Source organism: Lissotriton vulgaris, chromosome 5 (genome assembly GCF_964263255.1).
Source record: "Lissotriton vulgaris chromosome 5, aLisVul1.2, whole genome shotgun sequence".
NCBI lineage: Eukaryota > Metazoa > Chordata > Amphibia > Caudata > Salamandridae > Lissotriton > Lissotriton vulgaris.
Window position 1 is genome coordinate 803994257 of NC_141693.1, and position 144179 is coordinate 804138435.

General features: G+C 45.5%; 1 long non-coding RNA gene across 1 annotated transcript; it reads left to right on the top strand.

The window, feature by feature from the left end:
* The first annotated feature begins 21918 nt into the window (after nucleotides 1-21918).
* LOC147711610 (uncharacterized) lies at nucleotides 21919-113298 on the top strand. The gene is made up of 3 exons (XR_015295952.1): nucleotides 21919-23998; nucleotides 110874-110917; nucleotides 112562-113298. It is a non-coding gene; the product is annotated as an uncharacterized LOC147711610 (long non-coding RNA).
* Nucleotides 113299-144179: the final 30881 nt, after the last annotated feature.

Sequence of the window (144179 nt, forward strand, 5' to 3'; positions counted from 1 at the left end):
CGTAGGAGCCAAGAAAAAATATATAGGGAGCGTGTGCTCACTCCAATAAGGCATAAACCACTATTTCAACCAGTTCAGGTGTCACTCTCCACCAGCTCGTAGAAAAATGCGGTGAGAAACGGCGGAAAAGGCAAAATCGGCGTGTGCAGCCTAACGCGCGCCCAAATCCTACCAAAATATAGCCCAAAGGGCGTGCGTCACGCTGCACGCGCTGGCCAGGAGGTTTGCGGCTCCAATGCGCGTCTGGGCGATTAGGGAGAGCCCTTGGGCTACCTGCCGGTGAGCGGATCGCAACCAGAGGTAAAAGATGACCGTGACGCGGTCTGGCACTGGTGCGCGTTGAAGCGCTTATTCCACTGATTAACAAAAAGACCATCGGAGCAGAGCCCCGTCTAAACGCGCTGAAGCGCTGTCAGAAATGCCGCGTCTGGCGGCTCCTTCAAACGCGGGAAGCACCCGCGGGTCCCGATTACAAATGCAAGCGATTAAGAAAAACAATGCATGTATTCACATAATATCCACAGCGAGCAAGCTGTATGAATAAGGCATAAACGCCGCTAACCACACTACATCAATGTCAAAACCCCATGAATAAAGCAGTATAAGGAGCATGGCACTTATCTCTTGCTGTGTGAGCAGCAAAGAAAGAGGACGCTGGGAATGTTACCAGGACACTTATAAGGGCTAATAGAGGCATGGCTAAGGCCGAGCATCATGGTCTTTGTAGTTTATTTTTATTAAACTGTACGTTTATTGGCTGCTGGGAAAATTACAGTAAAGAAAGAGAAGCATAATCTGAAGCCTCCGGTCCTGTAATAGAATCATCGACAGATGAGTGACAAAGCTAGTATGATTGCAGCTTTCTGAATTATTTAGCGAAACCACACAGGAAACAGGTGGGAGTCCTATATTTATTTATTTTTTAATTAATGTTTCTTTCAGATATATATATATTTTTTTTAAGGGAGAAATATATATATTATATTGAAGTCATACTCACTGTAAACTTTATCTTCATAAACAACAATGGATCAACAAAACTTTACAATTAATTTGCCACATAGTTTTTGGGTTTCAGGAAGTGAACCAGCAATGTTATGGACAGAATGGAAGGAATATTTTGATAATTATATTGCTGCAATTGATGAAAACGAAAAAATATCTGCTGAGCAGAAAAGTAGAATTTTGTTACTATCTCTTGGTCCTAAAGGATTAAAAACTTATAACAGAATGCCTAAGACTACTGTTAGTGGCGATACAAATGTATATCTAGCTGGGTTGAATGATTTAGACAAATATTTTGCCCCCAAGGTTTGCATCGGAGTTACAAGTTACAAAATGTTTTCAGCGCAAACAGCTTAAAGGTGAATCTGTTGACGACTTTGTGGCTGAACTTAAAAAACTTGCTATTGATTGTAAGTTTGGTCACAATCAAGATGACTTTATAAGGGACCAAGTAGTAATGCACAGTAAAAATAGCTCAATTCAAGATTGTTTGTGGATTAACGGAGATAATGCCTTAATAGAAGTGGTTAATTTAGTGCACAAAGCAGAAATGTCGGGGAGATGCGCAAATGAAGTGCAGCAACCTAACAAAGAGAGATCTGAAATTTGTAGTTAGCCATAAAAAGAATGAGAAAACCAAAAAGTATGACCAAAAGTGGAAGCAAAATAACTCAGAATGGAAACAAAGCAACTCGGAATGGAAATGCTATTGTTGCGGTAGCAAAGATCACCTTGCACACAGTAAATTATGTCTTGCACTCAAACAAAGATGCATAAACTGTGACATAATGGGGCACTTTGCGAAAAGCTGTCGCAGGAAAAAAGAGAAAGTAAAATGTGTACACGAAGCGTGTTCTAGCAGCAGTGAGAATGATGATAATGAGGAGAATGATAAATCATCAGTTTTAAACCTTCAAGAAAGGAGATAGCTGTTAAATATTGATGATAAAAGCACAAAAGAGAAGCCTGAGTGTGATATGTGTATTGGTGGAGTCAAAATTAGAATCTATGCAGATTCGGGCTCACCATTTACAATAGTAAACGAAGATTTTTGTAACAGTAGATTTAAGGAAATAATTGGTGAATATTTGTCTCCACCTGATATTAACCCAGAAAGCTTCACTGGTGAAAGTATTGATATTATTGGATACAGGTGGTTATCATTTGAATTTAAAAGTAGGAATGCACGAGGGAAGCTATATGTGGCAAAGAATGGCCCATCAGTACTTGGTTGGAAGGACCAAGGGAACCTCCATAATATACTTGATCCAAATAGTGTGGAAAAAGTTTTGAATATTGATGAAATGACATCAATTGGAAAAGGAATACAAGAGAAATTTCCTGGGGTTTTCGAAGAAACGTTAGGCACTCTCAAAGGGTTCGAACACAAAATCATTCTTAAAGATGATGCAGTCCCTAAGATCCATAAAATGAGCATGTTACCCATTATACTACAGGATGAGGTGGAGAAAGAACTAAAAGAACTGGTAGAATTAGATGTAATTGAACCAGTAGAGTCATCAGACTGGATTTCTCCGGTTGTGGTGGCACGTCTTAGTAATGGAAACATTTATTTGTGTGTGGATCTACGCCATGTGAATAATAATATCCTCGTTGATAGGTTTCCATTAACAAAAATGACGAGATGGTGTCATGTCTTAAAGGAGCATCATGGTTTTCAACCATCAATCTATCAAAAGCTTATCATCAAATCCTATTCTCAGAGAAGTCGAGGAAGATAACAGCTTTTATTACACCCTTTGGGTGTTTTCTATACAAACGTATGCCATTCGGGCTGGCATCAGCAGTTGCGGTGTTTCAAAGACTGATGTACAATTTGTTTGGAAAAGAAAAGGGTGTTTCATTTTTCCAAGATGATATTTTAGTTCATGGAGAACACAGGAATCAACACGACAAAATATTGGAAAAAGATTTAAGTATCTTGGAGTGAAAAGGTCTAACTATTGAGTTAAGCCAGAGTTAAAGTTTGGTGAAAGAAATGTCTCATATTTAGGGCATATCATCTCTGCAGACGGGGTTAAACCTAAACCTGAACTAATTAATACTATATTGAATGTTCCATCTCCGAGTAACAAAGATGAGGTAAGGTCTTTTCTGGGGATGGCGGAGTATTGTGCAAAGTTCGTACCAAATTTTGCAGGAAAAGTGTTTAACATCAGGCAACTATTAAAGAAACATGTGAAATTCAATTGGGATTCATTATGCGAAGATGAGTTTCAGTACATCAAAGAATACTTGGATAAAGTACCACATGTTTCATATTTTGACCCTTGTTCTGATACGTTTATTACAGTTGAAGCGAGTAATAAGGGTTTAGGAGCTGTGCTTACCCAAATGAATGGCAAAGGTAAGGAAAAGATTGTATTATTCGCTTCCAGGTCTATTTCTCCTTCAGAGGAAAAGTACCTCATAATTGAACGGGAGGCACTCGCCTGTGCTTGGGCCCTTGACCATTTCAGAGCTTTCATTTAGGACAAACCAATTGTTATGCGAACTGACCATAAACCGCTGCTTAAATTCCTTTCCACTGAAGGAATTTTCTCTGCCTCTGCAAGACTGGCACGTCTTTCGATGAGGTTGAAAGATTATACATATAAAATAGTATATGTGCCAGGAAAAGACAATCTGATTGCGGATTTCCTGTCACGTTTGCCCAACCCTTTGGAGACTTGCGAGGATGATCCATGGTGCCACCTCAAAGTGGCTTTAGTACATGATTCAGGATTATCTGCCATTAAGCATGAAGATTGGGTGGTTGAACAATTCAAAGACAATGATCTTTTAAGTGTAATGAAATATATGTCTGAGGGGTAGCTAAGGAAGGAGTCATTATCTAAGGAAGTCAGGGCCTTTTGGGATGTGAGATCTGAATTGTCCTTTGAAAATTACATTATTTTAAGAGGCTGAAAAGTTTTTCCTCCCCTTGGAATGAGAAATGCAATTTTAAATTTATGCCATGAGGGTTATTTTGGTGTGGCAAGGACAAAAAATGTAGTGAAGTAATCATTCTGGTGACCATGTATTGACAAACAAGTAAAAACATTTGCGAGTGATTGGTTATTTTGTTCAAGTTCTGACAAGACGCTACCTACTCTCAATCCTCCTATGTCAAATGTGAGTATTCCTAATCAGTCTTGGGAAAACGTTGCCATCGATATAATGGGACCAATTGGTGAATTTCAAGAATATGTCCTTGTTTTGATGGATTTGTTTACCAAGTGGCCTGTTATTGACATTGGGCCCGATTCACAGAATGAACTTAAGGCTCAATCCTAAACTTACTACCGTTTTGGTATTCACAGATTGCACTTACTACTTTTGGTATTCACAGAAAGAAACTTACTACTTTTGGCATTCACAGAATGCACTTACTACTTTTGGTATTCACAGAATGAACTTACTCATTTCGGTATTCACAGAAGTTAGGACTCCTAACTTTAGGACTCCTAAATGCCTTCTGTGAATACCGAAAGACCTAAAATTACGATTTTTCTCAATTTAGTAGTAGTAAAGTTAGGACTACTAACTTTAGGACTCCTAAATGCCTTCTGTGAATACCGAAAGTCTTAAAATTAGGATTTTTCTCAATTTAGTAGTAGTAAAGTTAGGACTCCTAACTGATGAGAAATTAATTTTGTATTGTCTAGACTCGTTTATGATGTCACGTTTTCTTTCTAAAAAACTTTTACTTTATTCAATTGAGACTCATCTGGTCCTGTGTTTTTCCTTTTAGACCCCTGAGGAAGGGTCGTGTTTTGATGACCCGAAATGCATTGGGTGTTACACAAAATTCATTAATCAAGATGATACATTGGACATGTAAAAAAATTGATTTAATTTAAAAATGAAAGAAGAAATATGAAATAAAGAGATATTGAATTACAAGGAGATGAACTTTGGAAAGTGTTATTTTTAAAGCAATTGATTATGTGAAGAAACCCTCCAGTTTCACGCAGAGAGTGCGCAAACCTTCAATGTTAGGAATCTCCTTTCACACACAAGTTGTATATATAAAGGCACCGACACAAACGGTGTGTCAGACTTTGCAGCACAACTTGAATATTGTTGAAATTCAGTCAAGATTATCATAATTTTCAATGCTAGAGTGCACAGGGATACCAAACAATTGTTTACTTTTATTCGAAACCACATCAGTTTCCAGGTGAAAAGTGGGGGGCTAACCATGTCAAAAGAGGAACTTTCTCAGAACTGGGAAATGCCAATTCCTCGTTTGTGACCCGACCCCCACGTAATTTCACAGTGTACCGGCTAATCCTTTTAAACTTTAGGTACCGAGGCAGGATCTGAGGCATCCCTGGATAGGTCTGTACAGTATAGACATGAAGAACTGAAGACCAAGCTCAGTTACAGAAAAACACTAGCATTTCAGCATAGCTGAACCATCTTCAATTTACACACGTTTGACATTCTCATGTTCTTATCGTGGCTATCTGTAAAATTTCAATTTTCATTTCAAGACTACCAGACAGGTCAGCTGTGGTTTCAAAGACCTATTATAGGGTTACTAAGAACCTACAGAGGCTTATAGCCTGCCCTTGAATATCATTGGTTAGCTTTATTGACACTTTTTTTGCTGACTTCTTATTGGATAGCTTTTCATGTCACAGCTTGTCCATCTTATATTTGGCTCACCCATGGCGCATAGCCTCTTTACCACCTCTTTCATTGACTGGCCTGTATCATTCCACTGCTCACATTTAGGGAACTACTTTTTAGTTTTGGCTTGAGCACTCTAGGAAATTGTATGGACTTTCCAGCTGTCTCTCTCACGTTTTCTCTGTTCCACCGCACTCCACATTGCGGCCTCTATCCCATGTGCTTTGCCCCCCAATCCTAGTTGCGTTCTCCTTGTGTAATTCTCCCCTGCCCCCAAAGTGTTTTTCTTTCCCTAGTGTGCCTCAACATCGCCCTCTGTGTTGCTTATTTTACACTCCCTCCACTCGCCTTACTTTGATTTAATTTGCCACCTTTAGCGAACTCTACGTTGCTTCACTCAACCTGCACCTTCTTTGCACTCCAAACCCCTTGCAGATCTATAAACTTTTTTTTAAACTGTTGGAGGATCCGGCATCTTCTATTTGCTGCTGGGTGGTTCGTGGTGCATTATGTGCTTTCATGTTTTAAACAAAAGTTGTATTTTATTTACTGATCCATGTGGCATCTACCATATTGGATCAGTAGATAAAATCAAAGGAAATGGCCCCTGCGTCATAATGCTGGGGCAGTCATGCCTGGTGACATTGGTGAGCTCATCTCACATGTATGAGTCAGAATCATGCCTGCGGTTGCATCATTATGGATTATTTGTTGATTTATTTATTTTTTTTAAATTCAAAGATGCTGCAAAACCTCGGCAAAGGCATTTGAATTTTTCCCAGCGCTGGGTTGCACCGGTTAAAAGCATTGGCAAAGGCACTAGGTCAACTAGGCAAGGCTTATTGGCTTTGTCAATGCATATTTACACATTTTGTTAACTGGGTTGTGTTTTAAGCAGTAAAATATCAGGACTGACTTAGTTTAGAGTAGGTGAACTCGAGTTCTGCCCTTGAGTATTCTGGTGCATTTTGGTGTTTCACCGTTCAACTTATATAAGCTAGCTGGGGAGTTCTAATGAGCATCAAGTTAATATTTAAAACCATATTAGATATTGCAGGTGTAGGAAAGTTGGATCTGCTACTATGGTTACCACCACTTTTTGCCTGGTGCTAAGCTGTTATTGACTAGTCTGACTTGGGTCCTGCTAATCAGGACACTAGTCTATCTGCTTTCTCCCTAAACTGTTATGTTCAGTACTTATGTACATTCCAGACTGGATACTGGGGTACCCTTATAAGTCCCTAGTATATGGTACTAAGGTACCCAGGGCATAGGCACCCCAGAGGTCCCCCATGGGCTGAAGCCTGCGTTATGCCACCCATGGGAAATCATTTGAAATGGAGCTACAGGCCTGCCATCGCAACCTGTGTAAGCTGGTACTAGCATCACTTACTAAAGATATAGGCTTACTATATCTAGGGTCACTGCACCTAAAACATATGTCACCCCTATAGCAAGCTTTTGCAATCCTGAAGGCAGGGTGCTTGTTTCTAAGTGAGAGGGTGCACCTGCATGAGCAGTACACCCTGTGCAGCCTATGGAGTCCATTCTCCCGGGTTATCAGTGAAACAGCCATATACCATATAGAGGGGCACCGAGTAATTCGCGATGACCATCTCAAAAGTAGCTAAAACGAATCCTATCATATATGGTATCAAGCATGTTGGAATCCTACCAACACAACATAAACGGTATGGGAGGTATGATTCCAAGCACTGGAAGAGCCCTCGGTTAGGCTCTCCATGTCATTGGTACCAGTCTTCCAGACTCTGACAGCACAAAATGGTTGCGGCTGACCAGGGACACGATTCTGCCCTCCTGCTGCTGAGCCAAGCTCGAGCAGGGGAAGGTAATACAATAGGCATCCTGTCACAGGGAGGTGTGACCACCTTCCAGACAGGACTTAGTGCATTGGGGCAGCTTGGATGCGCTTGCCGGTGCCACTCAGTCTGCATGAGGGGCACCTTTGTTGTCCCCATGCATAGTCCAGTTCAAACCAGTCCTGGGAGCTGTTGGCTACCGTTCTGGCGTGAAACTGAACAAAGGACATGGGAATAACCTCCCCCCTGTCCAGCCTCTCCTCTGGGAGGGTCCCCTGAATTGTCCCAACCCTTTCCTAAGGTTATTTAAGGACTTCCCTGTGGCTGGGTCCCTAGATTCCTCATGGGATAAGAGTCAGATCAGACACCACTTCTACTTCTACCGTCTGAGCACTCTGGACTTTGCTGGACTTCGTTTGAGCTTGACTTCATCTCCCTTCTAGTTTGCTGCATTGTCTGTGCCTGTGCACCATATAGGAACCTTCCAAGGCCTGTGGGCATCAAAGACACCTGAAGGAATTTCCCTTGGAGTGAAAGAGTCACTCCCCTGCATTTGCAGGCACCGCAACCAAGTCGACCAGTCTGCTGATCCAGAGCTCCTCTGTATTCTGAAAGGTTCTGCACATAGGTGGTGGTTTTCCACAGCTCCTGAGGCCTGCCCTGCCCTCTCACCAAGTTTGACGCCAGTATCTCTTGTGGGGGTTGCAATAACCTAACCTCTGTGCACTGCGTCAACTTGCAGTTGCAAAGGCTTATTGGCTTCCTTAAAAGAAGATCTTCAGGCTCAAACCTCGAGTACCTCCTGTGACCAGAATTTTCAGCCACACTGCACCTTGTGCATCGTGGCCTGCATCTTTTGTTGAGCTGCTTGAGGTCCTCTCGCGACTCCAGTGCCTCCGGCCTGTGGGTCCATTTGAGGGTCACCTTTACGTTTGCTGGGCACCCCTGATTGCTCGGGACCTGCCCTGACTCCCCTCCTTGTGGTGAGCCCCAAGACCTTGTTGGTCCTGACATTGCACCTTCTTCGACTTCTGCGTGGGGGTGCATTTGTCAAGGCTTGTTGGTACTCCTGCTGGACACCGACCCCTCAGCAATCAACATCCAACATGGGATCGCTCGTGCACGGCTCCTGGTCTTCCTTAGCATCGCCTGGCCTCACAGCTGCAGAGTCAAGGTCCTCGTCAACTCTCCTGCAACTCCTGACATTGATTGGCATTTGTCTTCCAGATCTCCTGGTCACTCCTGAGTAACATAGACTCTAGCCCCTCTGCTTGCAGGTACTTCTCATCTAGAATCCATCTTCGGATTGCACTGGACACTTTCTCCATAATCAACCGCAGGACTTTCCTGAAGTCCTCCATTGGGTTCAACAGTGGTTTCTGACACCACTTCACACCTATGCACCCGGCTTCCCTGGTATAGGTAACATGGATAATAGGGTATCCACAGGTTGGTTGACTCTCCAACAAGCTGTGTTCCACATGGTTTCTTCAGGATCCACTGGGAAGGGTACTTAATCTTTAAAAATCTAACTGTGACTTACACGTAGACTTGTAAGGAGCACGCAGTTGTGTTCTCACACTGCGCACGCTCACCGTGGGGTTCCTAGTCACTCACCTTGAGTACTTCCTTGTGTCCCCAGCACTTCTACGCCCTCTCGACATTGTCTTGACTTGAGTCGTGGTTCTCATACCACTTTGTTAGTATAGGGTTTGGTCCCCCTGTGGTCCACTGTGTATTTCGTGCTTTTTACTGTGATTTCTATGCAAAGTATTGTGTGCATTGTGCATATCTCCGGGTAGGAGATATCTAAACATATTAGAGGGTATTATATAATAAATGCATATTTTTATAAATACCTTGTGTCGTTCTTTTTCACTTAATCAAAACATATAAGATCGTGTTCTGGTGAAACAAGCTGCTTTACACTCCGGGACTAAGCCTGAAGGGTGCTCTCCACAGCTACCACTTAGAGAGGTTTCTATGGTTGTCTAAGATCCTCCTAAATCACCATAAGGGTTGTCTGGACTGGTGCAAGGTGTACACTTACATAAGTGTATATCATGTACCAGGCCTGCTTCTCACAGCAGGGGTATTGTATTTTGCTCCACAATGCTATTTTGTGGCAACTTATTTAATTTTATTCTTGACTTATTTTATTCTTATTTTATTTGGATAACAAAATGCATACACTGAGTTGTGGCTGTATGTTGGTTAGTTAGCCTCACCTCACAAAATACAAATTCGAGGATTAGTAAATGCATATTTTCTGTTGATGCTCTGTTGGGCTCTGTAAAATCTTGGTTAATTGCCATGTAGGGAACTTTATCCCATTTGCAACTGAAGGTTAATGAGGGTTGATAATTTATTGGTGAAAAAGAGATACAAGTAAGTAGGAATGCTTTTCACATTAGGGTAACAATATATGATTACACTTTGCTATCTCAGACAAGATACCAGGGTTTAGATGGGACTGTGAAAAAGCCCACAGACAAGAGAATCGCTAAGATACCGAGGCCATTGTCCAGATAATAAAACCTGATTTAATCTCTTCTCAAACAATGTTTCTTTTTTTTGTTGCTTTCTTTCACAACCCACACTTGACTTCTTTTGTAACTGATTAAAAACTGAGTCAGGAAAATTTAAGTGAAAGACAATCTGTCCGACTTCACTGCTTGTGGGTGTGTGGGGGCCGCAAACCAGAAAGGCTGCCAGCGTCTCGACGCTTAAGTTATCTCCCGTCAGTGTCCGACCCCACAAGTGAACCAAGAGTGTGGGAGCTCCTTTGTACTTGTACCCCAGCAGTGTCCGTCAGTGCCAGTGTCCCTGTGACGTCACCTTTGGTAAGGACCAGTGCTGCTTCAGTATCAGTGTCTGTAAAAAAGTCAGTGCTCAGAAGAGCCAGTGGCCCCACAGTGGCAAAATGCATCAGCTCCCAGGGGCGTAGTTATCAACAGTGCAGCAGGTGTAGTGGCACCGTGGCACCATGGCCCAGGGTTGTGGGCGGCGCCTCTGCACCACAATAATGGTCTTCATTTCCTACTTATTTGGTGGGGCAGGTGGTTCCATGTAAATTGCTTGCCCAAGGGCCTTGGCACATGACTCCATGTAATTGACCTTCTATCAGTACTAGCACTGTCAGTGTCACCATCCACATGTGCCTGTGCCCCCCCCTCCCCCCAAGTCATCATTGCCATTGCCCGCAATGGTCGCCAGCGCCTTCACGCTTGCGCCCTACCATGTCAATGTATATTCGTGGCAGCAGCCCACAGCTGTGACTAGCCATCCTTTTCACTGTCTGCAGAGTCCGTCTCTATCACCTTCAGTCCCCTCAGTCTCAGTGCTGCCATCACTTCCAATGTCTGTGTCCTTGCTTTGAAGCTATCCTTTACTACCAGAGCCTCACCGCAGTATACCTCCATGGCATGCAGTTCATCAGGTCCAGTACCCCTCAGTGTACATCAGGGTGAGGAGCCTTATAGGCCAGTGTCTGTTGGTTCCTGCACATACTGTGTCAGCGTACAGCCCTGCAGGCACCACGAGGGAGGGTTGTCAGCAGTGCCAGTTAGAGCTCAGCCAGTGTCAGCAAAGTGTCACCGTCCACCAGTGTCTTCACAATCTCAGGGCCTGGGTCCCGATGCTATTTGCATGTGTACATTTAGCTTCCATGCTTAAATAGCTTTTTTTTTCGAATGTAAAACGATTTTTGACGGGGATACAGAATTTATACATACGAAGACTTCTACATGAGTAAATGTATATGCCAGGGGGGAGGAGGGGTGTGGGGGGGGGGTGTCAGTCCGTCTGATTGTGCACAACCCAAACCTTACCTGTTTGTGGGATTTCACAAACTCCTTTGCCAGCGCTCACCATATTGGTGAAAGTCAGAGGTTTACTCCTGCTAAAGGTAGAAGTAAGCCCCTTTCCAGAATGGGAGAAAAAAAGAAGGGAACACCCCCACAATTGGTGGAGTTATAGGAGAAGGGGTTTATCCGGTGGGGGGGGGGGGGTATCTTTTTCGTATAGAGAATTCTTTCCAATCTCTTTGCCCAATATATTGGTTTCACCCAGGCGCAGTTGTGCACCATGTAATATTGCTCATGTGGAAAAGAATCTACATGCATTCAGTTTCAAACTCACAAATGTTCACATTCACCGAGTCCCGAAAACAAACGCAGGAAAAAGAAATGGGAGCAGGGTAAGAATACCCTGACCTTCTAGCTCTGGTGCTGGGAACAAAAATGTTTTAAAAATAAGTGCAGGCTACTGCGCTTGGTGTGAAAAGGGCCCCAGATGGGCCAGGTCCCGAGGGCATTTTATAAAAAAAAAGAAGGGGGCCAGATGGACCTTCCTCCATGGACTCAAATTAGCCCCAGGGATCACCACCTACCCGGGGATTTATTCAATAAATGGAGTGGGGCTGCTTGGACCCCCCTTCTTGGCTGTTTCAAGCCCCAGGGACCACCACTTCCCTGGGGCTAAGTCAACAATAGTGCGGGCGCCTCCACCTCACTGGGGCCAAAATAAAATTTGAAGAGGTAGGGTGCCACACAGCCCCCCTCCTGGGCCATATACGGCCCCAGAGACCAACACCTCCCAGGGCCAGCTCCTGCTATGTCCCGGGGTGCCCACCCCCGGGACATAGCTGTTTCCTCTGACTTTGTGGGGGCTTCAATAGCTTCGGTCAAGTCAGAGCAAACACAAACTTCGCTCCCAGCAAGCGAGAGCCGTTAAACCACTCCAGCTTGCTGAGGCTTGACTTTTTGTCTGTTTCCCTGCCAGCTGTCAAGCAGGAGGGAAACCGACAATAGGATTGTTCCCACACACAGGGAGCTGCATGTTTAGCAGCTACCTGTGTGTAAGAGCAATGCCGGCTCTCGTAGGAGGTGGGGAGCTGGCAGGGACCGCGGGGCACTCAGTACCCCGGTGGTCCCCAACGGTGCTGACAGGGTGCCCTGGGTGGGCTCCAGGGCACCCAGCATTTGAAGGCCGTGTCCCTGGGGCCAGAGGTCCTGGGTCTGAAATCGGGCAGGGGCGTGCAGCCCCCACCCTATTAATTTGGCAGGGACGGAGGGATGGAGTCCCCCAGGGCTGAAAGTGGCCCTGGGAGGGGGGTTGTGCAGCCCCCCTCCCCCATTAAGTTCTGGCCCGGATACTCATTCAACTGTATTCCATTCCACTATACACCACTCCACTCTATACCACACCAGTGTACACCACTCCACTCTATGCCACTCCACTCCACTCTTTGCCACTCCATTCTACTCTAGTCCACTGGATGCCACACCACTCTATGCCACTCCACTATATGCTATTTCACTCAACCCCACTCCACTCTATTCTACTCCAGTCTACACCACTCCACTCTACGCTATTACACTCCTGCCCACTCCACAATATACCTCTCCAATCTAAATCACTTCACTGTACGACTCTCCAATGTACGCTACTATACTATACAATATTACACTATGTGCCATTCCACTGTATGCTACTGCAGTATATGCTATTGCACACTATGCCACTCCACTGTACCCCACTCCAGACTACGCTACTCCACTCTACACTACTCCACTCTAAGCCACTCCAGTGTACTCTCCTCCACTCTATATCATTCCACTTTATAAAACTTTACTTCAATCTATACCACGCTAATGAACTCTGCTCCTCTCTATCCCCGTACACTCCACTTTCCAAATTTGCACTCAATGCTGTGCCTGCTCACGCTATTGTACAACACTCTCCACTCTACAATTGTTCCAACACTGTATGACACAGTAATGTACTCTAATGTATGAGGCGCCACTCCAACTTATGTTTCCTTGAATCTACCCTATGCCACTTCAATGTATGCCACCCCACTCTACAGTAATCCAATGTAACCTACTCCACTCTATACCACTCCAATCTTCAACCAATCAATCAATCACAAGATTTGTAAAGCGCACTACTTACCCGCGAGGGTCTCGAGGCGCTGAGAGAGAGGAGGGGGGGTTGTTGCTACTGCTCAAATAGCCAGGTCTTGAGTCATCTCCTGAAGGTCAGCAGGTCTAGGGTCTGTCGACGGGTGTTCCAGATCTTGGCGGCGCTGTGAGTGAAGGATCTGCCTCCGGTGGTCGTTCTCCGGATGCGCGGGACGGTGGCCAGGGAGAGGTCGGCGGAGCGGAGGTGACGGTTGGGAACGTAGAAGGAGAGTCAACTGTTGAGGTAGGCTGGTCCGGTCACTCCACTGTAAAGTATTCCACTATACGCTATTCTACTGTATGCTACTCCACTTTACGGTAACCCACTCTATGCTACTACAGTGTACGTCACTCCACTCTACACCGCTTCAGTGTATGACACTCTTCTCCACTCTATATAACTCCACTCTGCAAAATACTACCACACTTCAAGGCACTCTACGACATTCTACTCCACTCTATCCCCGTACACTCCACTGTCCAGCTCTATACTCCACTCTATGCCCATACACTTCAATGTACAACATTCTATTCCAGGATACAACATTTTTCTGTATGACACAGCACTCCACTCTACTGTGTGAGACCCCACTCCAATGTATAACAGTTTATTACCTAGGCTTCACCAGTACACTCCATTCCATGCCACTCTACTCAATGACACACCACTACACTCTATAGTTCTTTACTCCACACTACGTTACACCACTATACTCCACTGTAGGAGAGTTTACCTCACTCTACTCTACTGTACAACACTCCACTGTACCCAGCTCCACTGTTTCACACACTATATTACTCTATGCAACTCCACTCTACAATACTCTACTACAGTATATGCCACTCTCTGATGACGCTATCCTCCAAACTACACTAGGCGGAGATTATATACACCTCAGACAGTGAATGTGTGGTTGTGGGTCTCCAAAACAATATTCCTGAGGCTCTGGTATTGAGATCTTTGTGGTTCATTCTCCCCTTCTTTTTGATTGATGATCCCTTTGAATATCCTGAGGCATCAGTATGAATCTAAAAGATTTTCGAGCAGTAAACCTGCATGCCTGTAGGTGGCATTGTTTGGCTCCGCATCTGCGTCGTCCGTGCCGGAAGTAAAGTGCTCAGTACCTATTTGTTGTTCACTACATCGATACATGGTTCAAAGGGTATACACCAATGAGGAACACACATTTTTTTATTTTTATAATTCTTTATTCATGAATGTACAAACAAGGCAGAACATACCTATTATCGTCATATTGTTAACATTCACGGTTTTCTATTTTCACCCCAACAGTAGGTAATACAGTGGTAATCCCCCTCAATAGTTACGAATCTATGTAATGTCCATACCTTCAACATGGCCACTCGGCGTGTGACGCTACACACCTATCTACGGGGAGGTTGATATAGAGCGATTATATCCATACATATGTCTGAAGAAGAAGACCCATCCCCTCCCACTCCCACCCCAACTATCCCGCCCCCAACCCCCCTTTCTCCTGGGCGCAAGAGTCTCTCATAGGTATGATTCTCCGGTCGACAGTGCCGACTACTTTATCACTGTGTTCACACTGAAACCTAAACTCCAAATCTGACATTGGTATGTTTGTCCCCAGACCTCTCTATTCAGTGAGTAACCTGTGGTCCGTGTCCCTGGGATGGTGCCGGGTCCCGTCTATCCAATTCCAATAGCATGACCTCCCAATCCATAGCTATGGGATTTTTCCGCCTCCGAGTGTCCTCCTCCCTCTTAAGGGTGGCGCTCTCTATCTGGCCCCATTTAACAACGTCCCCTCGCCATGTCTCCGCACTGGGCGCTCTGGGGGATTTCCATCTCATGGTGATCGCTCTGATAGCCAAGAGAAGGACTTGATCCACAAATCTCAGTTTGGCTTTCAGGGGTTTAGGGCGGTGGCGGGCTCCCACTAGGCAGTACAAGGCAGTCTCCTGTGTCCTCATGTGCGTAACCTCTCTTAGTGTCTGACATACCTCCCCCCAGTAGCTTCTCAGTTGTGGGCATGCCCAAAGCATATGAAGGAGGCTCGCCTCTTCCGCTCTACACCGAGGGCAACAGTGGGGAGAGTCTGGAAACATCCGGTGGATCCTCTCAGGGGTTAGATACGCCCTATGAAGAACAATGGACTGAATACATTTAAATTTCACATTCCGTGAGACTCTTTTAGGGTGTTTGAGCATAGTCTGCCATATATTATCTGTTAGTTCTTCCCCGCTATCTTGTGCCGAAGTGTCCCGTAAGGAGGTAAGGGATATCGCTGCGTTGGTTCTGATCCCAGTATATAACCAACGTACCAAGTGTCCTCCAGTCCCCATGTAATGAATCAAGTGTACTAGCTCGTGTCTAGGTGGTTGGGTCCGTTTTGGCGCCCAAGTCGTCCGGATATAGTGGGATACCGTGGCATGCAACAAGTATTTTCCGACAGAGGTCCCCGTAACTTGTACAAAGGTGTCTTGATCCAGAAGTATGCCATCTCCGAAAAAGCTCCCTATCTCCTCAACCCCATTCTCTGTCCAGTGGTGCAGTGTCTGCAATGCTGCAGTGTCTGAGTGCTGCATTCGATGCGGTGGACCACGAAATTCTAATCCACCGTCTCGCCAGATTGGGCGTAACAGGATTGGCCCTGAAATGGCTTACATCTTTTTTGAGTAACCTTTCTTTCAGAATCTGGGAAGCTGGTGTACTGTCCAAATCTACCCCCCTCCAGTGTGGTGTCCCTCAGGGCTCTTCTTTGAGCCCTACTTTATTTAACATATATATGGCCCCACTGGAGGAGGTAGTGGCTCCCTTCGGGATCAAAACAGTCACTTACGCGGACGACACCCAACTCGTCGTCTCGCTAACCCAACAAGAGGGATGTCTTGATAATCTTTCCGCCTGCCTTGCCAGAATATTCTCCTGGATGTCTAGTTCGCGGCTCAAACTTAATGGAGCAAAAACGGAGATCATGCTCCTGGGTCATCACTTTACATCTCTCCCCAAAACCGCCTGGCCCCCCCTGTTTGGGTGAGTTGCCCATACCGAAGGAAAAAATTAAAAGCTTAGGGGTGTGGTTTGAGCCTGACCTAACCTTTAAGACGCAGGTACAGAAAGTTGCAGGCATTTGTTTTGGCCTGCTACGTTCAGTGCGGAAAGTTCTCCCTCTTCTGCCCCCCCAGTCCAGGACACGTCCGATCCAGGGGTTAATACTATCCAGACTGGACTACAGTAACGCCCTGTTTTTGGCAGCTCCTGAAGCTACCATCAATATCCTTCAACGGGTGCAGAATGCTGCAGCCAGGATGCTTGCGGGTGCCTCAAGAAGATCTTCGGCTAGACCTGTCTTAAGAGCACTTCACTGGCTGCCAATACGCGAAAGAGTCATCTTTAAATCGCTATGCATCACCCATAAGGCTCTTCAGGGTAAAGGACCTCCGATCCTCAGGAGCCTGATTTGCCCTTAAAAAACATCTCGGGCTCTCCGGTTGGACCTTGGAAATTTTGCTAAGGTTCCCAGAGTTAGGAAGGCACGAACAGGGGGTCGCCGCTTCTCTGTAAATGCGGCAAAAAACTGGAACTCTATCCCCAGTCGGATTCGTACCGAACCCTGTCATTTTAAGTTTCGAAAGGCCCTTAAAACATTTATTTTTCCCAAGGACTCCTAATTATCGGTACCCTCTTCAGTTTGTTCTCTGTTCCATTTTCTGTTTAGCGCTGGGACCCTTCCGGGCAGCCATGCGCTTTATAAATCAAATTTCATTTCATTGTGAGTCTCCCCTGTGGTGTTGGGAGACTGACGCTGTGTATGCTAGTGCCGTCTTCCAGCAATTGAGGGCAGTACAAAGCAATGGGTGACATGTCTGGGGTATCTTACTTTTTGGCAGCAGTAAACTATGTAATTCTCCCCAATCTAATCAGTCCGTCGTGAGTCCAATCTCGTGGAGGTTTCTACCTGCCAGCCAGAAGGACAACCACTGGAGCTGGCTAGCGTAATAGTAACCTCGGAAGTCTGGGACTCCTAGGCCTCCCAGTCTGGTGCCGAGCTGGAGTTTGCGGAGACTTATCCGCCTTCTGCCCGTCCCCCATATGAGAGTGATCAGTAGAGTGTTTATCATGTTAATTACCTGTTGTGGGAGACATACCGGCAGGTTGACGAAAAAATACAATAGGCGAGGGAGCATGACCATCTTGGCTATCGCAATGCGACCCATGACGGACAGAGGTAATGAGGACCAGAACCCAATGCTGCTGCTGGAGACCAGTGATGGCCTTGGAGATATTACCATCTATCTGATCCTTCGCTGCCCTATATATTTGGATCCCCAGGTATCTAAAGGTGGACTGTGCCACTGGGATCTGATAATCCCCGAAGGGTATGGAAGGAGGGTGAGGTGCGTCCCAGAAATAAAAGCAGACTGATTTATCCGGGTTTATGGCTAGTCCCAACACTATTTCGAACCTGCAGAATGTGCCATACAGTTGTGTATGGTCCGCCTCCAGATCCCGGAGGTAAAGCAACATGTCATCCGCATATACGGAAATTAGGTGGGATGTCCCTGCCACTGGAATACCCAATTTTTCGGTGTGCATGCGGAGGGCAATGGCCAGGGGCTCGAGTGCCAGAACGAACAGCATTAGGGATAGGGGGCAGCCCTGCCGGGTTCCCCTATGCACTAGGTATTCCGCTGAAACATATTGCCCCCTTCTTGCCCGGGCAGTGGGATCGGTGTACAGCAACCGAATCCATCGCAATAAAGAAGCAGGGAAACCAAAGCATTTCAAAGCTTCGAACATGAAGGGCCAGGAAAGTGAGTCAAAGGCCTGCTTTAGGTCCAATGCAATGCACCCCACTCGGTTCAGTTCCGTCGGTGATGCAGCCATCAATGCGTGCAGGCGTCTCATATTCAGGGAAGTATTACACAGAGGGAGGAATCCACACTGGTCCCAGTGTATAAGAGCGGGCAGGTGCGGTTGGGTCCGCAGGGCAATAGCTTTACTCAATATTTTATATTCTGTAAAAACATGGATAGAGGCTATAGTTTGCCAGTTCTAGAACATCCCTGTCTGGCTTAGGTATGGAGATCACTAGGACCTGTATGGTGGACTTCGGCAAGTGTCCTTCCTCAAACGCTGTCCTGTAGATCTTTTACAGGACTGGCACCAGTGTCTCAGCATAGGCCGAGTAAAACTCCACCGGGAGCCCGTCCATGCCCGGCGTCTTATTTCTATTTAAGTGTTTATTCGCGGCACGTATCTCATGTTGTGTGGTAGGCCCCTCAATTGCCTTTTGTGTTTCTGCTGCTAAGGATGGGAAGGGGAGATTGCGCATAAACTCAGCTATCTGCATATAATCTCTTAGGCCTGTAGGAGCATAAAGTGCCTTCAGGTGGTCATGAAATGCCAGGTTAATGTCGGATTGAGTATGTACTAGGGCGCCCATTGGGTTACGTATTTGTGTAATTGTTGGTGGGTCCGGTGTATCCCGCGCCAAACGTGCCAGGAGAGCACCGGAACGATCTGCTTCAGTGTGTTGTCTCCGCAGGTAGGCCTTAAAATCTACGTTCCGCAAGGACTCTAACGTTTCCGCGTGATCGATGTATACTTCTTGTAATTCCCTTTTTTTCTCTGGATCCACGCTCGCCTCTCGCTCAAGCCTCTTTAGTCGGTCCTCCACCTCGCACAATTTCTTGTGGATTTCTTGTCTGGCCCCTACTAATTGACCTATCGCTGCCCCCGTACCACCACTTTCATTGCATCCCACACCACCAAATTAGAGGAAGCGGAATCCCAGTTGTCCTCCAAGTAGTGTGTCAGGGTGTCCGATAGGGTCGCCCGAAACGGTCCGTTCTCCAGGAGATGTGGATTAAGGCTCCAGGTCGGCACCGGGGTCGGCGTCGGCACTCTGCCCCAGTGGAGAGTGAACGCTAGGGGCCTATGGTCCGAAAAGGTTTTCACCAGATACTCCGAGGAGCCAACCGACGTAACCAGAGTTCGGGAACACAGTAAGCGGTCTATCCGGTGTGTAAATCATGCACTGGGGAATGTAAGGAGTATTCTTTATAGAAAGGGTGCAGTGTTCACCAGCAATCAGTCAGTCCCAAGCCATCTGCCCATGTAACAAAGGTATCAGTCAGCTTCGTGGCACCGGACGTCTGGGGGGGGAGTGACCTGTCTAGGTCCAAATCCAACACAGCATTCCAGTCCCCCCGAATACCCAGGGGATATCAGCCCAGTCTGATAGTGCCATCCCCACCTTGTGTAGGAATTTATCTTGTTCATAATTCGGGGCATATACACTGCCCAGGATTATCAGTGTGCCATCTAGGGTGCCCTTCTCCAGGATATACCTGCCCTGATCGTCCGTCCTCCTGTCCAGTGTAGGAGAGTAGGGTCTGCTATCCTATGGTCACCCCAAATGTTTGCTTTTTGCTTCACTAGTTTATGACTTAATGTGGCTGTGGGACTGCTAATCAGACCCACAGCCTGCTGTTCTCTCTCTAAATTAACGCCAATGCACTCTAAGTGCATTACGAATTGGAACTGGTTCACCTTATAGGCCCCTGTAACAGTGTACTCCAGGTACCCAGGGCATAGGTGTATCCAAGGCCTACCAGGGGCTGCAGCATGTATTGCGCCACCCCTGGCCTGGCCTCCATATTTGACACAACTGGCTGATCACTCAACTGGGGTAAGTTGGTGCAATCACCTCTTACTTAGATATTGTTAGGGGTGGTCGGATTTGACCCCATTCATGAGTGTTCAACGTAGATTCCTCAGGGCTGCGTAGAATGCTCTTTCCTGCAAGTATTATTGTGCCCCTGAGATCCTTTTGTGACTTTCCCGAAATCTCTTACTGCCTTAGGCTACGGTAATTTTGAGACGCTCCCTAACTAGCAGAAAAGGGAATCTCACCCGCGAATCCTTGCTTGGCTTACTGTTTGGTTACTGACCACGCCCCCTCTACTCAGCGTTCTGCTCCGTGAGGTTCCCGTAGCGTTCTGAGATCCTGCTTTGCCTTAACGATCCCGTTTGTACTCCTTTCCTGTTCCTGTGGTTTTCGCCCTTGTGTCACAGTATTTCTTTCTCTGGCCTGTGTCCTACCCGTTGTTCGTACTTCCCGTTCTGTTCCGCTAACCTTCTCCTTACCGGCACGCCCTCCCTCTGTGCCTAGCTCTCCCTTCCGCCTTGGTTCCCCGACAGCCCTTCACTCCTCGTTTCTGTCAGTTGTTTGCTGGCGATTCAGCCCTGTATTTCTCAGCGGTCATTTCTGTTGTTTATTTCAGAGGGATTGAAGGGGTCCTGTTTGTGTGTGTTTATGCGCTCCACTCCGTCTTTAGTTTACGAGTGGAGCGCTGCTTCGTCTATCTTGTATTGTTACATGTACGCCCGTTCCGCTCCGTCCTAAATTTACGAGTCGGACGTGGTGTGTATTTTGTCCGTGTTCAACGTTATTTGTTTCCTCACTCCGCTCTGTCTTTAGCTTAGGAGCCGGTAGTGGGGATTGTCTGTGTTGTGTGTTATTTGTTTCTCACTCTGCTCTGTCTTAAGTTTATGAGCTGAAGTGGGAGTTTCTGTATCACTTTGTCTTTAGCTTTATAAGTGATACCAGTTTGTCATCAGCTGCGCTTGTGGCCCTAGTCTTGCTCTGTCTTCAGTTTATGAGCAAGACTGGATTTGTGTGCATTCTGCCTTGGAGGTATCTTTGCTGGTAGTCACCAGGGTTCCCTTCTGTTACTCCTGGTTCTCGCCTGGACTACTAGCATAAAGCCCTGACACTCACCTGGTGAGGTAAGTGGAATGCTATGTTGAACACTTATTTATCAGTCCTGTAAATTACTGGTGAGGTTAGTATTGTTGTACGTTTATTTCCAGCGATCTCCTGCCATCCAGACTGCAGCTACATCACCTTGCTGGGGGAGAGTGGTATACTCCCTGGGATAATTCCCCCCACACTTTTTGGTAGCAGCTGACTTTGAGCGAGTTATCTCTTCTTGCTTGGGTCGTTGTTGTCTGGAAGTGTGTGGGACATTCATCTTTGCTCCTGTGGATGAACAGCCTCTACCGAGGAGGATCCTTGACAGGAATAGTTCAGCCTGAACTGCAAGGGCAGTTCCTCTCTAGATGCGAGCACAAGCAACTCCATTCTGGTTTCAACTTCGTTCAGCACTATCAGTGAGGTGCACCTTGAGCCCTGTGGTACAGCAAGCATAGCACCTATGTCTGGGCCTACTCATAGCCCTTAAGACTGAAAAACAAAGGTGCCAACTGTAATTTCTGCAAAAGTTTCAGCCACTGTTGATCGAACTTAATGCATAAACATCAAATCATCGTTCTGACCCAAAACATGCATCAAATCCTTCTTTTTAATTGAAATGTCCACATTTAAAATGGCAGTGGTCCAAAAAAGTAATGTCAGATTAATGATGTTATTTATGTACAACTAAATCAAAAGTTGCCATGCTCACTTTCTTCAAAATCTTTGTACAAAATATCTCATGGTTCTCTGCTGAATTGGAGTGCATCCTTTCTAGACCACTAGCAGGCACGTGTGACTGTAATGCCCATGTAGCTGCTCAATTTCTTAATGCATTGACTAAGGAGCTTACTTTGGAGTGCAGATTTTCAGCAATCTACCAGTCACCCATGTACATGTGCAAGGTAGTTTGTACCTACATATTATTAACATATGTCATTCTGAACCAGTGCATCGCTGAGGTTGTAATAGACTAAAAGGTAGGAAATTCCTAACTGCCAAGCAATATGTTGAAGATGGATAGTAATAATGTATAGAAATCTATGAAACTCTATAAGAACTATCTCATCCTTACCATATTACAACAGGTCAGCTTGGTTGACAATGATTGCACCACTTAGCTTGCAAGATGGATAGACCTCTCACTCTCTAGTTTCCAAGCTGTGACACTGGGGGGCATACTTACAAGAAAGTGGCTGAGTGCTGTCTTACGCCAAAATTGGTAACGCCACTCTCTGACAGTTTTAAAATGCAGAATGCACCGTATTTACAAGATTGGGGCGCGCCCCTGCGTTACCCCTAGCCCTGGCGTTAAAAACGCTGCCTAGCACCAGTGCAGGCACCATAGCGCCATTTTGCTCGGGTGCCTGCGCTGCTGGGGCAATTGTTTATGTGATGGTAGGGATACCTTCCTGCTGCACATAAACAATCTTTAGAGGCGATTTGCTCTATCTATGTGTGCTTCAGAATGCAGCACACGTGGAAAGAGCAAAATACAAGGAGAAGTAACACATTTCTCCTTGTATCGCATGCTTAAGACCAGGTATTCCTTGACGTTACTTTTTGGTGCTGCCCCATACCTTGTAAATATGAGGCAGCATCAAAAAGCAATTAGTGTTGTGGTGGAATGCCCACTGCAACACCCATTGCACGCCCCTATCACGCCAAGTGCTGTGTGAAAAGGGGCATTATTTACTAGGTGGCGTTAAACCACGTTAAGTAAATAAGTCAAAGGAGTTAACGCCACCAGAACATCTGAAAAAGTGACGTTCTGGTGGCATTGACTCCCTGTAAATATGCCCCCAGTTTGATGTCTATCTCTCCTCCATTCATACTGAACTATGGAAAAACACTACGCCCCGGAAAGGATGGAGAATGTGGCGCGCTGTTATTTGGTGAAAACCCCTGTCTGCAATTCTGTGTAGACTGGGATTTGCATCAAAAGCCATGAGTGGTTCATGGGAACAGCCATGAACCAACTATGAAACGCGCCTTGATGCAATATAATGCAATGAGCACATTGTGCTGCGTTGTGTTACTTTGGGTTACAAACTAACACAAATTGTGATTTTCCTTGGTTTACAAAACCCAAAAGTCTGCGTCGGGTTGCACTAAAAACATAACACAAACCTAATGCAAATTCTCTATAAATCTGGGCACTGACCTCAGGCATGGACATCCTCAAACATTCTCCTGTAAAGTAACAGCAGAACACTTCTCCTCTGAAGTAAACGGTACATCCCAACTCATGATTAATTTATCGCACTTAAATTCTGCAATTGCATAAGGCAAATGCCTACCCCAAACAAGTAGTGGACATTCAAAGAAATTAATGAGAGTGTGAAAGAACATTGTGTGTGCACTGTGAAGCTTTAACCAGAATGCAACTGCTGGGTTTACCAAGGTGTTTGTAACAGTCTATCACTTATCTCTAGCAATTAGTAATTTGTACTCCTTAATTAATCGCTCAGACCAGTACCTGAACAGTACCAAATCCATTGAGAGATACCGTAGAAACCTGCTTGCTCAGGGTAATGAAAACTGGGTCAAAAGTGTAATTGTTGTAGTGTACAGTATATCTACAACCTTAACATCTGTGTTTGTAAGTCCACACACTGAGGTGCTAGCACACTGTGTTTGACCCAGATGAGAATGTGCCCACAAGTTGAACCCGTAACAAGTGAAAGGTGTGTGTGTCTTTCTCTCCTCCCAGTCCCATTCACCCCACTGACATGGACTCTCTGCTACTTACCTACCTGTGGCGTGAGAGGTAGATGGGATTGTGAGTCGTGAATATGCATAGCTCATGACAACAAGATCACAGGTTAGTGACTTTTATTGTGACCGCTATAAATCATTTTTTTCTGTATAGGATTTCTTTTCCTCTTGAAGTACATTATGTTTGATGAAGACTGAACGCATTTTTTAGAAGGGTGATAATTAGCGCTTCATGTTATTGGCACAACTTGTGCAGTACGTCCAAACCAGTATATTACAATTATATGTGTGCTCTGCTGAAGACAGCCTTTAAATTTTGGAGTGCTGAATGTCATTGACATTAGGGACTGGACCACTTGGAAATATCACTTTGATAAAACCAGTTGTATGTTGAACATTCTTAATTCGAATAGCTGTAAATGTTTCTCACTGTGTATCTCAAGGATTAGCTGGTCATCATTTACCTCTATTACATTCAAATGATATTGTGGGAATGACAATATTTACCTCTTTGTTGCGTTTGTGTAAACTGTGTGCTTTATGTAATATTTGTATATATATCTTCACTTTGTAAATACAAGTACATGTTGTGTGATTATCACATTTTTTATAGACATCTGCTCTTGCATAATTCATTAACTCTAAGTTGGCTATGTTTTGCCATCTTGATATACATGTTATGTGTGACGGGGCATCTTTTGGAAATTTGTGTTAGGAGATTTGTTTGCATTAATATTTAATAGCAATGTGTTCTTGACCTGGTGGTAAATGTTTTGAATTATTGTTTACATGCCCTTTGCTTTGGGTAATCTGTGTTAGCATTATCAGTTTGTTGCAGGCATAAGGGCCTACGCCATTCGTTGCCTGATATGTGAAGCAGGGTGCATTGAAGGAGATTCTACTAGGTAACAGGGAACCAGTTCTGTACTTGTAATGTGTTCCCAAGGTCAGGTGTATAGGAGCAGCTAGGCTCCTAAGTTCTGCATCCACCGGAGCTGGATGGTGATGTCATAGCATAGACCATCAGGACAGAATGTGATTAGTAGTTACTTGAAGTTAATGTGAGAACACACAGGAAAGGGAAATTTCATCGATAGAGCCTCAGAGTGTGATATGCAGATTTTGTTACGTGTTGGTTGGTCGGATATGTGAAAGCTCTGTGTCCATGATGACGCCAAGTAACTTGACCTTGTTGGTGAGGGAAACATCCTTTACATCGCGGTGATTACACTGCGATGCAGTTAGAACGCAGCCGTTACAACGGAAGTCGTTACATCGACTTGCGCTGGATGGCGCTATAACCTAAGGAATAGTAAGATTTACTATTGCAACACCTTCCCTACTGTACGTAGACTGGTGTTGGAATAGTAAATCTTACTATTCCTAAGTCCAGCGCCCTCCGCCCTCCAGCGCAATTTGTTGTAACAACTGTTTGTTTGTAAAAACTGCAATGTTAGATACTGCGATCATTTTGATCGCGTTGTGACATCACATATTCGTTGGTGAAGGTTAGTGTGGCTTCCTGATCCTGGGCATTCGACGATGGCTGGGTGGTTGACCAGTTCCCACATATGAGCATTTCAATTTTCAATGTCTTGCATTTGAAGAGATTGCAGTTCATTCAGTCTTTAACTTTCAGCGGCAGGGTCCAAGATCACTGCGCTCAAGGTCAGAAGGTAAGGAGTGGGGTAAGTCTTGATAATGTTGGGGTGTGGGTTAAGTTTGTGGTTGAGGAATAGGGGCATGACAGTGGCAGGATGACCAGATTTTGAAAACCAAAAAACAGGTTATTATACAAACATAGAAGTGGGACTACAATTTTCCACCAGGCACAACATGACCTAATTGGCAGCATTCACCAAAATAGAAAACACAGACAAGGTGGGGCTTGTGGAAATTAAAAGCTTCATTTACACACTTTATCACCTGTATTAATTAAATGTCTTCATACTAGGGGGTTGATAAGTAATTCTGAACAGGAGCACACGAAAACATGCTTCCCTCTGTACTCAGTTGACTCTCTCTGAAAACCAGGATATGTGCTAAATTTACTGAAATGTATCATAAGAGATTGCATATAAGCATCAGCAAAGCCAATAGGTCTCGCCTTTGAGAGCTATTGGCAATGTTTTATAGCCATGCTGTACAGCAAAGCTGGTGTTTTGTAGTGACTAAAACACATTTTAAAAAGTGCTATGACACAACATAAGTTTACTGAACTTAAAAAAAATTGTATTAGCGCTGGATGCATAATAGTCCATTTTCCATTATTATTTGTAGCCATGCTATAGAGCAGTCACACTGCTTTACAGCAAGACTACAAGTCACTGCATAAATAGGCCAAGCCCATGCTGTAACAGTTGAATCAAAAGGCAATGCCAGAGCCAAATGTCCAAAAAGCGAGACCTTTTGGCTTTTCCAATGCTTGGTAAGTCTTGGCACAACACTCATGTGAATCTGAGCAAATCAGTTAATCTCCCTATGGGTGAAAAAATGTCATTTGGGTTAAAATCCCATCACATAAAAAAGCAATTGCACCCATTTACAAGGCTTAGTGAAAATACATTTGGAAGCAGATAACATCTTTTGTCACAATAAAAGCAGATAACATCTTTTGTCACAATAAACATCCATTTCAAAGGAGAAAATATATTTTTTGAAGTGTGTGTGACATAATAAAACATTTCGACAAATGACAAAAGGCTCATCGAGGATTACAGGGAAGAAGTATTTCAATCACTCGAAATCAGCGAAAGAGGAAGTGATGCCAGCACGTCCTGGCCAATTAGAAGACAGCTAATAAGAGGGACAATGAAGCCAACAAATGCTAAGCAATGAATGGGCTGCAAGCCCCTTGTTTTATACAATATTTCTCACAAGCGAGAGACAGGGCCGGACTGGCCGTTGCGGGCACCGGGCAATTCCCCGGTGTGCCACAAGTGTGGGGACCGGTTTTGGGCCCCTGTGGGTCGTTTTTGTTACAGGGCCTTTTTTGCTGCAGAGCATATTGATACATTGACAAAATGAATAAAAGAAAATCCCTTCCAGGACAGGGTGTGGTAGGGACTCTTGATGCTTTTATGTTACGAGCTGAGTCAACCCTTATCCATGAAATCGCTCTGACGGAGTGAAGATTATCCTTGGAACCAAAACTCCCCCAAGGACAGCTCGATCCGTTAGAGGCTTTTAACAGCATTGATCGCCAAGAGAGTACTCCCCCTACCAGGATAACGACTAGCAACACCACTAAAGAAAAGGATAGTGTTGTGTTGAGGGAGGCCAATGCCAAAACCAAAATAAACACTAGGGGACAGAAGAGTACGTTTAATCAAGTCAAGTCAAGTCAATTCAAAGAGGAGGTGGCTGAAGGGCCTCCTTCTGCAATTAATCCCGGTAATATAGCCACCCCCACAAGTCCCACAACTTCTATACAGGGCACAGTAAGTAGAGAGTTCTGGGGAAAAATGGGAGGGCTGGCTACAACCCTATTAGAACCCCTACTTCAAAAATTAAATCAAATTAAAGCGAGTATTGATAAACTTGAACAGATGCAGCAGCCTCGGCCAAGCTAGCCAGGGCCGTTGATTAGCCAGCCGCCATTGACTAATCCCTGCCACTGTTATTGTACCACAAAGGACATACAAAAAACTGGGGATGATAGGCCCTTGCTTTCACAATCAGGACCCTCAAACCCTGGTCTCGTGACTACACCACTATCAGGTCAATTAGCTCCCCTGCACATGAGACAGATCCAGGCAGGCCCGTCTACTGTGCACCACAAGTCACAGGCCAAAAGTTCTATCCAGGAAAGTTTATTAAATATTCAAAATTAACCCTTAACTGGTAGACTTAGACTTGTAAACATAAGGAAATCACCAAAGAAAATTGGACAAGACAAAGCATCTCACAAACCAAGAAGTACATCCGTCATAAACACCCTACACCTTCCACCGGAAGCAACTCCTTATACGATAGTGCTAGCCAATGTCCCCATGTTGCCTGATGGCACTAAGGAACACTGGTCTTCACTTAAAAATAAAGCACTGTCTCTGCTAAGCTTAAGAACTGGATTATCCTCCCCACTCTTTACTGAATTCAAAATGGCCAGACAGGTTGGTTGGATAGGCAGTTCCAAGAAGTTGCCTGGGGGTGATTGTGTGGAGTTATCATTTGGGTCGCCCAACCTTGTTCAAACATTGCTCGACAAGGTGGGTAACTAGACAGTTGAGCAAACAGGGATCCACATTCTACCACTGGGGTTGTTCTACAAGCCTCCTAGCCATAAGCAGTTGCCACTTAGAACGGATGGTGGTGGGGGCTGGAACCAATCTAGATATAACATCCCACTGAAAAATCACTATGCGGCTCTTAGTATTATGAAGGACATAGATTGACTGGAAACATCTAAAGATGGGCCACATGAGAGAAGGGCAGAAATTAGAGGCATTGACATTCCTATGCTTCATACGCAAGGACTAGTAGAGGGTAGGGGAGACAGTAGTGGCGAAAGGAAAACTTCTTCTCAACAAAATTTCAGAGTTACTACCGGAGGTCTACAATGTCCAACAGCTGGCAAACCCACCTCCAATAACTGCAGAGGCTCATCAGTCCATAGTTAGGAGCGGTCACTGGCCATTGGATAGGGAGTCTTAAAATCTCAGCAACCCCACAAACTTCTCATTGAAGCTCAAAATACTGTCTTGGAATGTGGCAGGTCTCCGCTCCAAAATAGACAACCCACAGTGGGGTACCTTCATCCGAGACTCAGATATATGTATGCTGCAGGAAACCTGGACCAGGGAGACAACCCATAGACCCGGTTACGCAACCTACAGCGTACCTGCCACATCTGGGGGGGGAGGGTGACCATCTGGGGAACTTACTACTTGGGTTGCTACACATTTGGGTTGCACAGCGAAGCAGGTGGAGACATCACCTAGTGACATTCTTTGTATTATTCTGAGCTCTCCAGCCAGGCCTAGGTTAGTGCTTATTAATGTATACTCATGTCCAACCGGATACGGGCAAGAGTCTTCCACCCTCGAGAAACTATCCTCATTCATATCCACAGTCATTGACAATGACACAGTGATCTTGGCTGGTGATTTTAATTGTCAGTAAGAACCATTGAAGGACCTGGAGGCTGATGACCCAAATGACAAGGACCTGCATTGGGCCATGCCAGTGACCGATGCACAGGCAGTACGGGCATGGACATGATTAGTTGTTCAGTTGAACACCCTCACCCTGAATTATTTGCTTAGGGTGTGCAATGGGCGTTCTAACTCTGACAGTCCGGCAAATTTCACCTATAACAGGTGGGTTCCCCTTCGATCCTAGATTATAATATGGAGAATACTAAATCCTGGCATCGGTTGGTCAATTTTAAGATTGTTTCTAGATACGATAGTGATCATAATCCTCTGATCCTAGAATTGGACTCTCCATATATTGGAGAAGCCCCTAAGGACCATTCGCTGAAAACATCAGGGCCAATCCAAACTAGTTGTAGGAGGAGAGTAAGATGGGGCACCCTATGTGAATCCCAAGACAGATTATCCTCACTTTACCAAACAATTTTGCCTTATTTGGAGGTTGCAATCCAACTAAGTGAGTCCGGAGATTCTGTCCGCGCCCTCAGTAAAATAGCAGAAAATCACCAAGGATTAGTGCCTGCTCTGGCGGGTAGCTTTGTAAAAATAATACAAGTAAAGGCAGGCAGTGCTCCTAGACAACCCTGGTAGAATGGCAAATGCCGTAAGGCTAAGACAAACCTGTTGACAGCTTTTAAAAGTAATGATAAGCTGGTGATGAAGGGAAACAGGATACTATACAAACATGAAATTAAACAAGCTGAAAAGGAATGGGAAATAGAAAAGTGGGATCGTTTGAGAGATGCTTTAACAGGAGGGGCATGAGGACCTTTTGGAAATTAATAAGCTTAGACACAAAGGAGGATAATCATGCTTTCGAACCAAACTTGGACGCGGAGGTCTGGAGGGCACACTTTCAGTTACGTTACTCTAGGAAGAGGGTAATCTTGAGCAAGCCGAAACCTCCACCTCCCTCACACACCTAGTCAGCTCGGAAACCCCAGCAGTTTCTGTAAAAGAGGTAACGGCCGCAATTGCCCGAGTAGTACCTGCTAAGGCCCCGGGGCTAGATAAGATCCCTGGCGATCTCTATCGCCATGAACCTAGTGTTTGGGCCCCCTATCTCCGGAGCATATATATATTATTTTTTTTCGAAAAACTTTATTGTGCAATGCAAATATCATTACAAGTATGGGCCTACAACCACAGGGGCCGGCCGCTAGAGCATAAAAAGCAGTCGTAAAACATCACAAAGCAGCGACTGATCCCCTAGAGGTCCGGCAAAATACAGGATACAATTCTCAGCAACACAGGATGGAATCAGGATATAGTTATTTTGTTTTTTAGAAAAGAACGAAAAGAAAAAACAGACAAACAAATCTCAAGGCGGAAGCATTATGGACAAAGTCGAGCTCCGACAGGGGGGACCTTCAATACAGGATAGATAATCAGGAAAGCAATAGAGATGACCAGGGGGGGAGTCAGTGGGGAAGTCAGATAATCAGGAAAAAGAGTAAATTCTTCCAGGAATGTCAGGATCAGGGGGACAGAGAAATGTACGGATTGTCCTCAAACGGGGGTGTACAGACGTTCCCTCGGTAGGCGTTCCATTTACCCCAGATTTTATTCCACGCCCTAGGTTTGCCCCTAGCCAAATACACAGTCTTCTCTCTAAACATTCACCAGTCCATATTCTCCTTCCATACTGACACGGTGGGGGACCGTTGGGAACCCCACAGCTGTGCAATATCCCTCTTTGTGATCATGTTCCCAAGGGCCGTCCACCGGGCCTGAGCGACGTTGAAATCATTCGGCTCCCCCACATTCAGCAAGCATCTCCGAGCCTCAGGCAGCAGAGCGACCCCGGTGACACATTCCATTACCGCATGCACACGATTCCAATACGCCGCCACCTCACGGCATTCCCAAATGATATGGAGAAAGGTAGCACTCAATCCACACCCCGCTTGCATAGCCCATAGCAACCAAACGAGGACCAGTAACATACACCCGATGAAGAATTTTGAGTTGGACGAGACGGAGACGGGCGGGAATGGCGACCTCTTTCGAGGAAGACAGTGCTGACTGCCAGTCTTCGTCATCCAACTCCAACCCGTCTCCAGTCCAGGCCTCCCTGAGACGCAGAAGGAGATCTGCCCGATTGTTGATTAACTTCTTATAAATCAATGAGATCGTACTATCGGGCAGATGACCATCAAGTATACGGTCCTCGAGTGGGGAGGACTCGGGAACATTACCATCGGCAGCGAAGACCGGCGTCAAGGCATGGCGGACCTGCGCATACCTGAAAAACTCTCTCTCACTCAACTCATACTCACTCTGAAGCACCTCAAAGGTCTTGACCGCGCCTTTCACCCAAAGGTCACCCACTCTGCTTATACCAATCATAAGCCATTTCTCAAAACCTTTTGTTGTCCAGAGGCATCCCAGTCGTTCAGAAGCATACAGAGGGGTCGCTCGTGTCAATCGATCATTCCATCCCATGGCCGCATTCGCATCCTTCCACACACGCACCGCAATCTTGGTGGGTCCCGTTAGATTCCTCCCCGCTGTCCGAGAATAGAGCGCCCTATTGTCGTTACCGCCAGGCAACTGATGTTTATCCATCTCGAATGCCGGATTTGGACTGGGTGCATTCATTGCGTGGTCGATTGCGGATAACTGGGAGGCCCAATAGTACCTCCTGATATCCGGGAGCGCCATGCCCCCGTCATACCAGGGGAGAGTTAGCTTTGCAAGAGCAATACGTGCGCGGCCGTCCCAAACGAGCCTCCTCTGTAAACCTTCCACCTCCCGAAAGTAGCTTGCCGGAATGACGTCGAACGAATTCTGGAGTGCGTATAACAACCTGGGCAGGGACATCATTTTAAAGAGTGCCGTGCGGCCGAGCGGCGATAACTGCAATCTACGCCACCGAACCACGTCTAGTTTCAATCTTCGGAGAGGAGGATGGAGATTGTGCTCATAGCGGGCAGCTGGGTCTAGCGATATAAAGATCCCCAAATATTTAAAGCCGGATTGAGAGATCTGAATGGGAAATCTACTTGGTAATGGGGGAAGGCCGCCCGAGATAACGTATACTCAAGATTTAGACCAATTTATGATCAAGCCCGAGTTCTTGCTGAACGAGGTGAGAACGTCGAACAGGACGTTAAGGGATTTACGAGGGGAGGTAAGGTACAAAAGGATATCGTCGGCATACAACGAGACTCGGTCCTCAAAATCGGGGGCCCACTGAATGCCCTTTATCGACGGCTCCCATCGGAGCCAGGCTGCAAGCGGTTCTAAAGCAAAAGAGCAGGGGGGACAGCGGGCACCCCTGCCTAGTAACCCTCCCGAGAGTAAAGGACTTGGACACTCGACCGTTGACCACCACCTGAGCCAGCGGTTCCGTATATAACAGTTTCACCCACCCGACAAATTCAGAACCAAAACCAAATTTCTCGAGGGCGGCCCAGAGATAGGACCATTCTATCGTATCAAAGGCCATCGTGGCGTCCAAGGAAGCCAAGATGGCTGGCTCCGGAAGAGACCCCGCCCTCGCGAGAACACCATGTAGGCGCCGCAAATTTAGAGCAGTGTTCCGGTGTGGAATAAAACCGGATTGATCCGGATGGATCAGGTCACAAATCACTGTAAGCAGACGATTAGCGAGGACCTTGGCAAGAACCTTAGGCTCAGCATTCAACAGGGAGATGGGCCTGTATGATGCGCAGCGATCCCGAGGCTTGCCCTCCTTGGGAATTACTACGATCGTTGCCAAACGCTGGTCACAAGGGAAGGTGCCAGGATCACGTGACTCCATAAACATATCGCGAAGATATGGTGCGACTTTATCCGGGCGCAGTTTGTACAGCTCAATAGGCAAGCCGTTCGGGCCCATAGCCTTGCCCGAATGGAGAGAACGAATTGCGGTCGCAATCTCGTTTACAGACAACGGAGCCTCCATGCACTCTCGATCCTCCCCAGAAAGGCAAGGCAGCGCAATGTCCCGCAGCAATGAATGGGAGTCGTCCTCATCTCTATCGGACACCGGGGAGTACACCGCACGAAAATAATCCGCAAAACACTCCACAATCTCACTCGGGTTAGTCACACTCTCACCATCTAAAGTCTGAATCACAGGGACCACACGATTCGCTCTTTCCTTCTTGTCAAGCCACGCAATCAATTTACCTGCCTTATCCCCAACATCATACAGTCTACCCTGCTGCTCCCTGTACATCGTCTTGGCAGCATCCGTGACAAGGGATTTATAGTCAAGCTGCTTCAGACCAAGGGCGTGGAGTCTATCATGGGTAACGCCTGATTCTAGGTCAGCCTCCAATTCCAATATTTCCACCTCAAGACTCACCACCTCCTGATTCCTAGCTTTCTTGGTTTCAGCTATTAAAGATAGGGCCTGTCCATGGATAACAGTTTTAAAGGCTTCCCACAGGGACACAGAGACGAAACAGACCCCTCGTTCTCCAGAAAATAGTGGTCTAGGGTCTTTATCAGACTATTACGGGTCTTGGGATTACGCAGGTACCAGGGGTTGATAGGGGCGATCCGCCCCGCAGCATTCACCCCAGTGTCCATGTAGAGCCACAATGGAGAATGATCCGAAATGCCCCGGGCCAGGTGTCTGATCTCCCTAACAGAGGAAGATGGGCAGCGGGCATAAGGATGTAATCAAGTCTGGAGAGACTCCCATGAGCCCTAGAGTGAAAGGTGTACTGACTCTGTGTCGGATGCGTTAACCTCCAGCAGTCTACCAGACCAAAGGTGTCTAAGAACCCATTGAGCCATGACTGGGAATTAGGAAGATCCCTGGGGGGGTGACGATCCATACTGCCAGAAAGCACAGAATTGAAATCCCCACCCATAAGGAGAATGCAATCAGGGAGCTCCAGCATCTCACTGCCAACATCTGAGCAGGTAGAGGTCTGGAGACCCGGGGGAACGTATACAGTGAGCAATGAAAGAGTCTTACCCTCCCACCTACCAGTGAGGGCGGCATAACGCCCTCTGTCGTCGAGGATTACGTCATCAATCTCTAGAGGGAGAGAAGACCAAACCAGAATACCCACCCCTCTAGAACCAGTGGTGAACCCGGAGTGTGCGACCAGGCGATAACCCCACCTATTCATAGCATGACACATATTTCCCACCAAATGCGTCTCCTGCAAAAGTACCACATCAGGAGACAAGCGATGCAGATACTGCAGTACAACACCCCGTTTTATGCGATCACCCAATCCATTGACATTCCAAGATATTAACCTCAACCCACTACCCCCCATCCCCACAAGTGATGCATGAGTCACCCCACAAAGAGCAGGACACTTGAATCATAGAAGAAACCAATACGTTGCCTTGAGAAAGAAAAACACATTCACAAACACCCCTTCCCACCACCCAACCAACACCCGTTACAACTCCCCCCTCCCTGCACTCCTGCAGTAGACTAAAAAGCCACCCCAACATGCAGTGTGCCTGTCGCCCTAACATTCCCACTCTACAAAAAGACCCTGGAGGAGGGAAGAGGCCCGTCCCTCCCGCCACTCAGAAGAGAACATCAATGAAACATAGTATACAAAAGAAATAGAACCCAGATGAGCAATGTCTAATATTCTGGGTTCAGGAGCCGAAAGGTCATTTCTGTGCAGGCTCACCATCCTCAGCACCACCAGGGTGCTCAGTCCGGTCGTTTCGGCCAGGCAGGGAATCCAGCCAGTCACTCACATTTTCCGGCCGCTCAAAAAAGAATGTCCGTTCCTCGTATTCCACACGAACGCTAGTAGGGAAAAGCATTGCGTACTTCAATCCTAAGTCCCGGAGACGTCGCTTAACTCCCTGAAAGCCCATCCTTTGTCTCTGGACGAGCTGAGTAAAGTCCAGGTAAAAGTTAACCGTGGAATTCTCAAATTTCACAGGGCCGCTCACTCTCGACGCCTGCAGGATAGCATCACGATCCCTGAAATGAAAAAGTTTGGCTATGATAGGCCTCTGAGAAGCGCCCGGCTTAGGCTTTCCCCCCGGAACGCGATGGGCACGCTCCACTGCGAAGAACTTGCTCAGTCCAGAAGGGGCAAGGTGGTTCAGGAGAATATCTTCAACCAGGAGGTCAATCGAGTGAGTCTCGGGATTTTCCGGAACACCAATGACGCGGATGTTGTTGCGTCTTGCCCTGTTCTCAAAATCCTCCAGCCGATGGGACATCAGGTCATTAGCCGATTTCAAATTGCCAAGTTCGGTCTGAAGTTCAGACACATTGGCCGTGAGGCTGGAAGTCTTCAGATCCAACGACTTCACCTTCTCGTTGGTCTTAGACAGGTCGGCTCTGATCAGGGTGACATCAATGGCAACCGTGTCAATTTTATGAGCAAGAGCCTCATATTGCTGGCTGATGGTCTCCTTCATCTTGGTAATGGCGCCCATGATGTCCTGCAGGGACAGATCAGTGGGGGCGGTTGGGTCCTCCTTGGCGTCCTCCGGGGTACGACTGGGGACTCCAGGAGATCCTTTGGATTGAGTGTACCGGTCCATAACGTTGGATTGGACCGGTCCCCCACGAAGGGGCGTCTTAGTCTTCCGTTTCTCGACTTTGCCCCTGGCTGCCATGCTGGAATATGCACCCCGGAGGGGCCCGCGAGACCTAGTGAAAATGGCCGCCTGCGGGCAAGGCACCAACAGTCCACAAAAACTGGCTTGTGCGGCCAAGACAAAGTCACGACTTGACCCAATCGGCTGAGATGGTAAAGTCGCACTCACACTGAATAGAGGCTGGACAGGTCCCCGACCAAGCGGAACCTTCTCGTAATCAGACCATGCCAGGACCCAGAAACAAAACCGAAAGTTGGAGTAGGGCTACTGGGGAGACCCCACTGCCGTTGTTATTCAACTTCGTCCCGGCTTCACAATTCGCCAAGTACCCGGCTTACCGCAAGGTGGGCCTCAAAAGTTCAAATCGCTGTAATTTCGGTTTCCTGAGTCCGAATTAAAATCTGAAAAGAGTTATGAACTCAGTCAAGGTTCATCTTCAATAATCCGTACAAGAATTCAGGATGTTATCAGGATAAGTTGCGAAGAGTGGCGAGGGTCCTGGGAGCCCTGTGCTCACGCGACCATCTTGGATGCGCGCTAAGCTCCTCCTCCCTTCGGAGCATATTTAACGCTATACTACAGGGAATGGAGATCCCCATAACATGGCTAGGGGCTGAAATTATCCCTATTTTCAAGAAGGGCTCACTCAACTATCCTGCAAACTATTGGCCTATTAGCCTCATTGATGTCGCACAAAAAATCTTTGCCCAAGTGCTCCTGGACCGATTGCAGAACTACATGGAGGAGTTTTCCATTCTTGCCTCCTATCAGGCCGGTTATCGTACAAAAAAGTCCACAATTGATCAAGTGTTCAGGTTGCAATTTTTGCACTGGGAAACAGTAATCTTGGAGGGTGGCAGTCTCTAAATGATCTTTGTGGACTTGAAATTGGCCTTTGATCTAGTGCCTAGAGAAAAATTATGGGCTATCCTATCTGATTTAGGGGTGCCTCTGTACTTAGGCGAGATCCTGAAAAGATTGCATGCGAACAACTATGCCCAAACTAGATTTGGAAAGAATTGAGATCTCACTGATCGTATACCCATAGAGAGAGGTGTGAGACAGGGGTGTGTCCTAGCCCCAACCCTTTTTTGTCTCTTTATAAATGGCCTAGTGGGAATATTGGCAGCGGGAGGGGACATAGATGCTCCAAAACTAGCTGGCCGCAAGGTAACTGCCTTGATGTTCGCAGATGACAGACTCCTGCTGTCAAAATCACAGATGGGTATTCAAAGGGCACTAGATATTTTTTTCTATTCTGCAAGAACACAGGGCTGGAAATGAACACCCAGAAAACAAAATATATGGTGTTCAATGCAGGCCACTCAAAGGGTCCCAATCCACAATTAGCCAGGGAAGTTTTACAGAAAGTCTCTGCTTGTGACTATGGGCCCGATGCAGGTAATATTAATTTACCGATTTTTAATTACCGAATTTTACCGATTCGGTAATTGAAAATCGGTAAATCAATGTGGTTGACATGTAGGTATTTCCAGATGTGGAAATACCGATTCTGTAACATTCGGTAAATACAGAATCGGTATTTCCCATTGATTCCTATGGGCTTCAAAGCCTATAGGGATCAATGGGAAATACCGATTCTGTATTTACAGAATCGGTAAATACTGAATTTTGCAAGGGTGCAGGGGGTGTCACTTTGACACCCTCTGGCACCCCACAAATAGGCATGTGCGCCATGTGGCACACAGACATGCCCTAAGGGCATGTCTGTCTGTCACATGGCTAGGTGTGCATGCACACATGTGCATGCACACCTGAAATCGGTATTTTACCACACAATAGGATTGTGTGGTAAAATACCGATTTTGTAGGGCCTTTGGGACTCAGAAGAGTCCCACCTACATCTGAGATTTACCGAATCGGTAAAAATACCGATTCGGTATTTTACAGAATCGGTAACTTTACCGAATCGGTAAAGTTACTGATTCTGTAAAATTGTGCCCCTACATTTCAAATCATGTATACCGGTCGGTAACGGCCGAAAATACCGATTTTCGGCCGTTACCGACCGACCTACATCTGGCCCTATGTGGGCCTAACCCTCAATGAGAAAATGGAGTGGGGTGACCAGATCAGGAAGGTTTGTCTGAAGCTGACACAAACGTCAGGGGACCTTGCGAAACAGCAGAGGAAGTGTGTACGTAAGATGCTGGGGCCAGTGTTGGAAATCCATAAGGCGCAAGTTAGAGGGGCTGCCATGTATGGAGTTGAATTATGGGGCCATAGGCCAACCAAACAACTCGTAAGGATCGAAAACTCATTCCTTAGACAGCTAGTGGGTCTTCCCAATAGCACCCCTTTAACTCCGCTCCGAATGGACCTGGGCGTGAGCCCAATGGCAACAGGAGGTAGCGCTCAGACCCCTACTTTACTGGTGCCGCCTATGGAGTACTTCAGAGTTATCCACGTATAAGGAGGAATTGAGGGGGGGCAAACAACATTTTTTGTCTCACCTATATTAAGAACTCCTTTGTAGCCATTGGAATGGGAGACTTATGGGAAAGCCCGGAAGAAAGCTCTTTGGTAACACCAAGAAAAGCCCTGATAAAAAACATTAAGGATCACCATCTCAATTTACTCCAGAGGGGCCCCAGGACATGCACACTTACTACATCCTTTCTAGATGTGAAATTCCTATACCTCCTAGAACCTAGCATTGATGACATACAGCCCTATCTAGCTAAAAAACAGTTCAGGCATGGCGTACTCCTCTTATGTGCTGTTACCTATAACTAGGGGGGTAGTCTGAAGAAAGATTGTCCGTCTTGCAAAAACTGCACGGAGACCGACTTGATGTGCTGTTTTTCTTCCCTACCTATAAGGCTATAAGGGCTCGTTGGTTAAGACAGCTTTGTAGGAACCTTGGAACTTCCCATTACCTACAGGCCTACAGAATCCTGAAATATGATACCAGCATGCCAATTGTTTATTCTGCCTCCCGTTACTTGTTCTCAATGTGGTGTGCTCGTTGCGCAGTTTTAAAGAAAGTACAAGTTTAAACTGCCCACCCTCTGCACTTTCCAAGACCCCGGACACCGCATTTTAATTAGTTTTTTATCTCTTAATACAGTCGACTTTGCATTTTATGATCGAGATACTTAGGGCCAGATGTAGGAGCCGAAATACCGGTCGGAAACGGCTGATTTCGGCCGTTACCGACCGGTATTTAGTATTTGGCATGTAGGGGGCATATTTTACCGATTCGGTAAATTTACCGAATCGGTAAATTTACCGAATCGGTAAAATACCGAATCGGTATTTTTACCGATTCGGTAATTCTGAGATGTAGGTGGGACTCTTCTGAGTCCCACAGGCCTTACCGATTCGGTATTTTACCACCCAATCCAATGTGGTGGTAAAATACCGATTCCTGGTGTGCATGCACATGTGTGCATGCACACCTATGGCATGTGACAGACAGACATGCCCTTAGGGCATGTCTGTGTGCTACATGTCACACATGCCTTAAATCGGGGTGCTAGAGGGTGTCAAAGTGACACCCCCTGCACCCTTGCAAAATTCGGTATTTACCGATTCGGTAAATACCGATTCGGTAATGCCCATTGATTCCTATGGGCTTCAATGCCCATAGGAATCAATGGGCACCGATTCGGTAAATACCTATTCTTACAGAATCGGTAATTCAATTACCGATTCTTTCTACATCTCCCCCCTTCAATTTTACCGATTCATAAATACCGAATCGGTAAAATTCGGTATTTATGAATCGGTAAAATTAACTTACCTACATCTGGCCCTTAATGTCTACCAAGCTATTCAATATTTTATCTTTTTAACTTTTTAGATGTTCTTATATTTTCTAATGAGTATACAAAATTGTTTACATCGATAAATTGTAATGAATTTGTAATTGTTTCACATGTGCTTTTAAGGTCCTGTAGGCCGAAATAACGCATCTTTTGACTGACTGACTGAGTCTTGAATGCCCTGGAGACTTCTTGTTTTATTTAATTGGTGAATCAAATTGAATATTTTATCTCCAGAGAAGGGGTTTGTTGTGTAGTACTTTCTGCCGGGTGTATGCACGCATGGATCTTGTTCCAGATAATACACAGGACAAGGAAAGAGCTGTATAGGACATGTAACACATTTGAACGTACCCATTGATCAGATGGGGGACTCATCTTCTGGGACACCTGGCTGTACTGATCAGTTGGTAGTTCTTGCAAAGAGCAGACCTATTTAGTCAGTTCCTCCTTAGCTAATTTATTTTCGCCTTTATTAGTCAAAGGCACTCACTGTGACTGAAGCTAGCCATGCTTGCTAAAAAGAAATGTTACTCTTGGATACATTTGCCGTGCATGCTTCGCTATATTAAACATTAGTCGCCCAAGTCCAACCCATACGGATGATAGAAAGGGCATTATCATCAAATAAATATTATAACCACAAATTGTAGTATTGGGCTTAAAATATTAATTTGGTGATATATTTCCCCAAGGCCAGCAATTTACGCTTCATTAATGATCTCTCCCCATCAGGTATATTTAGTTTGGTAATATTGGCGCCTCCATTGGTTGCCCTTGGGCTTCCCCCATACGTTTATAGGACACCTGAACAAGAAGAAGTAAGTGGGCAGGGCAGGGACCAGTCCAAAGTGGAACCATAATCTCCCTGTCTCTGTTTGCGGAAGATAGGCGCCCGTCCCATGGCTTGGGCAACCGAACACTGCGAAATTTGCTCAAGTATTAGCTGTGCTCGTTGTGCAAACACCTGTGTGTGTGCAACGTAGAATCAGGGAGTTTTACGACTGCGATTTTGATGGCACTTGTTCTGGTAGTGAATGCAGTAAGCTGGCGACAGGTCCCGACGCACACCGGGAAATACATTTTAAGGGGGGAGCGAAAGGAGCCACTCATTTGGGCAGTTAGTTAGGAGGCTCGCACAGAAGAACTGACTCTCATCATTGCCTAAAACACCATAGACAGGATTGGTTGCGGTTAATTATTAATTGGTTGAATGCTTACTGTCCCAATCCAGTGCTGTCTGTGTGACTGTCTGTACTTTTATCAGTGGATTGGGCTAGAGACCTGACCTGTAATAAACCTTCTTAGTCTCCGAAATAGAGACACATGAACTTTGGCATTACATTCACGTGAGTAATTGAAAAGTACCTGGACAGGGAGAGCAGGAGCCAGCTCTGTTACTGTTCATAAACAGGAGTGTAGCTATCAATGGAGCAGCAGGTGCAGTGGCACCGGGGTCCATGGCTGTAAGGTACCCCCCTGCTGCCCTATTATCAATGTTTCTACTGCCCGGACAGGGACAGGTGGGACATTTCCCATGCTCGAATTCGTGCCAAGGGCACCTTGGTCACGCCACATGCTCTGTGCTGTGTGTTTGTGGTGGACATGTTATCGTATGACGATTCCAGACCCTCCCGATCCCGATGATGGTTCTCAGGAAGAAGGGACTGAACCATGAAGTCGTGAGAAGTAAAGAAGTAGCCACGATTCTCGTGGGCTTATTTCTTCAATCCCCACAGAAACACAATGAGTTCTTTCGTTTGGGAGGGACACGCTTTCTGCTAATCAGTACATTTGGGGCAAGATTACAAGTCGCCAGGCAGGGCGGGAATACTGCCCTGGACAATTCTATGTGGCTTTGTATTGGCACATCCGAAATTACCAGGTGAGGGAATCTTAAAATGAATTACCTCACTGGGGTTCCTCTACCGGTTAAACCACTTTGGAATCCTTTCTGGGACACAGCCTGGTCCCCACCAATCCATCACCACCACCTACCTATATACCAACCTACCTTCACACAGTGACAGCATGAGACGCCCCGCCATGCCACAGGAGAGCCCAAAGTGGCCACACCCTTCTGCGTCACATTGCCCCCCCACTTACCCCCCCACCCCTCCCCCCCCCCCCCCCCCCCCCCGCCTTGACCCCGCTCCCATTTAGCAAGTGCAGCGTGTAGCTGGTGTATGGGAGCAGAAAGGTTCCTGGAATTTGGAATGTCCATGTGAAAAAGGACATGGTAATCCCAGGGTCATGTGGTTATTCCTCATTCCATATTGAATGTATAATCTCATTGTGCAAACGAGGCATTACCAACCACAATCGGTAATTCTGTCCGTTAATAATTCTGGCCCCAAATCCACGATTCATCTCCTAGCCGGACCTTTATCAGGACCCTATTGCAAGAAGTCGTAATATACTATACATTGAACAAAGAACATTCAGAGGCATATTTGAACGGGGTTGTGATGGGGCTGTACATACGTATGTATCTGATAAATGGCCTGTCCACAACTGAATGAATGTAACTCAGTTTGTAGTTTCAGTTTATGTAACGGTGTTGTATTGTTACTGCATATCACCAAGAACGAAATATATGAAAAATAAAAAACATTAAAGAGTTGCACTCCTTTTGGGGGAAATATGAGCTGAGGTGACATGGGAGTGCAAGACAGCAGTTTTGGCAGTTGTGCATAGAACACACTGGGTATGGTACTAGAAACCAGAACCAACTTATCTTCTGACATAAATATTGTGTCCTAAATATTGCTTTCTAGAAATATTGTCCCAGTGGAGGCAATGTATGTCTGCATGTGATATTTCTATAGTGCAAACGTAGCCAAAGGCAGTGGCGGGCGTACATGGTCACAGACAAGCATAAACAGTGGTGGCCGATAGGAAACGGGGATGGCGGGACGTGGCGGGGGCAATGGGGGGTTGACAAATATAAAATAAAAACACACTTACCTTTTCTGCCATCTCTCCTCCATCTCCACTTCGCTTCTCTTTGTGACTTCACTGGCACACATGCTCTCCTGAGCCAACAACGCTAAAATGCAGCGTTGTGATTGGTCCGAGCGCTGTGGATCGCTGCTCAGTTGGGGACAGGAAGCTTGGGCATATTCCCCACCATCTTGCTGTGCATTATAGCCTGGTGGGGAATATGTCCAGCGGCCATAAATATTTGGCCGTCCCAAGACGGCCGGCCAAGCAGTCATGCGCACTTAAGTGTGCCCATACCACTCCTCCTCCCTGAGCCACCCCACCTGCCCGCCCTAATCCAGCCCAGCAGTAGCAAAAAATATAATTATAATAATTATCATTTTATAAAATATTTTATTATATTTTAATCTTTCATATTATCATGTTATTTTTCCCTTTTTCACTGCTCTAAGAGCAGTGGGGCGACACTCCTCCGCCTTAGCACAACAGCCGCCACTGAGCATAAAGACAACCAGTCAGAGGAGGGTAGGATGGAAGTGGAAGATTAATGCACTGTAACATAGTGTTCTGTAAAGGCAATAATAGAAGAACTACCCCAGTTCGGGTGATATTTTTTATAAACAGTATTTAGGCCACATTATTTCTGTCAGACGATAATTTTACAAAAAATATTCTGAAACACAGCATGAGTACCAGTAGCTATCTTTTGGATCTATATAACCAAGGCATATTGTGCGTAACAATCAGTTTCTTAATGCAGCCTGCAACAGCGATGACAAATTAATAGGCGATGAGTAACATATGAGGAGGAGGCTATGGTGGGAGCACGGCTGTGAGTAATAGACCAGTGAGTAGGAGGAGTGTAGAGAACATAGATTGTGAAAGAGACAGGTGAGCGGAGGAGAGTTGTAGAATTACTGTGTTGTGAATAATAAGTATCAAGACAAGCATTTGCAATGCAATAGGTCTCGCATTAGGAAAGTTTGATCTATTGGTATTGTAAATGACAATTATTTTATTTATGTGTTGGTTTTGAACATAGAGAAATTAATAGCTTTGTCATTTACAATGCCAATAGTTTTAACTTTTGCAAATATGACACCTATAGCATTTGCAATGCAATATGTGTTGTCTTTACGTGACTTAGATGTATTGATATTGCAAATAACAATGTCTTTTTTTGGAGTGGAAAATGTAAATATTTTTTAATTTTTGTTTATGTTTTTCAAAATATAAAAGTATTAATTTTGTTCTTAGAAATGCCAATAGTTATAAAATTAGCAAATGTTACATCTATAGAATTAGTAAAGGTACATGTTTAGTTTTCCCCTGTCTTACATGTATTGATCTGACAAATCACAATGTTTTAACAAGAACAGAAGTGAAAACATTTAACATCTTTTTATGACATTTGCAATAAAGCTTGAAACATTGACAGAAAATATTTGAACCAGTTGTTGTTGAATGTTGTGGTGCCACTGAGTGATGCTGTGGTGGTGCTGAGTGATGCTATGGTGATGCAATAGATAGAGTGAGTGCGATAGATAGATAGAGGGAGGGTGATAGATAGAGGGAGGGCGATAGAGGGAGGGCGATAGAGGGTGGGCGATAGAGGGAGAGCGATAGAGGGAGGGCGATAGATGGAGGGCGATCGAGGGAGGGAGGGTGATAGAGTGATGGAGGGCGGTAGAGTAATGGAGGGCGATAGAGTGATGGAGGGCGATAGAGTGAGGGAGGGCGATAGAGTGAGGGAGGGTGATAGAGTAAGTGAGGGCGGTAGAGTGATGGAGGGCGGTAGAGTGGTGGAGGGGGATAGAGTGATGGAGGGCGATAGAGTGAGGGAGGGCGATAGAGTGAGGGAGGGCGATAGAGTGAGGGAGGGCGATAGAGTGATTGAGGGCGGTAGAGTGAGTGAGGGCGGTAGAGTGAGTGAGGGCGGTATAGTGAGTGAGGGCGGTAGAGTTAGTGCGGTAGAATGAGGGCGGTAGAGTGAAGGTGGTAGAGTGTGGGCAGTTGAGTGTGGGCGGTTGAGTGAGGGCGGTAGAGTGTTAGGATGATGGCGGTATAGTGGTAGAGTGAAGGCGTTAGAGTGAGGGCGGTAGAGTGGTAGGGTGAGGGCTGTAGAGTGGTAGGGTGAGGGCGGTAGAGTGGTAGAGTGAGGGCGGCATAGTGGTTGAGTGAGGGCCGTAGAGTGAGGATGGTAGAGTGAAGGCCGTGAGGGCGGTAGAGTGAGTGCAGTGGAGTGGTAGAGTGAGGGCAGAAGAGTGAGTGTGTGAGGGCGGTAGAGTGGTATAGTGAGTGCGGTAGAGTGAGGGCGTGAGGGCGGTAGAGTGGTAAAGTGAGGGCGGTAGAGTGAGGGCGGTAGAGTGAGGGCGTGAGGGAGGTAGAGTGTTAGAGTGAGGGCGGTAGAGTGAGAGCGCTAGATTGGTAGAGTTAGGGCGGTAGAGTGAGGGCGGTAGAGTGGTAGAGGAAGGGCGGTAGAGTTGTAGAGTGAGGGCGGTAGAGTGAGGGCGTGAGGGCAGTAGAGTGTGTGAGGTAGAGTGAGTGTGTGAGGGCGGTAGAGTGGTATAGTGAGAGCGGTAGAGTGAGGGCGTGAGGGCGATAGAGTGGTAAAGTGAGGGCGGTAGAGTGAGGGTGGTAGAGTGAAGACGTGAGGGGGTAGAGTGTTAGAGTGAGGGTGGTAGAGTGAGAGCGCTAGAATGGTAGAGTTAGGGAGGTAGAGTGAGGGCGGTAGAGTGGTAGAGGAAGGGCGGTAGAGTTGTAGAGTGAGGACGATAGAGTGAGGACGTGAGGGCAGTAGAGTGTGTGAGGTAGAGTGAGGGTGTGAGAGTGGTAGAGTGAGTGCGGTAGAGTGGTAGATTGAGGGCGGTAGAGTGAGGGTGGTAGAGTAGTAGAGTGAGGCGGTAGCGTGACAGCAAGAGTCGCCATATACAGAAGCAGTTGCTCAAAGTGCTGTTTGCAATAATCTATGAAGGGGATTCATCAACTTCTCTAAACTGATTGGTAAGAGGCTGCCTCTTCCGACTGACCTCTGCACCCCTACATGTTTCTTCTCTAGCATGCTGGAGATGTCAGTAGATTTCTAGACAATCTGGTGTATCTAAAAAACCGGCGAGTTTGGGGTTCATTGCAGGATGGTATAGACGAGAAGTAGGTCACTGTCTCGGAAAAGCTGACCGTGCCTCACGGGGGTGGAGACAGAATTGCCCAATATGCCAGCACTTCTGAAGAGCTACTACAGATAGTACAAACAGCTTGGGTAGAAGTGATATGAAAACAAAGACAAAAGAAGAACACACATTTGTCTGACTGCTGCAGCCTACACAGTACCATGTGCCTTACTGAAGCTTGCCAAACAGTTTTACTATGTAAAAGACAAAAAGACCGACTTTGTCAATGTTTGCATTTAAAAAATGAAAAAGAAAACGATTTCAAAGCCATTCATTAAAGGGATGTAAATGAATACTGAAACCATCAAACTAGCAAGATCTACTGCCAGCGGTAACTAAATAAAAACAAGGAGCTGGCCAACGAGCAGTGGAGCCATTCTATTTAAAGGACGGAAGCCACACTATAACAGGGTGGACATGTGCAGAACGAACGGGATGCGGTGTAAAAGGTGTGGGGCAAAACGCTCAATGGTGGGGCATTGGAGAGACACAGAGACAGGAAGGGACTGACTAGAGGACAGAAGAAAAGAGGAACGCCTCTGGGACACTAAGGTGACACTGGGCATGGAAAGGGAGGCGACAGTGAAAAACAAATAGGGGGAGCAGTAGGCCGTGCAGTGAATAATTAGGGGAGGAGAAATGCCGGCCCGAGGCAGAGCGCACGCTGGGAGAAGCTTGTGGGAGGGAGGCTGGGCTGCCTTTGATGTGGTGATGCGAGGCAGGCAGGCGGCTGGTGGCATTGACGGAGGGGAGAGAGAGGGGAGGGAGAGAGGGAGAGAGAGAGGAGAGCAGGCAGAGGGGGAGATGGGGAGAGGGAGAAAAAGGAGAGCAGGGGGAAGGTAAAGAGAGGGAGAGAGGAGAGGTCAAAAGAAAGAGCACGAAATAAGTAGGGAGTAGTATGGGATGACAGCGAGGGAGAGGGCAGGAGATCAAGGTCAAAAGAGAGAGCACAAAATAAGTAGGGAGAGAGAGGGCGCAGTGAGGAAACGCCCTAAGAAAGACCTTTATAGAGTGTAGCTACAAGATGACCACATGCCTTCAGGGTACCGAGTTTCCTTTTACAAGTCATTGTTTTAGAAACGTTAGTCCTTTCTTTTTATCTGTTGAGATGAATCAAGTCTACAGCTCCCAGAATGCAACAGTCTGTTGGAGGAAATTCTGAACTGGCCTATGGTCTCCCTGATGACATGGAGTCATATCGTAATCTTAACAGAATACAGGGAGCGAGAAGGTGGTAATAATATTACTACGTTGGCAGTGTCAATTACATAAAAGCATTACAACCATACACATACGTGCTAGTCCCTTTAATTTCGCCGCAGATATTTCCATAACGTTGAAAAGACAGCCTGTTAACTGCTAGCTGTTTCCTGAAAAGCAAACGGCCCTTGCCAAATTCACAGTCCGTTTCCCAAAAGGGTTGCAACAACGCCAGGGAGGGGGAGAGTGTGTGTAAGGGGGCTCAGAGGGTGAGAGGAAGACCTCAGTAGAAAGCAATGCCAGGAGAAAACATTACATGTTGTATTAAGCCAGGAGCTGGCTAACGAGCAGTGGAGCCATTCTATTTAAAGGACGGAAGCCACACTATAACATGGTGGACATGTGCAGAACGAACGGGATGCGGTGTAAAAGGTGTGGGGCAAAACGCTCAATGGTGGGGCATTGGAGAGACACAGAGACAGGAAGGGACTGACCAGAAGACAGAAGAAAAGAGGAACGCCTCTGGGACACTAAGGTGACACTGGGCATGGAAAGGGAGGCGACAGTGAACAAGGGCGCAGCACAAGCTACACGCAGATGCATGGGCCATAATGCAGGGAAGTGGCCTGCAAGACTTGGAAGCACCGAGGTTAGTGGGATGTTAAAACAAGGACAGGCACGGGCACTGACTGCGGCACCTTCTGCACATGTTGCATCTCTTGAAGGCAAAGTCAATGTGAATGAAGTGTGCGAGTGAAGCACTTTACCGCCTGCCGAAGCAGCGGTGGCGACTGCAACACTGAAGAGATCACGAGGAAAGCCGGCTGGGGCCCACAGAAAGACTGCTACAGTGCAGAAGTGACAAAGAGGTAGTGACACAGTGGGGAGAACGTTAAGTCCGACGAAGAGAGATTGCAGTGCGGATCGGGTGGGGGCGGGGGAGAAGGGGAGTGAGCGAGTTGAAGTGTGAAGCAGTTCAAATCAAAGTGAAGATCTAAGGAAGGGTGGGAGGGACTTTGGCATATGGGGGGTGAGGGGTTGAAGTAAAATCGAGACTACAGAGAAATGTCTTGATTATGTAGTTAGTGTCCAAATGCTCATGTTCCAATGAAGTAATGCCTCTTCGGCAATTATTCATGAAGTTTGGGCAACAACGGTCTGGGGCCAGTGGAGATGTCCTCGGGGTTTGGGCTGCCAGCACAGTAGGAGAGTGGAGCAGGGGGATAGGGGGGGGCAGGGAGCAGAGCCTTTGAAGAGCGTTTTTTTGGCCAGCTTTGAATGCGAGTCACGGCTTGGCGGCCGTGAAGTGTGAAGCAGTGGGCGGGGAAGCACAGGAGCAAATGGTAAGGTCGGGTCTGATGTGGCATTGAGGTGGGGAAATGCGCGTGCTTGTGGTCACGTGATTTCACGTGAACTGTTGGAAATCCGCACTCGCAATCCGTTTAACTTTTTGGTTTCACAGCGAGACCTAAAAAAGGGCATATTATGAGACGTAAGGAAAATAATAACAAATGTAGGATGTGTGTTTGATTTTGTAGGACATAAATCTAATGAGATAAACATGGTAATGTAGTGCTTAAGAGTGCAATGGTAGTACATGCATATAAATGACTGTTTCCGTAGAAGCAATGCCAGTGCTAGTGCTAGCATTATTTAGCCTTGGCAGCATTCACTGTGGCATCAAGTTGGTTATTGATTTTGATTGTTATCCCGGGAATGTATGTGTAGTGTTGTTCAGAATGCTCTTGTGCCTGCCAGATTGGAAGTGCCTGGGATGTCATCATAGGAACATTGGAGCTGGTGATCAAACAAGCATAGGCAAAGCCAATCGGTCTCACCTATGCAAGAACTAGTGGCTTTGCCAATGTATTTTAGCCATTTTCTACACCTGCATGGCTGCTGTTCAGCATGGCGAACGGTTAGTGGAGTAGAAGAGAGTGGCATGGAGTGGAGTGACGCAGAGTGGAGTGGCATAAAGTGGAGTGTCATGGAGTGTCAGGGAGTGGCGTAGAGTGTTGTGTAGTGGCTAAGAGTGGAGTAGAGTAGCGTGGAGTGTAATGTACTGGTATAGAGTGCCATGGCATGGCGTAGAGTGGAGTGGCATTGAGTGGTCTGGAGGGCGTGGAGAGGAGGGGCGTAGAGTGTCACACAGTGGAGTGGAGTGTTGTACAGTGGAGTAGAGTGTCATGGAATGGCGTAGATTGGAGTGGCGTAGAGTGTCATAGAGTAGAGTGGAGTGGTGTAGAGTGGAGTAAAGTGGCATGGAGTGGTATATAGGTAGTTGTGTACAGTGGAGTAGAGTGTAGTTGTGGAGAGTGGAGTAGATTGTAGTAGAGTGGAGTAGAACAGAGTGTAGTAAAATGTCATAGAATGGAGCAGCATAGAGTGTCATTGTGGAGTGGTGTAGAGTGTCGTGGAGTGGTGTAGAGAGGAGTAGAGTGGAGTGTCATGGAGTGGCATAGAGTGGCACAGAGTGATGTGGAGTGTAGTGTTGTAGAGTGGCCTGATGGGAGTAGAACAGAGTAGAGTGGAAGGGCTTAGAGTGGAGGGGGTTAAAATTGAGTAGAATGTCATACAGTGAAGTGGCATAGAATGTCGTAGAGTGGGGTAGAGCGGAGTAGAGTGTTGTAGAGAAAAGTGGAGTGGCATAGAGTGTAGTGGAGGGTCATGTAGTGAAGGGGAGCGGAGTAGAATGTTGAGGAGTGGCATAGAGTGTCGTTGAGTGGAGTGGTGCAGAGTGGAATACAGTGTCATAGAGTAGAGTGGAGTGGAGTGGAGTAGAGTATAGTGGTATAGAGTGGAGTAAGGTGGTGCATAGTGGGAGTTGCATAGAGTTGAGTAAAGTATTGCAGACAGGAGTGGCATAGAGTGTCGTAGAGTGAAGTGGCATAGAATGGAGTAGAGTGTCCAGTGGTCGAAGAGCATTACAAAAAAGTATGGGAACTGTGATGTTGTGCCTAAAGAGGTGCCAGGTGAGGGGACCGTAGGGGTGGGGTCAAAGGCTAAAAAAACAAAACATTCTGCAACTTGTTTCAGACTTTTAACATCAAGTAACTATATGTAAAATAAGGCACAGCTTAGATGAAAAATAAAGGCAACCTAAATTCATCAGCGGGAAATGCACTATCGAACATTATAAGATCTCTATTGGTTAATGCACTACAGATGTCTTTGTCTGTTTTAACAAGAGAGCCTCAGAAGGGAATCCTGGTTGGTGCAGAATAGTGACTTGTATATTTTTTGTGCTACGAGGTCCCAGTGAAAAGCACTGTGAATATGTAAGTCATTATTTCAAACTTGTTTTACACATTGTATAAGATAGGCTGTGACAAAATGCATACAAAGGTTTAAGATTAAAAAAAAGTGCTTCCAAATTATAGGCTTTAGTAATACCCAGACTGTACATAGTGCAATGTTTTAGAACTATCCTTTAAGAGCACATAATTCACAGCTCAGCTGGTAACTCTCTTGCATTACCACTCAAAAAGAATAAATCTGTGCTGTCAAGCAGCTTCAAGTGATTCTATCAGTTAACGTCAACAGGGGCTCCAAGCGCTCTTTACAGTTGCAGACTAACCGGCTGTGCATGTGAACATTTCTTTTAGGGAAGAAGACGCAATGGCAAGAAGGTTTGCTTAGCTGTCTGCCCATCCCGGTTTCACAGCACAGGAGACTGCTTGGCTTATGTTATGTAATGTATTGTTACTAGATTTATAAAGTGCATAGCTGCCCCAGCAATGGGGCGTCCCAGGGCTAAACCCCGAAATAACATTGCAGGATGGAGAAAACTAGAGGGAACGACTAGACGAAGAAGAGCCAGGTGTTTATGGCCCTTTGAAAGCTGCATGATTCTGGATACTCTTGATGGTCACAGGTAGGGAGTTCCAGAGGGCTAATGCCAGCGCCCTGAAGGAACGTCCCCCGCTCTAGCTCTTTGGACTCGAGGATACATGCTAAATGCAAATCCGAAAAATGCAGCTTGCGGCATGGTGTATAAGGAAAGAGAAGATCTGATAGAACAGGGGGTGCTTGTTGGATGAACATTTTGTGGTCAATGCATAGGGACTTGAAATTAATTCTCTTGTCCACTGGCAGCCAGTGTCATTTGGGGAGGGGTTTCGATACTGAGCAAGATTTAGGGAGCACAAACAGCGAGTGCGCTGCTGCATTTTGTACTCTCTGCAAACACTGTAGCCCAGATTTGTTTGCACCTATGTACAAGGAATTGCAATAGTCTAATCTGGACAGAATCATAGCTTGCATTATGATCTGGCCTATTTGTGGGTCGAACACCCTAACAGAGCCTTGAGTCCTTGTATATGACCAAAACAAACACCTGCCACCGCTTTTGTTGGGGTTCCGAAGGCCAAGGCGCAATCAACCCATATGCCCAGGTTTTTTACCACATCTTTAGGCGAGGGTGCGGACCCCAGCATGTCCGGCCACCACTGGGCTGTCCATAATTGTGTGTCTATTCCTAACAATAAAGTTTCTGACTTGTTGGCATTAAGCTGAAGACAATTGGCTGACATCCATTCCGCTACAGCCAGCATATCATCCTGGAATTTGATTAAGTTATTGTTAGATTTGTTGGAGAAAGAGGTAACCAGCTGAGTGTCATCAGCAGAAGATACTAATGACAGTCCTCTGCTTTTTGCCACCACCGCAAGGGGTTGAATGTAGCTCCCACCAACTTCAACCACTGGGAGTGTTGTCAAATAGAATGTTGTTGAATGGGGTGGATTTGAGTGGTGTGCTTTTGAGTAGAGTGTCGTAGAAAAGAGTGGGGTAGTGTGTAGTAGAGTAGAGAGGAGTGGAGGACATTGTTGTGGAGTGGCATAGAGTATCAAAGAGTGGGGTGGCATAGAGTAGCTTAGAGTGGAGTGGCATAGAGGGGTGTAGTGGAGTAGTGTTTCATAGAGTAGAGTGGAGTAAAGTGGAATTGAGTTGCATAGAGGGAGTTGTGGAGAGTAGAGTGGAGTAGAGAGTTGTAGAGTAGTGGGGCATAGAGTGGAATAGCGTGGAGTCGAGTGAAGTGGCATAAAGTGGAGTGGAATAGAGTGGCATAGAGTGGAGTGCCGTAGAGCAGAGTAAAGTGTTGTAGAGTGGTGTAGAGTAGAGTGGAGAAGTATAAAGTAGAGTGGAGTAAGATATCACAGAATTGAGTGTCGTGAAGTAGAGTGTCATAAAGTAAAGTAATGTAGGGTGTTGTGTCGTAGAGTGTTGTGTCGAAGAGTGGAGTGGCGTAGAGTGGAGAGGCTTAAAGTGATGTGGCACAGAGTGTAGTGGCATAGAGTGGAGGGGCGTAGAGTGGGGGTTGTGTTGTAGAATGGCATGGAGTGGAGTGGTGTAGGCTGGAGTGACGTAGAGTGGATTGGCATAGAGTGGAGTAGTGTGTCATAGAGTAGAGGGGAGTGGTGTGTCGTGGAGTGTCTTAGAGTGGAGTGGCGTGGTGTGGAGTGCATGTTGTAGACTAGAATGGAGTAGCATGTCATAGAGTGACATGGCATGTCATAGAGTGGAGTGGCATAGAGCGCGGAGTGACATGTAGTGCAGTGTCATATAGTGAATTGACTTGTCGTAGAGTGGAGTGGAGTGTCCTCCAACTGAGTGGCATGTCATAGAGTGGTATGGAGCGAAAGGGCATAGAGTGGAGTGGCGTAGTGTTGAGTATGCATGTTGTGGTAGCCCACTGCTATTACAGATAATCACCATTGGATTTGCAGAGACATACCGTTTTGTGATAAAAGTATTCAGTGCAGAAACAATAATGTGTGGAAATGTTATCACTTAGTGTATAGATTTGTTTGGATCGTATTAAAAATGTGTTTTCATCACTGTTCAGAATTACAAAAAAATGTGTTTACTTTGTTATTTCCTAATTCTGATATGTTCTGAAATATCTGACCAGTTTATGAATCTTCTTACGTTGAACTCTGAGAAAGAAAAGTAAACACCAAGCTCCAACAGAAGACAGAGCCTGACATTTGATCTCTCTCTTTGAATGCACAGCAATTGTGAGATTATAAGAAAAAGATTTAAAGGCCTGGTTAAAGGAAGTGTGCACTTGTGAAATAATAAAGTAAATAGGTTATGATCTACAGGAGGAACAAACTGAAGACGGGCAGCCTAAAACAAATAATGCCAGCAAATAGAAAGCAAATAAATATAGCCTCTTTCTGCACCCCTGTTCCCTCTTTCTGCACTTTCCCTGCCTGTTTTTGCACCTCTCTTGCCTCTTTCTGTACCTCTGTTGCCTCTTTCTGTAATTCTCTTGCTCTTTCTACACCCTTCACGCCTCTTTCAGTACTTCTGTAACTTCTTTCTGAGCCTCTCTTGCTTCTTTCTACACCTCACTTGCCTCTTTTAGCACCTCTGTTGTTTTTTCTGCAGATCTCTTTCCTGTTTCTGCACCCCACTTGCCTCTTTCAGCACCTCTGTTGCTTTTTGCCGCCGATCTCTCGCCTTTTATTGCACCCATCTCTTCTCTTTCTGCACCTCTCTTGTCTCTTTCTGTTCCCCTGTTCTCTCTGTCTGCACCTTTCCTGCCTCTTTCTGCACCCCTCGTTCCTCTTTCTGCACCCCTCTTGCTTCTTTCTGCACCTCACTTGCCTCTTTCAGTACCTCTGTTGCTTTTTTTCAACAGATCTATTACCTCATTCTGCTCCTCACTTGCCTCTTTCAGCACCTTTGTTGCTTTTTTCTGCAGATCTCTTGCCTCTTTCTGCACCATTCTTTTCTCTTCATGTACCTCTCTTGTCTCTTTCTGCACCACTGTTCCCTCTTTCTGCACCTTTCCTGCCTAATTCTGCACCTCTCTTGACTCTTTTAGCACCTCTGTTGCTTTTTTCTGAAGATCTCTTGCCTCTTTATGCACCCCTCCTTTCTCTTTCTGTACCTCTCTTGTCTCTTTCTGTACCTCTGCTACTTCTTTCCACACTTCTCTTCCTTCTTTCTGCACTCCCACTGCCTCTTTGTGTACCTCTCTTGCCTCTTTGTGCACCCCTCCTACCTATTTCCGCACCACCGTGTCCCTTTTTGCACCCCTGTTTGTTCTTTCTGCACTGCTCTTGCTTCTTTCTGAACTTTACTTGCCCCTTTCTGCACTTCACTTGCTTCTTTCTATACCTCGGGTGTTTCTTTGAGCAATTTTCTTGCCTCTTTGGGCACTTCTCTTCTCTTCCTTCTTTCTGTACCCCTCCTGCCTCTTTCTGTACTTCTCTTGCCTCTATGTGCACCTCTCTTACCTCTTTCTGCACCCCTCTTTTTGCACGTCTGTTGGTTCTTTCTGCACTGCTCTTGCTTCTTTCGGCACCTCACTTGCCTCTTTCTGCACTTCTCTTGCATCTTTCCACACTTTTCTAGCTTCTTTCAGCAATTCTCTTCGCTCTTTCTACACTTCTCTTTCCTCTTTCTGCACCTCTGAATTCGAGGTAGTTTTAATCTCCCTGTCTTATTATGTACTAGTGCCTTTCAGGGAAGGTCATGCCAATCACAGGGGAACCCCAACCCATAGTGTACCATTATGTTTGTAGGTGTTTTCAGTGTGATCTAAGTGTCTTGCAGGATAGCCCGCGCCCGGATCTGGTTAGTCAGAGTCACTTACCCCCAGTACCAGTCAACAAAAAGTTGGGGGTACAGGATGACTTTGCAACAAGGCCTCTTTCTGCACAAATGCTGATTCTTTTTGCATATCTCTTGCTTCTTTCTGCTCCTTTCTTCGTCTTTCTGGACCTCCGTTGCCTCTTTCTGCATTTCTCTTGCTTCTTTCTGAGCTTTTCTTCCTCTTTCTGCATATGTCCTACCTCTGTAGGAATAGTTAGAAATTAGCATTTAAAAAACCTTCGGAATTCACTGAAAAAACCATAGGTTTCAAGGTCATTATATTTAGGAATTAGCATTTAAAAAGCCTTTTGTGGCTTAACGCCACTATGTAAATATAGTACCCTTTCAGGCAGGTATCTGCGTTAAAGGGCTGTGCAACAGGTGTTGCTTTGGGCGTTCCACTGCAACACCCATTGCTTTTTGACGCCGCCCCAGATTTACAAGGATATATAAATATGTGGCAGCGCCAAAACGAATTGCATGCAAATGCAAGTGTTAGAATGCAAAACAAGGAGAAACACTTGTATTTCTCCTCGTTTTCGCTTTTTCTATGTGTGCTGCATTCTGCAGCACACAAAGAATGCATCACAAAAAAAACAAGGCAAAACACCATGAATGATTTTTCATGTGCAGGAAGTTGTCCCTTCCTGCACATAATCATTAAATAATAACAATTTGCAATTTCTATGTATTGTGCATTCTGCTGCACACTGAGAAGTAGCAAATCGCCATTATTGATTGTGTATGTGCAGAAAGGGCCACCTTCCGGCACATACACAATCATTTCCTGCAGCACAGGCACCCTTGCACTATGGTGCGAGGGTGCCTGCGTAGGCGCTAGGCAGCTTTTTTTAGCACCAGCGCTTGGAAAACACAGGGGTGCATTGTATTGTTATAAATTCCTGCACTTTGGATATATCAGAGTGTGGCGCTGCCAAATTTGGCACTGCTCCATGGTCCGACATTTCCTTGTACATATGCCCCAGTATTTTGTAAAATACCCATGTTTTAAAACTTTAAAAAAAAGAAGAGTGTGTTGTTTTGTCTGAGTGAGTAGTACAAAATCCCAGGTGTAATCCGACAGACACCTTACCGTACCCAACTAAAAGCTCCTGTACCCAACTATTTACCAAATAATACATTAATTAAGGGGGGTGTAACACACCAAACATCCCCCTCGAAGCTACGCCCCTGCTTATGTACAGTAAAGTAGTAACCATCCAAACACTTTAAATAAAGGGTGTTAAAAAGGAAAGGATATTTCTGCATACATGTCCCATCACTCCCAGCAGCAGTGAGGAAACGTATTAGTCCTACACGAGACACCTATGCAAACAAACGTGATGAATGGCCAGATAGTTATGTAGGGCTCCTGCACTAAGGCGAAAGCATACGTTGTTGTTGCACTAATATATCCAGAGACCTTTTAGGCACAGTAGTTCTTAGAAGAGCGTGTGTTCTCAAAGCCTCAAGACCAGGACATAAACCGTAAACAGCCTAACATTTGCCCAAGGGGCCTGACATGCTATTTCCGTCTGGTTTCTCAGAATTACCAGAACTTTGGAAGAGTTCCATATTTGTAGCAAGCCAGTAAACACATAAATCAGTGACACCTCCCACCAAACATTAACAGGCATTTGCAATGCAATAGGTTTCGCATTAGGAAAGTTTGTGCTATTGGTATTGTAAATGACACATTTTTTATTTATGTTTTGTTTTTGAAAATAGCAAAATTAATAGCTTTGTCATTTACAATGCCAATAGTTAAAACTTTAGCAAATGTGACACCTATAGCATTTGTAATGCAATATGTGTTGTATTTACGTGAATTACATGTATTGATATTACAAATAACAATGGCTTTTAATTTTTTTAAATAATTAATACTTAAATAAAAGTTATTTTAATTTATAATGGCAATAGCTTAAACTTTTGTAAATCATTTTTGTGAAGATTATGTTCAGTGTATTTTATTGTGACGAAAATCCAAGAACAGAAGTGAAATATTAACATCTATTTATTACATTTGTAATAAAGCTTGAAACATTGAGAGAACATATTTAAAACAGTTGTTGTTGAATGGTTGCACAGATTGATGCTGTGGTGGCCTGAGTGATGTTGTGAGGGATCACTGACTAAATATCGACGGACACATTATAGACTACCCAAAATATCGATCCCAAAATATCGACAGACAAAATATCGAATTCCTATCTACAAACAGGTAAGTATCAAAATACGAATCCAAAATATCGTTTAAATATATATACTTTGTAAAAATATCGATTGTCTTAAAAATAATGTAAAATTAAAAAAATATAAAAAATAAATAGCTAAAATACGCTTAAAAATACTTAAATTACCTTAAAATTATGAAATAATTAATTTAACTTATAAAAAAATATACAATCATATCTGTTAAAACATATATATATATATATTAACATAATATTAATAAACAATACACAATATTATTACCGTAGGATAGCGGGAGTGTAAAAATTACTATTCCCACTCCTGGAAGTGCAACAGTAAGGAAAGCGTTGGATAGCGTAGGGGTAAAAATTACTATTCCCACTCCAGAGAGTGCAACAGTAGGGAAAGCGTTGGATAGCGTAGGGGTAAAAATTACTATTCCCACTCCAAAGAGTGCAACAGTAGGGAAAGTGTTGGATAGCGTAGGGGTAGAAATTACTATTCCCACTCCAGAGAGTGCAACAGGAGGGAAAGCGTTGGATAGCGTAGGGGTAAAAAATACTATTCCCACTCCAGAGAGTGCAACAGTAGGGAAAGCGTTGGATAGCGTAGGGGTAAAAATTACTATTCCCACTCCAGAGAGTGCAACAGTAGGGAAAACTTTGGATAGCGTAGGGGTAAAAATTACTATTCCTACTCCAGAGAGTGCAACAGTAGGGAAAGCGTTGTATAGCATAGGGGTAAATTTTACTATTCCCACTGTAGTGAAAATAAACTAATATAATTCACATAATTATCTATGAATCAATTAATACAAATTAATTATCAATTAAGAATTAATTAATTACCAATTAGAAATTAAGTAACAATTTATTCAAAATAAATACCAATAAATTAATTAACATATTTAATTAATTATAATTAAATTCCTTCCCACCCTATTTCCCTATAAACCCACAACCTGCTACAGAAAATAAATTAATATTATTCACATAATTATCAATTAATCAAATAATACAAGTTAATTATCAATTAAGAATTAATTAATTACCAATAAAAAATGAATTAACAATGTATTCAAAATAAATACCAATAAATTAATTAACATATTTAACTACTAATAATTAAATTACTTCCCACCCTATTCCCCTATAAACCCACAACCCACTACAGAAAATAAATTAATATTATTCACATAATTATCAATTATTTAATTAATAAACATTAATTATAAATTAAGAATTAATTATTTACCAATTAAAAATTAATTAACAATGTATTCAAAATAAATACCAATAAATTAATTAACATATTTAATTAATTATAATTAAATTACTTCCCACCCTATTCCCCTATAAACCCACAACCCACTACAGAAAATAAATTAATATTAGTCACATAATTATCATTTAATCAATTAATACAAATTAAATATCAATTGAGAATTAATTAATTACCAAATAAAAATGAATTAACAATGTATTCAAAATAAATGCCAATAAATTAATTGTAATTAAATTACTTCCCACCCTATTCCCCTATAAACCCACAACCCGCTACAGAATTAAATTATGCAAACATTAAACAACATAAAATTAATTACTTAAAATAAATTACTAAAAAATATACACTTTTCACACATATACTAACATACAAAACACTTAAAAAAATTCAATATTATTAAAAATTCGATATTTTTAATAACCTATATTATGTACTTCGATATTTTAACTGTCTATATTTTTTTAATTGATATTACATTACTTACCTTCAAAACGATATTTTTGATGTCTACATTCTGTCCATTCGATATTTTGTCCATTCTATATTTTGGACTCGATATTTGTGTTCCACGATATTTTGGACTTGATATTTAGACCATATACCGTTGTGATGGCGAACGAGTGATGCTGTGGCATTCAGTGATGCTGTGGTAGCACATAGTGATGTTGTGGTGCCCCTGAATGATGCTGTGGTGGTGCTGAGTGATGGTGTATGCTATGCTATGTTTTGTTTTGCTATGCTATGTTTTGTTTTATTATGCTATGCTATGTTTTGCTATCCAATGCTTTGATTTGTTATGCTATGCTATGCTGTATTTTGGTATGCTATGCTATATTTTGTTATGCTATGCTATGTTTTGCCATGCTATGCTTTGTTATGCTAGGCTATGTTTTGCTATGATATGCTATTTTTTGTTGTGTTTTATTATGCTATGCTTTGTTTTGCTATGCTATGTTTTGTTATGCTATGCTATGCTATGTTTTGTTGTGTTTGGTATGCTATGCTATGTTTTGCTATGCTATTATAGGTTTTGTTTTGCTATGCTATGTTGTGTTGTGTATTGTTAAGCTATGCTATATTTTGTAGTGTTTTGCTATGTTTGTTATGCTATGTGTTGTGTTTTGTTATGATATGTTTTGTTATGCTATGCTATGTTTTGTTTTGCTATCCTATGCTTTGTTTTATTATGCTATGTTATGTTTAGTTTTGCTATCCTATGCTTTGTTTTGTTATGCTATGCTATGTTTTGTTGTGTTATGCTATGCTATGTTTTGTTGTGGTTTGCTATGCTATGCTTTGTTATGCTATGCTATGTTTTGTTGTGTTTTATTATATTATGCTTTGTTTTGCTATGCTATGTTTTGTTATGCTATGTTTTGTTATGCTATGCTATGCTTTGTTATGCTATGCTATGTTATACTATGCTATGTTTTGTTTTACTATGCTTTGTTTTTTTATGCTATGCTTTGTTATGCTATGCTTTGTTTTTTTATGCTATGCTATGTTATGCTATGCTATGCTTTGTTATGCTATGCTGGTGAGGGTGTGTGAGGGTGAGTGAGGGTGTGTGAGGGTGATGGGGTGTGAGGGTGTGTGTGAGGGTGAGGGTGTGTGTGAGGGTGAGGGGGTGTGAGTGTGAGGTGTGAGGGCGAGTGAGGGTGTGTGAGGGTGAGGGTGTGTGTGAGGGTGTGTGTGAGGGTGAGGGGGTGTGAGTGTGGGGGGTGTGAGGGTGAGGGGGTGTGAGGGTGAGGGGGAGTGAGGGTGGGCTTGATAATATGCCCTTGGGAATTCTCATAGAAGCCCATGTTCTGGTGTGAACCTGGGCTTCGATTGGAATTCTCAAGAGCATATAAATATTCTGCATAAGGCCACAAGTGCACGCCAAATGGGCCCGGGGTCGCACTGGTTTACAGAGCTGCGCAGCTTTTGTGGTGACTGCATATTATTTACGTCCCACTTTTGTTTTTTTCCAGAAGTGGGAAAATATAACTCTAGTCGAGCAGGACAATCTGTTTTGCTTTCGGTTTACGCTGCTTGTCCTTTTCTCAATAATGAATGCACGCCGCATGTCCCTACAAACTTCGTGTTGCTGTAGATGTTTATTGGTCCAGGAGGTGGACGGGAACAGAAACTCTTCTTACAGAAGTGCAAATAAAAGACCGCTCCTATAAAGGACCCCTGAAGCCAATGGACTGGAGCAGATTGTTTGCAGTGCTTCGCTTTTAATTACCCGCTCCTCTGTCTTGGGTGAAAGGCTGACCCAACCATCAGAATTGAAGTCTTGTGCATCATTAACTATTGTGTTGTATTTCTATTACCCCACTGAGCTACCTTAGCCAGATACAGTTCTACCAATGAACGTATATTTATGTCTCATTTTATTGCAACTAAAACCAGAGGTAAACAATGCTTGAACATTAAATCTACATCAGATCGCCAGCAGACTATTTCTGGGCGAATGCATACGTATTAAGGGGCTAATTATGATTGCGGATTTCCCGCATCCTCCGGGCTGGCGGAAGCCACCGCCGGCCCGGAGGATGCGGGAAAACCGCTGCGGAGCCTCCGCAGACTCACCGCCAAATAGGATGGCTGGTGGGTCTGATATTCTGTCTGCAGCTTTTCTGCTGCAGTCGCCTTCCGACCGCGGCGGAAAAGCACTAACATGTCTGACGGTGTCTATCAGACACCGCCAGGCATATTAGGATGTCTGCATTTCTATGCTTTTCCACGGCGGCTTTTCCGCCATGGAAAAGCATGCGGGCCTTCACTTCGGGGGTCCGTTGCGGGCCCCCTGGGTGAAGGGTTGGTGGGGGGTGCACATGGGGGGTACCTATGGTAACCCCCTGCCTTTGCGTGCACAAAGCAGCAGACAATGCGCGGTGCCTGCCGCTTTGTGCACGCAAATGCCGTGCATGCATTTTTAACATTGCGGCGGGTGCAGCTTGACGCTGCACCCGCCGCAATGTAAATGATAGAGGATGTGACCGCCACCCTGGCGGTCACATCCTAATCTGCACAGAGGGAACGCTGCAGCCCATGCGGACGTTCCCTCGTACTCTGGGGTCGCGGACGGACTCAAGTCCGTCCGCGATCCTAATGACCCCCTGATTGCCTAATCATGAATTAAAAACCACAGGAACAAACAAACAGAGGCTGCCCGGGTGTAGTTCCGTGCATAAGAAATATTTGAACGTCTTTACCTGTCCCAAATGCATCCACTTTGCTTTAATAGATACTGAGATTTGGCAACATCTTGTGGCCACCTAAACTTTTTTCATTGGAAGTTTAAGATATTCAACAAGTGAAAAAATGTGATCAGAGAAAACTGCTCAGAAAAAGGCGAACCATGTGGGAATCAGTGCACAATTCACACGTTCCAAATGGAAAGCTCAAAGCAATGAAGTAATATTGCTTGTAGTAATTACCACTCCCCATGGTAATGATAATAACAGGTGTGAAAGTATTGCAATATGATATTGGGAAACTCGTAAAGAGCCACAATACAGATAAAGCTCAATTCTGACCTGGCTGAAACTTGCGGGTCACTGTAAGAGCTCCAGCCAGGCAGCCCCAGCATCCGGCACTGGGGCTGCAGCACCAGGGATCCAAGAAGCAAACACAGTAGTGTCACGTGGGTGGAAATGTCTCTTGTGCATGGGTTGATCGGCGGGAGTATTGGTACAAAATTCCACTGAACATATTCACTGTTGTCTAATCTATCATAAAAGCCTTAAACTTAATGTGGTTTGCTGCAAAACAAATTTGCACATTATAATGTTTGCGGAAAAAAGTGTGTTGTAGGTTGTAAACACTAAAATGTATTGCAAAATATATGAATGAAATTATTGAAGATTAGTAAACGTTTCAAACCAGAAGAAGCACTGTCCTCACAAGTTCCCCAGGACTGTGCAAGATAATACATAAATAAAGAAGTCATCCACCGGTGGCGATGCCACGTCAGGGAAGAATCGATTCCTCTCTAGAGACCCCAGAGCACCCACTGTTGGCAGGCGTAGGGCGCAGGGTAGGGCGCACTCATCAATCTGTGCCGGGCCTCTGCGATGATGCAGACGCTGTCAGTCTCATCTAATGCCCAAAAGCCCGAGTGATCGTCAAGAACCACCGGCGCCCACAGCAGGATGGGAGCAGGCACACCAGTGCGATCGATTGCCGCAACAGAATGGCGGCGGGCACCCCTGATGTATTGCCTGATGTAAGGCACCAGCAGCAGTGGCTCTGAGTGCCAATTGCATCCCCTGCTTTCATTGAAAAGTGAAAAACACAGAGGGAGCTGGTGAAAGCTATAAAAGATGTACCTTCCTACCTACTGTGTAGCCTTGGACTGTGTCCTGTATGTGCATGTAACTTGCATGATCTAGGTAACTATTAGCGGTGATACTACTTGCCTCTCGGACCTCTTTCAAGTGCTCACCGTCCTTTTTCCCCAGGAACTCCCCACCCTCCCCCTCCCTCCCACCTGTCATGGGCGGCAATCTGAGGGATAGCCCCAAGCGCCAGAAGCTCTAGCTGCGCCTCTGCTGGGGAGGGTTGTGATGACTTACTTTGCTTTCTTGGTGCCACAAGAGCTTTAGTTCGAAGTGGGAGGTATTTACATTGTCTGGCTACTCCCTTCCCTATGTGTTACCATTCTGTGTATGCTGTGTGCGTATATGTGGGATCTATACATCATGCATATGACCTTTTGTGTGACACCCAACTGCTACTTGAATGTTACACTAGTAATTGTAAATGGTTGCATTTTTTGTTTTCGGTGTAAGATTTTAGGGAGAGCCTCAGTGCCATGAGCTGTGCTCGAGATTTATATTGTGTTTGTAGCAATAGGCAAGGTGCCAAAAATAAACTTTGTAATAGTTCATCCACAGTGCCTTCTTTAAGAAAGCTGCAGGAATAAAGTGTCTTTGTGACTTTCATTAGGTAATGCAACTCCCTGCGAAGCCCCCATAAGCAAAGTCAGATTCCAAATTTTAAGTTCCACTTGCTGAAACACCCATAATGCGTTCCCTATAGTGAGTTCATCACGGCAATCCTTCCTTTAGTTCACCTGTGCATGCCGCTTTACATCTAACAATGCCGCTCAGATATGAGATGCTAGTAACAAAGTCTATCTGAGCAGATCTTCCTGACCTCTTCTCTCACCAAACATGCCTGCTCAGGACCAAACAAGTTCAGTTACCATATAATATAAATAGATTATTATCATATGAAATACCACAAAAAGACCAGCACAGTTAAGAGCTCAAAGCTGCGCACACACAAAAAAAACTATTTTCTCAACCTAATATAAACTTATTTTGACTTGTAATCAAGTGGTTGCCTATTTACTTACTTTTATACTATCGTGCAACTTTGATATGTCTGTAAAACTTACCTATTGTCCTGAAGTTCTGTCCTAAATTTTGACCCATTGTCCTGAATTTTTATCCTGAATTTTGACCCTTTGTCCTGAATTTTTACACTCACCGTACCGAATTTGCACCCATGCCAGTTGGTCACACTGCCCATTGGTGACTGACAGCAGGTCAACAGTGTGCTTTCGATATGTCAACTTCAAATGTTCGAAAGGTGTAATTGTACAAACTGTTCACAAACGTACATTTCTTTTCAAAGCGGTTTGCTTTTATTGCAGCCACACTTAGATTTCTAAATAAAGCCTTGTAAATGACACAGAAAGCACGTTTTTTACATGCAGTGCCCAGCGTCTCAATTTAATCGGCGATATTTGGAGGAAAATATTGGAGGCGTCACAAACTTGCAGCTAAGCCTTCCTTGCTGCGTACCCTGTCTGCAAAGAATGTTTGTGTCCACTTACCGGAAAGGGGCAGGCTGCCGCAGACACCTACATAAATAACCAGCAGATGGAACAGCTGGGTGAAGCTCTCCATTTTCACCCACACTGCTTGCAGGGTTACACTGGTTTTTGCAGCCACAGTATGAAGTTACAGCTCATTAACCGAAGATGTAGTTACTTTGGGGAAATCATCCAAAATTGAGATGCTGCAGCAATAGAAGAGTTTGTACATTTCCCCATCTTAGGCCCAAAATATGAGTTGCCGAATTAGTTGTGATATGAGAAGTAACAATTATTATCTTTGTGATAAAGGAGTCGGATTTTATCAACGGTACAAAAGGGGGTGGTGATGGACGGAGCATCTGAATCAATCAAACACTCACACCCAGTCAAAAGATCTGGGTTTAATCCATCACCGTTCTTTAGCCCAACTCTGCCACCCCAGTTCAGACATGGCTATATGCAACCAATCAAACACTCACACCCAGTCGGTGTGGGCTAAAGAACGGTGATGGATCAAACCCAGATCTTTTGACTGGGTGTGAGTGTTTGATTGGTTCAGATGCTCCGTCCATTACCACCCCCTTTTGTACCGCTTTGGCCGCCATAAGTGTGGCAGGGTATGCTCAGACCTGAGTCCCTTGCTCACTTTGCCACTGGATTCAAGCAAGCCGGGCTGAAGACGGCTGGAATGCCAGAAACCGGTCCTCGGAAGCTTGTTTCCGGTCCAGGGAAGGCATGGCTTGGCAGTTCGGGCTGGACTGTTCCCATGAGACACAGGGTCAGACTGATTTGCATATAGCCATGTCTGAACTGGGGTAGCGGAGTGGGCTAAAGAACGGTGATGGATCAAACCCAGATCTTTTGACTGGGTGTGAGTGTTTGATTGGTTCAGATGCTCCGTCCATCACCACCCCCTTTCGTACCGGATTTTATCAAGTCAGATAAATATCACACCAATTACCAGGGCTCAGGTAATGAGGGCCTGAGTCCCTGATTCCGGCTTTGGAAGCAAATTCTGATCAGTTCGGAGTTCGAATTCTGGGATAAACGACACAGCCTATATTTATCAAGTTTTTGTGTAGCCCTTTCTCCACGCAGGGAGACGCATGGGTGACACAAAACCTAAATGAGATTTATCAAGCCACGCAAGGCCACCTAGACCAATCTAGAGTTACACAAGGCAGCACAAATCACTGCCTTGCGTTACTCTGTGGCAGGGAGGTGTTCCATGGGTGGAGTGTTGGTGTTCCTACACATCCACCCATGGATTCTGACATATTCACAGAAACGGGATAGTGCAATGAGCTATGCCAACACCATGGGCTAATGTAGTAATTTAATGATATGAACTACTGAGAGAGAAACACAAGAAGGTGACTATCTAAAGAGGTAATTTGAAAGGAGGATTAAGACGACTTCATAGGTTAGAGATAACACAGACGTACACAAAAAGATAGGCATTTTTTAAGCTTTGTGAAAAACGGTAGCATTGGTATAGGTATGCAACACGGATTACCCCATGAAGTAAACAATATGTATTGCTTGTTTTTTAGATAATTCCCTGATGAAGGCGTTGCACGCCGAAATGCATTGGGTACAATTGTGATGTGCAACATGAATATTGATGATTAAATTCATAAGAAATTCGAATGATTGAATTAAATCAGATGTGAATACAACATCAAGGATGAAATAAGTAAATAAAGACTTAATTGAATTCAAGAAATTTAAGTGAAGAAACTTTTTATGATTGACCGAAATTGAGCTGGTTTAACGCAGCAATTAACTAGTGCCCAGGGAGACAGTCCTACATGCAGTAGAACTGCAACCTAAGCATATTCACAGATTTGCCAACATTGGTAGACCTGGAAATGCATCAGAATTATACCACCCCCACCAGAGGGGAAAAGAGGGAACATATCTTTATTTCTCCGCGTAAGTGTGCTGCAGGAAAAGGAAAATGCCTCTGAGGATTGTTTTTGTGCAGGACGGTGCCCTTTCCTGCACAAAACCAATCCTGCCTGCAATGCTGGCCCCCTTGCAACATGACGCAAGGCTGTCTGCATTGGCGCTAGGCAGCCCAAAGTGTGCCTGAGCTAGGGAAGGACAAGAATGCGCCGTATAATGGTAAATGCAGCACATTCCTTCCCCTTTGTACAGCAAGGTAACTTGCTGCGTTGCATTGAGTGAGTTTTTGATAAATGTGGGCCCACGTCCCTGCATTGTCCGGGGACAGATAGCAAGTCAAATTTGTTGAAGTTTATGAGAGCAAAATCTGCAGCGAAACTCCGACATATGTAAAATTCTTTGTGGCAAGCATTGCTTGTGTATATAGTTCCCTTTAAGTTTGAATCAATCCAGATTAGTAGGAAGTTACTTCACCCTGCTATATTGGTATTTACCAGTTATAATAATTATCACCCCCTCTTCAGACCTACTTGGAATTAGAGCCTTAGAAAAGTTCAAATAATATCATTCATGGGGATGCCTCATACAGCTGTGCAGGATTTCCCTCAGCTCTGATCTGCAGATATGCCTTTGACTACGAGGTAACTGGGAGGGAAGAATTGCTTACACCTGTTTCCCTTTCTTGTAGCTTTTTTGGGCCTTGCTATTGATCAAGGCACCAGCAGAAGTTGTGGGGATGCAAAATTTGCTGCCACGCCCTTGAAGTCTGCACTTCCTGTGCTGCACCACCATGGGAGCTCTGCTGCTTCTTCCTCTGACCACAGGCTTCTACACTGCAAACCCACCCAGGCTGCTTTTATTTTTTATTTATTTATTTATGCAATTTTATATAGCGCGGACTTTACCCGAAGGCGTCAGAGCGCTTCACAATAGGAACAGAAATGATACAAACTGAGAACATTACACGAACAACAGATTGCAAAAACAAACGTTACGTTACATACGGTAAAGTGATAATTGTGAGCAAACAAAAATACATGAGGTAGTAAAAATTGTGATCAACCAAAAATACATGAGGTAGTAAAAAGTGCACAGGAGGAAAAAGTGACAAGTGTGCAGGCTAAAAGAGAAAACAAAGTATAATTTGAGGTATAATACTGCAATATATGCTAGACACTCAGGCACAAGAACAAACGTTACGTAGGCAAAGGTGGCACCCAGACCCTGTAAGAATCCCATCCCTTCTTAACTCAGGGCTGCTCTACCCCAATGTGCTCTCTGCCAAATCCTGAGCTTGCCGTTCTTGGATTCTACGCTGCCCTCCTTCATGGATCCTGCCTGCTTTGAGGCTGGGCTGTCTTCTGCTCATGCCTCCTGCTTCTTCATGCTGTTTTCTTCAGACCCTGCGATGCTCCATCTGGACTATGAGCTGCTTCCCCCAGAACATGCAGTGCACCGGCCCCAAGTGCTGCTTTCAACCTCCTGGGCCCTCAATGCCACCTGCTCTGCTCTCTACCCGATTTACACTACACAAGCCCCTATCAGCCTATGGGCTCACCTGCTTCCTCCCACCTGGTCCCTGCACTTCCCCGTCCCCTGAACGTGCACTACTCCTCCCTCCCTGCCGCCTCCTCCTACTGGGTTCCGTGCTGTACTCCTCCTTTACTCTGTGTTTCTGATGAACCCCAAGGAGCCTCCCTCTTCTCTGTGCAACTGCTTACACACATGATTTTTCCGTAGTGCTTGGAGATCGGAACGTCTGGCCCAGGAGCTTCTGCAGGGGAAAGGCATCCCCAGCAAGCAGGTCGGATCGGACTGTAAAATCCCTGCTGGTATCAAGTAACATCTATTTGGTTTTCTCCAATGTGGTTTCACATTGGCGGTTTTCGTTTTACCATAATTCACACATATCACTCAAGATCATCTCGACGACTTCTCGGGCGACTTCAAGGTCAAGGCGACTATTTGGGCGGAAAGCACACCGTTGGCCGGCTGAAGTTACGGAGCACACATTAAGTGACACCAATTCCTGCTGCGGAAATCCTAGACCCAGCAGTGCAGCTTAGCAACGGAATCTCCAGAGTGCACCAAGATGGCGCCCATCACCTCGCGGGAGAAGGGAACGCCGGAGACCCGGTGAACCGCCCAGTGAAGAGTGGCGACATTGCGGTACCGCTGACTTTGGCTGAAACGCACAATATTCACCACCAAGAATGCCAGGGCTCCTACAGCGAGAGCATCGCTGCGGGTGTCCGGACTCCAACACGGGCTGTTGAATGCTGCGCGCAACTTCACAGAAACGGACAGGTATATGCGCAGCGAGAAAGGGCACCGGGGGCACCCGCCTGTTCTATCATTGGGTTAAGCACCCCCATCAGCCGATCGCTCTTTGGTGGGAGAGGGAGGAATACTGACATTGCAGCCCAAGTCATACACCATGCCTACTTCTAAAATGGTGGCCAGGCTCTAATCACCCGCATCAGCTCCAGAGCCGCTGCTTTGCTCCTCATAGTGCACAGCCTGCATATCCCCATTGCCGTCTCAGGAGCCCAGCAAGCGATCTCGGGGCCGAGCAGTGGCTCATTCTCTGACGGTACGAAGTGAACCGAGAGGAGGACTATTGGAGCTCTCCAAGAGGATGCCTCCCCAAAATAGGCGGTCCGCCTCCCCCTATTCTGGGATCGGTGGCTGAGAGTCCCTTCCCCGGCACTATTTTGGACCTACAGAGCACGCTGCGGCCGCTCGGCTTCAGGGGCTGCCTGACTCCAAAATGGCACCCGAGAGCTGTGGGATCAATGCAGCTGGAGAGTTGGGACGACGACTAACAACCGGACCTCCTCTGCAGCCACGAGAAGGTAGGCTATGGGTTCCCACTGAACCGACGGCTGCCGATGGAGAGGGTCACACATTGACCTATAGGGATGACTCAGATTTACTCCCTGGTTATGTGAGGATGACTCTGGAGGCGCCTCGCCTGACCTGCTAATGGTGGCTACCTCTCGCACTCCCCATCACTCACCCCCCTCTGAAGACATGCTGACACTTGCCCTGTCCTCCTGCCACATGACTGCATAGATTACACCCCCTATGCTTTTGAGTCATTTAAAATTTTGGGACTGACGGAACTTAACACCAAGTTCATAACCCCCTTGCCTGACCTCAAGATGGCGCCTCAGTTGGTCTCTCCATGATGCTTTACCACTCCTGGACAATAGAACTGGCCATCAACCTGATCTTAATCATATCCCTCACCTGACCTTAATCCTGTGCTCCCTCCAGGACATGTACTCTTTGAACTTTCCCTCGACTATGGAGACCCTGCTATTTGACCGAGGCCCGGTGGAGCTACCTGTTAGCTGAAGAGGAGACGGGCTGTGAACAGTGGCGTCACTAGGTGGATGCAGGGGGTGCGGACCGCACCGGGTGTCACCCCATCATGGGGTGACACCAATCTGGCTAGTTACGACTTTACGCTGGCTGCTGGCTGGCTCTCGCTCTGCACTGCAGTGCACAGTGGAGTCAGTCAAGTTCACCCTGACCTCTGCTCTGCTGCCAGTGTGCTTTTTATTTATAGTGCAACACTGCAAGCCAAGCGCACGCCACGGTGTGCACTGCAGTTGCGCACCTGCTTACAAAATTAAAAAAACTCTGCAGTCAGTGCAGTGAGTGTGTACTGACTGCAGCACGTCGCCACGCATGCACGCACCAGTGGTGATGTTGTGATCAGTGATGCTGGTGCGATGCGCGGCGTACCCCAGTTTGTGGGTCCCAGGGCCGTCAATCTTCAGCGTTACCAATGACGACCCTGGGACAGCCCCCGCGCACTGTGCTCCTCTGACGCGTCGCGTCACGCGCCAGGGAGGAAACGAGACGGCAGCGCAGGGGAGTGCGTGCAGTGCGCTAGAATAAAGAATTAATGTGAAGTTAATCACCACCATCTTCTGTGATATCGCGAGCGGAGTGCCGTCATCTCCCCTTCAAATTTGGGACAGTGGGACTGACTTCTTGGGTCACGGTGAGAGCAGTATATAATTTTTATGAATGAACTCAAATTATGAAGTTCGAAATGTGGCAGTGCAGGCTGAGGCACACAATCAGATTCAGATCGCAATCACATTACTCCCAGACAGTTCCCAAGGCCCACAGAAGACAGACAGTCACACAAACAGTGCTTTAAAAAAGGAGAGCTTCAGCTTTAAAGAGACGTGTCAGGAGCGATCTCTAATCATGATTTATTTCAGAGCTGGATGGTGTTCGCTCACTAGTCACTACATTATTTATGTCTGACTGCACGAAATGTTCCAAAAAAACAAGCTCTCTTGCTTTGGCTCTTCTTTCTTAGAAAGTTTCCCACTGATCAGTTAAACGTGGTACAAGAAAAAAGGGAAGTCTAAAAACAACGATTTTCCATTTTAATTCCCGTTGGAAACTGACTGTTCTCTGATATTGATAAAAACAACTTAACAGAAGTTAGGATTTTACTCAGAAAGAATGCTATTACTTATGGTAAATCTGTTTAGTAGTTTTAAGAAATATTTGTTGAAATAAGTCCTTGGTGTGCTTATGAAGGGGTACATTTTTCAGAAAAGTTAGTGATATCTGCTGAAAATCTCGCAAGCTTCCACCTCATGGTACTATGTCACCACTCAAGCTTCACGAGGAACCTTACATTGTTCTGTGGTACCATGAGGTGGAAGCTTGCGATAAGGATGCCATAAGAGTACAGCAGTACCTGAAATGCTTTGGTTTTTTTTTTTATAAAAAGAGGAAACATGCATGATGAGTGCACAAGGCCAAAGGAGGTGCACTGTTGGGGCTGTGTGCAAGCAAAAGAAGGGGGTGCTGTGCCTGGCCAAAGGCCACACCCTGCAGCCAACCCCTGCAGCACATGGACAATGATCATGCACAACTGGGGTTTGATGAATGTGAAGGTTTCAGACTTGGTCCACTTTAGAATATGATCAAAGAACCCCAGAAATTCAGTGAAAAAAGAAAAGGTTAAAGTGACATTTTAAGTTTCTAATACCTTAATTTACATTCAAAAAATAAAAACACAAATTCAAAGAAAGATTAAAGTTAAACTGATGTTGTAGTTAGTTGCTGGAATGAGGCATTAGCTTATGTTTAAAAAAATCGAAAACTTTGGACATTTACCAGTTATAGTTTAGTCAAAAAGCTATATAACTTCTACCCAAACATGATCACGTATGACCTTAAATATTACAACACTCATGACATGTGAATTTTCGTTTTTAATTTGACAAGAATATGGATTGGGTGTTTTCCTGTGGGTGGATGCACTGCTTGGCTGAAGGCCAGTGCATAATGGGGTGGAAGTCATATTTTTTTTACTAAACTAGAACTGGTGTATTTCTGTGGTTTTTGGGTTAACGTTATCTTATGGTCCCGTTATTTGCCATCTGTGTCCACTGGCAGACTCGGAGCGGCGGAGGTCCATGCGGTAAGTCGTGAGGGGGTGACACCATGAGTTACCCGCACCGGGTGACACCAACCCTAGTGACGCCACTGTCTGTGAATTCTCCCTCTGCCGTCACCTACCCAGCCGGACTTGGGGCAGACTTTTTTTCGTCTCTCTGTCGTATCACCCCCTTCCCCTTCACACTACTGCCTTCCCCCTCTATGCTCCCTTCTTCCCGTCTTCTATCCCTTTAATGTTTTTTCTATTGAGACCTAGCAATTTGACAGATGCCCGGTGCAGCTACCTGATAGCTTAAGAGGAGATGGGCTGCGGATTCCCCCTCGGCCGTTACCTACCCAGCCGGACCTTGGGCAGACTTTCCCTTCGTCTCTCCGTCGTATCTATACCCTACCCCTTTTTCCCCTTCCCCCCTTTCCCTTCCTCACTCCATTTTCCTTTTCTTCTATGCTCCTTAAAAGTTTTTATTAATATCTTTGGTAAGTTGTAACTGATGTAAGTTTGCAACTATGTGGAACCTTATGTAAAGCGCTCTGATACCTTCGAGTTTAGCCAGTGCTATATAAAACTCTTTGAATGAATGAATGACCCAATGCTGTTCCATGTGCTTCTGCTGACACTACCTAGAACCAGGGCAACTGCTATTATGCAGCAAGGGAGGGCCAAATTATGCAGCAGCTTTGAGTACATTATACAGAAAAAAATTATTATTTATGCCGCGTAATGCAGCACATTTTGTGATAGAACTGCTTCATTATTTTGTTGTTTTACACTTGGTAACACAGTATGGGCATTGGTTGCACCTCATTAGTACCAATTTAACATGCAAATGTAGCAATAAGCAGCTAAAGGGTGGCTAATCAACCTTCACATAGGGCTTTCCACTGTGTGGCACCACATGTCAATGTGTTTTCAGTAACGTTTCAATGACTTGAGCTAGACTTTTTTTGTTGTTTTTTAATGTATGAAAGTAGGATCTGCTTCTTATGGTTACCCCCACTTTTTGTTTGATGTTGCAGGTTTTGACTAGTCTGACTGGGATCCTGCTAATCAGGACCCCCAGTCTATTTGCTTTCTCCTTTAATTTTACATACATGTAGTTTGGTACACTCCAGATTGGATACTGGGATACCCTTATAAGTCCCTGGTATATGGTTCCCATATACCCAGGGCATGGGTACAACAGAGGCCTCCCATGGGCTGAAGCATGTATTATGCGACCCATGAGAGGCCATGCAAAATTAAACTACAGGTCTGCTACCGCAACCTGTGTAGGTTGGTGCTTGCACCACTTACTTTAGATATAGGTTAACTATAACTATTGGTCACTACACTTAAAACTCATAAGTCACCCAATAGCAGGCCTTATCAATCCTGAAGGCAGGGTGCTGGGTTTTATGTGAGAGGGTGCCCCTGCATGAGCAGAGCCTCTCTGCAGCCTTCGGAGACGATTCTCCCAGGTTGTCTGTGCCTCAGCCGGACATATAGGTAGAGGTGTATTATAACCTTGCAGTATATGGTATCTCGAAAATGGCTGCATAGAAACATTTTGTGTTTGGTATCAAACACCTTGGAATCATACCTCCACACCGGTAACCGGTAAGGGAGGTATGATTCCACCCTTTTGAAGCAAGCTTTGTGGGGTCACTGGTCTATCCGGTGCCAGCCTTCTCGACCCGGACAGCACAAAATGGATGCTGCCGACCAGAGACACATTTCTGCCCTCCTGCTGCTGAGCCAAGCTCAAGCAGAGAAAGGCAGCACACTAGGCATCCTGTCACAGGGAGGTGTGACCACCACCCATACAGGATTTAGTGTATTGGAGCTGGGTGGGTGCACTCTGAGAGCGCCTGAAAGTCTGCACCTGGGGCACATTTGCTGTCCCTGTGCATAGTCCAACTCAAACCAGTTCTGGGAGCCATTAGCTCCTGATCTGGTGCAAAACTGGACAAAGGACATGGGAGTAACCCCCCTCTGTCCTGCCCCCTCCCTAGGAGGGACTCCTGAATCTGTTCAACCCTCTCCCGTGGTTACAAAAGGGCTCACCTGGCTGTAGGACTTAAGGGGCATATCATCAACGAGGCGATATAAAATTATTGCCGCTTTTGCGTCCGTTTTCAGACGAAAAGCGGCGATAATTTTATCGCCTAATCAGCAAGGTCATGCTATTGCGTGAAACCTTGCATCACCGCCTGTTTACTGAACGCCCAGCTTTGCATCTCTAATGAGATGCAAAGTGGGCGTTCCTGCCTTGACATAACTGGAGAAATGTTGCTACGCAACATTTCTCCAATTAACAAGGGGCACGCTAACCTGCAGAGCGACAAGCAAAGTAGCGATAACCTCTGTTATCGCTACTTTCATTACGCCTGCTTCAAGACTGACTTAGCCATGATATCCTATGTAAGGTGGATATCATGGCTAAGTTTGCCTCGCCCTATCATCAAGCTAACGCCAAACTTTGTGAGATTATCGCTGGATTTCCAGCGATAATCTCACATTTGGCAGTTAGCGCTTGGAATTTTATCACCTTTGAGATAAGCATTGCTAATAGCACGCTATCTCATCGATAAACTTTCATGTTACCCGGCGAGAATTATCCTAGCGCTAAGTGCGCTTAGCGATTATTATCACCGGTCCTTGATGATCTGGCCCTTAGATTTATGTGGACAAGATTCTAGAAGAACAAACCACTGACCTTTCACTTTCTGGATACTCTAGACTTAGCTGGACCTCGACTGAGCTCAACTTCATCCCCCTTTCTGTCCGATGCTTAGTCTGTGATCTTGCTCCATACCAGCTCCATGCAGGACCTGTGGTGCACCAAGGACACCTGAAGAATCTCCCTTGGAGTGAAGGAGTCACTCCCCTGCCCTAGCAGGCACCTCAATGCAACAGACTGGTCTACTGCTCCTGAGATCCTGCAGACTCTGAAGACTTGAGCAACACAGGAGGTGGGTTTCTGAAGGTCCCTGAGGTTGATCTGCCCCCTCAGTGAGTTTGAGGCCAGTCTCTCTCGTGGCGACTCCAGAACTCGAATCCCTGTGCACGGTGTCCATTTGCAGTTACATATGCTTGTTGATAATTCCCAAGCTTGTGCATTGGACTCTATGAAGTCCTAACCCTGAGCAGTATTTGCATCAAAGAACTCTGGCCTCCTTGCACTGAGTGCTATGTGGGCTGGTACTTGCAATCTGGCTGGAGGTCCCCTCGCGACTCCTGGTCATTCGGCCTGTGGGTCCTCCTCTGGGTCATCTTGATTTTATTGGGCTTTCCTGGTTGTTCCAGATGTGCCCTGACTCCACATTGCTTGGTGAGTCCCCTGGACCTTGCTGGTCCACACGTAACCTGTTTGATTTTCCTGCATGGGTTGCTTTTGCCAAGGCTTGTTGGTGCTTCCGCCAGATACCGACCCCTCAACACTCGACATCCCTCATGGGGCAGCGTGCATCTGACTCCTGGTTGTCCTCAACATCTCCTGGTCCTCGTGGCTGCAGAGTCAAGCATCCCTCCTTTGTACCTGAAGCAGCCGACTTCTGTGGGCATTCGTCTACCGAGCCCCTGGCCACTTTGAAGTGACCCAGACTCTGTCCCCTCTGCTTTCAGGTTCCTTCCTTCCAGAATCCAGGTTTGGATTCCTCTGGACCCTTTTCACCTTCACGGCAGCAGTACTTCTTCACAGCCCTCCATTGAGAATGAGGGTGGTTTACAACACCATTCCAGACCTATGCATCCTGCTCCCATGGGATAGGTAACTTGGGTACTGCAGTATCCACGGGTGGGGTGGCTCTCTAACCTCTTAAGTTCCAAAGGGTTTGATTGAAGTCCTCCTAGAAGGGTCCTTAAACTTTAAAATTGCAACCACGACTTCCCTATAGAATTGTACGGAGCCCGCAGTCGTATTAGCACACTGCACCGGTCCTCCATAGGGTCACTGTCTACTCACCTTGGGTGGTTCTTTGAGGTCCCAGCGATTCTATGTGCTCCAGACCTTGTCTTGACTTAAGTCGTGATTGTTATACCACTATTTTAGCATACAGTTTGGTCTCCCCCTGGATCCCACTGTGTATATTGTCCTACTTACAACTGTTCTATTGATCTCGTATTGTATTGTATTGTAATTGCATGTATATAGCGCTTACTACCCCTGCTACTTACAACTGTTCTATTGATCTTGTATTGTGGGCTTTGTGTTCTATCCTCATGTAGAGGATAGTAGAGAGTGTTATATTAATAAATACCTATATTTATATAACTACTGTGTGGTTCTCCTTCATTTAGTCAAATTAAGTGATGATATTCTGGTAAAACAAGCTGCTTTACATTCCTTCAAGATTAAGCCTGAAGGCTGCTGTCCACAGCTACCACGAGGATAGCTGTCTAAAGGTTATCTTTGACCTCATACATCATAAGGGTTATTTGGACTTGTGCAAGGTGCCCACTTTAATTAGTGGACATCATATACTAGGCCAACTTCTCACATTGGTGAGCAGCGATTGGGATTCAAGTCTGCATTGTTTTACCAGTTAAATCTCTTTGAATTGATTAACTGAAAATCACTAAAGTATTAGACACATATAATACTTCAAGATTAGATTAAGTAAATTCCACTGAACTTAGGGTTGGGTACGTTAAGAGTCTAGCACACTCTTTCTCTAACCTAAGAGAGTTTAGTTCCCAATAGGTTAGGTAGGTGCATACACATCACCACACTAGTTATGTCTTGTAGAGGAGATGCCAGTGACTCGCTGCCTTCTAGGTACAATGGTCTTACATTTTAGGAATTTAAAGCCATGTGTGTATCTAGGAAGCTGAAGACAGGGAGAAATGCCAACACCCAACGTCTCATTGAGGTGTTACTCTTAGATGACTTTAGGAAGACCCCAGGGTCAGATGAGGCAGAAAGAGTGGGTGGGGCAGGGAATAAGGACAGGCCAGGAAGTGAAACCTTCTTTGACCTGTAATCAAACCCTGGCCAGGAGGATCAAGATGATTTCCCCCTGGACAACTTAGATCTTCATAAAGAGGGTGGAGTTGGCAGCGGTGGCCCTCTCTTTACTCCTCCTGGAAGAGTGCAAAGTTTACCCAGGAGATCTAGATCTCCCTCTGCAGAATCTGACCATTCAGGACATTCTATATGGACCTCTATATCCCATAAGAGAGATAACTCTTATGACAGACAGTTCAATTTCAAGAACTTGAGAAAGTCAAGCTTAGGCTCAGGCAAGAGCATTTGACCCTAGATAATAAATCCATAGAACTCCAGAAGGCTAGGAAAAGATTGGGACTAGAGTCCCATGGTGGCAGCAACAGTGTCCCTAGGATTAAGGAGTATACATATGACAATAGGGAACATGAGCAAGATAGTCCCTCCCTACCATGGTGTGGATGACATCCTCAAATGGATAACTGCTTTAGAGAGGGCCTGTAAGGTACAGAGGGTCCCTCAAAACCAGTAGGCAGCTATCTTGTTGTTATCCTTTCCTGACAAAGGTAGAGATAAGCTCATCATTGTTAGAGAAGAGGATGCTGACAACTATTCAGTCCTGAAGAGTTCTCTCATTGATGGGTTTGGCTTAATCACTGAACAGTACAGGATTAAGTTCAGAGACACCCAGAAGACTGGGTAGACTTTGTAGATTGTGCTCCTAAGGCTATGAAAGGATGGTTACTCTGCAGCAAAGTCAGTGATTTCAAGGGATTGTATAATTTGATTATGTGGGAGCAGATCCTTAATATTTGCCAAAATCAGTTGTTGCATCAGTACCTGGTTGACTCTGATCTGACTTCTCCCCAAGAATTGGGAAAGACGGCAGATAGGTGGGTCAGAACCAGGGTGAAGCAGAAAACCCATACCACAAGTGGTGACCAGAAGAAGCAAGATGCTAAACTTTCAGATAAGTATGGAGAAAAGGCTAAAGACCCGAAGTCTTCATCAGGGCCCCAAAAACCTACATCTTGGGAGGAGTCACAGTCTAACAAAGGAAAAGGCAGAAAGAAACCTTGGTGCTTCCTGTGTCAGGAGAAACCTCATTGGACAAGACATGCCAATTGTCCAAGGGCCAAGGATCTTCCTACCATCACCACTGCCCCTAGGGCAACTGTTGCCCCTAGGTCAGCTCAAAGTCGTGGTACAGGGAACAAGGGTATAGTAGGGTTAACCCTGGGATCGGAGATGGGTTCTGGTCTAGTCAGAACTCCAGCTCAGGCTATTTTAGTCTGTGATAGAGGCATGGATAATGCCTCCCTATTTGTAAGTCCCAGTAATCTGGGCAAATACAGACAACAGCCTCTAATCAATGGTAAGGATGCCATGGTATATAGGGTCACAGGAGCAAGTGCCACAATGGTGAAAAAAGATCTTGTGGGCCCTGCCCAGATCAGACTTGGTGAGATGTACCGAGTGACCAATGCTAACAATGTCAGGACAGACCATTCCTTGGAATGCTTGTTGGGCAATGCTTTGGAACCTTCAGCCTGGGCTGAAGTGGAACTCAGGACACATGCAGCAAATTTGGGCATCTCTGCAGATGTGTTTGTTGTGACTAGATCTCAGGCCAAACTGTATTCAACTGAACAGACCCTGGATCCTGGAAAAATGGACCAGGTGCCTTCCAAGACAATGAGCAGTAGGGGTAAGGCAGTGTGTTCCCGCCAGATTCAGAGTGAGGATCAGTCTCCTGAGGAAGATGATCCAACTCCCTGTGAAGGAATTGTATCAGAGGAACTTGAACCTGATCATGTTGAGTTCTTGGGGACAGGGGGCCCTTCCAGGCCAGATCTGAGTCAAGAGCAGCACAGCCGCCCCTCTCATGAACCCTTCAGACAGCAAGCTGCTGCTGAGTCTGCAGGGAGTGCCAGTTGGTCCCACAGGATCTACTGGGATGAAGGACTCCTTTACTCAAAGGGTAGAGACCCCAATCCTGGTGCTACCAGGAGGTTGGTCATACCTCTGAAGTTTAGGGGCTTCCTACTGACACTGGCACATGATATCCCTTTAACAGGACACCTCTGGCAAAGCAAGACTTGGGACAGGCTTGTCCCTAACTTTCACTGGCCTCACATGTCAGAGTACACAAAGAGTTTTGTCGCTCCTGTACCACCTGTCAAGCCAGTGGTAGGCAAGTGGTATCACAAAGGCCCCCCTGATACCACTACCTGTGGTAGGGGTTCCCTTTGAGAGGGTTGGGAATTACATAATTGGCCCCATGGATCCTCCAACTACATCTGGGCACAGATATATTCTAGTGGTGGTAGACAATGCCACTAGGTACCCAGAAGCCATACCCTTTAGAACCACCACAGCTCCTGTGGAGGCCAGGGCCCTCCTGGGAATTTTTTCTAGAGGGGGTTTCCCTAAGAAGGTCTTAACTGACAGACCTCTGACCCTGCTTGCAGGCCAGGTCACCCCCCTGCTGCCGAACTGCTCTACCAGCTGTCTGCCTGCTCCTGTTCCTGTGCGCGAGTTCGCACCCGCTGTCTGCCGCTGATCACCGCCGTGACCTTGGGTCAGATCTGTTTTTGATTCTTGTCTCCTGATTTTTGTGTGCTCTATTTATTTTTTTGTGTTTTTTAGACCCTTTTGCTCTGCTCGTCCCCCCCACCCCCCCTTTGCCCTCTGTAGCCCGCTCTTTCTTCCGCCACTGCCCCTGAGGCCACGCCCCCTCGCTGCCCGCTCCCGCCTCCCAGCTGCTCCTCCCTCCCTATCCGCCTTAAATGGCGGCTGCTGCTCGACAGCAGGAGTGACCTCTGACCCTGCTTGCAGGCCAGGTCACCCCCTGCTGCCGAACTGCTCTACCAGCTGTCTGCCTGCTCCTGTTCCTGTGCGCGAGTTCGCACCCGCTGTCTGCCGCTGATCACCGCCGTGACCTTGGGTCAGATCTGTTTTTGATTCTTGTCTCCTGATTTTTGTGTGCTCTATTTATTTTTGTGTGTTTTTTAGACCCTTTTGCTCTGCTCGTCCCCCCACCCCCCCTTTGCCCTCTGTAGCCCGCTCTTTCTTCCACCACTGCCCCTGAGGCCACGCCCCCTCGCTGCCCGCTCCCGCCTCCCAGCTGCTCCTCCCTCCCTCCCCGCCTTAAATGACGGCCGCTGCTCGACAGCAGGAGTGACCTCTGACCCTGCTTGCAGGCCAGGTCACCCCCCTGCTGCTGAACAGCTCCACCAGCTGTCTGCCTGCTCCTTTTCCTGTGCGCGAGTTTGCGCCTGCTGTCTGCCGCTGATCAATGTTGTGACCTTGGGTCAGATCTGTGTTTGATTCTTGTCTCCTGATTTTTGCGTGCTCTCTGTTCTTTCTATATTCCTGCCGAGCAATCTAACTCCTAGTTATATTCAAAAACAAGAGATGTGTTATTAATCAAAAGTTAATTAACAAGTTTGGCGGCAAAAAGTCCAAATTCACATCAGATAGACATTCAGACACCCGAATCTTGGAGTACGTCAGTCCATGTTTAGATGCCAAATTTCAAGGGTCAATCCTGATTCTCAAGTCTTTTATTCAATCAAAAGTATATTCTCAATTTGAATTTCAAAGTTCATTCCAAAATCAGATTCCAAGTTTCACAAAAACGTCCACTGCAGCCAACACGTGTTTCGTTGGGCATTTATCTCATGCCAACCAACTTCCTCAGGGCTGCAAGCCAAATTAATACAAAATATAAGCTCATGTGATAACATGTCTCAATAATAATAACAGTCCGCTAAATAAAGAGATGAATTGTACTACATAAAACACCACTTAAGTGAATAGAAAGACACAGTACCCTCGTTTTTAGTGACAGTTCGTAATCATAATCACTACATGTGGATCCCGGTGTCAAATTATACACAACAACAAAGCATTCTGGTATATCGCCAAATTCGTGTTAGGATTTTTACCTAAATAGTAAACGAATATTCTTCAGTTTCAGATTTGTTCAGTATTTTTTGTTCAAAGAATCAACAGTACCTGGAATAACACAAGGAGGCTTTAGCTCTGTCACCACTAGAGTTCGATAATTATTTAAACGCTCTCCTAATCATAAGCTAGGATCTGTAATCGAGTCTAAATTTATCTCTACTGTCAGCATGCATAAAATGCCTTCCAAAATATAGATCGCTTGAAAAATCGTTGAACAGTGTAACAATTATCCGTGTTCATTCTATGCTTAAAAAATGTACTCTAGCAAAACATAGTAAAAGCCGAATATAAGTACCTTTCTACTTCTTCACTCCCACGTGATTTATTATGTAAGATGATGAATAAGTACTTCAACGGATCTATCAGAAAATTATATAACATAAAAGAATCTCAGATTCCAAGTCCATCTGACTTTAAATATATAAAGACAAGTGCCACTAGCTAGTAGAGATTTCCTTACCAATATCTTTAGTAAATTGGCCTTAAACGGTCTCTTTTCACAATATCCCTTCCCCTTCAACAGTCGAATTCTGGTACCTACCACATAGACTCTTTTATTAACTGTGAATCCACCTTTGTGATTTATGTGATTGCCTGCCTTTGTGGTAAGATTTATGTAGGGAGTACAGTAAGGAGACTCAAAGATCGGATGGTGGAACACTATCGGGCACTTAAAAATGGGGACACGAGGTACCCGATAGCCTCACATTCTATTCAGAATAGAAATGATACAGTACAGCACAAATTCTACTACCATGGTATAGAACAAGTGACCATAGACAGACGTGGAGGAGATAGAGTATTGAAACTCAGACGCAGAGAGGCACGTTGGATTATGGTACTTCGGGCTGTGGAAGATGGACTAAACTTGGATACTGAATTACAGTATTTTCTGGGAGATTAGTTATGTTGCTTAACAAATGAATATAACTGTATTTGATTTGGCTCCCTTTTGAACCATTTGTAAAACTGTGACCAATGAATTTCATATGATACTTGGGTCCTTCAAATGTAAATGCCGCCACTCTCTTTATTATAAAGACTAATACTCTTTTTTTGATAAAAACTCAAATCATAATGACTATTACTGGAAAGACACGGGACACTGAACGCTTTGTCACCGCTTAATAATTGAACCAACATGGAGAATTTACTTACCCATATTAATTTTCATTGTTTACTGGGTATTTATATGGTTGTTGGTACATGGGAGAAGTCTTAAAATAGAGAAATTACTTGGTTTCATTATACCAAATCTGACTAGTTGGGAATAAAAATACTTAGACTTAAATGCTGTTTATGAATAAGTTGTAGTCACATTTGAACCAATATGGTTCTTCCTTTATTCATGAATTTTACTAAATATATACGTCTTTTTTGATATTACGAATTTGTTGAAATAGTCGCGTCAATCTACTTTATCTTACGATCTCTTTGTTTTATATAAATAGTTAAGACTGCAAATATCCTAATGAATATATTGTTATGCCACCCCTGGCTGATTATATTTAACAGAATATTCTTTTTGGAGGTACAACGGGCTCCTCCGTATGGATTTTTTCTCCATGTTAATTAATATAGCCCTGTCTTATCAGAAATGCGGACTTTATCAACACGTTCTGCTGACTATTTTTATCAACACGTTCTGTTGATTATTTTTTTGATTACGTACATTAGATTATAAAGACTTGAGACAACTAATATTACGATTATAAATCAGTTATATAGTTGTATTACTTTACTGACACAGAATATTCACGTTTGGAAGGTCGAATAAAGTTCCTTCGTATTGATTCACTCACCACGTTAAGATGGCGTTAAGATGGCGGAGAATTATCTCGCCACCTTTACAGGAAGTAAAAGCACATTCAGTCCGGTACTTAAGCAATATGGCGGCCACGGTGCACGCCGATGGAGATATATATTGGTAAGGAAATCTCTACTAGCTAGTGGCACTTGTCTTTATATATTTAAAGTCAGATGGACTTGGAATCTGAGATTCTTTTATGTTATATAATTTTCTGATAGATCCGTTGAAGTACTTATTCATCATCTTACATAATAAATCACGTGCGAGTGAAGAAGTCGAAAGGTACTTATATTCGGCTTTTACTATGTTTTGCTAGAGTACATTTTTTAAGCATAGAATGAACACGGATAATTGTTACACTGTTCAACGATTTTTCAAGCGATCTATATTTTGGAAGGCATTTTATGCATGCTGACAGTAGAGATAAATTTAGACTCGATTACAGATCCTAGCTTATGATTAGGAGAGCGTTTAAATAATTATCGAACTCTAGTGGTGACAGAGCTAAAGCCTCCTTGTGTTATTCCAGGTACTGTTGATTCTTTGGACAAAAAATACTGAACAAATCTGAAACTGAAGAATATTCGTTTACTATTTAGGTAAAAATCCTAACACGAATTTGGCGATATACCAGAATGCTTTGTTGTTGTGTATAATTTGACACCGGGATCCACATGTAGTGATTATGATTACGAACTGTCACTAAAAACGAGGGTACTGTGTCTTTCTATTCACTTAAGTGGTGTTTTATGTAGTACAATTCATCTCTTCATTTAGCGGACTGTTATTATTATTGAGACATGTTATCACATGAGCTTATATTTTGTATTAATTTGGCTTGCAGCCCTGAGGAAGTTGGTTGGCATGAGATAAATGCCCAACGAAACACGTGTTGGCTGCAGTGGACGTTTTTGTGAAACTTGGAATCTGATTTTGGAATGAACTTTGAAATTCAAATTGAGAATATACTTTTGATTGAATAAAAGACTTGAGAATCAGGATTGACCCTTTAAATTTGGCATCTAAACACGGACTGACGTACTCCAAGATTCGGGTGTCTGAATGTCTATCTGATGTGAATTTGGACTTTTTGCCGCCAAACTTGTTAATTAACTTTTGATTAATAACACATCTCTTGTTTTTGAATATAACTAGGAGTTAGATTGCTCGGCAGGAATATAGATTTAAATTACATCCTGGACTAGTCCAGGATTATTAAGGAAGTCTGGTAACCTTCCTTCCGGCCTAGTAGCAGTCGCTTAAAACATCTTGAAACCTTACATTAGCCATACTCATAGCTGTGCGCCCTTTGTCCATGTTACCAATTCGGTTTGCTCTCTGTTCTTATTTGTGGCATTTTTCAGACCCTTTTTCTCTGCTCGTCCGCCCATCCCCCTTTGCCCTCTGTACCCCGCTCTTTCTTCCGCCATTGCTACTGAGGCTACTCCCCCTTGCCACCCGCCTCCGCCTCCTAGCTGCTCCTCCCTCCCTCCCTGCCTTAAATGGTGGCCGCTGCTCGACAGCAGGAGTGACCTCTGACCCTGCTTGCAGGCCAGGTCACCCCCTTGCTGCCGAACAGCTCCATCAGCTGTCTGCCTGCTCTTGTTCCTGTGCGCAAGTTCATTTCCGCTGTCTGCTGCTGATCACCGCCGTAACCTCGGTCAGATCTGTTTGATTTTTGTTTCCTGATTTTTGTGTGCTCTCCATACTTATTTGTGCCATTTTTTTGACCCTTTTGCTCTGCTCGTCCCCCCACACCCCCTTTTGCCCTCTGTACCCCTCTCTTTCTTCCGCCACTGCCCCTGAGGCCACGCCCCCTCGCCGCCCCGCTCCCGCCTCCCAGCTGCTCCTCCCTCCCTCCCCGCCTTAAATGGCCGCCGCTGCATGGCCGCTGCACGGCCGCGCAGCGGACGAACGCAGCTGCTGGCGCGCCGAAGGCAAGCCCGTCTGCGCCTGTCCACGCCTGGACCGCGCCCAGTGACAGAACCCCTGTACCCCGCACACGCCACAACGCCAGACTCAGATACAACGCCAACATCCTCCACTCTCTTAACACCAGCTGACACCACTGCTGCTTCCAGGCCGCACTGAAACGCACCCACGGACCCTTCTCCTGCCACGCCTGCAACTTCACATGCGACAGAACCACCAAACCTCCAACTACTGGACCCAACCACCTCCGCTGCATACTCCTCAACACCTGCTCCACACGCAAACACGCCATCGAGCTCTGGGACCTGCTCGACGCTGCCACACCAGACGGTGCCTTCTTGACCGAGACTTGGTGGAACGACTCCTCGGCACCTGACATCGCCATAGCCATCCCGGACGGCTACAAAATCTCTTGCAGAGACCACACCAACAGAACTGGAGGAGGAATAGCCATTGTTCACAAGTCTACCCTCCAGGTCCACACCTTTGCAGACGACTCCCTCAACTCCGCCGAACACCTTCACTTCCGGATCCACACCGACCCCAACACCACCCTCAGAGGAACACTCATCTACAGACCCCCTGGACCCCGGACAGTCTTCAGCGACTCCATTGCCGACCTCGCCAGCACCCACGCACTCACCTCCATGGACTACATCCTCCTCGGGGACATGAACTTCCACCTCGAGAACAACAACAACGCCAACTCCGCCACCTTGATCGATAACCTCGCCAACCTCGGCCTCCGAGAACTCGTCACTGAACCCAGCCATGCCGCCGGCCACACGCTCAACCCCATTTTCTACGCAAGCACCCACATCGCCTTCAACCACACCACGAACTCCACTTCACCTTCAAGAAACCAACCACGCACCACCGCATCGACTGTTGCCTCGCCGCTGCTGGAGCAAAGCCACCAAAGACCAGCTGACCTCCACCCTCGCCAGAACCCACCCACCGACCCCACGGACACAGACGCCGCTGCCCGAAACTTTAGACAGTGGATCGACGACTGTGCCAACACCCTCGCAACGATCAAGAAACCATCCAGCAACCACCCCAGCAAGAAAGCCTCCTGGTTCAACGAAGAACTCCAGACCTCCAAACGCACATGTCGGAAGCTGGAGAAGAAATGGCTCCACGACTGCACACCAGACAGCCACACAGCCCACAAGGACGCCATCCTCAGACATCACCACCTCGCCAGAACAGCCAAGAGATCGTCCTTCAAAGCCCGACTGGACAACAATGCTCACGACAGCAAAGAACTTTGTAACATTGTGAAGGAACTCTCCAACCCCAGCGTCAACACCAACGACAACCCGCCCTCGCAAGATCTGTGCGACTCACTGGCCACCTTCTCCATTGCAAGATCACCGACATCCACGACAGCTTCAACTCCTCATCCGCCCCGACCGCAACAGACCCCACCCGAACGCCACCTGCACCAACCAGCTGACCTCCTGGTTCCACATCAACGACGAAGAGGCTCGCAAGGTCATGAACTCCATCTACTCAGGATCTCCGTCAGACCCCTGCCCGCACCACTTTTCAACAAAGCTGACGCAACCATCGCACCCCAACTACGGAAGGTCATCAACATCTCCTTCGACACAGGGACATTCCCGGAAAGCTGGAAGCACGCCAAAATCAACGCCCTCCTCAAGAAACCTAAGGCGGGCCCAAAGACCTCAAGAACTTTCGGCCCATCTCCCTGCTCCCCTTCCTGGCGAAAGCCATAGAGAAAATCGCCAACATACAGCTGACCCGCCACCTCAAGGACAACAACATCCTAGACCCATCCCAGTCCAGATTCAGACACAACCACAGTACAGAGACTGCCCTCATCGCCACCACAGACGACATCAGGCGCCAACTAGACAACAGCGAAACTTCAGCCCTCATCCTCCTGGACCTGTCAGCCTCTTTCGACACAGTATGTCACCGCACACTAAGAACCCGCCTCCAAGAAGCAGGACTCCAGAAGAAGGCCCTGGACTGGACCACGTCCTTCCTCTCCGGCAGAACCCGGAGAGTCCGCCTCTCGCCCTTCCGATCCGAAGCCACCCACATCATCTGCGGCGTACCCCAGGACTCATCCCTCAGCCCAATCCTGTTCAACGTACAAATTGCCCCCTTGCACAAGTGGCCCACCAGCACGACCTGAACATCATCTCCTACGCCGACGACACCCAGCTCATCCTATCCCTCACCAAGGACCCGCACACCGCCAAAACTAACCTCCATGAGGGAATGAAGGCCGTCGCCGAGTGGATGAGAAGCAGCCGTCTGAAGCTGAACTCGGACAAGATGGAGGTCCTCATCCTAGGCCCAACCCCCTCTGCGCGGGACTACTCCTGGTGGCCGTCCTCACTGGGAACAGCTCCAACACCCACGGACCATGCACGCAACCTAGGATTCACCCTCGACTCCTCCCTCTCCATGTCAAAGCAGGTCAACTCCATCTCCTCCTCATGCTACAACACCCTCCGCATGCTTCGCAGGATCTACAAGTGGATCCCGACCAAAACAAGAAGAACAGTGACCCAAGCCCTCGTCAGTAGCAGGCTGGACTACAGCAACGCACTCTACGCAGGAATCCCGGCCAAACACCTACGACGACTACAACGCATCCAAAATGCCTTCACCCGACTGATCCTCAACATCCCCCGCCGCACCCACATCACCTCCCACCTAAGAGACCTGCACTGGCTCCCCGTCAGCAAGAGGATCACCTTCAAGCTCCTCACCCACGCCCACAAAGCACTCCACAACACCGGACCAGCCTACCTGAACAACAGACTCAACTTTTACACCCCCGCCCGCCAGCTCCGCTCCACCAGCCTCGCCCTTGCCATCGTCCCGTGCATCCAACGAACAACCTCGGGTGGCAGATCCTTCTCCTTCCTCGCCGCCAAGACCTGGAACACCCTCCCCACCCATCTGCAGCAAACCCAAGACCTGTTCACCTTCAGAAGGCTCCTCAAGACCTGGCTCTTCGAGCAGTATCAGCACCCCCCTCAGCATCTTGGGACCCTCACGGGTAAGTAGCGCGCTTTACAAGTTCACTGATTGATTGATTGATTGAAACTTCATGTCTAGTTACATTACAGCTATGTGGAAGGAGTGTGGAGTGAATTATAAATTCACCACACCCTATCACCCACAATGCAATGGTTTAGTTGAAAGGTTCAACAAAACCCTGAAGGGCATGATCAAAGGCCTCCCAGAAAAGCTTAGGTAAAAATGGGATGTCCTGTTGCCGTGCCTTCTCTTTGCCTACAGAGAGGTTACTCAGAAGAGGGTTGGCTACAGCCCTTTTGAACTTCTGTTTAGACATCCACTTAAGGGTCCCTTGTGTTTAGTGAAGGAGGGGTGGGAGTTACTTCTCAAACCACCTAAAGAAGACATAGTGGACTATGTACTTGGTCTTTGCTCCAGGATGACTGAGTACATGAAGAAGGCAAGTTAAAACCTTGAGGCTAGCCAAGAATTATAGAAAGCTTGGCACGACAAAAAGGCTGTACTGACTGTGTACAATCCAGGACAGAAGGTACAGGTGATGGAGCCTGTGGCCCCAGCAGCTCTCCAGGACAAGTGGAATAGACCCCATACCATTCTTGAGCAGAAGGGAGAGGTCACCACCTGGGAGACTTTGGAACTCCCAGGAACCCCCACAGGGTGCTCCATGTGAACAGGCTCAATCCATATGTTGACAGGGCAGACATGGGCTTGCTCATGGATACTGATGAGGGACAGGAGGAAGAGAGTGACCCACTCCCTGACTTCCTCTAACAGAACCTTGATGATGGCTCAGTTGATGGTGTAGCCTTGGCAGGCAGCCTCACTGAGCAGCAACAGACTGATTGCAGGAATGCTCTCAATCAGTACAGACATATGTTTTTCCTAACTCCTAGACAGACCACTTGGTGTACCCATGATGTAGACAAAGGTGAAAGTCTCCCTTTTAAAAATAAGATTTATAGGCAAACGGACCATGTCAGGGACTGCATTAGGACTGAGGTCCAAAAGATGCTGGAACTGGGAGTCATTGAACACCAGATAGCCCTTGAGCTAGTTCAGTAGTACTGGTACCCAAACCTCATACCCAGGGCGGTAAAAGAGAAAATTAGGTTTTGTGTAGACTACAGCGGCTCAATGCAGTCACTAGGACTGATGCTCACCCTATTTCTAGGGCAGTTGACCTCATTGATACTTTGGCCTCAGCTAAGTACTTGAGTACATTTGACCTCACTGCTGGATATTGGCAAATCAAATTAGCTGAGGATGCGAAACACAAAACAGCATCTTCAACCCCTAAGGGGCATTATCAATTTATTGTAATGCCCTTTGGTTTGAAAAATGCACCTGCCACATTTCAAAGGCTGGTGAATACATTTCTCACAGGCCTGGAAGACTATAGTGCAGCTTATCTTGATGATATTGCTGTCTTTCGTTCCACCTGGGAGGATCACCTGGTCCACCTGATCAATGTTCTGGAGGCCCTGCAAAAGGCAGGCCTCACTATTAGGGCCACCAAGTGCCAGATAGGGATGAGTAAAGTTGTGTACCTGGGCCACCTTGTGGGTGTAGGCCAGGTCGTACCATTGCAGAGCAAAATCCAGTCCATCATGGACTGGGTAGCTCAAACTACCCAGACTCAGGTCAGAGCTTTCTTGGGTCTGACTGGGTATTACAGGAAGTTTGTTAAGGGTTATGGATCTATAGTGACCCCCTTAAATGATCTGACCTCTAAAAGAATGCCTAAAAAAGTTCAGCGGACAGTTAGCTGTCAGAAGGCATTTGATGACCTGAAGCAGGCCATGCTGCTCAGGCTCTATTGTATATGGTTTGGTCTCCCCCTCGAGCCCACTGTCTATTGTGCTACTTACAACTGTTCAATTGATCTCGTATTGTATTGTATTGTAATTGCATTTATATAGCGCTTACTACCCCTGATGAGGCGTCGAAGAGCTTTTTCTCTGAGTAGCACGCTACTGCGGGACCCATAAAGGATTAGTGTTGAATTAGTACGGTGAAATATGAAAGCAATTAAAGTGGTAGATAGGTTAGTCAATTATTGGAATTTGGAAGGATAGAAGAGGGAAAAGGTTTGCATTTATATAGCACTTGTTACCCCTGATGGGGTGTTGAAGCACTTTTTTGTTTTTTGGGCAGTAGCACGCTACTCCGGAAACCCATAAAGGATTATTGCTGAATTAGTATGGTAAAATATGAAATTAATTTGAGTGGTGGATATTAGTCAGTTATTTGGAGTGAGAAGGATAGCGGAGGGACAGAAGGGGGAGAAAGGTTTGTATTCATATAGCGCTTGTTACCCCTGAAGGGGTGTTGAAGTGCTTTATTGGCGAGTAGCACGCTACTCCGGAACCCATAAAGGATTAGTGTTGAAAATTAGTATGGTGAAATATGAAAGTAGTTTGAGTGGTTGATGTGTTATTCAGTTGGATAGAGAAAGGTAGCGGAGGGATAGAAGAGGGAAAAAGTTTTGCATTTATATAATGCTTGCTTACCTCTGATGAGGTGTAGCATTTTTTGGGCGAGTAGCACACTACTCTGGGACCCATAAAGGATTAGTGGTGAATTAGTATTGTGGAATATGAAATTGGAGAAGTTAACATGTTAGTCTGTTATTTTGATTGAAAAAGATTGTGGAAGGATAGGAGGGTGAGGATTTAGATTTTTTTGGGGAGGTCATAGCAGTAGGAAGAGGCTTTTGGGTGAGTAAAAAGGGGTTGAGGAGGGAAAGCGTCAGAAACAAGAAGTTTAGAAAGGTTTGTTTTGGGGATCGATATAGTAAAAGAGGTGTCAGATGATGCAAGGAGGGGTAGAGTTAGTTAGAGTCTAGAAAGGGTTATTTTGGGGATCATAGAAGTGGTATGGGATTTGGTATAAATGAGAGAGTTGTTGTAGAAGATATATTGAAAGATGTATAGGGTGAGAAATAGGGTAGTGCATTGGGAAGAGTAGTAGAAAGAAGTTTGAGATGAGTCAGAATTTGGGTTAGAAGATATATTGAGAGAAGTATATGGTGAGAAATAGGGTAGTGCATTGGATGTGCTGAATTAGAAAAAAAGTGATAAATATATAGATCCATAAGTACATTGAAAGTATATAGATGCATAAAGGAAGTAGATATCTGTAGATTAGAGATATTGATAGAGGTAGAGGATGAGAAATAGGGTAGTGAATTGGATATGCTTTTCAGGAGGAAAGAAACAAACATACAAATCTAAGTACAGGGAAGGTACATAGATATAGATACACAATGGGAGAGAAGTACATGTAGACCAAAGATGCGCTAGATAAACTCTGGTTTTCAAGTGTTATTGTACTTTTTTAACATAATTATTCTACATGTTTATACAAAGCAATACACAAAGATAGGTACATATCTATAGTAAAAATAAATGATTATATACAGAGGGATATGCTGTAAATTTCTGTTTGCGTATCGTGGTTATGTGGGGAAGAGCCAATTCTTGAGAAGTTTTCTGAAGATAAGGTGGCTGTCCCTGGATCTTCTGCTGGGGGGTAAAGAGTTCCATAGTGTGGCTGCTTGAACAGAGAAGGATGTGCCACCCATGTTTTTTTTCTTGTATGTTGAAATTTTGAGGCGAGATGCCATTTTAGAGTGGAGGTTCCTTTGTTGAATGTGTTTTGTTATTTTATTGCTGATGAAGAGCGGTCCAATTCGGTTGAATTGATTTTTGGATGTTACAAAGCAGCTTGAACGTGGATCTTCTGGCAACCGGTAACCAGTGCAGGGCTTTCAAGGCAGGTGAGTTGTGGCCTCGCGGTTTGATATGCAAGAGTAGTCTGGCAGCAGAGTTAGGAATCCGTTGTTATCTTTTCATGGTCATTAAAGGTGATCCGTGGCCGAGGCTATTGGCGTAATTGAGGTTGGACAGAACAAGGGAGATGGTAGCTTGGACTTTGTGTGGAAATCCCAAATGAAGGGAAATTTGTTGCAGCGTTTTTATAGTGACAAAGCTTGATCTTGCTGGTTTGTCCAGTTGGGCATTCATTGAAAACTTGGAGTCCATGGTCATTCCGAGGTTTCTTACTTTCTTCGATACTTTAGTTGGTGATCCCAGTTCATCAGGTCAGGCGGCAAGCGGAACATGATGTTTTCAATCGCCACACTTGAGTATTTCCTTTTTGGAAGCATTCAATTTGAGGTGGCTCCAAATCATCCACTGATCCACGACTCTTAGACAACTGAAAATTGGGGAGTTTCCAATGTCTTTGGGCCATTCCACTTGAAGGAGTATTTGCGTGTCACCTGCATAGTTATAGCACAGGAGTTGAAATTGATTGATCAGTACCAGTAATGACTTTATTCAGATGTTGAAAAGCATGGGCGGGATTATAGAGCCTTGAGGGACCCCTGCTTTTGTGGAGTATGGTTTGGATGAAAAAGGTGGGGTATGGATGACATTAGTTCTGTTTCGAAGGTAGTATGCGAGCCAGTCTAGAGCAGCCCCCTCTATGCCGGCTTTATAAAGTCTTTGTTCCAGTGTCATGGTCAACCCTGTCAAAGTTAACCGAGAGGTACTAGAGGAGAAGTGCAGCAACCCCGTTGCGGTCTACTGTGTTCTTCAGGTCATCCCAGATGGCAAGGAGGGCCGATTCTGTGCCTCTTCCTGGATAGAAACCTGTTTGGAAATCTGAAAGTATGTCCTTCTCTTCAATAAATTGTGACATCTGGGCGAACGCTGCTCTTTCTATCAGTTTGCCCAGGAAAGGTCCATTTGTATAGGGGTCTGTAGTTGTCAGGGTTCAGCAGGTCCAAGTTCGTTTCCTTCAGTAAAGGGCGTATGTATGATTTTTTGAGTTCTTCTGGAAATATTCAGGTAGTTAAGGAATTGTTTTTTAAATTTTTTTTTATTTTTGAAAACCTTTATTGTGCAAGCAGAAGCGTACAAATACGGGCCTACAACCAATCAGGCCGGCCACCACACATTATGTACGCACGAAATCAGTATTGAAATTCTCCAGCAGTTTCTCAGCATTACATGAACAATCAGACATCATTAAGAGGCTTGGTGTAACCGCTAGGAGCAGGATAAGAGAAGGTTAATTTTTATATTATAGTAGGAAGTACAGCAGGAAGTACAGCAGGACCAGTTGCAACGGTTAACATCTGAATTCCTATAGCGGGCAGTTGGTAAAGCATCAGTACAAAGGAGCAGTGAGAATCGGAAATAATAGCAACAATTGGCGAAGTCAACACACAGTCTCCCCGTTTCTAATCAGTTCCCACCGCCGCCCACCGTCCATCCATCACCACCTGAATATGTGCTGGTACAAATAAAAGAAGTCAGAGCAGCAACGCAAAGATAGCCATCCACTATACTAACCCAAAGAAAGGGAAAAGGAGAGAAAGGGTAGAAAAAAGGAGGGAATATTAAAAACAATAAAGAATGAACGCAGCACCGCAGAACGCGCCCCATGGCGCGCAAAGCAAACAATACTAGAGACCCACAGGGGGGTCGAGGCAAGTAAGACGTGTAAGTGTGCTATTATTATCGTTGAAGCGAAGAAGTCATATCCTACACTGTCAGCCAACACCCCATGGAGTACGTGCGCGGACACAGCGTCCCGATAAAGGGATACAAAAGAGCCATAGAACTAAGAAAAAATGAACAATATACAGACCCCATCCCACCCACAGAAGGAAAGGGGGAAGAAAAAGAAAAAGAAAAAAAACCCCAGTGGGAGAGGAGATATGCATTCGGACATCCAGCTCCCACCCCCCGCCTGAATACATTTAAGACCCACATCGAAACGAGATCGACCCAAACTCAAACCTCAGGAACATGAAGCGGAATCGGTCATACTGTTACAGCTGCGAGCAGTCCTCGTCTCCATACATTAATTAGCAGTCCGCCGAGGCAAATCCGTCTCACCCCTGTCCATTCCTGATCATTACTTTAGCACACAATAAAGAGAAATACAGCAAGCAGTTAGGCATGAAGTGTACATAGGATCGGAACAAGGTAGGCCAAGGGTGCAAAACAGGGGATCCCAATCTCGAGCAGCAATGCAAACAATGGCGGCAGCGGACCAAACAGATGAAGAACAACGTCAGGAGCAGCAAACTGCGTGGGTGCAGTCCCGCCGACCAAAGGGGGGAGGTGTCCCCCACGGAGCAACCGTGGGACCCCACTAAAGCAGTTCGAGTCAAACAGCCGCCGGGTGCCCCAGCCAGACTGACCTGGACGGACCCCAGCGTGGGGCCCTCACCCACGTCCGCCACAAGCAAAACCTTCCTGAGACTCGAGGCAGCAGGTATATGATCTCCCAAATGAGCGACGGCAGTATTCCTCGCAGCAGCCGGGAGAGGCAAGTCAGCACACTCCCTCAGTCGGGCTGCATGTATGGGGGGCGGCCCAGCAGGCCCAGTGGCAGGACCGCTATCTTCCACAGCTGCGTCAAAGGCCATGGTCGCACGCCAGGAACACAGGGCAGCGAAGACATCGCCAATCGTGGGCTCATTCCCACAATCTTCAGCCATCGTGCAGTTCGATAGACCAGAGTCGCCTCCCCCAACAGGTCCAAGACCCAGGGCGCCGGCTGCCATTTTGTCAGTGCAACCAGGGCGCTCCGTTCCTCAACCCCGGAACGGGCCGATGAACAAGGCCCCGCGGAGTCTCGCCGGGTCCCGCTAATGGCAATCTTGGTGCAGAAAGATGGGCCGCCAAGAAGCAAGGGGTAGCCGGCGCCACCTTATCAAGGGCGTCGCCCGCTGATTCCGGGCGAAGGGCTTCAAGATGGCCAGGCAGGACAACAAAGGGGGGACAAGCCTCCTACACGGTCCACCCCCGTCCGAGGCAGGCCGCGCCCCGCAGCTGAGCCCCCGGGCCACCACACCGGGCCCGGTCAGTCGCCACCGGTTCAATCGCTCAATGGCTTCTTCAGCCGACCCCTCCCCTCCACCGGGGGTCGGCGTCGATATCCCGCTCTGGCCGACCGTCGCAGGCGAGCCCCCGGCCTGCACGCCACGGAGGCTCCGGAGCAAACAAGGGCACAGCTCAAGATCCGCGGCACTCAGGAGCTCCCGGGACAAACGGTGAGTGCAAGCAGCCTTTCACCTTCCCATAGTTCGTCGAAAGTGTCTCCTCGGGGCAGGATGAAGTACAGGATTTGTGGTTCAGGCGGGAAGGTTGACGGAGCAGAGCTACAGTGCGGCCATCATGGTCGCGAGCTTGGCTCCTCCCCCCTAGTTAAGGAATTGTTGATGATTCTTCTTACTGGAGTGGCAGCAGAGGTTGTTAAAAGAATTGTCTTGAAAGTTTGTGGTGGACACGGGTCAGAAGGGCTGACGGCAGGCCTGCTTGCTTTGACCAGGTCCATAAATTCATCATGTGAGATGTGTTGGAAGGAACAGAGAGGCTGGGTTAAAGTATTCTTGGATTGTTGTTTTATCAAAGGGTTAGTTCTGGTGCTTAGTCTCTGTTTTAAGTATGAGTCCAACGTGTCTGCTTTGCAGTGTAATGATTTGCAGTTTGTCTGTGAAATCTTGAGTAACAGGATGAGTTCCTTCTAGGCAATTTGGTTTGTGAAATTCATTAAGTATTTTATAGAATTCTTTATTTGCACATTTAGCATTTTGAATTCTGTCTGAATAGCATATTTTCCTAGCTTTTATAATAGCTGACTTGTATAATCTGTAAATTTTCTGTTGGTGAAGTTTGTCTTGTTTAGTGTTTGTTTTGAGCCAGGTACGTTGCAGCTTTGTAATTTGTTTTTTTATGTCTTTTATCTCTATATTTCTCCAAAGTGCTTTTTTTCTTTTGTTCTGTTGTGTGGTTTTGTGTGGTATCAGGATGTCAAAAGCTTCCTGTAGCCACTCATATCATTTTTGAACAGAATTGATTGTTTCCAGATTTGTACTGGATGTTAGTTGTGTTTCAAAGTGTTCCAAATTGAGATTGTTCCACGGTCAATAGGTGGATGGATGTAAGGTAGTTTTAGATGAGTCGCTTAGTGTTGTTTTATGTTGGAAAGCAAGCAAGTGGTGGTCTGACTATGTGACTGGAGTTATAGTTTGAAAAGTAACTAGTTCGGTATTAGCAAAAATTACATCTAGGATTTGTCCAGCGATGTGTGTGGGTTTGTGGACAATCTGATGCACGTTCAGTGCATCTAGGCCAGTGATTATTGTTTTTGGATGGGTCCTATTGGGTTTGTCAAACCAAATGTTGAGGTCACCCAGAATGCATAGGTTGGAGTGTATTGTTATCAGTTTTGAAACTATGTCTAGAAGTGCATCTGGGAATGTCGCCTTGCTAGGTGGAGGTCTGTAGAGGAGCAGGAAGTTACAGGTGGAAGACGGGGTAGGATTGCATCTGTTGAGATGAGCCTCACAATACTTTATGGTGATGTCATCAACTTTAGTGATATGTAATGTTTGCCTGATCACAACAGTTGGACCACCTCCTTTTTTGCCTATATGATTTTGGGTGACCGTTTGATAGCCTAGAGGAACGGCTTCATGCAGGACTGGAGCTATATGTGCATGTGGATGATATTCGCATGTCCTGTTTTGCTTTCTTCCTGATGTCCTGTACAATTCACCTACCAGAAATGAATAAGATGTTCCTGGGACAAGTTGTATTTTATATTTCATCGTGATCCAATTGCCCATCTTTATTCTCAAACTGTTTAGGTTAACGAGTTCTGTTTTTTAACATGTATTTTCTATGCCATTGGGACCTGATGATTCTGGGCAAAAGTTCAGGAGCCATTTGTTGCTGTACTGACCTCTTGGCTACCTGGCATAAATATGCATAATAAACATGTGTACAGACATGCCAACTAGGAAATAACATTTTCCTTGTGAGAGTGGGCCATGGCTTTGGAGAGGCGGGGCTGGTGTTTTCATACCTCTTAATGGACTTTGGCTGGTAATAGCTTTCAAAGATGAGGTTTTCAACTCCTCTTGCCTGCCACTGTCATCTTGTCTTCTCACTGGGTAACAGTGTGAAAAATCCGAAATTGTGTGACACACAGTGGTAGCGTGTGAGTTGGCAGGTCTGCGTGTAGGCTCTGTGTACAATTACATATGTATATACATCTTAGACACAAGACACAAGCTGAAGTTTACTACCCAAGTCCAATGTTTAAGCACGCTCTGTGCAAGCATAGGAGACAATGACTAGTAGAGGAGTACACAGACATCTATGGCAGTCACAAGGTTCACCATAGGGTTAGAAACACAAAAGGGATCATTGCAAGCCGCATGCATATCTAGTGTGACTATACTGCTCTCTGTTCCAGGGTGCTATAATCAGAATATTGTAGTATTTCCCTACCTGTTTTCACTGGTTCTTCTTACCTGCAAAATTTCTTTAGGGGGGAAACGTGCAAAATGTGTACACAGTTTGTAATCCCGAGTCAGGTGTTTACTCCCATTTAAGCCCAAATCTGGATTACCGGGGCACCCAGAATGAGCGCCACAGTGTTTCGACACCCGGTGAAACAAGTCATTTTCGTCCCCTCAAAATGAGCACTAGAGGGCTCTTGAAGTTTACTTTCACTGTGAAAGTAGTCATTGTTCACAACAGGTCATGATACTTTTGTTTATTTTTTTTCTAATGCCATCATATTTATGTAACATACTTCTGGTTTCTACAGTCACAATATATTGCACTTGTATTTATACTTGCATTATCTAAAGGGAAATGTAATAAATACTTTGTAAATATTGCACTATCACTTTGATCTATTTAGGAGCATTGAAGAGAACATTTAGACCTGCACAGTAGGGCGACCATGTGCACAAATGCTACTACTGCTCATTTTAACCTTAGCACCTATAAGGAGCAGAGCGCAAACTGTGCTCATTCCTGTTTTGTGGAGGCACATAAGTCCAGCTGTAGTGCAGCAAAAGAAATACATTGTGAGCGAAAGCAATTGTATGGGTAGCCCCTGTTGTTGACCAGAAAAGTGTAAATGGGACACAAATACCTGCCAATTGCCAAGTGCAAATGTGATTCACTGGGGTGTTTTCAGTTGCTGTTATCACAGGGACCTAAGTGACCCAGACACTATGTCCCAGCCATTTTTAGGTCTCACCTGAGACACCGCATGCGTTGTTGCTTGCAAGACATTTTGTTCACTTCCAGGGGGTTTAAATCCCGTCCATTGCTTTCTGTTTGTTGGCTTTGTTGTCACTCTCATTTGCTTGCTTGTTATTCAATAACATGTGTGGGCTTCCCTCCTGCCTCTTGTGTTTGTCCCTCTCCTGGCCAATGGTTCAAGTACTTGTGCCCTTCCACAGCTCAAGTAATTCTGCAGCTCACGTAATTATGCACTACTTTCCTTTTTTATCTAGTCACTCAACTAGACCAGTGGTTCCTAAACTTTTGCAACTTACAACTGTTCTATTGATCTCGTATCGTGTAGAGGATAGTACAGAGTGTTATATTAATAAATACATATTTTTATATAACTACTGTGGGGTTCCCTTTCATTTAGTTAATTCAGGAGGTGATATTCTGGTAAAACAAGCTGCTTTACATTCCTTCAAGATTAAGCATGAAGGCTGCTCTCCACAGCTACCACGAGAATAGCTTTCTAAATGTTATCTTTGACCTCATACTTCATTAGAGTTGTTTGGACTTGTGCAAAGTACCCACTTTAATTAGTAGACATTATATACCAGGCCAACTTCTCACAATTAAATCTACAAATGTTGCAGCAGATGAAGGATTATGTTGCATATGAGGCAATTCTATTATTATGTAAAAATCACCACACAATCGCATAACTCCAGTAGTACTGCCTATAACCCTACCCTGCTCCACCTCTGTCCCAGTTCTGCCTTTGAAGATCGTACTGCCTTCCCTCCACAACCCTCTATTGCTCTGCTCGTGAACCTGGTGCTGCACTCTAGACACAGCACTGCTTTGCTTGCCTATTCCCTTGGACGCTGTGCTGCTCTTTCTCCCTTGTAACCTGCAAAAAACTCGCACTCCTGCACCCCTGAAAGTGCCAATCGTTTTTTAGGGCTCGGCCTACATCCCACGAAGTGGGTGTGGCTTCAGAGTCCTTTTGAGAGGACTTCGAAAATCTAACCTACGAATTCCAGAGAAGCGTGTGAATTTTGTTCGTTATTTATGGCAGCTGCATGGCAATTGGCCATTGCATGGCTGTGTTTTTACAAGGCAGCACGCAATAGGCCATAGTCTGTAGAGTTGCTCCACTTCCTGCATATTCCGTGCGGACACGCGCAGCAGAAGGCTATAATTCATCAATTACCAGCTGTCAGGGGCCGAGGTAGTTGAAGCCAGATGCTGGGCGCGCATTCAGCACTCTCCAGTTACTTGCATTTTTTTTTTTTTACAATACAATCGCTTTCGCGACCGCTTGAAGTGCCGCTTGCTTTTAACTTCTGGTTAGCAGATGACCAGGCTTCACAAGCATAGTTGTGAAGGTGTGGCGAAGCCATGTGACAGACTCTAGACCCTGCGCTTTCACTGAGTGCATGACTGTGAAAGTCCATTTCTCATTATCATCTTTGTGGACTCAGCTGTGAGGGTTTACCTCGCGTTTGTTCTCTGCGTGCATGAGTAGGAAGGTGCATCTCATACTACCTCTGAGTGCACCACTGCGAAGGCGCACCACGTATTTGACCCTTGGGGTCGTGGGGTCACAGCAGTGAGGGCGCATGTGACGTGTGTGACCCTTGGGGTTATGGGGTCCGGGCAGTGAGGGCGCATCTCAAGTGTGTGACTCTTGTGCGCACGACGGCGGCGGCTGCGGATGCGTTAGTGCACATCTTCGTGAGCTCGGTCTGAGGCGACGGCCGTACTTGTATTATCTCGTCCCAGCCGGTGTGTGTGTGTTTTGGGGGGGGCAGCACTGGAGGGTGGGGGAGCTGCGGGACACAAGGCGGTTCTGTGGACAGCAGCCAAGAAACCTGTCAGGTGAACAAACATGGAACCTCTTTGGGGCAGTCTGACGTCACTGTTTTCTTAACTCCAAGTCTTGAATTAATCATGAAGCTGCGATGGTTCCCGCACTCAGGGGCGTGCGCGCTCCCGCTGCACTGGAGGGGAGCTATTGATCTTTATACGGATTGCCGGAGCATATTGAAATAAATTGAGATTCACTTAAAGAGGCGCGTGCACGCTGTTAGGACGAATCAACATTCATGAAGTAAGAATCGTTGCGCCAGGCTCTAATACACGAATTGAAACGCAACTTCCAAAATAATAATTACATAACGCATATCTGCTGTTAAGCGCTCTATGTCATACCTGCTAATATTTCTCAATTTATATTACGCAGCTTTTCTGCTTTGGCAGGATTGGAACTCATGACTCAGAGAACGCTCTATTTTGTTAGCGGCGAAAGATAACAGGAAGCATCAGAACTTAAGCTGAGATACTACCGATACAAACAACCCTGCACGATGCGTCTTCTTTTGAGACAGAACACTCCAGCGCGCCATCTGTTATTTCTGAAAGCAAAGTCAGGTTTGCTAGCCAGCGCCAAATGTCAAACACAGCTTCGGAGGAAACACAAGGGCATATTATCTGTCTTTGTAGGCCCTGCTATGTGCTAATTTATCTGGCGTGCTCTCTCTGGTGAACACAAGCAGAGACACATGAAATAATCAATCTAATTATGTAGCTGAGTGTTTTGAGAAATAGAAACAAAGGAAGGTGTTTTTTTGTGTGAGCCACTACAAAGGATTTCACGAAAACCTAACACAGCTGATGAAAATAAACGAAGTGCTTGTAAGCTGTTATAATATCAGAGCACATCAACTTTTACAGGTTTCATATGCAGCCTAGGCGCAGGTGCCTTTCTCACTGCCCTCCACCTCTCTAAACTACTTGCCTCAAACCTGATACCTCACCTGTCTCCACCCATCCCCATCCTGCCCCCTCGTGTCCATTCGGGCTCCCTGTATCCCGTGCCTCACCGCTCGCTGTACCTCAATCCACCATTCCCTCCCGTATCGCTCTCCCAGTCTTTCGCTCTTATCTCATTCGCGCTGTATCTTCCAGGGCTGCAGCCCTCCTTCCCTCTCGCCCCCTTCTACCCCTCTGTTACTCTTGCCTCAATCCTACCCCTCCCTAACCGCCTGTCCCACCCCAGCCCCCGCACCGGTCACCACCACCCATCTCCCTCTATCTCTCTTCAGCACCTTCTCTGCAACCCGTTCCCTCGCCACTGATTTCGCTTATCCTCCCTCCCCCGCCTTCTGAGCTATCTACACTGCCCCTTTCCTCGCACCAGTTCCACGTCCCTGTCTCCCGCCTGCCCTGCTCTTCACCACAAGCTGTATCTTATTCCTCTTTTTCTACCCTTATCCAGGATACAGGAAACCATCTATCCTCTTGCACATTTTCCGCCTCACACCACCTTTTCTTTCGCATTCTGCCTGTCTGCCACTCCCCCACCCGTTTATATTTCTGCTCATGTTTTTCTCCCTATTATAGGCCTGCTCTGCCCATTCCCGTCCTGTTCCTCCCTGCCCCCTCCCCTCACTTCCCTATTTGGCCTTCTCTGCTCTCCTGAATGCACAATTTCAGCTCTATTGGGTTCTTTCCCCGCGTGCCTCTCTCCCTTCTAGTTTCCTTGCCCTCTACCGCTCTGCAAAATGCACCCATGTTTCTGAGTCACTGTCTCTCCACATGCCAATGCTTTTCTTCTCCTTTTCCAGTTTCCGTGTTCTTCCTTCCCTTTCCACGCCTCAAGCAACCCCTCTTATTCCGATAGCACACCTCTATCTTTCTTGTATGTTTCCTCTCTCCACCTTTTCTCTAATTTCACTTCATTTTTAGGTCTCGCCTGTCGATGCGCATGCGCATCGAGCTTGCGAGACTATGGGGGCTTAAACAGTCTTTAACTAACTTGCAAGGAATCGTGGCGATTTCTTGCAGTGCCCGTGAAATTCAAGCTCAATGCGCATGCGCATTGAGCTTGAAAGCACGTGCACATGCCCCCAGCCGCCTGCCTTGCATGTATTTTCGGCGCACTCCTCCCACACCCCCGCTCCGCCCCCTCCCCTGCCTGCCGTGTCGCATTTCGTCACTTCCCTCAGCCGCACTCCAGGCCCCTGCTGCTTTCACACCCTCTCCGCCCCCTCCCCTGCCCGCTGTGTCGCATTTCTCCTCCCCCCTCCCCTTCTCTGCCTTCCCTCCGTCTTGTCTCTTTTGGCCCCCCTCCTCCTCCTACTCTCCTCCCCACTCCTCCTCCTACTCTCCTCCCCACTCTCTCTCTCACAGCCTCCCCCAGCTCCGCCCCCTCACTTCTTGGTTGCACGGCCGCTAGGCCGTGCCTCCCCTACTCTCCTCCCCCCTCCTCCTCCTACTCTCCTCCCCCCTCCTCCTCCTACTCTCCTCCCCACTCTCTCTCTCCCAGCACAACCTTGCCGCTCAGGTTTGGACCCCCAGAGCGTTTACTTTTTAAAGTAAGTCGCAGATTAGAGCGTTACTTGTTTTTAAAGGAATTTGACGACTGGCTGGCCCTGTGGTGGAATGCTGGCAAGGAGAGATGTGCAATTCTTACCACCCATTCTGTTTCTTTGGCTGGTGGGACAATGAATGCTTCAACAAAGAGAAGTGTTTCTTCAATAATTTCATGTCTCTGCTTTCCTCTTCTCGTCTATCATGGAGTTTGCCCTGAAAATCGCCCCTGAGAAATTTTTTTCTGATCTTACCCGCCCGTAAGTGTTGCTTTTACTGCCCCGTAATGTCGTGGATGAGAAAATCCTTTTGTTTAATAACGCAAACTCCTTTTTGGGCAATATTGCTTAATCCCGGGCTCAGCTTGCTTAGCAAGGCATCGCTGATCTAGCGGTCGGGGTCTGTCTCTTGAGAGCGCCCCCGCCGCTCCCCTAATGACATTACTTCTAGTAGGGTTTGTTTAAAGAAACCACGGAGCGGGCCCTATCTGCCGCCTAATCTCCTCTGAAAGATTCCACTCCGATGCCAACCTCGCATTGTTTAAACTGCAAGCAAGGCATCGCTGATCTAGCGGTCGGGGTCTGTCTCTTGAGAGCGCCCCCGCCGCTCCCCTAATGACAATACTTCTAGTAGGGTTTGTTTAAAGAAACCACGGAGCGGGCCCTATCTGCCGCCTAATCCCCTCTGAAAGATTCCACTCCGATGCCAACCTCGCATTGTTTAAACTGCTAATTGTTTCCCGCTCTGAAATTTTCAATACACAGCTGCCGCTCCTGACTGCGGCGCATTAACGCGCGCGATAACACAAGAAGTTAAGTTGCTTATCTGTATTTCGTGATAAGCTACTTAAATTTTACTGTAGTATATTCAAGGCTTCAAACGGACGTTAATGACGGAGGGCTGTTCACTTTATCCGTCACGTAAATTGCATCTCACTTCATTTATTACTACAAGCTGCACGTGCAGGCACTGGGGAGGGGGGTGGTGGGGTGGTTCCCTGACAGTCAGCAGGAAGTAGTGGTATTTTATAAAAGCTTTCAATCCTGGCCTGCTCTGGCAAACTACTGCGCCTTCCTCGCTGTGCGCCTGCGACTTGCTACGTCATTGCAGGCTTTACTGCGGGTTTGGGGGTGGGGCAGAAGCCGGCGCGGTTCCAGAGGTGTGTGTGTGTGAGAGGGGTACTGGATAAAAACAGCCACAAATACACCGGATTTGATTGATTTGGGCACACAAATCTCTACAGAGCCCACAGCTTCATTGCTCTATTTTATGGGTGCATTTCCTGAGGCCTATTAGGAGAGAAAACTTCAGAAATCTTACCTTTCATTGGCCATTGGGTATATACATCTCTCCGGCAACACTGCAATCTGTCCCATGTTTGTTTCAATTTTGATTGACTTTCTTGGTAGGTGCACACAGATTGCAAAGGCACGGTAGTGGAAGAAAATGTAGTCCAAAGTTTGACGGCATTCTTGCACACCACACCCACCACCGCCACACCCACCACCACTACATCCACCACCACATCCACTACAACCACCACCCCATCCACCACTACCACCACCACCACCGCATCCACCACCACCGCCGCATCCACCACATCCACCACATCCACCGCATCCACCACCACATCCACCATCACCACCACATCCACCATCACATCCACCATCAAATCCACCACCACATCCACCACCACATCCACCATCACATCCACCATGACATCCACCGCCACATCCACCACCAAATCCACCACCACTTCACCACCGCATCCACCACCACATCCACCACCACCACCACATCCACCGCATCCACCGCTTCCACCACCACATCCACCACTTCCACCACCACCACATCCACCACCACCACATCCACCACTGCATCCACCACCACCACATCCACCACCACATCCACCACCTCATCCACCACCTCATCCACCACCTCATCCACCACCTCATCCACCACCTCAACCACCACCGCATCCACCACCGCATCCACCACCACCGCATCCTCCACCACCACATCCACCGCATCCACCACCACATCCACCACCACCACCACATCCACCACCACCACATCCACCACTGCATCCACCACCACCACATCCACCACCACATCCACCACCACATCCACCACCTCATCCACCACCTCATCCACCACCTCATCCACCACCTCATCCACCACCGCATCCACTACCACCGCATCCACCACCACCACCACACCCACCACCACTACATCCACCCCCACATCCACCACCATCACCACCACATCCACCACCACCACCACATCCACCACCACATCCACCACCACATCCACCACCACCATATCCCCCAGATCCACCACCACCACATCTACATGTGTGTGGCTCTGTCTGTGTAGGTGCAAATGCAATGTTCTTGGATTGTCGTCACAATAAAATACACTGAACATAATCTTCACAAAAGTTATTTACAAACGTTTAAGCTATTGCCATTATAAATTACAATAACTTTTATTTAAGTATTAATTATTTACAAAATTAAAAGCCATTGTTATTTGTAATATAAATTTAATTTAAATTGCGGGTTTATATAGCGCTAGGAATCGACTCCCGGAGGAGTATCTCCACGCTTCGACCGCTGGGGAACCCGTCGTAAATACATCTAAGTCACGTAAATACAACACACATTGCATTACAAATGTTATAGGTGTCACATTTGCAAAAGTTAAAAGTATTGACATTGTAACTGACAAAGCTATTAATTTTGCTACTTTCAAAAACAACACATAAATAAAAAAAAGTGTAATTTACAATACCAATAGCTCAAACTTTCCTAATGCGAGACCTATTGCATTTCCAATGCTTGTTTTTATTCTACCTTCTTAATTCCCTTTTATGTTGCTATTGTCCCCATTAGCCCCGCCCCATTTCAAAACCACTCGTGTCCCTGCCCTTTCCCCTAGTTAACTCTCCCCTCCAGATGCCTCTCCTCTCTGCCCCTGCGTTGTCACCTGCCTCTCCTCTCAGTCCCTGCGTTGTGTCCTGCCTCACCTCTCCCCCCTTGCGTTGTGTCCTGCCTCTGCTCTCCACCCCTGCGTTGTGTTTAGCCTCTCCTCTCTGCCCCTGCATTATCTTGCCTCTCCTCTCTGACTCTGCTTTGTCTTGCCTCTCCTCTCTGCCCCTGCGTTGTCCTGCCTCTCCTCTATGCCCCTACGTTGTCCTGCCTCTCCTCTCTGCCCCTGCGTTGTGTCCTGCCTCACCAGGCCCCCCTTGCGTTGTGTCCTGCCTCTCCTCTCGGCCCCTGCGTTGTGTCTTGCCTCTCCTCTCTGCCCCTGCATTGTCCTGCCTCTCCTCCCTGCCCCTGCGTTGTCCTGCTTCTCCTCTCTGCCCCTGCGTTGTCCTGCCTCTCCTCTCGGCCCCTACCTTGTGTCCTGCGTCTCCTCTCTGACCCTGCGTTGTACTGCCTCTCCTCTCTGGCCCTGCGTTGTCCAGGCTCTCCTGTCTGCCCCTGCGTTGTGTCCTGCCTCTCCTCTCTGCCCCTGCGTTGTCACCTGCCTCAACCCTCTGCCCCTGCGTTGTATCCTGCCTCTCCGCCCCTGTGTTGTATCCTGCCTTCCGCCCCTGCGTTTTGTCCTGCCTCTCCGCCCCTGTGTTGTGTCCTGCCTCTCTTCCCTGCCCCTGCGTTGTCACCTGCCTCTCCTCTGTGCCCCTATGTTGTGTCCTGCCTCTCCTCTCCGCCGCTGTATTGTGTCCTGCCTCTCCTCTCTGCCCCTGCGTTGTCACCTGCCTCTTCTCTCTGCCCCTGCGTTGGGTCCTGCCTCTCCTCTCTGCCCCTGCGTTGTCCTGCCTCTTCTCTCTGCCCCTGTGTTGTCCTGCCTCTCCTCTCCTCTCTGCCCCTGAGTTGTAGAAGACCGGGCACATGTTACTTGAGGCACACTGATGTGGTGGTGTTAAAGACAGGGGCACTGCTTTCAGAGTCTTTGGCTCCAAAGGGGGACCCCAATCACCTGCCAGCTCTTTCACAGGAGCGCAACATTTCCATGCTCCCCCATCTGACCAAAGCTTCCATTCCAGACAACAGACCACAGTGTCTCACAGAGGATCACACAACACCACACAGACACACCCCACACAGACACAAACCACACACACCCCACACACACACATACACCACACACATAACACTACATACATAATACCACACACACCACACGCACACAACACAACACCACACACACACAACACCACACACACACACCACACACACACACACACACAACACCACATACACACACCACACACACACACTCACCACCATACACTCACCACTACACACTCACCGCCACACACTCACCACCACACACTCACCAGACACACACACACACCACCAGCCATTGGTGCACACTTTCAACAGGCACACACAACACCAGCCGTCACTGCACGCTTTCACCAGGAACACACACACCACCAGCCGTCAGTGCACGCTTTCACCAAGCACATACAACACCAGCCGTCATTGCACGCTTTCACCTGGCACACACACCATCAGCTGCCTGTGAGTGAGTGTGACTGCAGAGTGAGAGTGACAGCATGAGTGACATCAGAGTGAGAGTGACTGCAGAGTGAGAGTGACTGCAGAGTGAGAGTGACTCTGGAGAGTGAGTGTTCCAGAGAGAGCAGGGTATCCGTGTGCGCTTACACGGTGCACTGACACACAGGAGCTAACACAAAGAACAGGTGAACATGTGTCTTGGGACCTTCATGGAGGCAGCCGGCCTTCTATGAGGGGAGCAGCAAGGAGGGGACGCCCCAACCAATCAAGCCCAACTACTCAAAACCTACTGTACGATTACAATGCAGGCCAAAGGGCAGAGCTAGGTCTTTTTGTATTATGTAGGGTGAGCAGTGTGTGAGTGTGTAGGGTGAGCAGTGAGTGAGTATGCAGGGTGAGCAGTGTGTGAGTATGCAGGGTTAACAGTGTGTGAGTATGCAGGGTTAACAGTGTGTGAGCGTGCAAGGTGAACATTGTGTGAGTGTGTAGGGTGAGCAGTGTGTGAGTGTGCAGGGTGAACATTGTGTGTTTGTAGGGTGAGCAGTGTGTGAGTGTGAAGGGTGAGCAGTGTGTGAGTCTGTAGGGTGAGCAGTGTGAGAGTGTGTAGGGTGAGAAGTGTGTGAGTGTGCAGGGTGAACATTGTGTGAGTGTGCAGGGTGAACAGTGTGTGAGTGTGCAGGGTGAGCAGTGTGTGAGTGTGCAGGGTGAGCAGTGTGTTAGTGTGCAGGGTGAAAATTGTGTGAGTGTGTAGGGTGAGCAGTGTGTGAGTGTGTAGGGGCAGTGTGTGCGTGTGCAGGGTACAAAAACTCGAACTAAGTCCACCAAACACACACATAAGACCACACACACACCACCACACACACTCTCACACCTCACTCTCACCACCACACACTCACCACCACACACTCACCACCACATACTCACCACCACATACTCACCACCACACACTCACCACCACACACTCACCACCACACACGCAACCACACACACAACCACATACACAACCACACACACACCACCACCAGCCGTCAGTGCACGCTTTCATGGGCACAAACACCACCAGCCGTCAGTGCACGCTTTCACCGGACACAAACACCGCCAGCCGTCAGTGCAGGCTTCCAAAAGGCACATACCACCAGACGTCAGTGCACGCTTTCACCAAGCACACACACACCACCAGCCATCAGTGCACACTTTCACCATGCACACACAACACCAGCCATCAGTGCGTGCTTTCACCAGGCACACACACCACCAGCCGGCAGTGCATGCTTCCACCAGGCACACACACCACCAGCCATCAGTGCACAATTTCTACAGGCACACACACCACCAGCCATCAGTGCATACATCAATTGTTAACGCATCCACAATTACCTATTTTAGCAATCGCAATATGGTGCACTTTACTTTTACACATATTCATCTAAAGCGCAACATGCCACCATTGCTACAATTCCAATCCAACCCACATAATTCCACTACACACCACATGCATACACTCCATAACACATGGCTAAAAGACATTGCCATTTACAATGCCATTAGCTCTAACTCAAATAAATCCGAGACCTGTTGCATTTCCAATGCTTGTTTCCGTTTTTGGTAGTGAAAATGTTTTCACCAAGCTGCTTCACCAGCATACAAGACAGCTGGAGAGGATGCAGCAGGAGTGCAAGAGTTCCCACATTTGGAAATAGACATTGGCTACTGCTAACCATATACAACCTATTTTTTGTGTTAATCAAGCGTTTCAACATGCAAAAGCCAAAATGGTGGACATTGCCAATACTTACCTACAAGCTATCACTCCCTTCATAAATCCTCCTATGCATTAACTTATTTGCTACATACTTAGATATCGCTCTCTCCTTTTAAGTATACTTGAATTGTAAATGGTCAATGCTCAGATGGCATTTTTAAAGACCCAGGCTATACAAAACCTTAAAATATAAAATAAATATGTAAAACACCTTTGAGGAACTACACAGAATTCAATGCAACAAATCTGGATCAGCCATAGTTTGAGAGAAAACAAAAGAAATGTTTTCAAGTACGGATATGTGTCCATTTATGTTTCACAATCTACTAATTCAACAATTTTGCAATGTTAGAGAAAATGCTGAAGAGAAATTTCAAGCCATTCTGGCCTGCAGATTTTGGGCTCTGCGGAAAATAGCATATTTAATTTAAAGACCGATTACATTTTAAAAAGCATTTGCAAAGTTTTGCCCATTTTACAAACATATCCTTCCCAAGGGAAGCAATGATTTGCAAATTTCATAAAACATTTCCAGCTGTTTACCCAAAAAGTTTTTTGCTGAATTTTCAGCACAAACTGGAAAGCAGCCACACTAATGGTAGATGTTTGTACAGAATTGTAATACCAAATCTACTTGTGCAGGATTTGTCCTTGCATTTCTTGTAATCTTAGCACCCTTCGCAAAAGTTTGTGAAGCCTGTAAAGTTTTGTAAAACCTTTACTAACTTTGGGAGGAAAACATTTCCAACTCTGCACACAATTAATGTAGCTATAAGATGGAAAACGAAATTATTTTACAAGTAGCCAGCAAAATAAAAGAATGAGGCCTAATATATATTTTCAAAAATCTAAATTTACGAATTTGATTTGCAAACTTCCCTTGTAGAAAATTTGTGTAGCAAAACTTTTTTGCTTGTCTACACTTTCGTGAGCAAAACCTCTGAATTTAAATCTATTATTATATTAGTTTGATTTCAATTCAAAACATGCCCGTTTTCGACTAATACGACATTTGTAGGTATATAAAAAATAATTCAGTTTAATATCCGAATTTAAGCCGAATTACTGCACGAACTTCGGTTAAGGTGTTATTAACCAAACAAAAAATACCTAAAGATTGTAGGACCTTGATATATGTACACTCGCCAGAAAATTGAAGAACAATTCGCTTACGAACTTGTTGGAAAGGATATTACTGTAGACTTTTTTTAATTCGGCTTTTAGCTGCCTCTCTCAGGGGCAGTTCTAGGCTCCCGGATAAGAGTGAAAAGGCTTGTTTGTTCAACTCTCTGCAGAGCTGTACATTGTGTGCACAACCGACAATAGACGGGGTCCCAGACGATGCCCCCGGCTGAAACTCGCTGGATCCTGTCAGATCTGGTCTTGCGAGGGGACATTTCTCAGAGGGGAGGCCGTATTTGCTGTGTTGACAGCTGGCTTCGAAGTGTTTGACTTTTTGGCCTCTGCTCCCATAATCCGGCCTTGTGGGACTGTCAGATGAGCAGCCCTGTATATGCTCACGGAGATGTGCACAACTTTAGCCTGTTTGTCTGCTCAGCTGGGAAGGGACAGGCATGGTTACTCAGGAAGAAGTGAAGGTTTTACAACCTCGAGGTTAGCGTAACTTGTGCAGAATTATCTCGGCACCGTATAATTGCGCTCATTTCGATGCAACAATGGCGTAATGGCATATTTATGTGTAAAGAATGTGTCAACATTTTTCACTTGGACCTTGGTATTAAATCTTTACATTTTAAATCATCTGTGCAGCGCTACATTCTCCAAGAGGGGTTTCTTAGTGTTCCTTTGCTAGCAGTCTCCTGGTCACAGTTGTTGCTTATGATCTACAAAGCCTTAATACAAAAAGAATCACAGAAAAGTAAAAAGCAAAACTGCTAACTGTATGCTTAACTATGCCAGTAAGTTGTGAAGAAAAACAAGTTCTGAAAAAGTATCCATCAGAGATAGTATAAAGCGGTATACACTAAGGTCCTCATTGACAGTGGCCCGATAATTCCGAATGGTCCTGTGACAGGAGTTGCTGGCCCCTTCGGGTTTACAGGTTTTGTGTTCCAAATGGATCTGTGACAGGAGTTGCTGGCCCCTTCGGGTTTACAGGTTTTGTGTTCCAAATGGATCTGTGACAGGAGTTGCTGGCCCCTTCGGGTTTACAGGTTTTGTGTTCCAAATGGATCTGTGACAGGAGTTGCTGGCCCCTTCGGGTTTACAGGTTTTGTGTTCCAAATGGTCCTGTGACAGGAGTTGCTGGCCCCTTAGGGTTTACAGGTTTTGAGGGAACACCCAACTCCGTAGTACCGGCCCGGTAGTGTTTCAAGGAGGCAAAGTCTGTAGGTGCAGTACTGGGGTAAAAGATGCAGATATCGGCACATTGAGGGCCAGATGTGTGCAGTGGCGTAGCTAGACCTACTGGCACTCGGGGTGGAGTCTAAGTTTGCCGTCAGGTGCAGGTAAGAGCGCAGGGTGGCGGCCGACTGTAGACTTGTTGGGGGGGTCGGGTGGCCGACAGATGACTTTTTCTTGGTGGGGGGGATGATGGTGTTAGTCGACAGACATGACTTGCTCACCCCCGCCATCCGCAAAACAGTGTCGCCCACTGACCCTCCAGCTACACTGCTGGAGTTACGGCCCTACCAACACAGCGCAGCACCCAAAGTTGCAGCGCAGCATGATAGGGAGAGAGAAGGAAAGCGCCATATCTGCAGAGATATTTCTCTCTCTCCTCCCATCTCCCTAGGGCCAGCACACAATCAGTCGCTGAGTGCCACTCATACACCTTTCCACCATAGTGCAAGGGTGTCTGCATGAGTCTAGCATAGGTTTTGTCCTGGAAGGATAACCTTCCAAGACAAAATACTATTCTTGACAAACTGAAAACGTTGCCCTACTTTGCATGTGAGCTGTACAGTGCAGTAGATATGCTAAATTGAAAAAGAAAGGAGAAATAAAAGTATTTCTCGTTTTAAGGCAACTTTCCAATGTAAAACAAGTTTTGCACTGGAAAATTAATCCAGCATAAACGTTTTGCACAGGTTTGTGCCACTTTTGTGAGGCAAACCTAGTGCAAAAGGTTTGTAAATCTGGCCTAAGTCTGAATTCCACATTATACCCACAAAATCATAATTGCACTTATTACAGCGCGATCAAAATTACCATAATGAAGGGCAAAATGTGTCCTACCGTTTTCTCTTCCTGGCTATGGAAGTATTACAGAGTTGTGTGGCTGCAGGATGGCTTGATCTAGCTGCCCCAACATTTCAGCTATGGCTTGCTCGGCTTCTATCAGCATTTTATCTCAAGAGGGGAATATATGAAAGGAAGGGCAAGAGAGCGAAATTACTCGGTAGACGAATATGGGCCCCTATTTTCCCCTGGAAGGAAGCGCTGTCGCATACCAGCCCATAGGTCTATGTATTAAAATGATAGGTATTTCATAGATGGGTAACAAATTCTTTGACAAATTTGTTTACTCGGATTATTTTATCCATTGGTTATATGTTGGTAATTCTGTTTTTTTTTTCTTTTGTTTTCAGCATTTGTTTCCTCCCTCACACCAAAGAAACTTTTTTGGCTAAAGGTTTATTTTTTCAAATATTTCCTAAAATGTAATGCTGTTTCGCAAATTTGGTTAGATTATTCTTCATTTCTAACTGTAATTGCCATATGCTGTGCTGTATACTGTAAAATCAATAAAAAATATTTAAACAACAAAATTACCATAATGATGGTAGTTCTGGGAGTGGGAAATAATGGAAAGTATTACAAGCCACTCATAATGAGGGCCTAAATGTAATACAAAACGTACTCAAGAAGGCAGATACACTTTCATGTGTAGAGAAGGCTGAGCTCTTACTGGTCTGTACTCATCTTACCGAGTGCCAGCCATGGCTCTTTACAGCCTTACACTGCGCCACCAAAGTTCATGAATTCAGTCATTGAGCGTATTTATTTCTTCTATAAGCCTTGTGGCGGCGTATGCACTATCATCAAGGATGTGGCGTAACTGATAGAGTGGTTGCCCTCGAAGCTGGGGAACCGAGTTTGAGTCTTGGCAGGGACGCTCAAAATCCTGTGATTCTAGGCAAATCCCTTAATCTACCTGTGCCTAAAAAACATAAATGTGTCCGTCTGTAACACAACCGGCGCTCCTGTAAAGCGCTCTGGTACCTTCGGGTCGAGTTTGCGCTATATATAACTCCATCCCCAATACATTAACAGACTGAGTATGTGGTGGCGGTTGTTATAAAGAGAATCAGTGCAAGATGTAGCCCTGCTTCAGACCTTTGTGGGTCATTACAAGAGACGGTCAAATTCAGCAGAAACGTATACGAACATCAGTGGGAGTATTATCACAGTTTGCAGGAAAGGAATCTGCAGAAACAAAGACTCAAAATTATTTCTCTGTTTCTTAGACAAATACCAACAATAAAGAGAAAAGTACTTCAAACTACACTCACTGTATTTATTTTCAACACCCTGAAATGTTTTGAAAACGAGGCAAATGCCGTGTATAGGGTCTCTGGACCCCCTGTATACACTTTATGCCTCCTCCCTCACCCAGCTCCCCATCACACATCTCTCAATAGCCATGTGTGCTGATGCCAGGGAGTCTGAACTCTTGCACATCACTCCCCAGGGCACCTCCATTGCTTGTTTAAACACCTAATAAGGCACACCTGTTTGCTGTGATAGAGCGGGCTGCAGAAAATATTTTATTCTGGCCTGTGGATTCAATTCCCTATAACATTAACTGATTAATTAATGCACTGTTGCATGATTTATTTTACTAATTCAACCTAGATTAAGTTTGCACCACACATGAACACGCGGGAAACTAATTATATGTGCTTATGTGCATTTGCAAGTCTGTTTTTGTAACACATTATTAATATTGTCCTGTTTATTATGTCTGTCCTATTGTCTTTGTCACCATTAACATGCAGCTGATCATTCATGGCATGTGCTTTTATATGTGCTTATATGTGAGTCTTATGTTGTGTATTGTCTGTCTGTGTGTCATTTAATTATCTTTTTATTCTTTCAGAAACATAAAGCTGGACTACATGGAGAATGGTGGTTATTTTATGTGCTGCTTTAAATGTTTGCTTCTGCTAAATGTTTTTTATTAGTGGGTTAATTAATAATTAATAAGGGACTGGGTGGTACACAAGGGTTTGCTTTACTTGAATTAATCACTCTTTTGTGTTTGTTTAAATAATAGCTCGAGTGTGAGCTGAGGCCTAGTTCTTGCTTGGAGAAAGTTGGTCGGCCTGAATTGAGCAGAAGCTGAGCCAAGCTGCACGGTGAAAGAAAAAAAAAACATTGCAAGAGGTCAATGAACTTGCTTCTCTGGCTCAGAACTTTATTAAAGAAAAGACTTTTAAATGGAGTTTATTCCATGGACTGCTCTGGCTGATCCTATTCAAGGTCGAGGAAGTGACAAGCGTGAATCTGCCGAGCTCTGGTGGAAGTGGATTGGCAACTTTTTGTTGCAAATGCCTCGGAAGTCGTTGTCACTTTGAATGGACAATGGCACAGTGACGCGCATATTCTCTGGACTAGTAGCTGAGGTGGTCTGATGGCCATAAACCAATCACAGTGCTGAACTTTACTAAATAATAACATTTAGTCAGATTTGAGAGCGAAAAATGATATAAAATTGGCTCTCTTGTGGGGTTGGAAACGTTCTTTTCCAGAGGGGCGAAGCGCTGTCGGATTGCCTTGGGAGAGTGTAAGCATGCAACTGTTTATTATTTGTTTCCCTTTCAGGCTTGAAAATTAACTTGGAGAAAAAGCTAATGTTTACTTAAATTCATCATTTTTGATTAATTCTGACAGCTTACTTTGTGCCAATGATTAATGTGATTTGAATTAATAAAACTAAATGTTTGATTCTAATAAAGTGAGTTATTAAAGACTTTACTTATGAAATCTAAAAAATAAACTTTTCAAAATGACAAGCTGGACTTGTTTATTGTAGATAGTTTATTGCATAGAGTCAAAATAACATATGATCCATTCACCTCATTCACTATGTTATGGGCCTGGTATTGTTGGTAAGTGTGTTAGTGGAATGAGTCATCATTTATAAAGAATTTTAGTTTCTAGGCTCTTTCAATTGGTAGCATTCAGACGGTTTATATGTTGTTTTTGACATGCATGTTACATATATGTTGGTATAGACATAGGACTGATGTTTAACATATGTTAAGTTTTTGATTTTGTTAGGTTGTTATATGTAGTCTTAAGGAATTTTTCCAGCAGTGTGAGAGATTCCTGGTTAAATGCCGGCCGGCAAGATAGTGTAGCTAGAAGAGTTACACAGTGCATTTGTCTGTTTCAAAATTGTGGTATAGCATATATCACGTGTTGTGGGTGTACAACACAAGTTTAGGGACCTTAGATTGCATGGTTGAATGTGTAGTGAGGATTGCCTATGAAATTGTAGCATTAAGCAGAGGGACCTGGTGAGCCTGTTTTAAAGCTTTCTGTGAAAAGAGTAGTAGGAGTTAATTCAAACTCGAGTGAAGGGTAAAAATAGCGTCGTCTATTCTTATCAACGTCTGACGTTTTCTGTGGTTGGTTCAAGTCCTGCCAAGAATTCGTGTGTGTGTGAACAGGGTTTTCTTTGTTTGAAAGGGTGTGAATGCTTTGTAAAACTGAAGGGTAGGGTAAGAATTGCCTTGCTAGTGAATGAGACTATTCTGTGAGAATAGCGTCGTCTATTCCACACTAGGGATACTTGAATGAATGTGTAAAACTATCTTTTTATTAGAGAAGCAGACAAATGGTTTGTTTTTATGTTGTTATTAATTGCGATTTTATAAAAAATGATTTAAAGTGTTTCTAAGTCTTTATGGTGAAGAAAATGCTATTTTAGGTATAGTGTGTCATTCAAAACTTTTTATAAGCATTTTGCGTTATTTAAATGCTTAAAAAACTGTCCCGATCGAAAATTGTGAGGGAGGGGCTGTTTGGAGGAGTGAAAGCGAGTGAGGAGACTTTGCAGCTGCAGCCTGCTGCATACGTCAGAGCCTGCCGCGCTCTGATTGGTTAAAAATCCCTGTACTGACAAAGCAAGCGCTCCCATTGGTTGAAGCGCGATCTAAATGTTTGAAATGGTATTTTTATTGTAAATACCTTATTAAAATCATTGCGCGCTATTTTTAGGGTGGATTTGATCCTAATTCTGTGAGCTTTTGGTATTTGTATTTTGCGCTCTTTTAAATTGGCAACCCGCCTATCTACATACGCTTGCCTCGAGCCTATCTAAATATTATGCTCGTTTCCCTCTAAAATTGTGCGTTGTTTCCTTCGTTTCTTTTCTATATTTCTGCCGAGCGTTCTGTGCTGGTATTTGTGAAGGAGGGGGGAGGCTTGTGAGCGAGTGGTGAGAGCCTGACAAGCTGCAGCGGCTCATTACGTCAGCCGCCGCGCTGCCATTGGAGGAGACGCCGTCGCGTCACGCCAGAGCCGCGCTCTGATTGGGCGAGGCCGGTGAGCCTCCACAGAGGAGCTGCGCAGTAATTGGGCGAGGTGGTCGAGCCCATAGGAGTCGGTGAAGCTCCATGTGTTGAGTAGGCGCGAGTGGAGAAGTTTTATTCCATTTAGTAGCGCATCAGCTGTCCGCTTGTAGTTCTTGCCCGTGTCATTAAAGCTGACGAGCGTCGCGTTATAGGAGAGCCGTGCTCTCATTGGATAATAGCGCGTCGCGTCACGGGAGAGCTGCGCTCTCATTGGGTGAAGCTGACGAGCCCCACGAGGGACCCGGCGGGGCTCCCGTGTGTTTGGAAAGCGCGCTCGCTCTCTTGCTCTTTCTCTCTCGGTGAAGGCTTGCCTTTTATACGCGCATTGGGCAGATAGGCATTTTAGAGCGCGTGTTGTTTGGCAGTGTTATCAGCGCTTTGGGTGACGGGGGAGGAGGTTTTAAGGGGCTCTGGAAAGGAAAGCGAGCCATTGCAGTGTAGTATCTGGGGAAAGTCGGTAGTGACGTGTGTGGTCACATGGAGTCAGGCTTTATGCTGATTGGTTATTGACACTACAGTGTCACGGGGAAGTCTGCTGGTGACGTATGCAGTCACATGTTGATGTTATTGGAGGCAAGCTTTGTGATGGTTGGTTGTTGACACTACAGTGTCATAGAGAGGCCGCGACCGGATTGGCTGAGGGACTGTAGGCATTTTACATTGGCTGAGTGCTGTGTAGCCACATAGTGATTGGCTAATATACATAAATACATTGTTTACATTTCCCAGAGTTAGTTTTTCCCGATGCTATTTATGCCTAAAGCTTCATTTTTTTTTTTTTAATTTAAAAATTGATTTGATATTTATTAATGATAATTAATAAATAATACAAGAATAAAGACCTTAATTAGGATATTAGTACCAAAAGTGATTAAAGTAAGGATATTAATTATTTAATTAATATAAAATTAGATAAAAATAGTTGTTTTAAATTGCAAATAAAATTATAAATTTATAGGTTTGGAATTAAAATACAAATATGAGTTATTGGGATGATTATAAAAAAAAGCCTACATGGTTTCAAAAGGTAAAAAATTATTTTAAACCCGATAAGAAAATTGAGACACGTGGTGGTAAATTACTTCATAAGTATAAAACACCTGCAGCCTATATGGAAGGTGAATATGGTTATCATACAGTAATTTGGTTTGATAACTGGATGCAGTATACCAAAAAAGATGGTGTACTAGCCTGGCCAGAAGATGGGTCATTTAATATGAAAGTTTTACAAAATTTGAGAGGAAAAATGATGGATCTTGTACCAAAGCCAAGACCTACACAATTTGAAGCCCTAGTTGAGTGGGAAGTTGAGATGATGGAACTTGAACGCGAAAGCAAGTGTACAGCACCTAAATATTCAAAATATGTTGTAAATAAAGAAACACATGAAGATAAAGTGAGACGCTGGAGAAAAGCAGACATGTATGATGGTCTGTATCCCATAAGAATAATGATTAATGGAGATTTAGAACAAAAGACAGCTGGAAGAGAAATTGATGAGGAATTAGATGATGCAGTTTTAGAAGACATTTATGCCACTAAACCTAAGCCGCCACCTTATCAAGCAGGTTCTCACTCTATCCCGAGAGTTTCTACAGAAGCATCTCCAAGCGCACCACCTAGAGAAGTTGAGGAAGGTTCTCCTAGATTTTTAAAATTACCTGGAAGAGCAAATACTTCTAGTACACCTAACAGAGGCAGAGTAGCTTATCAAGAAAATAATTCTGTAAGAAATCAGGAAAGATTACCAGCTGAGCAAGAAGTTTCTAGTTATAATAAAGCAAAGCATGATTTAATTGAACAGCTGACAAAAGGTATGGAAGCAGTTACAGTACCAGTAACTATTGGTCCTGTGGTACCAGTTTTTGACCAAGGAGAAAATAGACAAACAGCCTTAACAGTTCCATTAAATGCTGAAATTCAAAAGGTTGCTGAAAAATTTTATTCAGAACTTTCAGAGATTCATAGAGAAAAATCTATAATGCCAAATTTAACACTACATGGAAGTTTATCAAGTTCACAGTCACCAACTGTGGCAGGTTCAGACTCAGGTTTGTCAGAAAAAAGTTTAAACAGAACAGAATTATCTCAAAATGAAATGTCTCCTGGAGTCCCTGATTATAAAAAGCTTGATGTAGCTAAATTAAAAGCTGATCTGGAGGAATTGATCATTGGCACAATTGGTACTGACAATTTGAAATTGTATCAAGATGATGAATTATTATTCATTTGCAAGAGCATTCAGTGGAAAACTAAAAACAGGTATGAACAACTGGAAGAAATGGCTGCTGAATTAGAAATTGATTTAAGCAAACAAAAACATTTACAGAAACATTACAGGGTAGATTTTTCTGAGAGGGACATTGATAATTTAAACGCTTCTGGAAGAATAATTCATATAAGAGAATTAATAAGCTTTCTCAGAAAATTAGGTGAATTAGGTAAATGGAGAATGAAATGGTCAAAGAAAGAACAAGATAAAAGACTAAGAAATGATGAAATTTCTGAATTTCCAATGAGAGAAATAGCAGGAGGTGGGTATGTGCATGTTCCCTGGTCCAGACAGGATATACTCCTGTTTACTAATGATTTTCCACGTTTAAGGGAGAAACCAGTGGACTGGTACCGACAGGTAGACAGATTCATAAGGGTGTCAAAAGTTCTGTGGATTGATCTGGATGGATTCTTTGACATTGTTGTTCCATCAGATCTTTGGACAGAATGCTAAATTTCTATAGATTGGCCAAAAGAAGAACCTGCCCGAGATAAAATTACAGGTGCCCCATCAAAAGATGTCATGGATCTTTATAAAAAAGTAATTTATTGGCTGAAAGAGAAAATTCCCCCAAAGGAAGTGGACTGGGTTAAAATAGACAGAACAAATCAGGAACCAAAAGAATCAGTTCATTCATTTTATGAGAGGTTACTGTTAGTTTTTAAACAGTACAGTGGCTATGAAAAATTAAGTGAACAAGACATGAGCCACTTCATATACAAATTTGTATATGGCCTGAGACCTGAAATTGGTGACATGATTAGAAATGGAATTGTTTGTTGGCAATCATTATCACTTGACGACATCTTGAGAAAAGCAAAATACTGTAGTGATGAAATAGATGCAAAGCAGAAGAGTCTCAAGGAAAAAGCAATGTGGGCACAGGTGAAGGTAGCTGAGCAGCAGCAACAACAACAGCAGTTAGGTTCTATGCAACAGGGAAAATTTAGAGGTAATTTTAATAATTCAAAGCCAAAATTTAATGTAAATATTGAAGAGTTAAAACAAAAGCTCCCATGTTTTAATTGCGGCGAAATTGGACACTGGAAGCGAGAGTGTAAGAACCCGCCCAGAAATTTTAAAAATAATTCATTGAATCCACAGGTGCAGTGTGAATTAAGTCCGCAGCAACAACAACAGCTACAGCGGCAACTGCATGAAATTAATCAACAGCGACAGTTACAGCGACAGATAGTCAACCAGACACAGCAGAGCCAGTATCAGCAACAGACTCAGGTACAGCAGAATCAAATTCAACAGAATCAGTTACCTCAAGCACCATTTCCTGGTTGTGCTAACACACAGAGATTTTCTCCTGAAACAGGTTTCTGTGGAAATAATTTGGTTAAAGATGTGTTAAAAGTCAACATGGCAAATGCTTCTCAATTTTGGTTAAATGACAAAGAGGTGAGTGATTCATCAGAGGATTACTCATGACGGTGCCTGAGAGAGGAGGAAGAGTGTGTGCTTGGACCCACTCTTGAGGTAGATCAGTCTGGTCCATTTGTTAATGGAAAGGTGAATGATAAAGATATCACTTTCCTTGTGGACACAGGTGCTACCCGTTCTACTGTTAGATCAGCAGAAATAGAAAACCTTCCTCTCTCGGGTGAAACCATTCAAGTTGTAGGTGTAGCTAATCAACAAATTAAAACCAGTCTGACAGATCCAGTAAAAGTGGAGATAGGCAATTACAAAGATAAACACAGATTCCTTGTTTGTGACAGCAGTCCTGTGAATTTATTAGGTCGTGATATATTATGTAAAATGAATTGCAGAATATATTGCTCTCCAGAAGGCATTGAAATGCAAACAGCAGAAGAAGATGGTCTTTATAAATGGACCATGATGATGGTGGAGGAAGAGAAAACACCACTATTTCCTGTATTTGATAAAAATGATTTACCAGAAGAGCTCAAAGAGCCAGTCAATCCAGCAATTTGGGACCTAACAGGTAATGATATGGGTCTCATGAAAAACATTGATCCAGTAAAAATCACTGTTAAACAGGGAGTTGATTTCCAAATGTTCCTCAATATAAAATGAAGGCAGAGACAATTGAAGGTGTTATTCCTGTGATTGAAAAATTCATAAGTCAAGGAGTGTTAAAAGAAATTGAAAGCAGTCCATGTAATTCACCAATTATGGGTATTAAAAAGCCAAACGGAACATACAGAATTGTTCAAGATTTAAGAAAGATTAATCAGATAGTTGTTCCCTGCTGTCCCATTGTTCCAAATCCTGCAGTAATTCTTTACCAGATTCCACATGATGCAGAATGGTACACGGTCATTGACCTGTGCAATGCATTCTTTACAGTTCCATTGCATCCAGATAGCCAGAACATTTTTGCTTTCAGGTTCCAAAATAGGATCCTAGCATGGTGTCGAATTCCTCAAGGGTATACTGAGAGTCCATCTATCTTTAATCAATTATTAAAGAAATCTCTGGAAGATCTAGTGTTGCCTGGTAATTCCACATTGGTACAGTACATTGACGATTTGCTTGTGGCAGCCAAAACACGAGAAAATTGTGTTACTGATACCATTACCCTGTTAAACCGTTTGGCAGATGAAGGACATAAAGTTTCACCAGCAAAATTGCAGTTTTGTAAACAAGAAGTGAAATATCTTGGTCACAGAATTGCAAAGGGAACCAGAAAAGTGACAGTCGAAAGAATTAAAATGATTCGAGCAATACAACCACCAACAACACAGAGACAGGTGAGAATGTTTTTAGGAATGGTTGGTTACTGTCGACAATGGATTAGTGGGTTTTCAGTCATTGCAAAACCACTTCAGAGACTGACAAAGGCAGATGTAAAAGATCCCATTAGATTGTCAGAAATTGAGCTGGAAGCTTTTGAGCAGTTAAAAAAGAGCTTATGTGAAGCTCCTGCTCTGGGTATGCCAGACTATGAAAAGGAATTTGAACTCTACTGTAGTGAAAGAGAGGGTTGTGCATTGTCAGTCCTTATACAAAGGCATGGAAACTTAAGAAAACCAAATTGCATATTTTTCAGCAGTTTTGGATCCTGTTGCAAAGGCTTTGCCAGGTTGCTTAAAAGCAGTGGCCGCAACAAGTGTAAGTCTTGACCAAAGTGAGGGTATCATTATGGGTTTTCCTGTAAAGGTATATGTACCTCATTCAGTTGAAATTCTCCTTACCAGAAGTAGAACTCAACATTTAACAAGCAGCAGACTGACAAAATATGAGAAAACAATTTTGGGTTCAGACAATGTAACAATTGTTAGATGTGTAAACTTGAACCCTTCCACATTATTACCTGATGGAGCTATTACTGAGGTAAGTAATGAGGATGATATTGATCATGAATGCCTGGATGTTGTAGATTATTGCACAAAACCAAGACAAGACATAAAAGATGTCCCATTACAAGAATCAGATGTGGTATATTTTGTGGACGGATCTTGTTTGAGAAATGATGAAGGGATTCTAAGAGCAGCATACTCAGTATGTACAGTTTCAGATGTTGTTGAAGGGTCACCTTTGGATGGAATTCGTTCCGCTCAAATTGCAGAATTAATTGGTTTAATTCGAGCCTGTGAAAGAGCAGTTGGCAAAAGAGTAACCATAGTGACTGATAGTCAATATGGTTATGGAGTTGTTCATGATTATGGACAGCTCTGGTCCAATAGAGGTTATTTAACTTCTGCAGGAACTCCAATAAGAAATGCTAAATTGATTAAAAGATTAATTGACGGCATTCAATTACCAGAACAAATAGCTGTTGTGAAATGTTCAGCGCATAAGAAGGGTGATGATTACATCACCAAAGGTAATGCCTTTGCAGACGAAATGGCAAAATATTGTGCCAGAAATAATTACGCAATCAATCGGGAAAAAGACAAAAGTCATACAATGAATTCTCTCATGCTAATTTCTGTAGTTGAGACATGGCAGGAAATAAAAGAGTTACAGGATGAGGCAAGTGAAGAAGAGAAAAATATATGGCTAAAAGGTGATTGCAGACCAAGAGAGGAAGACGGGATCTGGGTACACCAGGATGGAAGAGTTGTATTGCCAGACAGTATGATTGCTGACATGGCACGATTGTATCATGGTCAAACTCACATGGGAAAAGGGTCTATGATCAATTTATTCAGAGAAACATGGTTCAATGTAAAATTTAGATCAATTGCAGAGTCACTTTGTCAAAGATGTTTAACTTGCCAACAGATGAATTTCCACAAAAAAATTGTTACAAGCTTGGGAACCATAGGACGGGAAGGTGGTCCTTTTACCAGGTTGCAAATGGATTTTATTGAAATGCCAAGACATAATGGTTTACGTTATGTTTTGGTGTTTGTTTGTTTGTTTTCAAGATGGGTGGAAGCTTTTCCAACTCGTCATGCCAATGCTGCTACTGTGGCAAAATTACTTCTAAGAGAAATCATACCTAGGTATGGATTTCCGGTCACAATTGAAAATGATCGTGGAAGACATTTTGAGAACAGTTTGATGAAAAGAATCTGTAATGCTTTAAACATAGAACAGAAAATGCATTGTGCTTACAGACCACAAGCATCAGGTGTGGTTGAACAAATAAATGGCACAATTAAAAATAGGATCGCAAAGATGTGTGATGCTACAGGAGTGAAGTGGACTGATGCACTTCCACTCGTTCTAATGTCATTGAGAAGCATTCCAGATAGAAAAACAGGTCTTAGTCCTCATGACATCGTGATGGGCAGAGTGATGAGACAAGCATTTGTACCAGTTGGCAAATTGATGAGCATTAATGACAGTGCAATTTTTGAATATTGCCGAAATCTGTCTGATGTGATGCATTCTGTGTTTCATCAGGTGGGAACTGACATTATTACAAAAGAAAAGGTACAAGCTCATGATTTACAACCCGGTGACTGGGTTAGGACGAAGGTTCACCGAAGAAGGAACTGTTTGTCACCAAGGTGGCAAAGGCCACGTCAGGTTATCCTTATAACAACAAATGCAATAAAATGTAAAGGACTAAAAAGGTGGATACATCCAAGCCATACAATTCGTGTGTTACCTCCTGAAAATGATGAAGAAGGTGATATAACAGCTGACTCAGATTCAGAAAGAGACCCAGAAGATCCAGATTCTGATTCAGATTCAGATTCAGATTTTGGTGATCCCCAAGAAAATCAACATCAAGAAAATCTAGATGGAAGTCAGAACTTGAATAAAGAAGATCTGAATACTGGAATTCAAGGTGTTGATGATGATGATTTGCTTGAAGAAGAATCTCTGAGAGAAAAGAGAGATTCAGAAGAAGCAGAAGATTCTGAGCAAGACAAAAATCTGAGCGAAACTCTTGAAAAGCAAGAAAGAAGTAGCTCTGTGAACAAAAAGCTTGAAGCTGGGAAGCTGAAGGTGATTCCTGAAGAAGAGGAATTGCCAAGTACCAGTAAAGGTATTGTTTCAAATGGAGTGAAGTTGCCGAGTAGAGAAATTCCTAGATACAGATTTGATGTCTCAGATACAGACACTGAAAGTGATGAAGATTCTGAAATAAGAAAACAAAGAAAAAGAGCTTGGAAAACTGAATGCAACGAAAGTGTGCCAAAGAAAAAAGTCTTGAGAAAAGGAGACATTTGGCCTGAAAAAAATAATCTGAAATTCAAACTGGTAAAGAAATCAAAAGAACAAGTCAACGAAATTACTAGTCAAGGAAGTGAACTTGAAAAAAGTAACGAAGGTGAAAACAAAAAAATAGAAGTCATCACTCGCAAAACAAAAAGAATAATTAGGCCAAATCAGAAATATAGGTCTCCAGAATGGACCTATATAATCATTCCACCGATTGTTGAAGTGGACAGCAGTGGTCAAGAATTTTTAGAAAGTGACAGGGATTAAAATTTGTTAAAAATTAGTTGAGGATCTATTTCCTAGCACAAGGCTGAAGAAAACATGTATTAGGTACTTTTTGTTTCTTGGCATAAGGCTGAAGAAATTGTGTATTAGGTAACTTTGTTTTCTGGCATAAGGCTGAAGAAAATTTGTTAGGTGACATAAGGTTGAAGAAATTCTGTTTAGTTATTTAAAAAAAAAATAATATTTTGTGACACAAGGTCGAAGAAAAATTGTTTAGGGTAAAAAAAAAAAAAATAAAAAAAAAATAAATCTTTAAAAAAAAAATATATATATTTTAAAAGGGGGGATATAATTGTTACTTACATTTACTTACATTTTATTTAAAATTTTTGTTTTTGTTTTTGGAAATGCCTAGATCAGATACTTCTAGGTGTACAATTTTTAAAAGGTGTTGTAAGATGACCTCAATTTGTGTGATATTATTAATTCTACTTTGGCTAATTTTAGCTGTGGTCTATCCTTTTGATGTTAATAAGCAAAAATCTAAGACTAATATTACTAGTAAAGCAGAATCTATTCATGAGAAGCATGCTGGCAGGTCCAGTAGAGTTATTAATCATGACCCACTGTCTCATCAAGATAGATCAATTGGTGATTTTTCAACCAATTCATTTTCAAGGCTTTTATCTGAATATGTCAAAGTAATGAATGTCAAAGATTGCTATGTGTGTGTAAAATTACCCACTTCTGTTTCTGAGGGAGTGACTTATAATATGTTACCTCTCACTTATGGCATTACCTGTAGTGTGATTACTAGTCTGTTCTATCAAACTGGTCGTCTGGAGTATTATTATTCAGACTTTGATGAGGTTTTTGCAAATCTCAAAATTGTAAATAGCTTAAACAAAGTAAGATCTGCGAAGCAGATGAGGGAATTCTTTTTAGTTACTAATGAATTAAACTATGAATATGCCTATAGAAATAATTTAACATGCAAAATGAGAGCTGAAGAAAAGACTTTCCTTAACATGGTTGAGGAGAGAAGGGCTGTTTACAAAAGAAATGAGAAACTAAAACATGCTAAGTCTAAATATTGGCAGTTAGAAGATGCTAAACTAAATGGTGTTAATACTAATGCAGCAATACATATTGACGAACCAGTTAGTGGTAAATTTTGTATTAGGAGAGATAATACTTTGTACGATAATCTTTTTGTAGGTGCTAGTCAATGTGAAGATACTTATCGTATTGAAGGGGGATGGGGATTCAAAGGTGGAAAGGATCCAATTTTTCCTGGAATTTATTTTATTTGTGGCAATAAGGCTTATTTTAGTCTCCCAGATCACTGGTATGGGACATGCTATATCGGCCTGGTCTTTCCAAAAATATTTCATATTGACAGAAATGAAAAAGGTACTTTTGAATTTGGTGAACACTTGAATCAAAATAGATACAAAAGAGAAAGTTTCTCAGAAATTCTGGGAGATATTTTTGGTGCTGTTATTCCTATGGTGGGGGTAACGATGAATTCTATTAAAATTAGAAAAGTGTCCACAATTGTGGATAGGTTGTCAACTGATACTGCGAGTGGTTTTCAATTGGTTAGTACAGAACTTGTCGCAATCAGAAGTATGGCTATTCAGAATCGTCTTGCATTAGACATTCTGCTTGCAAAAGAGGGTGGAGTCTGTGGGGTCTTACATGTTCAACATTGCTGTACCTATATTCCTGACAAGAGTCGGGATATAGAGGTACTTGTTAAAAACATTACACATTTTCATGAAGAAATTGAACCTATGGAGGAAGAAACTTTTACGGAAAAGATTGGAAAAAGAATGGAGGCCATTAAAGATTGGTTTTCAGAACTTGGCAGGTCCATCATTGGCAAAGTGCTCTATCCAGTAATTGTCATTGTTATAATGATAATGCTGCTAAAAATTAGTTGTTTGATTCACAAAAGAAGGAAGCGTCAGAATGAAAAGAAAAGAATTTATAAACTCAAAAAGGAACAGGAAAAGGAATACGAATTAGAGGAAATGCGAAGAGCTCAGTTTGATAAAGATAATCAGACAGCTGAGACAGGGGTTTAGGGAAACTAATATCGAGAGAATTCAGTGTGTGTTGTCTCTAAAATGGGTGAAATTTTTCTAAAAATTTTTGGAGTGTTGTTTGGTGATTTTAATATCACCAGATGAGGGAGTTGATAGAGCGGGCTGCAGAAAATATTTTATTCTGGCCTGTGGATTCAATTCCCTATAACATTAACTGATTAATTAATGCACTGTTGCATGATTTATTTTACTAATTCAACCTAGATTAAGTTTGCACCACACATGAACACGCGGGAAACTAATTATATGTGCTTATGTGCATTTGCAAGTCTGTTTTTGTAACACATTATTAATATTGTCCTGTTTATTATGTCTGTCCTATTGTCTTTGTCACCATTAACATGCAGCTGATCATTCATGGCATGTGCTTTTATATGTGCTTATATGTGAGTCTTATGTTGTGTATTGTCTGTCTGTGTGTCATTTAATTATCTTTTTATTCTTTCAGAAACATAAAGCTGGACTACATGGAGAATGGTGGTTATTTTATGTGCTGCTTTAAATGTTTGCTTCTGCTAAATGTTTTTTATTAGTGGGTTAATTAATAATTAATAAGGGACTGGGTGGTACACAAGGGTTTGCTTTACTTGAATTAATCACTCTTTTGTGTTTGTTTAAATAATAGCTCGAGTGTGAGCTGAGGCCTAGTTCTTGCTTGGAGAAAGTTGGTCGGCCTGAATTGAGCAGAAGCTGAGCCAAGCTGCACGGTGAAAGAAAAAAAAAACATTGCAAGAGGTCAATGAACTTGCTTCTCTGGCTCAGAACTTTATTAAAGAAAAGACTTTTAAATGGAGTTTATTCCATGGACTGCTCTGGCTGATCCTATTCAAGGTCGAGGAAGTGACAAGCGTGAATCTGCCGAGCTCTGGTGGAAGTGGATTGGCAACTTTTTGTTGCAAATGCCTCGGAAGTCGTTGTCACTTTGAATGGACAATGGCACAGTGACGCGCATATTCTCTGGACTAGTAGCTGAGGTGGTCTGATGGCCATAAACCAATCACAGTGCTGAACTTTACTAAATAATAACATTTAGTCAGATTTGAGAGCGAAAAATGATATAAAATTGGCTCTCTTGTGGGGTTGGAAACGTTCTTTTCCAGAGGGGCGAAGCGCTGTCGGATTGCCTTGGGAGAGTGTAAGCATGCAACTGTTTATTATTTGTTTCCCTTTCAGGCTTGAAAATTAACTTGGAGAAAAAGCTAATGTTTACTTAAATTCATCATTTTTGATTAATTCTGACAGCTTACTTTGTGCCAATGATTAATGTGATTTGAATTAATAAAACTAAATGTTTGATTCTAATAAAGTGAGTTATTAAAGACTTTACTTATGAAATCTAAAAAATAAACTTTTCAAAATGACAAGCTGGACTTGTTTATTGTAGATAGTTTATTGCATAGAGTCAAAATAACATATGATCCATTCACCTCATTCACTATGTTATGGGCCTGGTATTGTTGGTAAGTGTGTTAGTGGAATGAGTCATCATTTATAAAGAATTTTAGTTTCTAGGCTCTTTCAGCTGCATACTTTAATGGCGGCAGGAGTCTTTGCATGACAGAGGGACTTGGGCTGGGTGACATCCTGCAAGAGTGTACCCTCAGATGTACATTGTCTGGCCCAGTCTGGGGCTCAGCTGAGCTGCTGATAAAATAAAGAGGACACCTATAAGTGTCTACAGTATTGCTAAAAGTCTCCTCTTTGTTACACTTTGCGAGCCAGAGCTTGTACTGCTTGAAATTTGAGAAAGCGAATTAACATAACAATTATGCTTGTTACAAAAATAACAATGTGCATGTATGCTTTAACCAGGGCCGCTGGAATGATGTGATTCTGCAACTGCAGAATTTTTTGCAAAAGTATGTATTTACCGTGCTTGCCATGTAATCCATCATCTGATGCACAATCTGCAAATTTTAACAAAACATTTTTTTTTGTTTCTAGCTCAAATGGCTCACATGTTACAAACAAGCATTTACAATGCAGTGGTCTTGGCTGTGTTAAAGTTAGAGCTTTTGGCATTGCAAATGGCATTTTTTTAAAAACAGAAATAAATGGTATTGTCATTTACAATGGCAATAGGTGAGCATTAAAGAGTAGTAGAGAGTATTAGCGGACACAGAGCCACACACACGCACACACACACACAGCCACACACACACAGAGCCACAGACACACAGACAGAGCCACACACACACACACACACAGACAGAGCCACACAGACAGAGCCACACACACAGAGCCACACACACAGAGCCACACACACAGAACCACACACAGAGCCACACACATAGCCACACAGACAGAGCCACACACACACAGACAGAGCCACACACAGAGACACACACACACACACAGACAGAGCCACACAGACTGAGCACCACACACACACACAGACAGAGCCACACGGACAGAGCCACACACACAGACAGAGCCACACACACACACACAGACAGACCCACACACACAAAGCCACACAGACAGAGCCACACACAGAGCCACACACACACATAGACAGAGCCACAGAGTCACACAGACAGAGCCACACACACAGACAGAGCCACACACAGACAGAGCCACACACACACACACACACACACAGAGCCACACACACAGACAGAGCCACACACAGAGAGACACACACAGAGAGACACACACAGCTCTCTGCCCCGTAACGCCCTAGGGAACAGAGGCACGAAAACCTAGATCACAAGTGGGTAACAGAGGCACAAGCAGGAAACAGAGGCACGAAAATGGGACAGAGGCACGAAAACCGGATCACAAGCATGGAACAGAGGCACGAGAAGGGAACAGAGGCACAAGCAGGGAACAGAGGCACAAGCAGGGAACAGAGGCACAATCAGGGAACAGGGGCACAAGCAGGGAACAGAGGCACAAGCAGGAAACAGAGGCCCTCAATCTGCACCTGAAAGAGCTTCCCCCACCCCACATGGTGACGGAGTCACTGTCTCTTCCTGGTCGTGGCACTGTGACCCCCTTCCTCCCCGGCTAGGCCTGTTACAAATAGTAGATGACAGTACTTGCACAGCGCCCATACAGCTTGTAAATATACTTGTACAATTCCTGTTCTTTCCCAGTGTGGGGCAAAAACCAACTACTGTCCACCAGAAGCAAATGTCTTACCCAAGTGTTGTTGCAAGGGTCCCAGGACAAGTAGGGAACATAGGCCTCTTGCTTGCTCATTGGGCGAGTGAATACAGCAATATTCTGGGTTCATTGGGCCCCTCAGGCTTCTGGGCCCTGCTGCAACTGAACCTGTGGGTGCCTACACCCCTGCCCGCCTCTTGATATTTCAGTATGAGAAAGAGGGTTAACCCAAGGAAGTCACTGGGACCTGGGTGTTTGACGTTGAGAAGAAGGGGTCCCAGTAGGAAGGACGTATGAATGAAAAGAATTTAAGACAAAGTTGAAAGGAATAGATACATCTATAATGTTTTATTCACATTATAGGAAAGAAGATTGTCAAAACCAAATGTACAATACAAAATCGTATCCGTGCCCCTGGGGGGTAAAGGGGGACGTGCAATCGTGAGGGTAGTGTGAGGAGGGAATTAGTGACAATAAAAGCACGTATTATTCAGACATTCTCATAAGTTAAATGTCAATTCGACAGCATATAGACATCATAGGGGCAAGCAACCTGTTTTAATCAGTGTTGCCGAGTGAAATTAATTTTCTGTCAGAGCGTAGCGTCTGCCTCGGCTGCCTCGAGGCAGCCGAGGCAGACGCTACGCTCTGACAGAGCTACGTGAAACGGGTCAAAGAATCTGAGTAATCCACGGGGACACATGACTGACTTCCCTCAAATCGAAATTTGGAGTGGTCCCCAGTCCAGCACCCGGATCGTTTCGTTCCTTATCTACCCTTGTGGGATATATACAGTACTTTTCCAAAACCTGTTGCTTATATCGACCCCAGAAAATTAATTTCACTCGGCAACACTGATTAAAACAGGTTGCTTGCCCCGCCACCCTCTTCCCGTCCTGATGAAGACCCACCCGCAAGGATTGTAAAGTCTCCTGCCTCCCTTGGGTCGAAACGTCGACTTTCTCAACTCCCACACAGCCTCCTCCTACCCCAAATTGTGGATAGTACGGATTCAGGGGCATGTGTATTTCGAACTGTCAATCTGATTTGATGTCTATATGCTGTCGAATTGACATTTAACTTATGAGAATGTCTGAATAATACGTGCTTTTATTGTCACTAATTCCCTCCTCACACTACCCTCACGATTGCACGTCCCCCTTTACCCCCCAGGGGCACGGATACGATTTTGTATTGTACATTTGGTTTTGACAATCTTCTTTCCTATAATGTGAATAAAACATTATAGATGTATCTATTCCTTTCAACTTTGTCTTAAATTCTTTTCATTCATACGTCTTGATATTTCAGACGCCTGTCAACCTAAAAAGTACTTCTGCCTGAGAAATTCACAAACTTAAGGGAAAGCGTGAGAAATGTGTGCTGCTTGAAAGAGGATATATAATGCAGGAAGTAGTTTACTCATTCCTGGATGTGCCCCACTTGTCCCCATGGCCCTCCTTGAACACCCCGGTATGCTCCATGCATGCACTGCCAGCACCCCCTGCCTCTCCCGGTCACCCACTCCCGGTTGCTACTGATCCATCCGGGACGCTAGTGACCCTCTGCCCTTTGTTGCTCCCACCGGCCCCGTTCCCATAGCTCTGCAGCAAGCATCCACGTCTGCCTGCAGTCAGGCCAGCATGGAGCTCTGCAGACTGACAAGCCCACGGCCCCTAAGCCCCCCACACATCCACCATATGACTCCTGTACACGAGCTCGACTTGGCCTCAGGTAACTTAACGTTTGCTTTTGTAATTTGTTCACTTGTAATGTTCTCCTCATGTATCAGTACTGTTCCTATTGTGAAGCGCTCTGACACCTTCGGGTAAAGTCTGCGCTATATAAAAACACATAAAATAAATAAAATAAAAAATGTCCAAGTGCAGATCCATGACCCCAGGCCCCCACCCCTACCCCTTCACCCACCCTCTGCCCCCTGCACCCACCCTCTTCCCCCTGCACCCACCCATGCCCCCTGCACCCAGCGGGCACCCCCTCACCTCTGGTTGCTGATGTTCCAGTACACCGCGTGCCTGGTGCTGCACGCCCTGCTCGCCTCCTCCAGGACCAGAGACACCAGGAGTAGCCCCCTCAGCAGGTGGTCCAGCGGCATGGCGGTGGGGGATGGGGTGGGGAGTCCCTGCTGGGTCGGATCCGTGGCTCCTGCTGCACCGTGCTCCACTCACCCGAGTGAATGAGAGGCCCGGGGGAAGGTGCGGAGGCCCACCCCCGGCACGAGGAGGAAGAAACTTCTGGCCAATCCGGAGGCGGCAAGAGAACAACACCTGCTCGCGTGCACAAGGGCAGGGGCGGCCTCAACCCGTGAGGGGCTGGAGCTAGGCAGCCTCCACATGCCAGGGTTATTGGGGGCAGGAGAGGCAGACTCCACATGCAGGGGTGATTGGGGGCAGGTGAGGCAGCCTCCACGGGCAAGGGTGATTGGGGGTCAGGAGAGGCGGACTCCACACACTGGGTGGGGTTGGAGAGCTAGCCACCCGTCTCCCCAGCAGAACTGGGAAGCTTGATTTCCCTCCCAAAGCAGGATGTTCGGGAAGCTTGAAGGCAGGAGCAGTACACAGTCTGGACTGAGGGACGAGAGGTGCACAGGTCCTGGAGGAACAGGTAGGGACATGCAATAAATAATCTTTTACATTTTACCTGTTTTAAGATTGTAGCTGAGGGGTGTGTGGCTTAGATGCTGACAAGGATGGACGCCTGCTAATGGAGCTCCGTGACAGCTCGGGAGGGCTGAGGTTCCGTGACAATTGTAAGTGGTGTTTTCGACTCGTACGAATATGGTCGAGTCTGGTATCTATGAACCGCAAATGACGAGTTTAGTGAGTGCGCGCAGTTTCGCTGTGCTAACCTAAACCGTTCGTCTGTTACGTGGGTATTTTTATCTGTACCCACGGGTTCCATCTTAGATACGGCATCCATTTTGTCTCTTGCCCTCAAGTAGCCAGCGAACGGACGTTGTCCGCTTCGCGACCCTGGGACTCCCAAGATATTTACGGAAGACACATGTTCTTTGTAAGTGTCTTTATGATGAGGGAGATGCTACTGTAAAGCAGATGGCGCCGCTCGAGGCTCATCTTGCTGCACGGACTTATTGTCTTAGCCGTGCATCTCATTAGGCACGTCCCTTTGATGCCCGTATCTCGTGTTTCTCGATGCCTCCCCTTTCTACACCCTTTCCGATCTCCCCACTGTCTCAGTCTTCCTCTACACCTGTTCCTGTTCCTATTTCGATGGAAAAGCACCCATCCCGACAGACCACGCACGGAACCTTGGCGTCATCCTAGATTCTTCACTCTCAATGAACAGACAAGTCAGCGCCGTATCCTCTTCCTGCTTCAACATTCTTCGCATGCTCAGAAAAACATTTCGCTGGATCCCCTCCGAAACAAGGAAAACAGTCACCCATGCTCTGGTCACGAGCCGACTGGACTACGGAAACACCCTCTACGCAGGTACCACCGCTAAACTCCAGAAGAAACTCCAACGAATCCAAAACGCCTCAGCCAGACTCATATTAGACATCCCACGCAACGAACACATCTCTGGCCACCTTAAAGACCTCCACTGGCTACCCGTCAATAAGAGAATCACTTTCCGACTGCTTACCCACGCACACAAATCACTCTACGACATCGGACCAGATTGCCTCAACTCTCGACTGTCCTTCTACACCCCCTCCCGCCAACTACGCTCTTCCAGCCAAGCCCTCGCCACTATACCTCGCATCAACAAGACCACCATGGGAGGCAGATCCTTTTCATACCTGGCTGCTAAAACATGGAACTCACTCCCCGCTTACCTTCGCCTCACCCAGAACCACCTAGCGTTCAGAAAGCAGCTTAAAACGTGGATATTTGACAAATAATCATCCTCCCCTTCCTAAGCGCCTTGAAACCCTCTGGGTATGTAGTGCGCTATACAAATTTTTTTGACTTGACTTGACTTGACTTGTTTATTACCGATTGGAATGCACTAATGTTGGGAAGATGGGTTTTTACAGTTGGGAACCGCCAAATGTTTCCGCACTTATGTTCCGGACCTTGTGTGTTTCAAAGTGACCAAAACGACCCCTCTGGGGGATGATTGTGGGAACCGGGCCATAAACTTTTGTGTTCAATGTAACTCAATGGGGAAATTGTGTATAAAAGGAGCGATCTACAGAACCAATTTGAAGCAGTCTCCCCAAGTTGCACGTGTGTTGCTTGTCGTGACTACTGTGTTCCCTGCAGCAAATAAACCTTGAATCTTTGACGTCGAAGGAAGTGTCCCGTGTCTCTGTGATTCGTACGCCGGAGCAGGTTACCCACGAAGGTTTCAGGTGTTGTGCCCTGGCACCGCTGGGTCCTACAGAACCCAGTCCTTCAGTTGGCGCTCAACGTGGGGCTGCATCAGTGGTACCGGTCCAAGCCCGACGATCGTGAGGAACTTCGTGTGAAATCTCTGAGGGAAGGTGCACCCCGCTTCATCGATCCTGTTGTCGAAATAAGTGGCCCGAAGACTTTTCCCGCGAAGATTCCCGCCTCCTGACGGCTGCGACGGACTGCTGCCCTGACTGTAGACCTGTTTTGGCGCCTGGCGTAGACCTTGGTAGAGCGAGACGATTGACGGGCCTTCCTGGTGACGCCATTGATCTTTGAGTTAAGTATTTGTGGGTCGCTCCCAGAGTCCTTGGTTGTTGACACTTTAGCGAGTGTTTTTGTTGTTGACGCTGTGAGAGTGTTTTTGTCGATGACACTTTGCTAAGCGTATTTTGTTGTGTTGTTTGACGACTGCAGCCGCCAAAAACCGAGGGTTTTGTTCTTTGCTGGGACTTGGTAAATCCCGTAACCCTTGAAGTCTGTGAAACTCGGCTAGTGTGCAAGATGCCTGGTCGTAGTACTTTGTTTAGTTGTTTCAGACCTTGTGGTACGGATTCCCGACTGGAGGACTCGTGTCCGATACCTCCGGTTGGAACTCCCACTTATGAACTATATAGTAAACATGGGCTAGGCCCCATTACTTTTAATGATTATTGGATTAAATACACGAAGAAGGATGGTGACCTTCGTTGGCCACCTTATGGTAGCTTCGAGGCCCCGATCTTAGATAATTTAGAGATTAAATTGTTCGAAAGAAAGTCAAGGCCGGCCATGCTTGATGCCTTTCGGTTGTGGCGTAAAGAAGCCCGACAGAAAGAAATCAGACAGACTAAACGAAATCAGAGAGATAATGTTGCTACCATAGTGAAGAAAGCAGAGCAATTTCAGCGCGACAAGGAGGTTAAGGATAAGGAAGTGTTCGATAGATTACAGCGTATGACCGTTGATAAATGTTATCCCGCTTTGCCTACGGAGTCGGAAAAGAAGGAAGAGCCAGTTGAGGATCCTTTAATGTCTTATCTTCTGAAGTCGCCACCTCCGTACGTGCAGGGTACCGCAACTCCTGTGGTTCCTGCCGTACCTATTCTCCCGCCTATTATTCCCCCGCCTGTTCCTCAACCTGCACCCGCTCTCCCGACTGTTCCTGCTCCTTTGCCTGTTGCTATCCCTACTGCTCCACCGCTTCCACATACTCCTGCTCCCGCTGCTGCTACTGTTCTGTTAACTCCTGCTGTCGCTACTGTTTCTACCCCTTCACTTGTTAGTCATGTGTCCTATACTTCTCCCTCGACTCGTTCTCGTACTACTCCTCTTGCGGCTAGTTTCTTTCATTCGCTCGGACCTGTTCATGGGTCCGCTGGTTCCGAGGGTCCTCAGAGACGTAGTCAGCTTCCTGGAAACAGAGAACGCGTTCCGCTATATAATATGGCGATGGGTTGGATGGTGAACCCTCTTAGAAGTCCGCCCCGTGTGGTGCTCGAAACGTTTTGTCAATTCAATATACCAACCCAGAGATACGTGTTCGATGAAATGTGTAAGTTCCTTCGCGATCAGATATCGGCTGATGCGCCTGACGAGGTGCTGGCCGCTTTGTCTGATCTTCAGCTTCAGTTCTCAAATGGACTGATAGTGGATACCAATGTTCGACGTGCTGTTGAGCGGTTGCTATCTTTTCGTCCCACTCCGATACCTCATGCATTGTTTGTTGAGGATATTGAAAGACAGCCAGATGAGTCTGGTCAGTTTCCCATGCGTGAAGTTCCACCAGTGTGGATGCCAGGTGATGCTACAGCTAATCCTATTATTCTGCGGCATTTCCAGAGAGTATGGATACATCTCCCATGGAAATGCTCAGAAGTGTTACAGGTGAAGCAATCTTTGCCTGACCCTCGCAAAAATCCTACAGGGTATTACAAAGAACTATCGCAGCTTGTGGACGCTACCATAATGAATCTTGCCGATATTGATATGTTGTTCGGAAATGTCGTACCGCAACCTGTATGGGCTAAGATCCGGCAGGAGAATCATCCGAATGAATTAGGTGGTGATTGGGCTGCCATTGTGGCGGCGGATGGGTTACAAACTGGTGGGGCTAAACCTGAGCAGATGATTACTGCTCTTCCTCAACGAATAATAACGTTAATGAAGACTCTTATGCCAGCTATGAGGGTGAACTGGGACAAATTGTCAGCTTGTAAGCAAAAGAAGGACGAGAGCGTTTCCGACTTCTTTACGAGGTTCGAGGAAGCATTCATTGACCACAGTGGACAGGATATGGGTACCGAGGGTGGTCAGCGATTGTTTGTGGATAAATTTGTTTCAAACTTATTGCCCGATTTGAGCAATAAATTGAAGAATTCGGAAAGTGCATGGGCCGTTTCTACCTCAGCTCAGATATTGGCTACAGCACAATATTATGAGAATAGAGAGAAAGAGGAGAACGACCGTGCTGATAAAAAGACGAAAGAACTAAAAACTAAAGTGTTGCTGCAACAAGCGTATCCTCCGCGTTTAAACCAGAATGCATCCCAACAGAATAGAACGCAGTCGCAATCGAATCGATCGCAGCCACGTAATGACTCCTCCTCCCAAAGATCATCGTTAGGGTACAACCATTGTGCTTATTGTAGACAGGAGGGACACATTAAATTCAATTGCCCTGTTTTGAACGATCGAAATAGTGGTAATTCGTCCAAAGGAGGTCGTGGTGGTTCTCATCAGGTGTCACGCGGTAGGGGTCGTGGTGCTCAGAATGATCGTTCCGATAACCCCTCTAATTCTACTAATTGTTTCGATCAACGTGGATCATCGCAAGGACGATCTGCGCAGTACAATGTAGACGATTATTACGTCGATCAGGGTACTGACGACAGTAATTACTAGGACAGCCACAGACAAGGAGAGGGAGTGGTATCAGTTCCGGTTGATCAGAGAGGGCCTTACGTCGCAGTTGCTACATCGGGCGTCGTTGAGCCTTTTCTGTTGGACACTGGTGCAGCGAAAAGTTCTATCATGCATTCGAAACTCCCTGGCGCACCTTTGTCTGGCTTAACAAATGTTTCCGTTGGATTCTCTGGCGCCCCCGTTAGCAATCCAGTTTCGTGCCCTTTGCCCCTTACAATTGGGCCACGTGAGCTTCAAGCTCCGTTAATTTTGACTACTGGTTGTGGTGAAAATCTTTTGGGCCTGGATTTGCTTAAACGTTTGTATGCAACTTTGTATTGTTCTCCTGCGGGTGTAAAGCTTACGTTAGGAGAGAGGGTTGTCTCTCCTATGTATTTGTCTCTCGATAAGCTTCCACCGGAATTGAATTCTCTTCCTGCGTCTTTGTGGGCAACAGGTCCCAATGATGTGGGCCTGCTTGACATCTCCCCCTATGTTGTTCAGTTGAAATGTAATGTGCGATTGCCATGTATTCCCCAGTATCGTATCTCCCTTGATGGTGAACGAGCATTGTTAGCGATCATTTATGATTTGATCGAGAAAGACGTTATTGAAGAGACACGGGGAAACGTGTGCAACAGCCCTGTACTGCCCATTCTTAAACGTACTGATCCTTCGAAGCCACCCGTTTATCGTTTTGTTATTGATTTACGGGAGGTGAATAAAATTGTGGTTCCTCAATTCCCTGTTGTGCCTGACATCACGGCGCTACTGACTCTGATTCCAGCTTCTGCATCGTGGTTTTCGGTGATTGACTTGAAAAATGCGTTTTTCAGCATCCCGATTGCCGAGGAGAGCAGAGACCTTTTCAGTTTCTCTCTCGGTGGACGCAGCTTCCGGTTCAAACGCGCTCCTCAGGGCTACTGTGAAAGTCCATCGATTTACAGTCAAGCCTTGAAGGGTCAACTGGATGCGTTTAGGTTGCCGGTTGGCGCGGCTTTAATCCAATATGTCGACGACTTATTGGTGGCTGCTGATACTCAGGACATTTGCAAAATTGCTACGGTGTCATTGCTGCAACATCTCTGTGAGTTGAATCATAAGGTGTCCCCTTCTAAACTCCAATATTGTTGTCAAGAAGTAACCTACTTAGGTCACTTATTGTCAAAGGAGGGAAGGAGGTTGACCCCAGAGAGAATTGCAGCGATTGCGCGAATGGCTGTGCCAAAAACCCAAAGAGATGTGCGTGCCTTTCTAGGTATCACGTCGTACTGCAGGCAATGGATTCCTAATTTTTCCTTGCTAGCGAAACCATTGGTGGCTCTTACGTGCAAGGATGTTTCAACTCCTTTACCATGGACGGAAAAATTTCAGAAAAGTTTTTCTGAACTGCGTGATTCATTGTGTTCGGCTCCTGTGTTGGGTACTCCCGACTACAGTAAGCCGTTTACATTATATGTTCACGAGAGGGAAGGTTGTGCTTTAAGTGTCTTGACGCAACCTTTTGGTGGTAAACAGTGTCCATGTGCATATTTTTCCTCGACTTTGGACCCAGTAGCTAGAGCATTGCCGAGTTGTTTGAGAGCAACTGCGGCAGCTGCGGTCTCCATCCGACAATCAGCAGGACTGGTCATGGATAATATGCTTACGGTGATGGTTCCGCATGCAGTCGATACTCTTTTGAATCGTACGAAAACGCAGCACTTAACGAGTGCGAGGTTGTCTGGGTACGAGCTAACGTTGCTGGCAAGTCATATTCAGATAAAACGTTGTATAGTTCTGAACCCGGCAACTTTGTTACCAATTAGCGCAGAGTCAGATGAAGTAGCAGAACATGATTGCTACTTGAGGACAGAGGAAGAAACAAAAGGTCGAGTGGACCTTAAAAACACCCCATTGGAAGACTCGGACGGTACATTGTATGTGGATGGGTCATGTTTTAAGTTGCCGAATGGCGATGTGACTACTGCTTACGCTGTTGTAACGTTGAATACTGTTGTTGAGACTGCAAGGTTGAATCAGAATTCTGCCCAAGCTGCAGAGTTCATCGCTCTCACCAGAGCGTGCGTGTTAGCAAAAGGGAAACGTGTGAATGTGTTTACCGACAGCCAATATGCATTTGGTGTCGCACATAGTTTTGGACGATTGTGGAGAGAGAGAGGTTTCTTGACGTCGCACGGTACGAAGATTCAGCATGGCCAACTTGTGAATGATCTTTTGGATGCACTGACATTGCCTAAACAAGTGGCGATTGTTAAATGTAGTGCGCATCGTAAGGTGACGGATGATGTTGGTCGTGGTAATGCGTTTGCAGATGAGATCGCTAAGGAGACTGCCCGGAACCTTAGCACTCGGATGTATGTGACGAGTTCGGTTAGGTGGCCTACAGAATCGAGCATGTGTGAGGACACTATCGAAAGTGTGAAAGAAATTCAGAATGAGGCCACCGAGACTGAAAAGATGAAGTGGAAAGAAAGCACGGGAAAATTGGATGCGAATGGTTGTTGGATTGATTTGTCAGATCAGAAAAGATGGTTGTTGCCCGATGCGTATGTGCTGGCCGTTGTGACAATGGCACATGGGTTAGCACATATTAGTGCAAAAGGTATCTGTAAATTGTTGTCTTCTGTATGGAAGAATGATGGTATCACGAAATGTGCTGAACGTCTGGTGAAGAATTGTATGGTGTGTATGATGTATAATCCTGGCAAAGGAACCCCAACTCCTCCTGGCAGTTTTGCTCCCCCTTCATGTCCCTTTGAGGTGATCCAATTGGACTTCATCCATATGGAGCGATGCAATAACCTGAAATACGTTTTAGTTGTGGTTTGCGCATTCTCCCGATGGATCGAGGCCTATCCTCTCAAAGACAATACTGCTTTGTCTACTGCGAAAATCCTACTGAAGGAATATTTTCCTCGGTACGGAATGCCTAGAGTCGTGTGGTCAGATAACGGAAGTGAGTTTGTGGGTAGTGTGATGAAGAGTGTGTGTAAGGGCCTTGGAATTAATCAGAAATTCCATAGCGCCAATCATCCCCAGTCAGCTGGTTTGGTTGAAGGGTATAACGGCACCCTTAAATTAAAGCTAGCGAAGATTCAGGCTACGACTGGTCTTTCGTGGCCTGACGCTTTACCTTTAGCATTACTGTCAACTAGGGCGACTGTACACTCCCGAGTAGGGCTTAGTCCCTATGAAATAGTGTTCGGTCGTCCTGCGAATGTGTGGGGGGTTCCTAGGCCAGGTATTTTTTGTGATCTCGAGTACCCAATGTTGATCGATTACCTTCATGACTTGACTGCTAAACTGAGGTTAATTCACCAACAGGTTCACGACGCGCTGCCGACGCAGACGGAGGGTCCAGGCCACCAGCTCCAGCCCGGAGACTGGGTGGTGACGCGGAACTTTTCGCGCAAAAATAACTTGGACCCGAGGTTCACCGGACCCTACCAGGTCCTCCTTGCCACGAGAACTGCGGTTCGTCTTGAGGGGCGGAAGAATTGGGTGCACGCCACCCACACGAAGAAAGTCCCCATCCCGTTGCCAGCAGACTCGTGGGTGAGGAAAGGCATTGTATCAACTGAAACCGAAGGATTGCCGGCGTTTGTACCTTTCAGCGACGCACAGCCTGTTGGAGAGTCCTCAGAGCAGCAGACAGACTCTGTTGAACAATTGTCATCAAAGGACTCGAGACCAGAACACTCAACTGATCAGCAGGACGCTGTCTCCTCAACGGATCCTTTGTTCGACGAGCAGACACGTCTTGGGAAAACGCGATACTTTCTACGATCCCACACTAAAGACTAATAAAAGATCCTGTTCTGTTCTTCGATAATTGCATTATCCCGTTTTCCACGATCAGTTTGAACATTCATATTACTGTGATTATTCTTGTATATACACACTGAGCTTCATTCCTTATACCTTTTTGCTTCCACAGCCGAGAGACATTGTTTTTGCATATATATATATATAGTGTGCATTTAAAGGCCGTAGGGCCGCGCGCGTACTTCCTTCTGGATAGTAGGTCTTGACGCTAGGTTAAAGACCGTCGGTTCCTGGGAACTCCTAGGGATTGACTATTGCTACACAGAACGAAGTGCGTCAAGAAACGTTGCGGACGGTCGTAGGGAATGGCATTTTCGAAGCTGATGGACTTAGAAGAAGCTCAAGCTCGAAGATTCAAGTTGCAGCAACTTAGCCGTACGAAATGTTTTATATTTCAAGTGTTTATGTTATTCTTGACTGTTTCTGCATTCTTGGTGGGTGGGGTGTATTATATGATATCTGGTTTTCTGTCTCCTGTGTTACCTACTCCTACACCTGACCCTAAACTTATCTCCACTGCATCCCCCCATTCTTTTCACATCCTACCTGAACACGAGCAGGCTAGACGTGCAGAATTCCGTAATAATTCCTTTATTCAGCTCCTTCATCAGCATCAGTTAGTGGTTAACACTACTAACTGTTGGGTGTGTGGGTTGATGCCGCATACTACGGATAAGGGAATTCCATATCTGGTGTTACCATATAGTTCCCAAGGGTCAGCTCGAGCATTTCAAACAATGTTTCGAAGTGCACTGGGTTTCCACCCCATTCGAGAACCACGTTCCCCCTACTCTGGTCCTACCTCGTATCAGAAACCTTTGTCAATAGCAATAGAGGACTTAGACAGCGATATCTATGATCCCTCGCTTATTCCCGAAGAAGAGGTACAAGCTTACAGGGTCCTGAGTAGAGGCGAGTATAGTGTGTTCACTAGTGAAAAGCAGCTTAAAAGCTCACCTCCGATATGGGTCGTACCCCACATTGGTAATTATTGTCTTATGGGTCGTGGCCGAAGATCGCAAGCCCGACTTGGAGCGAGTGCTTGCATTGAAAATTACATTCTGCCGATGTTCTCGTCCCCTGTGTTTCTGGCTGCCAAGGGTACATACTTCATCTGTCATGATCGTGCATATGCATGGTTGCCCGCTGACTTCATGGGCTCATGCTTCATTGCAAATTTGTTGCCTCCGACGTTTACCGTAGATGCCGATTATCACAAGACTAGAGTTGTGAGAGGCGTAATTAGCGAAGAGGATACTGCCGGTCAAGGGGCAGGAGACTTTTTCAAGGGTTTCCTCCCGTTTTGGGGACCTATGGTTAATAGTAGGAACCTGAGACAGTTGACTCGAGTGGTAGAATCGACAGCTAATATACTGCCAGTGCCCTTGGTAATATCACCACAGAACTTCAGGCGGATAGACTTATGACGTTACAAAACCGTATGGTTTTAGATGTCATCTTAGCAGATCGAGGTGGGGTATGTAAGGTGATCCATTCGAGCTGCTGCATTTTCATTCCAGATAATGCTCCAACTGTCTATCAAGCCATCTCTAAGTTGCATAAGATCTCTGAATCCATACACGTGGATGTAGGAGATTGGACGCTACTTGGGTGGTTTTGGGGCCTAATGTCGACTTGGGGTTGGAAAATTCTGATGATCATCGGAGTCGTTGTGGTGTTCCTGTTCACGTGTTGCCTTTGCGTGCAGTGTGGTCCTGCCTTATGTGGCCTCTGTGCTACAACGTGTATGAGACAGCCGCCTGTTACCAATGGGACTCGATTGGACAGAGCTATGCTACAGCAACATCTAGATGGTCTGATGAATATTGAGTATGATTCCGACTAGTGCTTGCCTACATGAGGGCAAAAGGAGCGTCTGAGGTTCCGTGACAATTGTAAGTGGTGTTTTCGACTCGTACGAATATGGTCGAGTCTGGTATCTATGAACCGCAAATGACGAGTTTAGTGAGTGCGCGCAGTTTCGCTGTGCTAACCTAAACCGTTCGTCTGTTACGTGGGTATTTTTATCTGTACCCACGGGTTCCATCTTAGATACGGCATCCATTTTGTCTCTTGCCCTCAAGTAGCCAGCGAACGGACGTTGTCCGCTTCGCGACCCTGGGACTCCCAAGATATTTACGGAAGACACATGTTCTTTGTAAGTGTCTTTATGATGAGGGAGATGCTACTGTAAAGCAGATGGCGCCGCTCGAGGCTCATCTTGCTGCACGGACTTATTGTCTTAGCCGTGCATCTCATTAGGCACGTCCCTTTGATGCCCGTATCTCGTGTTTCTCGATGCCTCCCCTTTCTACACCCTTTCCGATCTCCCCACTGTCTCCGTCTTCCTCTACACCTGTTCCTGTTCCTATTTCGATCCGTTTATTACCGATTGGAATGCACTAATGTTGGGAAGATGGGTTTTTACAGTTGGGAACCGCCAAATGTTTCCGCACTTATGTTCCGGACCTTGTGTGTTTCAAAGTGACCAAAACGACCCCTCTGGGGGATGATTGTGGGAACCGGGCCATAAACTTTTGTGTTCAATGTAACTCAATGGGGAAATTGTGTATAAAAGGAGCGATCTACAGAACCAATTTGAAGCAGTCTCCCCAAGTTGCACGTGTGTTGCTTGTCGTGACTACTGTGTTCCCTGCAGCAAATAAACCTTGAATCTTTGACGTCGAAGGAAGTGTCCCGTGTCTCTGTGATTCGTACGCCGGAGCAGGTTACCCACGAAGGTTTCAGGTGTTGTGCCCTGGCACCGCTGGGTCCTACAGAACCCAGTCCTTCAGGGCTGTTGGCTCCCAGGCAGTTGGCGTACCGTACATCACCTGTTTTTTGGAGTCCGTACTGTCATGTAGTCTCGGGACTTCAGAAGAGACTTTCGCAACCTACGAGGATGCCGGTAATTGCTGTTGCGGCGGGCAGGTTTATTCAACTGCTGCTCTGTTTATTTTTTCCAGTCACACGGAGCAACATTTTAGTTTTAGTTTGCAGTGCACCTCTTCATTTTCATGTTATCACCGCCTCGTATCAATGAGCCTGGAATTTACCATACTGAAGTACAGGGTCCGGCAGGAAAGCGGACCACGCCATAACAACAACCATCTTTCTCCAAGGCAAAGCACAAATGCCTCGGAGAAAGCAGCGTTGTTGGACAGGCCACAGGAAGGGCTTGCTCCCTCCCCGCATGACAGGGCCCGAGCCCCGGCCCTCCAGGTGTTACCCACAGAAGTACCCCGCACCCCGTCTCATACGGGACTCCTGCCCCCGGACATCTCTGTATCATGGGGCCGAACCACTACCGGCCCTCGCCCGGCCCGGCCGCCATCTTGGACACTGCACCACGAGGCCGCGTGGCCTCAGGTCGACCCTAACCCTGGGCCTGGCCAGGCCCCGACATCCCGGCACCACCATCCACCCAGGAGGTGAACGGACCACTTGGCAGGTCAATGGGAGAAAGAAGTGTCGATGGCTCTCCCCCGCCAGGTGCCGATCGCCCCCCAGCTCCCCCGGGCGCTGGCTCCACCCCCCTGCTGGGTGTCTGGACTCCCTCATCCCAGACCTCCCGACCTCCAAGTGCGAGGGTCCGGACATCAAAGGGCGCCAGACCTATAACTGGGGCAGCCCCAGAGCAGGAAGGGAGTTGTATCCTGGAGTCAAGAGACACCGTGAAGAACTCATCCTTGACGGACTACTGGCGCTGCCGTAGTCCTGCCTTGCGAACTATCGTCCTACCTGCTGGCGCAACCCTCTGCATCCTTCATCTTCGTCGGGACCTGCTGGCACGGCCGCGGACCGTTGTAACTACCACCTTCATCGGGACCGTCGCTACCTACGATCATCTCGGGACCCACCGGCGCTGCAGCGGCCCGTCCATCTAGAACGCCGAGCTCGAGGATTGTGAGCTATTCATCATATCATCACATCTACCAGATTGGTAATAAGACTGTCCCGCTACCCCCTTCCCAACCAAGAGACTAGAATCGAGGGGACCCCTGAGTCCAGACCTCCTTGTACCATCCTACCGTACTTAGAGATCACTTATAAAGAACGTTAAACCTTATCTCTGTGTGGTGTACGTCTGTGGGGGGGAAGTTACTTGTCTGTACAATCGCTGGAGGGGTTCTCCCTGGAGACCTCTCCCATTGTCCTCGGCCGACCCTCCCGGTCCGTCTAACATTGGTGGCCAGCGGCGCGATCCGAATCAACGCATAATCGTACAGAGAGTAGCTCACCCCACGACGAAAACACAATGACAACCAAAGAGAGCGGATCCACCGAGAAATTCCAGATGGAGAAATTGGAAGAATACAGCCATCGTGAATTGAAACAATTCTTCATGGAACTAGGCATTGCTACCACCGGTCTGAGTACTAAAGACGATTTCAAGCACGCCATTGAGTCATGGGCAGAAACCGGGGCCGTCAGACCCCCGGACCAAAACGTTGCAGCATCAGAGAGGAACACCACGGCTCCCGAGGAGCGAAGAACGGGTCTCTCGCAGGAAGAGATCCAAGAGAGAGAAAAAAGCAGACTGCATGAGTTAGAAATGGCCCGACTCAAAATGGACAGTGAGCTCAAATTAGCCGAACAGAAACTGAACCTAGAACATTTGCGGCTCCGAGAAGAACGGGAAGAAAAACAGAGACAGAGAGAGCTTGAAGAAAAAAGATTAGCGTACGAACACGAGCGCAATCTAGCAGAAATAAACCTACGGAAACAGAACAAAGAACTGGGGGTGCCCGAGCAACCGCGCACCCCAGGAACGACAGAAAAGAAAGTACACATTCCCAAGGATGTCGTTCGAGAATATTTCCGAGATGACGACATACAACAGTGGTTCAAGGCCTACGAGATCGCCATGACCTCCCACCGGATTGATCGAAGTGACTGGGGAGCCGGT